The sequence below is a fragment of the Onychomys torridus genome, chromosome 7 (assembly GCF_903995425.1).
Source record: "Onychomys torridus chromosome 7, mOncTor1.1, whole genome shotgun sequence".
Taxonomy (NCBI): domain Eukaryota; kingdom Metazoa; phylum Chordata; class Mammalia; order Rodentia; family Cricetidae; genus Onychomys; species Onychomys torridus.
The window spans coordinates 4,509,343-4,653,521 of NC_050449.1; the positions used below are offsets into that span (position 1 = coordinate 4,509,343).

General features: G+C 44.4%; 2 protein-coding genes across 11 annotated transcripts; both read right to left on the reverse strand.

The window, feature by feature from the left end:
* Nucleotides 1-17,646: 17,646 nt before the first annotated feature.
* Nucleotides 17,647-104,271, reverse strand: Yap1 (Yes1 associated transcriptional regulator). 8 transcript variants are annotated; one of them, XM_036192403.1, is made up of 9 exons: nucleotides 103,651-104,271; nucleotides 100,984-101,231; nucleotides 66,587-66,702; nucleotides 53,900-54,019; nucleotides 36,288-36,469; nucleotides 33,847-33,894; nucleotides 23,293-23,423; nucleotides 19,819-19,931; nucleotides 17,647-18,557 (listed from the first exon to the last, which is right to left on the reverse strand). In XM_036192403.1, exons 1-9 carry the CDS (start codon nucleotides 103,930-103,932, stop codon nucleotides 18,319-18,321), a joined length of 1,479 nt encoding a protein of 492 aa, XP_036048296.1. In that variant the 5' UTR covers nucleotides 103,933-104,271; the 3' UTR covers nucleotides 17,647-18,318. The 8 variants fall into 8 exon arrangements, with proteins under 8 accessions (XP_036048296.1, XP_036048294.1, XP_036048297.1 ...); XM_036192401.1 differs by having other exon boundaries at nucleotides 36,276-36,469; XM_036192404.1 differs by having other exon boundaries at nucleotides 53,906-54,019; nucleotides 103,651-104,270.
* Nucleotides 104,272-117,678: 13,407 nt separating this feature from the next.
* Nucleotides 117,679-139,845, reverse strand: Cfap300 (cilia and flagella associated protein 300). Of its 3 annotated transcripts, none has more exons than XM_036191767.1 (7): nucleotides 139,498-139,837; nucleotides 139,281-139,410; nucleotides 132,645-132,720; nucleotides 123,015-123,181; nucleotides 121,660-121,832; nucleotides 119,198-119,264; nucleotides 117,679-118,062 (listed from the first exon to the last, which is right to left on the reverse strand). In XM_036191767.1, exons 1-7 carry the CDS (start codon nucleotides 139,644-139,646, stop codon nucleotides 117,934-117,936), a joined length of 891 nt encoding a protein of 296 aa, XP_036047660.1. In that variant the 5' UTR covers nucleotides 139,647-139,837; the 3' UTR covers nucleotides 117,679-117,933. The 3 variants fall into 3 exon arrangements, with proteins under 3 accessions (XP_036047660.1, XP_036047661.1, XP_036047663.1); XM_036191768.1 differs by having other exon boundaries at nucleotides 139,329-139,410; nucleotides 139,498-139,833; XM_036191770.1 differs by lacking the exon at nucleotides 119,198-119,264 and having other exon boundaries at nucleotides 117,975-118,062; nucleotides 139,329-139,410; nucleotides 139,498-139,845.
* Nucleotides 139,846-144,179: the final 4,334 nt, after the last annotated feature.

Genomic DNA, 144,179 nt, shown 5'->3' on the forward strand with positions numbered 1-144,179 from the left:
GGCTTCAGCTAGATCTGGACACACATGACTGCTCCTCCCGCATCTTACACCCTCCCTTCGTCCTCATTGTCACCCAAACATATGTAGTTACAACCGTCAGCACACAAGTGGTGAAGTGTGTATAATCAATGCAGAGGTCTGTGTTAATTCCATGTCTATAATCTCACCAATAGGGGTATGATTGAAGGGGGGTATGAAACTGCAGCTCAACCTGGGCTACAGAGCAAGACACTATCCCTCCCACCTCAAAAAAAGTGTTGTGAAATATTGTTTACACTGTAAAGATGTGTCTTTGCCAAGGTGCCTTCTGATTGGTTTAATAGAGAGCTGAATGAGCTGTCTCCATGCAGCACAGGCTGAAGGAAGAAGGCACTCCAAGACAAAATTTAAGGCCTATGTGGCAGCAGGAAGGCCCAGCCTTTCGGATGGCCTGAATCCGGAACAGCCATAAAAGGCATATTTATTGAAAGTTACACAATATTTTCTCATACCAAGGTCACTAATCTAATTTACATGTATTACTGAAGGAGAGCATCACATATCCCATGATTCTAGTCCTTTATTATGTATCGTTTGCAATACACAATAATACAAGAGTGTGCCTGAGGTGTCATGTGACCAGTCATGGGTTGGTAACAATGCCCCCTTCAGCAAAACAATCACTGTTTCCACAAGGATTCTTCAAGGTCAAAGTACTTCTAAAAAAAGGGTTGTTTGTTCTAATATCTACCCCAGATACAGTGACTCCCCAAATTCCCACAACAGTGGCTAATGACTAGTATTGGACAAATCTGAAATAGTCTTATAGTAATAAAAACCTGGAAATTGTGGTAAATGCTGAAAGATGAGAAGAAACAAGCCACAGCCACCTCTCACCTTGCCAGCTCATCAGTTGAAAGGGGAGGATCCTGTCTCCAGGAATCTTCAGACGGAAAGCCTCTGAGTTCTCAGCCAAAAGGACTGAGTCCCGTCTCCTCACACCTTATATGCCTTTCTCTGTCCAGCCATATCACTTCCTGTCTCAACCTTCCTAGTGCCGGGATTAACGGCAGCATGTGGTGTGTGTGCTTCTCAAATACCGGGAGCAAAGGAATGAGATCCCAAGAGCTGGGATTAAAGGTGTGTGCCACTACTGCCTGGTTCTGTTTCTCTTTTAGACTGGATTAATATTGTGTAGTCCAGTGTAGCTTTGAACTCACAGAGCTCCAGATAGATCTCTGCCTCCGGAGTGCTAGGATTAAAGGTGTGTGTCACCACTGCCTGGCCTCCATGTTTATTCTAATGGCTGGCTCTGTCCACTCTGATCTTCAGACAAATTTTATTTGTTAGAGTACAAACAAAATATCACCACAAACCAGGCAGGGAGAGATTAAGTAGAACATCCGGGAACAGAGAGGACTCTGAGAAGAAGAATGGCAGAGCAGCCAGCCAGATGAAGAGGGAACGGGAGGTGGAAGATAAAACGGGAGAGCGGTAAGACATGTGCAGAGGTAGATTAATGTAAATGGGTTAATTTAAATTATAAGAGCTAATTAAAAACAAGCCTAAGCTAAAGGCCAAGTTTTCATAATTAATAATAAGGTTCTGTGTCATTACTTACAGATTGGTGATCCAAAATAGTCTGACAAGAAAGCTAGCTCCACTCAAGGTTAAGAGCGCTTGTTGCTCTTGCAGAGGACCTGGGTTCAGTTCCCAGCACCCACATAGTGGCTCACAACCATCTGACATTCCTATTTCAGAGGATCCAGTGGCCACTTGTGTCCTCCTTGAGCACCAGGTATGCATGTGGTACACAGATATATACGCAGGCAGCACAGAAAGACAGAAACACACACACACACACACACACACACACACACACACACACACACAGGAGAGGGAGATGTTGATTGATTGATTTTTGTCTTTATCAACTCTCTTCTAGTTGATAGTTAATAGAAGTTGATAGTTGATAGAAGGGTCCCACTCTTCTAAATACTGAGAAGTATAGGATTTGGGGAGCAGTCTGAACAATCAAACTGGTGTGTCTATAATTCTTCATTTTTCAAAAGAAGAGTTGTTCATGCTTAACACCATTTCTGACATTCAATTACAGGTGGTTTTTGTAATTTTTAACTTAAGTACTCAAATGAGCTGGGTGTGGTGAAATGTCTTTAATCCCAGCCTTGAGAGGCAGAGGCAGGAGGATTTCTGAGTTCTAGAGCATCCTGGTCTACATATCAAGTTCTAGGTCAGCCAGGATGAGACCTGTATCAAAAAGAAAAAAAGAAAGAAAGGAAGGAAGGAAGGAAGGAAGGAGGGAAGGAAGGAAGGAAGACTGACTTCAAATGAATGCTGTGTCATTTCTCCAAATATTTAATAACATCTGTTAGGTCCATATATCCAGAAATTAACTCAAACTGACTACAGCAGGATTTCTGGTAGTTGGTGTTCTGGTGGAAGCTCTGCCTCAGCCTCTGACATCCATACACCCTCTGGAATGTTCTGGTGGAAGATCCACCTCAACTCCCCTCCCCCATCTCTTTCCCCAAACCTGCCCCCTCAAAGCCCACCAAAAGCCAGTACCTCCGTAGGGCTGCTCAAGACCATGCCTACAGAGTACTTAGGGCTGTGTGACCCTTCCCCTGGACTCTTTCCCTGCCTTCCCAAGATATGGTGTTCTACAGATGCTGTTTAGTGAGACTTTACTCAGGGTCAGAGAATCTGAGCTTGCTTTACCCAGCAGGGTTGCATAATGGGGTGATTTGGCCATGGGTGTGTTTACCAGGTTTTTGAGAGGGTCTACACTTGGCTGTATGGTGTGCTTTGATCTTACAAGGGGGAAGGTCTTTTGCTTCTCCCCTTGGCATATTATAAAAAGCCCTTTTGAATAAAGCTTTAGGTGCAGCTGGGTATTGACGCAGGCCCTCCTGAAGCTATCCTGTGTCTCTCTGTCTTTCTCCTTGTAGTCTAGGTCTATCTTTCTACCCAATATTTCCTCATTCCTCTCTACTCCACCCAAGAATCTTTTGAAAGGTGGGAGCAAGTTAAAGGTGGTCTCCCACAGACTCCCACACCAAGGGTCACCCAAGATTGCTTTGCTCATTAAACCTGTATTTATTAATTCAGTTTGACTGGCTTATTACATCATTGATGGTGGGAACCCAGCAACCAGGGATTTAAAACTTACCAGGTAGATAAAAGCCAGCATTTTTCAGGACTTGTGGAATTGGTTCAGATCTGCCAAAAGGAGTCATTCCCCTTCCTTCTGGTAGAAGGGACTTAAGGCACCTAGGGTTGCATATCAAAGCCCATGCATGTTGGCCTCCAGGTTCCCTCACAAGTACCTGTCATACATTTCGCTGCTCTCTTTATCACGTTCCCTCCCCTGCTGTGTTCAGTATTCCCTCAAGGTTCCCTCCCCAGCTATTTCCTCTTTCACCCACAGCCCTATCTTCTCACTATTCCTTCTGCTATTTTTTCTTTCAGGTAGCCCTGGCCATGTTCAGTCTGTTTCTTTCTCCCTCTGCTCTGGACTCCTCCAGATGCCTTGGGATATTTTCTTTATTTCTACCTACAGTAAAACTCGTCTCTTACACTGTACTATGGAGCAGTCATATTGGTCAATTGTATACAATACCATACCCCATTAGTAAAGCCAATTCTTGTTACACCTCTAAAAGCCCTTAATTCAGAAGGTGAAGTGAATAGCCAAATAGTCAAATGAGCTGCTCAGTGACACTTCCCACTGTCCTTCCGGGGTTTTCAAGTTTACAATTAATGTTCCTTGAACATGATCAAAACAGAACATCTATTTTCATGGTTTGTTAGCTTTACTTAGCTCAGGGAAATAAAGGCATTGTTTGTTAGCAGCGGCCCTGGCAGGTGTTTAGAATGGGTAGCACCTCCAGTGGAGCCTCTCCCACAGGAAGGAGGCCAGGGAAGCCCTCGGTTCAAGCCTCACATAAAGTTTCAAGTTATACTTCCTGGGGTTTGCTTGCAGAAGTGTTAGACTAAAAGGCAGAACATGCCACTGAAAGTCAGTATTCACTGCTTGGAATGAGTTAGGTCCCTTCATCTGCTCACACGGACATACCTCCTTCACACATTCCCATAGCCAGACACTTCCCAACATTGGGGACCATCAGAGAACATACAATTTCTTGGAGGTTTATTTTTGCTGAATGATAACCAGTCTAAAACATATTATATGAAACGTTTCTGAGAGTGTTTTTTTTTTAAGATAAATCAGGAGAGTTTCAGAAGTTTATTTTTTTTTGCAGGGCCAGCATTATTGTCCAGCCTTGTGTTTATTCTCACCTTCCTCCTGTTTGAGACAATGTCTCACAGCCTACCTGCCTAGCTGAACGGGAACTCACTGTGTAGTCTAGGCTGGCCTTGAACTCAGAGATTCACTGGCCTGTCTTCCAAATTCCAGGATTAAAGGTGTGGCTGCCACAACTGATTTCTTTTCCTTAAACAAAACAAAAAATAAAAACTTTCTTTAAAAAAATTCTTGCTGGGCAGTGGTGGTGCATGCACTCACTACTCAGGATCTCTGTGAGTTCAAGGACAGCCTGGTCTACAGAATTCCAGGACAGCAACCTAAGCCAGAAGCTCATTTTTTAGTTAAAGGGGGACCTGTAGGGCTCTGGCCCTGTTTAGGTAACTGTAGCCTTGCTTGCTGACCTTGACCTTGATATTCTCCCTATGCTAATTCCCTGCCGGTCTCCACCCTCCTGAATGCTTAAGGGAAGTTCCTTGTCTGTGTATCCTGCATATTGGGCGTTAACAGCTTAGATGCAAGATTGTAAAACATTGGTAGCTAACTTCTGCCCTCTGGGGTTCTCCCATTGTGCTGTAAGCCTGTATTTAATATCTCCTCCCTCCTTCAATAAATGGCATTCAGCATTAAAAAAAAAGAACTATATAGTGAAAATCTGCCTTCAAAAACCAAAACTAGCTGGGCGGAGGTGGCACACGACTTTAATCCCAGCACTTAGGAAGCAGAGCCAGGTGGATCTCTGTGAGTTCAGGCCAGCCTGGTCTAACAGAGTGAGATCCAGGACAGGCACCAAAACTACACAGAGAAACCCTGAATCAAAAAACAAAAATAAAAACAAACAAAAAACCCAACCAAAACAAACAAACAAACAAAATGCTGTCCCTACTGTATGGTCCAGGATGATAGGAAATCACATGTCCACACGGTTGGGCTTTCCCGGCGGACCGCCTAATTATTTCCGGTTCAAAATAGCCATTTCCGGTTCAAAATAGCCATTTCCAGGTCAGAACATCTGGCGTGACTAGGACTCCATGGCTTTACATGGTTGCGTAAAGCGCACGCGGCCATGTAATCTATGCGCATGCGTGGAGTAGCCACATTCGGTCCTGTACGCATGTGCAGCCCACTCTTTAAAAAGACGGCGCCATTTTGCACAGATCTCTCTCTCTTCTTTTCTCTCTCCTCTTCTCTCCTCTCCTCACTCACATATGTGCTTCACTCAGGCTTGTCACGTCTCTTCCTATCCTTTAATTAATAAACAGCTCTTCTCTGTGGATTTGTCGTGTTCGGGACATGTTTCTCGCGGGGTAAGAGCGCCATAATAACTAACACAGGTTGCTCAAGAAATGTGAAGAACTTGATTGGAAGGTATCAAATGTGACTTCCATTACCAGCATGAGTAGACAGCATGAGTGAATGTGAATAATCAGTTATAATTTAAGATTGCTGAAGAAAAAAATCAAATCAGGTATCCAAACTTCTCAGCAAGATCCATTATTTTATGTGTGTGGGCGCTTTCCCTGCGTGTACGTAAGTGCACCATGTGCATGCCAGAGGACAAGCTAGATAGATCCTTGCACTTTGAGATACTGATGGTTGTGAACCACCACATGAGTGCTTGGGGCTGTCTGCATTTTTAACCACTGAGGCACCTCTCCAGCCCTACATTTCCCTTTTCTAAATATTATTTAAGGGTAATTTAAGAGACTATACCCTAATGTATAAAAATTAGTTGGCTTCAAGGCTGACTAACATTGAAGAAAGCTAGCCAACATCTCATTGACCTCCTTCTAAATCTACTAACTCCAAACAAAGCTAACTACGCTTATATCACCTTTTAAAGCTTCCCTCTGAGAGTGGAAAGATGGCTCAGCAGTTACCCACATGGCAGTTCACAACCCCTTGTAACTCCAGTCTCAGGGGATTCAATGCCCTCTTTTGGCCTCTGTGGGCACCGCACATATGTGATGCAAAGACATACATGCAGGCAAAACACTCATACACATAAAAATGAAATAAGTAAACAAAGTGTTTATGTATATGTGTATTCCCAGTATGTGTGTGTGTAATACACACACACACACACACACACACACACACACACACACACCCCTCCCAAGATTGGCTCCTAGTTTAGGCTACACTTAAGGACTGCACTAGGCATCAAACTCTTGTGAGCTCTTTTTTTGTTTTCATAATTTGTCTACAATACCTAAGTGTTATGTCTGAGGCCCTTGGCTTTAGGTCACAATGGTTTTTTTCCTGAGTTCAGTTCTCAGCACCTACATCATGGCTCATGACTGTTGATAACTCCAGGTCCAGGGGTCACCTTTGGCTTCTGAGGGCACCCAGCAGCTATGTGCACACACCTCATATAGACACACATCTACCACATAATTAAAAATAAAAATTAATCTTTAAAAAAAATTAAAATAGGCGGAAGATGAGAAGGAGGAGGGAAGAGGGCAGAGAGGAGGAGAAGGCATGGCTGTCTGGAAAGCAGATGCACTCCAGGACCCCACAGACCAGCTTAGCAGAGGCTCTGCAAGTCCCAGTGGGGATCCTGGGGTGAGTGACTCCCGCCACTGTGTCCTTAATCACCTGTGAATACTTTGAAGCAACTGTCAAAATAAGTGAGAGTAGTCTGCCCAGCCTGGCTGTCATGGTACCCATGTGCAAAGGGGCTGGCCTCCTGTTCTGCCCTCTCTCACCACAGCTAATTGAAGCTGAGATGCCAGGAATTCCTTGGTGTAATGCAAAAGAAATAACTCAAAGCCTGGGGGGGGGGGGGAGAATAAGAATGCAGGAGGGCTGAGAAGCCTCAGTTCTCCTTCAGCATCAGCCCAGCGGGGATGGGGCTGGGGGTGCACAGCCATGCCTCTGGCCCTGGATCTGTGAAGACTCAGGTCATCAGATCATTTCCCCAGCCCGGCACAGAGTGAAGCAAAACCTATGATGCAGGAGCAGCAGGTCAGGCTAGAGGCATGACAGACAGGTGTCATTAAGAACAGGTGGGAGGGGACTGAAGGGAAATCAGTTAAGAGCATGGACTGCTCTCCCAGGGCTTCACACACATCTGTAACTGCAGTTCCAGGGGACCCGACAGCAAAGACCAATGCACATAAAATAGAAATAAATTTAAAAAAATATACAGGTAGCAAGGTGAGTGTGGTTTTCAGCATGTTTAACCTGTGGGACCTGGCAGTGGTTTATTGTCTATGGGTCCCTACTGTAGGAGCCCGTTTTCAGGTTCCTCGTGGCTTACCCAGCAGGTCCACATAGAGGATGAATAGGACCACAGGCCTGAGTGCAGGTGTCTGAGATGGTCTGCTCTTGGCTGTGCTGGGGGAGGAGGTCTTTTGCTCCACTCCTTGGCCTCTCTATAAATACCCTGGGGCAGAGACAGTCCCTCTCGAGGCTATCCTATATTTTCTATCTGTTTATCTTCACACTATAAATCCTTCTATCTAATATTTCCTGCTGCTCACACTCAAGAAAACTCTGAGGAGCTGTGGGGTTGGTGGGAAAACGCCCCACACCCTACAAGCAAATTCTCATGCTTCTGACAAAGAAGGGCCTGTCTAGCCTATGAAACAAATGAACAGCTTGGCATGAGGGCATATACCTGTAATCTCAGGACTCAAGAGGTAAAGGCAGGAGGACTGGGAATTGAAAGCCCGCTGAGGCTACACAGGGATCTATAAGACACTTTTTCAAAATCAAACCAAGCAACCATTACTACCACCAACAACATAATTTCAAACCAAGGCCCAGGAGCAGCTTCAGCTGTTGCCCAGATTCCCCCCAGCTCCCACACCCAGGCCCTCATGCAGCCCCAACTCCCCGCTACACACACACCCAGGCCCTCATGCAGCCCAAACTCCCCCCACACACACACACCCAGACCCTCATGCAGCCCAAACTCCCGCCCCCACACACACCCAGACCCTCATGCAGCCCAAACTCCCCCCCACACACACACCCAGACCCTCATGCAGCCCAAACTCCCTCCCCCCACACCCAGGCCCCCATGCAGCCCAAACTCCCCCCCCCCACACACACCCAGGCCCTCATGCAGCCCAAACTCCCCCCACATACACCCAGGCCCTCATGCAGCCCAAACTCCCCCCCCACACACACCCAGGCCCTTATGCAGCCCAAACCCCCCCCCCCCACACACACACCCAGGCCCTCATGCAGCCCAAACTTCCTCCCTCCCACACACACCCAGGCCCTCATACAGCACAAACTCCCCCCCCCACACACACACCCAGACCCTCATGCAGCCCAAACTCCCCCCCCCACACACACCCAGGCCCTCATGCAGCCTCCCATAGTAAAGGATTACATTAATTTCTCTTTGCAAAAATACAACAAAACAAAATATAACAAACGCAGTTAAAAGAGGAAGGGCTTGTTCCGACTCACTGGTTGTGGAGACAGTCTATCTGGACTGGGGAGCCATGGCGGCAAGTGTGTGGGGTGGCTGGTCACATGGAAGCAATGACGCTGAATGCTGTTCACCAGCCCATAGGATGGGACCCCTCACATTCAGGCGTCTCTTCCCTGCTCAGTAAACTCTCCCGGAAATGTCCTCATAGACATGCCTAATATGTATTCCCGTGGAGACCCCAAATCTCATTAAGCTGATAATGAAGACTCAACACCTTTAGGAATCTGTCTGCTAATGGGTGTACCTCCTGCCTGCTACCTTCTCAGAGGGCTGGTGTCTGATGCTATTTCTACAATTATCATAGAGAAGAATGCAAGGGGATGTAGTACTCTGAATTTGCTCATGAGGTCCACTACTAAAGTGGTTGTCCTTTTTGTCAATACATCTCTTTCCCCACACCTAGCCCATCGTCAGCCTCTACACCACAGGGATGGTGCTGGCCTCCATGCCTGTCTCCTCTGTGGGGTTTTCTGGCCTGATTCACTATTCTTGAGTAGCCTTTAAAGCAATCCTTTTGTTGGGTTTGAGACAGGGTCTCACTATGCAGCTCTCACTGGCCTGGAACTCAGGTAGACCAGCCTGATCCCAGCCTCCAAAGAAGGCTACACAAGTGCTTGACCACATCCTAGCTCTCCTAACAGATTTTTTTAAACTAGCTTATGGGTATTCATCACACACTGGTTGAATAAAATAATAGCTTCTCCATAGGGATTGGTTTCTCCCATGACTCACTTCTCTCTGGTGTTATTTACTCTCCTGCTGACTGAAGGACCTGCCTTAGTTCTGTCTGGAAGAAGGAACAGCATTGGGACTGCACCACTGACTTCCTGTCCCACCTTTGAGATGTTCTGGAATATGTGCTCTCAGCATGCCTCTCTTAGATCTATAGGTGAGTCTGCTCTATTTACATAACATTCAAAATGCATTCTTTCAGAATTTCATACATGTATACAATGCATTTTGATCACACCCACCCACCATTTCTCTACAGACCTTCCCAACCTATGTCCTTTTGGTGTGGAGCCATCATGGGAGCATGAGCACAGTCACCCTACCAATGGCCACTCTCTTAAAGAAAAGTGGCTCTCCCCTCACCAGCAGCCATCAGTTGCCAATAGGTCTTCAGCAAGGGGTGAGGCTTCATGGCTACTTCATTTCATCCACATTTGAACTGACTTGATCTTATGCAGGTAATTATAGCTGCTGCGAGGTTACAAGCACAACAATCATGCCATGTCCAAAGGACAATATTTCACACCATTCCTTACTACCTGTCACACTTAGTTCTTGATGTTCCCTGAGCCTAGATGAGATTGATATGGATGTCCCATTTAGGGTTCCGCATTTAACAACTATGGAGGTGCACAGAGGTTTCCTAGTGAGAATCTGAGCTTGCTTTACCCAGCAGGACTGTATAAGGGGATGGTTTAACCATGGGTGTGGTTACCAGGTGTGTGGAAGGGTCTGCACTTGGCTGTGCAGTGTGCTTTGATCTAGCAAGGGGAAGAAGGTCTTTTGCACTGCCCTTTGGCATTGTTATAAAAAGCCCTTTTGAAGAGACAGAAGGGGCTGGTGGATTTTGATTCAGGTCCTCCCCCCAGCTATCCTGTGTTTCTGTCTCATCTCTGCTATCTTTCTATCTACAAATTCCTCTCTCCTCATAGGAACCCTGTAAAGGGTGGGAGCTGGCCTCCCACAAACAACCACTTATTCACAGCACTTTGACCAGTTATGATTTTCTGCATTAACCACTGTCAACTGGAAGCAAGAAGCCTCTGACCATAGTTGAGAGCAGAAAAGATTTATGGGCATAAACATTTAGAAGCCCATTTGGCAAGACCACTTAGCAAAATACTAACAGTAGGTTCTCTTGCCCCTAGGGCTTGTAACTACCCAAGCTTTGACCAGGTTCACATGTCAGGCATGAATTCCTTCTATGAAACTAGCCTCAAATCCATCTGGTAAACAATTGGTTACCTCCATAACAACCATGCCATTATTGCACTAGTGGGTACACATTACCCAGCAGACTGTAGCATGGTCCAGGACTAAGACCACTGACACCTTTTCTCTCTCACTGGCCTGCATTGTACCTTCTAGTTCTATGAAAACTAGCCAATAGGAAGTTTCCCTGTCAGCTCCAGATTGATTTCTCTTACGTCCTGCAACAAAATGTGTGGTGCCTTCAGCACTGGGATCTTATCACCCAGTTATGGTAGAAAACTAAAGCAATACCTGTGTGGTTCTAGAAACTCCTGGGGCTCCCTGACCAATATTCATAGAAGTATTCCCATGGCACTGAGCTTTCAATAATCTGTGTCTTCTGGAGCAGTATTGTCATCACCCTCAATGCAGGGTACCTCCATTCAAAATCTTTTAAGAATTGTATGTTGTAATTAGCTTACAAATTAATGAGTCTTCATAGTTTTTCATACATCCTTAGTTTTGGTTAACCCACCCTTTCTCCCATCCCCTACTATCATCCCTCTTAAACCTTTTTTATGTTGTTGTTTTTGTTTGCTTTTTGAGACAGGGTTTCCCTGTGTAGTTTTGTGTCTTTCCTGGAACTCACTTGGTAGCCCAGGTTGGCCTCGAACTCACAGAGATCCACCTGGCTCTGCCTCCCGAGTGCTGGAATGAGTGCTGGAATTAAAGGCATGCGCCACCACCGCCCGGCCCTCTTAAACTTTTTAATCCCTAGTATTCCCATCTCTTTTATATTACCTGTTTTCTATCATTCCTTCCTATTGTGTTTAATAGAGTTACAAGATAGGTCCCCCAGAACTTTGTAAAATTGGGTGTAATGGAGCACACGTATAATTCCAGGACTTGGGAGACTTAGGGATAAAGCTTTGATCATCCTTGGCTACACAAACAGCTTAATGTCAGCCTGGGCTACAAAAGACTGTTTCAAAATAAAGAAATTTTGTTTAGAAAAAAATATGGACAGCTTACTAGTTGGTCTTATAACATCTTTCTCTTCTCTTAAAATTATGTGTGTCTGTGTATATGTATGCTGGTGCCCCTGAAGTCCAGAAGAGGGTGTTGGACCCCTTGGAGCTAGAGTTATAGGTGACTGTGAGCCACCTGATGTGGGTGCTGGGAATTGAACTTGGATCCTATGGAAGGGCAGCAGGCATTCTTACCCTCAGAGCCACATCTCTAGCCTCCTCTTGAAGCCTCTTGGTCACAGTCAGCATCTGTTAAGTTTCCCTTTACCCTTGTAGGGAACAGTCTGAGACCAGTTCCCAAAGTGGATAGTGTAGGACCGCAAACCTGCCTGGTCTAATTTATCATCTTCAGTAGCACAAGACACGGAGAAGTAAGAACACTGGGAAGGTTCAGGCCTTGGGGACTCTGTTCCAGGGACTTTGGAAAACTGATAGGAGTCTGGTCAATAATTTTTAGTTCAAATCAAGTATTGAATTCCCCAAACAACACCCCTGATTTGACCAGCACTGGCCTTTCCACTCCAGGCCAAGAGACCTCCCCCAGAAGCTCTGAGCTGGTTGATGATGCTCATATGCCCGATGAACTGTTTCTGGCTGGAATGCAGAAGACCTGCATTGTTCAATGGTTTGGACCACAGAAGACCGAAACCTCTAGTTTGCGTCCTCTGTGCATTCCAGTGGGACGCATACGGGGCCAAGCAACTCACTGTAGTAGAAGATTAAGCACATGTGACTTGGGTAGGGATTTCAGGTTAGTCATCTGGCTGTTTCTTAACACATCTTTACATCTCTCACAAAATCCAAGGTTGGCCTCAGGGTGTGTTTACGAGCCCATACTGCTCTTGCAGAGGAGCTGGGACTGGTACCAAGCATGCATACCAGGCAGCTCACAATCCCAGTTTTGGGGAATATCGTGCCCTCTTCTGCCCCCCACCCCAGACACCCGCACTCATGTGCACAGACATATACACAATTAAAAATAAATCTTTAAGAAGTCCCTAAGGCCAGTTGGATGGTGGTGGTGCACGCCTTTAAACCCAGCACTAGGAAAGCAGAGGCAAATGGTAAGAAAGAACAGACTTCAACTAAGTTGTCCTCTGATTTCCACATGTATGCCCATCACACCCACAAAATATAATAAAAATTGTAAAAATATTTGTATTAAAATGGAAGGTCGGGGCTGGAGAGATGGCTCACTGGTTGAGAGTGCTGACTGCACTTCCAGAGGACCTGGGTTCAATTCCCAACACCCACATGACAGCTCACAACTGTCTATAACTCCAGTTCCTGGAGATCTGACACTGTTATACCAATGCACATAAAATAAAGTAAATAAATTATAAAATGGAAGTTCTTGACTCCATCAGTGACCAGTTGTGACCACATGGGGCAGTGCAACAGCTCTGAGTAAAGGTGCTTGTCACCAAGCCTGAGTACCTGAGTTAAGCTCCAGGATCCACAAGGTGGAAGGAAATGACTCCTTAAAGTTGCCCTACGATGGCCACATGCATACACATGCACAGAGAATATACATGGAAAAAGAGTTGAGGTCTCCTACACACCACTTTGGCCCTTTTGAGAAGCAGCCCACTTTGGATATCTATTGAAACATCCTCAGAAGCTCATCTTATGTGTGTGCATGTGTAGACCAGAGAAGGTATCAGGCATCCCCTCTCTCATTTCTTCCTTGTTTCTTGATGTATCTCGTACTGAACTCAGATCTAAGCTAATACTCAGCAAGCACCAACAACCCTATCTCTATCCCGAAAGGCACTGGGGTTGTAGGTGTGTATGTGGGTGTTACAGATTTGAACTCAGGTCCACAGCAAGTGCTTATCTGCTGCGACACCTACACGTAAGACCCAGCCCAAGCTGACATCTTCATTAGTAGTCAGAATACTTAAATGCAAGTTGCTGAAGGAGAAATGATGTCAGTCAGATTCCTAGGGGCTGCATCACGGCTGCCTTCAGTAGTTCATGCAATGGTTCTTCCTGAGCCTGTCACTTCATCCACATGCTTCAGCAGGAATGTCTCCTTAAGTGGGCCGGGTAGGCAGGCCATTGTCTTAATTCTGTGTGTATCCACCACTGTCGGAAAGTGACTGGGGACCTGGGGAGATGGCTCAGTGGGCAAAGTGTTTGCTTGCTCAGGTTTGAGAACTTGGCTTCAGATCCTCAGCTCTCCTACAGACAAGAGGCTGGAGGCTTTGCTAACTTAATGTGCCCATGGTCCTGGCCTCTATCCCCAGGACCAGTAGGAGGGGAGGAAGGGAGAAAGGAACTAAGGCCTGTTTTTTGGAGAGAGGTTCAATGTTGCTCAAAGTGGTGCCGCAGTTCTGAGCTTTGGCAATCTGCCGCTACCTACTGAAGCTGGAACCTCAGGGAACCACCAGTGGATTCCACTCTAACCCTCAATTCTGGAAGCAGTTATGTTCTTAAAATGGAATGAATAGTGCTTATCAGGGAGCAACCACCAACATACATTTAATACAATGGCCTCTGTGAGCAACTACACAGTGTGTGTGTGTGTCTGTGAGAGATAAAGTGGGATATAGGATGACATGGAGGACACTGCCAGAGCCATGTGACTCCAATCAGCATGAATGAATGTGTCAACTCTGAGATAAAGGGGCGTATAGCTTCCTTTTTTACTCTCCCAGAGGCCAGTTGAGCGAAAGTGAAGGTTCCGAGGGCCAGGGAGAAAGGCAGGCCTACCCTTCCTGTGCAACCTCAGCTGTGAAAAAATGTCAGAGAGAGGGGCTTAAGTCAGTCACCACTGGGGTCAGCAGTAGTGACCTCCTCGCTGCCTTTACTATGAACCACTGCTGTGTCAAGGCAGTCAGTGCACAGCCCTGGGCACCTCCCTAGCAAGAGAGCACAGGCGAATTTTCTGTTTCTTTTGTTGCTGGCTTCACACAGGTTAACACCTCTAGCTCCAAGGCATCTGTCCTGAGATGCAGAGTCCCTGTATTTTGTGCTGAAAGTGGAACAACGTCAAGTCTCCATAAGCTGTTTTAGCAATGTGAAAGACATTTCAATATCTAAAAAGTTTTCAGGTCTGCCTGACCAAAATCTCTTTGTGTCAACATCAGAAATTACATACACAAGAATAAATCATATCGACTTCTTGCTCAAAGTCCAGGTCATACCATTTTCTTTGTATTTATAAAAACGAGTCTTTCACAAACATAACCTGTTTTGAAGATCATGAGAGAATGCTTTGGAAAAATAAAAACAAAGGCCAGGGGATGGCAAAGTAGCCCGATGGTGGAGTGCTTGCCTAGCACACAGAAGACGTCGTCCTAGCCCCATCGAGGACCATCATAAAAGACAGTTGCCAGCTCCACCAGTTTCCTCCGTGATGGCATCCATCCATGTATATATATGACAAGTGTACCTTCTTTCTAAAATGAAGCACTAAAACATGGAGAAGCTGGGTGGCGGCAGCGCATGCTTCTACTGTCAGTACCCCAGAGGCAGAGGCAGGTGGATCTCCGACAGCCTGGTCTATAGAGCAAGTTCCAGCCAGAACTACACAGAGAAACCCTGTCTCAAAAAACAAAAACAAAAACAAAAACAAAAACAAAACCAAACACAATAATAACAAAAACCACGGAGAATACTTTCTCAAAGTACAGACAACAATGAAGAGAGGACATCCATAGTCCATATAAATACATGCTTGCCAAGGTAAAATTCTTCTTGACTCCCAGATGCACAAACACTCTGAAGTACCATAAATACTGCCTCCCTCCTTTGAGTTTCAACACCAACTGGTATAGATTCTAAATTATGTCATTAATTTGTCCTTTTTCAATCTCTCTACCGTCTTCTCTAAGGCACATGTTCATTTAATATGAACACTTAAAAGCAGTAACATCACACATTTCAGTTGCTTCCTCATGGCCTTTTTTCTTAACAGTTAGTTGTCTCTGTATTTAGGACACAGTTAATATAATGCAGAGCACTGGTTGCTCTGAAACCCCAGTCAATGCCCTCCCCTCTCGATTCCAAGGAACTCAAAAGAAGTCCTAATAGAAAAGAACACAAACATAAAAAGCTGATACATTTTAAGGTTATAAAAATTGGTTTATTGTAAAAGAAATTCAAGAATAACCAGTTAAATTCTTAACCACATGCTACCCACTACAGCCAGGAAGCATTAACCACTTTTACATCAGGGGGACATAAGGAAGACTACATCGAGGCCGTGATTCAGGGAAGGGAGCTCAGGTCCCCGCAGTCAGCACAAGGGTTTGATAAGGTCAGAGCTGTCAGGCACCGAGGGCTGCTGGACACTGAGGTATTACAGGCAAATGTTCCCGAGGGAGGAGGAAGACGGCACATCTCCCTTTGTGGGTGAGCTTAAGCAATTCAAAGTTTAGGAACAACTTCTTTACTGACAGCAAGATGTGAATTCAGTCTTTATTGAAGAGAAAGAAGTTACGAAAGCTTTGCTATCACGGCCCCGCTACCTTCACCAGCCCACACCCACCTTCCCACCCTCCCCACACTAAAGCCAGTTTGCCCACAGAGGATGCAGACTGACTCTGTGGCTTACTGCAGATTGTAGGCACTGGCCAGTGCCCTATCGTCTGCACACTCACCACACACTGTTGTCTGTCATCCCGCTGCCCAATTCTGAATTAGAGTAGTTCCATTTCTCTTCTAAAGTCAATGCATCTCCTGGTGGCCGTTTCCCCATACCTAATACAAGGGTGAATCTTCAGCTAGTTTCTCAGTAAAAGCCTTAAGAGTTGATGGCTACAAATGACTATGAATCATCATGTATAATACACGGATTGCATTTTTTTGAGCACTCCAAGTACTGAATAAAATTCTTCTACTTCCATTCTTGCACTCCACTAAAACAAAGGGCCAATAGATTTCTACCTTCCTAAGCTGAGGCTTTTCATAGCAGCTTCAGCCAGGGAAAGAATCTGTTTGCTCATTAAAAACCCTTGAAAATAAGGGATTCCTCTAAAAGCATCCAAAGACCCTTAAATGAGAGTGGTGCTAGCTGATGCCACTACAATTCATAACTACTACTTCCTAGCTTATACTGAAGAGTTAATTCATGCTTATTTGTTCCTTTAAAAAATACTCTTTGGAAACCATCATTACTCCTGGAGACACATACTCTAGCAATCTCTCTTCTTGTAAAAATAAAGGCATAATCATGCTTATCTTTAGCTCTTTGCTAAGTTCAACTACCCCACACATTCACTAGTCTGACCACTTTACCAGCCGACTCATGACCTCACAGCATTCTACACACTCCCCCAGGGTCCATTCAGCAGGAAAGTGTGAGCAGGTTTTGTAAGAATGATCCTGTAGGTAACGTTTAGTCTGGTCTTCTACAAACAAGAACTCAAGTACCCACACTTGCATCCAAAACTGAGGCGAAGGCAAAAGGAAGGCCCACCTCTAAAGCTCACTCCTGCTCAGTGACTGCCCAACATGAATCGGTCCAAGGGGGAGTGAGGCCACTTGTTTGCTTCTGTCCAAGTCACCAAAGTGTATAGAGGGCAAGAGAGCGCCTCTAGGCTTCACCCGCAACAAGAGCCCTTTCTAGAACACTGCCCTCCCACAGACACCTGCAGGGTGCCCCAACCAGAATTTAAACTATTTGTGAAACATAAACTACTAGTCATGTATTCTAAATGCATATGTTCAAGGCTACCATTTAAAAAATAAACTGGAGGGGAACCTTAGATACATTCTGCTATCACACTATCATAGACATTATAAGTGTGTGTACATATGTAGAAAGGAGATAACCAAGATTTAAATAGAATGGTAAAAAGCCAGGAAATACAGATTTCCCCCACAAAAGAACAACATTGCCCACCCCAAGCTACTACACCTATAAACACTAATTTGCCTACATTTCAACAAAACCAATCATCTAAAAGAAAGAAAGAAAGAAAGAAAGAAAGAAAGAAAGAAAGAAAGAAAGAAAAAGAAAGAAAGAAAGAAAGAAGAAAAAGAAAAACCAACCAGTACCCACAAAAAAACCCACTCAAACCTAGCCTAGAGTATGTGGCAATAATTAATATATGTCTATGGAAACTGCCTCATGCCTTATAAGCTTCTAAAATAAAATCCAGGTCACCATGTGACTAATGGTATCACCAGAAGAAACAAAAAGCCCAGCAGTCTCTGAGCCCTCCTAATCAGCACTGAGGACTTAAGGTCAGATGCTGAGCTTTTTGGCTTGTTGGACCAGAGGGTCAAAGGCAAATGAAGAAACCAGCTCTTGAACAAACACTCTGACATGAAGCATTTGAGTTCCCAGTCCGAGTGTCCAGCTGAAATGATGGGTGAAGACACCACTGGCCAAAAGGAAGACCATCATTCAAACAAGGTATTCGCCAGCAACCCCGAAGAACAGCAGTTATCATAGCAAGAGAAACCAAAGGGTTTGTTGTTTTATGGTTCTGACTCTTTAGGGCTGTGAAGAGGTCAGCAACATGAACAGCATCGATGGGTGGAGGAGAGCAGAACAGTGGATGAAGATCCCTGCTGGACATTTGTTCATGTTTCCTGTATCAGCCAGAGACTTGCCCACTGGCTTATCTGAATTTCAGGGATGCACGTCTTCGGCTCCGTGGATCCTTCACAGACTGGGAAGCGGCTACCTGGAGGCTCTATAACCATGTGAGAAAGCTTTCTTTGTCTAGCTTGGTGGCAGCTAGCACAGACTCCATGTCATTGAGGATGTCGGAACTCAGTGCTTCCTGAAGGCTGGGCATCAGCTCCTCCCCTTCTATGTTCATTGCATCTCCTTCCAGTGTTCCAAGGTCCACATTTGTCCCAGGGATGGCTTCAAGGTAGTCTGGAAAACGACTCTGCTGCGAAGGCAGGGTGCTTTGGTTGATAGTGTCACCTAGGTTTTTTTTTTGGGGGGGGGGGGGAGATAAATAGCATTTTGTGAAGAGCACCAGAGTTGTCCTGCATGAGCAAAGAAACACCCAGAATCTACCTTAGAAAACCACACACAGATCACAAGGTAACACCAAGTTTGCATGGGCCTCACCATCTCACAGACATGCAATGTACAGCTTAGCTGCTCACTACAAAGTATAACAGCCACTGATGCGGACCTGAAGAACTGAAACTTCCTTGGAAAGCTAAATGCAGCACCAAAAAATGACAATCATGCCGTCTTTCTCTCTCCCAGAAAGGAGCCACCATTCCTAAGAAGATCAAGGTGGAGGGTCTTTCCTTTCAGATGCACTCTAGGACACTAACATAGAAGCATGTAGACATGGTATTCTACTCGAGTCACACAACAGCATGAGTCCTTGAGGACATGTGACCTCTCCAGACTCAGTTCTAAGTTCTCAGACTACCTGCCCACAGACCTTCATTATCTGTGACATTATGTCCCCTTGGAGCTTCATCAGAACTTATGTTCAGGAAAACAAACACCATTTTTGTTTGTTTGCTTTTTTGAGACAGGGTTTCCCTGTGTAGCTTTGCACCTTTCCTGGAACTCACTTGGTAGCCTAGGCTGGCCTCGAACTCACAGAGATCTGCCTGGCTCTGCCTCCTGAGTGCTGGAATGAGTGCTGGAATTAAAGGCGTGCACCACCACCGCCCGGCCAAACACCATTTTTAAGGGGCTAAAAAGGAGACGTGCGGGTGAAAAGAGCGGAGACAGGGCAAGGCAGGAGGTGGGCTCAAGCGGCTCCTGAAGGGGATTCAGATCTAGGTGGACCCAGGGGAAGCAGGGAACAGAAAGTTCTCAAAATCCCACCTTCCTGCCTCAGATAAAAGCAGCCATGAAAGACTTCCTGGACACTTCACACTCCCAGCGCTCCTCACCCCACCAAGACAGAGAGAGGTCTTAGCTCTTCAATAGCTCTACAGCTATTTCAATAAAACCAATGGGTTTTACTCTAAACTCTCCCACATCTGGCTTCCTAGACCTGTAAAACCTTAACCACATCAGCTGAACCAAAAGTGTCTAGAAAAAAGATATAAGACAATGAATCATATAGGGAGGGAGGGAGGGAGGGAAAGGAAGGAGGGAGGGAGGGAGGGAGGGAAGGAAGAGGGAGGGAGGAAGAAGACTCAAGTTTTTATCTTTGCTCAAATAGTTCACTGGTGCCAACGACCACCCGTAACTCAAAGTGAATACTTGCCTGTGTCCATTTCATCAACACTGTTCAGGAAGTCATCTGGAGTCCGAGGGACACTGTAGCTGCTCATGCTGAGGCCACTGTCTGTGCTCTCATCTCTAGAGTGATAGGTGCCACTATAAAAACCCGACAGAAAAATTTCCCATCAATTTGGGGCAAAATAAACATGAATTATGCATGACCCTGATTCTCAAGAGGACCAGTAACCGATGCTTGTACTGTAGTGACTCTTCAGAACCTGACAGCTCCTGTCCTACAACAGGACAGACAGACTGATCCTAACTAAGGACAGCTATTAGGGACTGAGAGATATCCTAAGATTCTAAGCTTGGTTACAACTTCGAGAAAACGTGACAAGTTCCATTAACTATCTTGAAGCTTGGGGGTTCCAAGGCCCCAAGTCCCCAGAGAGGTCAAAACCTACACTCCAGGTGGGCAAGCCTGCGCGTTAAATTCTCAGCTCCGGAGGCAGAAAACTCTAGCCAATGAAGAACCAGAATGCTTTTTTGCCAAGACAAATGGAGTCACCAAAGATAAGAATTCCCACAGCTAGAGCTTCTTGCTTCTGTTGGGGGAGGGGAGCACCCAGACACTTCAGCACCAGATAAGAGACCCAGCTTCAGAAGTGAAAGATCAACAAAGCAAAGGAACTTAAGGAGAAACAGGCGCCAACAGCATTTTTACTTAAGGCTGAATGGAAAGTCTCAGACTGCACTCATGAACAACAGAAAACAGCCTTGAAAATTCCTAAATAGAACACTTTCCCTAAGTGATGGCAGAGAGTGGCTGGTATCAATTGGAAACCAAGGGCAGCCGCTATTCCTCCTGGTTTTTTCAGACCACAAATGTGGACAACTCTCCTCACATAGTGGACACTTTAAAGTGTTTGGTTGTTTAAATAAACAACCAGACTCCAGCTGGCTATATTCCAACCTTCTTCCCTAACTGTTCAATGCATTTGACTCATCCTTTCCCTGGAGCTGACAAACATTGGTTTATGTCCCACATAAATTAAAAAAAAAAAAAAAAAAAAAAAAAAAGCACAAACTTGCCTCTGAGACTGTTGGCATACAGAGCCATGTGGATCAGCCCAAGATGCCTGCTAGCTTCACTCTGAATGTTGGGACGCTGTCCCCATAGGGGACACTTATCAGACAACTGCGGCTGTCGAGGAGGAGGTGGCTTAAGCCCACTGTGATCTGGGGAGAGTTCATACTCTTTTCTTGAGCACAATTGCTCTCTATCAAACCCCAGATAATGCTGAGCGTGTCTAGGACAACCTGACAGGCAGGGTACAGAGGCGAAGATGGTGTAGAAAAGAACACATATTCCATGGAACCACGCCCCTGATCTGCAGCAGCAGCTGTGGAGTGAGGACTTTGAGGACAAAGAGGAGGGAGCAAGGCTGTACAAAGGGGCACATCTGAGACAGGTGGGATGTGCACCCCAGGGCAGTGCTGAATTTAAGGTGTAGGTATGATTCCCAAGCAAGCAGCACAAAAGACATCAACAGTCTTTTTAAAGAAAGAAAACTGGGGTTGGGGATTTAGCTCAGTGATAGAGCGCTTGCCTAGCAAGCACAAGGCCCTGGGTTCGATCCTCAGCTTAAAAAGAAGGAAGGAAGGAAGGAAGGAAGGAAGGAAGGAAGGAAGGAAGGAAGGAAGGAAGGAAGGAAGGAAGGAAGGAAGGAGAAGGAGAGAGAGAAAGAAAGAAAGGAAGGAAGGAAGGAAGGAAGGAAGGAAGGAAGGAAGGAAGGAAGGAGGCTAAAATGAGGACTTAACTCTGGGGAGAGTTTGAGTTGTGGGCCAAGGCTTTGCTTGAAACAGAAAAGCCAAGCACAGCAAATGAGCAGCCTGAGGAAACAGAAGGCTGTAAGGTCTACACTGACCTCACAGGCATGCCTCGGCTGCAGCACATACCTGTCAAGTCTGAAGACTGTCATAAATAACTGTCAGGAAGATGTACAGCCCACCCCTCCCTCTGTTTCTGAGAAATTCGATTTTATCCTCAGATAAGCCTTCAACAAAGCAGGTACTGGAACAGCTCTGGAACTTTTCTCCTGGGAGATTCTGTGGTGGGGCTTTTGCTCATCATTTCCAGCTTCAGTTTAGAAGCACAAGCTTATGTAAATGTACTTGACTGTAGACCGAAATTTAAGTTCTGTATAAGACTGAAGAATGCCTTTTACTTTGTTTTCAGGCAGGGTCTCACTATCCGACAGGTTGGCCTGAAACTCAGCAGCTGAACTCAACTCCTATGTCAGCCTCCAAGTGCTGGGACCACAGAGAGTTAGCACCCCAGGTGAGATTTATGTATCCTTTCATGGCTTTGAAAACAAACCTGCCCACCGGCCAAGTCCAGAGTTTACTTCCTTTTGACAAGATGACTTCACTGTGTAGCCCTGGCATACGATCCACAGATCCACAGGCAGCAGCCCACTGCTTCTGCCTCACGTGCCGGACATGAAGGCACAAGTTTACTCCAGGACTTGGAGGAGGATGGAAAATTCAGTGTTCAAAAACATTTCAACAAAGTAAAAATACTTTTTGCTAAAATTAAATTTTTTCAATTTAACTTTGTTTTGTTCTTTTTTTTTTTTTTTTTACAAGTTCGTGGCATGCGGGGCATGATGGCTCAACCTTGTAATCCCAGCACCTTGAAAGGCGAAGTAGGAGGACCACCAATCATTTGAGTCCAGCATGGGCTACAAAGAGAGACTGTGACTCAAAATAGAAGATGGGGGAAAGGGGGAAGGAAAAAGTATATTGCTTAAAAGCACTTTGGGGAGGAGGGAGTCTAGCCCACAGAGTATTCTCATCTTTTTCAAAAGCAAAATTAACACAGCAGTGTAGTTTTAGTTAAATATTAATTATAGATAGATGGTTTTCAAAGCATAAAAAAGACGGCCAACTGGTGGCAGTTCTCAATGCAGTAGTGTGAACATCATCCTCTCGAAACCCAGGGACTGTGAACTCATTACAGGGCACCTGTAAGTTGCACTGCTTAAAATAATGCCATTGACATTTACAATTCTGGGTGGGGCACAACCTTATATTTTATCTCCTTATATGAGAGCCTTAAAGAACATGAGGTCTTACATGAATAGCTAGCTAAGTGGAAAGTTCCAGCCACTGAGCCTTCACTAACATGCTCAGGGGCTAAGATGCCGTCTGCTCACTTTCACAGGAAGGCATTCGCATGTTTCTTCAAGACTGCCATTTTAAGCAACATTAGCACAGAGTATTGGCAGGAACAAGCATGTTGGAGCGCTGACCCAGACCACTTCCACAAGCCTGAACAACTGGCCTTCTCATACGGGATGCAGCTTTTTAAATCCCCAGCTTTGGCTGTGCTTGGCATTTGTGGAGAAATGGCTGACAGCTGTGGGTTTTGGCACACGTGACAGATGTTCACAACAGCCTCAACAAGCACATGAAGTGAGACTCCTTTCCGGAAAGTGGCAGGGCTCTCACTGACCTGTTCAGAAAGGGGTCTGAACTATTGGTTGCCATCGTCCTCAACTCCTGAGACGTCCCAGGGGAAGACACGGCACTCTGAGTCCCTCCATCCTGCTCCAGGGTGGGCAGCTGGCTCCGGAGAGCTAATTCCTTAAACAAACCAACGAATGTAGAGAGTCAGTCTGCTGGTTAACAAGTTTATTGCTAGATTTAAAAGAGATAAAGTGCCACGTAAGAGGGGTAGATACAAACAAACAAGGAGTAAAATATTAACATTTTCCTTAAAGCTCACGTTTCCTAATTAACATAACCAAATTCTTCTATACACTTCAAATGACTAGAAGGAACGAAGCTGGAGACATGGCAGTTTGCCTAGTTGTGCTAACTAACCCCCAAACATGCATCATCAACTCTTCCATTTCACTTTTCTGTTCTTTATTCCAAAGACCCCCCAATCCTCCCTTGGGACAGAATGGCAAGTCCTCGATTTAGACAATAATTCTTAGACTTTGTCATTACTTACCACTCCTCAATGGTTTGGGGCCAGCAATAAAAACAGAACAGAAAGAACATTTGTTGATTTGTTGCCAGACACCAACCCTCCCTCAGTCCCAGCACTGTTTACACTCTGCTATCAAGCCTCACTGACTTCAGGGACTCCCCACCTTGAGCTGGACAGAGCTGAAAGGAGATTTCGGGGAGACATTTCTTCAGGGCTCCAAGAGAACTCAGTAGAATCCTACCTGGACATCTGGCACAGGCTTAAGGCCCTGGAGAAGCTTCAGAAATTTCAGGCCAGCATCTCCCACCAGTCAATGCCTTCACTACTCTGCCCTACGACTTGTGACTGTGTCTCCTGAGCACACAGCACCCTGCCCAGGCTCCTTCCTCTCAGCCCACTTGTTAATTGACTTTAGTAAGTCACAAAGCATACTGCCAGGCCTCTCTGGGTTTCTAAGAGCCAAGGTTGCTTTTGAGGCACACCGGCCTCCAGCCCCTCAACCCACATTACCACTGCGGGGCGCAGGGCTGGAGAAACCTCTTCCTCCACAGCCACTTGTGATCTCCTCTCTGTAAACCCCACTCTTTCACAGGTTTATTGATGCCCTCTGGTCATTCATCCTTGCAAACTGCAGCTCCTTAACTAGAGGTGCCCGAGTATTCAGGTTGTGAACTTGCACGTGGGAGGGAAAGATCACCTTCAATCTTTGGTAAATGCGAATGCAAATTTTACATTTTCTTTAATTATGAATGGACAGTAACAGTATTCATTGTAGTTCTGATTTTTCATCAGTACTTCTACAGCTCATAACTCAGTTATCTCCATAACTCATTATTGCTTCAAATCTTAAAGTACCATTTATTATGAAAAGGTATGCAATAAATTCTCATTTATTAATTTGATAAGCATTATTAATAAAACTTTCATTCCTTAACCACCAGGAAAATGCAGACCAAAACTAGTTCAAGTGACTATCAAGAAAACAAATGCTGAGGTAGGAAGAATGGAGACCTTATGTACTGCTGGGGGGCATGCAAGTTAGTTCAGCTACAGTGGAAATCAGCACAGACGGATGCTAGACACAGAAGGACCATCAGACCAGCTACACCTCGCCTGGGCAAACACCAGAGCGAACTGACTTCCTAGAGACACTTGCACATCCATGTTTGTGCTGCATTATTCACAAGAGCCAAAATTCTGAGGCAGAAGTGGAGACTTAGTAACAGATGCATGGATAAAGAAAACGTGATTATACACGCACAATGGCCTTTACTCAGTCACAAAGAACTGAACCATGCCATGAAGGAAAACATACAGAAAGAGGTCAACATAGTGTGTGAAACAAGCCAGGCTTGGAAAAACTGGCATCATATGGTCTCTCCTATTGATAAATCTCATTTAAAAAAAAGTATGCACACTCATACCCACAAAGGCATAGCACTGAAAGGCAGGCTGTTTGGAGGAGACCAATGAGGAGAAAGAGACAACGTGTGTGTGGGTAAATATGAGGAAAGCATACACGACACAATGTATGAAAATGTCATAATGAAGCCCACTGTTTCACATGGTAGACATTTTATCCTTCCTGTTAATTTAGTTTTATTACATTTATTTGGTGAGAAGTGACTCTAATGATGAGGGTGCACTCCTGTGGTTTCTCAAGACTGTTTTTTCCATGGGAGGCCTCAAGCTAAACCCTGTGCTTGGATGCCCTCTTCTGAATACTCAGCCCTTCATACTCCAGACTCTTCCTACTCTGGTCTCTCCTGGCTTTTTCTTTTGTTCTCTCTGCAAGCCTGAACTCATGACTAATTAATGAAATCTACACAAGGACCTTTCAGGTCCTGACAGGAGTCCAACTCTTAAGCTGAGATTGCTGGAAAGTGTCAGGGCTGGGGAAGGGGGACCACACAACTATCCACAATGGAATCATCATTACAAGTGAAAGGTCTTCAGCTTTCTCTGGGCCCTGTACCTATCTAGGCGGTGTGTGTGTGTGTGTGTGTGTGCGCGCGCGCGCGCGCGCGCATGTGTGTGTGTGCATGTGTGTGTGTCTTCCTTATGCAGTGTCTGCATATTCTTTAGTGGGGCAAGCATATGTCCACTTCTTTCCCATTTCAACAAGATGGAGACCACCAGGTCCAGCCTTGGATCTTGACTGTTCTTAGATCTTGCCATCTCTTCCTGTTCTACATAGTCATTTAACAACTCGGCTTCTCCTATCAGGAGATGCTGCAGACCCAGCTCTCTAGACTCACTGAAAAAGGCAACTGAGGAATGTGAAGGCAGCCCTTCATTCCCAGTTAACCAAGGAACCCAACCTCAGAGGGTACCTGAGCCATAAACAAAAACTCAGCTAAACTGACCTTGAGAGTATCAATGGAAACTGATGGACGTACTGATGGGGTTGCCATTAGCTTGGCATGAAACCAGAACCAAAAACACTGGTAGCACACACAGAGATTAAAGACATTATACTCAAGGCAAGAATGTTTACTCGGCTGAATTCTGAAACTTCTACGCAGTTTTGAGATTCACACACTGCAGACTATGCCTTCTAACTGTGCACAGTTCTGAACGACACCAGAAGCAGCCCCCAGTTCCTCCTGCTGCTCTCACTCCTCAGAGAACCAGGGTCTGCATTTCCTGCCATTCCCAGGTAGTGCTTAAGTCAAGTTTTGTGTGAACGGACCCACATAGTATGTACTCTTTCATTTAGTGTACACACACACACACACTCTACAGACTTAGACTTAAGCCAGGTGAGGTGATGGTGCACACCCATAATTTCAGCACCTGGAAGGCTGTGGCAAAAGGATTCCCAGCTCTAAAACCAGCTTGGGCCATAAGACCCTGTCCCAAAAACATCCCTAGAACTAGTCTAACCCCACCCCCATCTATGACTATTGTTACTGTGTTTATCTTTAATTTTTAAAAGATGAAATCGTTATTTAATATGGAGCCACATACTAACTGCCTTCCTTTTTTTCTGGGTAGTACTGAGGATCAAATTCAGCACCTCACACTTGCTGGGCAAATTACTGTAGGAGACAGTGTTATTGAACCCAGGTAGGAAATGCAAGTCCATCTCAAAGAGAGTGACAAGCCCTTCCTTACAAACCATCGAGGAAAGCCCCTCAGATGAGGCTGGGACCACTGACTTTATTCACAGTGCAGAGCCAGCTCTAAATGTCCCAGATTAGCTGAGATTTACAGGCTCACTGGGAAAAGCTACTGCATGTTTGAATTATTACAGAACAAAATGCACTAAAAATACTTACTTGACTTAGAAAAAGTCAAATACTCTAGAAGAACTATTTGACCTTTGACATAGAGCAAAAGCCTCACCAGGCTCTGGCCAAACCTCTGACTTGCTTACTTCCCCATTTGTGAAAGACTTTCACAAACTTTTCCAACTACCTTTGGGAAAAGAGAAGTTTAACAAACTCATATTTTTAGCACAGCGGTCTAATTTTAGGCATTGTGTTCAAGATGAACTAATCCCCAAGCTCCTCAGAGATAGAAGCAACTTGCAACATCAAATGCTTTGGTGAAATCATTATTGTAGGCTATCCAATTATGTCCCAGGCTTAAGTTATAACAGCTCCACCACACTGACCCAGTTAAAGAATAATGGATGTGTTTTCAGTAACGAGTGTTTGCTCCTGTGCAAACTGACCTGGTGAGAGGCAGGATCTACCACGAAAGCCACATTCCCAGCCACTGTGTGTTGACAGGATAGCTTACAAGGGATCCTTTGAAAAATCAGTCTCACTTTGACTCCTCTTTCCATATTTGACTAAAGTATGGAGTAGGTCAGGACACACTCCCAAACTTACATCTCGTTCTGAGAGCTGCCTTAAGTCTTCACAAAATCACGTTGACAATGCGCAGAATGCTTGTTTATTAAGCGTGGCTGTCGTGTGCCATTTACCTCAGTACTTTCAGGTTTGGGTACTAAAATCACATACATGTAGATTTAGGAACAGTTAGGAAAACTGCAGCAACCCTTGGTTTTGAAAAGCAGCATCTAAAACAGTGGTAGTGGACACACGTGATTGTGTGTAAACGTGCCCAGGCGGGTCTCTTTATGAAGAGAGGTTGCTGTTTATAGACAATGTCTAAGGTATGTGATTAAAAAAAGGTGGAGGGGAAGCCACGTATGCTCCAGTCATTGTTCAAGCATTAGCCAGGCATGCTGATGCTTGTTTGTGACCCAAGTTCAAGGCCAGCCTGGTCTACCCGGCGAGTTCCAGGCCAACCCTATTTCAAAGTCCAAAACAAAACAGACAGGGTCTAGTCAGCCTCATGTTCCAACTCATCTTTAAGTCATAGAGTTATTCATTATTTCTAAAACAAAAACATTAAGTTGGACTGGGGATTGTAGCTTAGTGATAGAGCTCTTGGCTATCTATTATACACAAGGTCTTGGGTTCAATCCCCAGGCCCACAAGGCAAGAGAAGAGGACCTAGACTGACCGCTGGAAGCCATGCATGCCAAGCAAGCACACTCTAACAATGGATTGTGTGTCCTCACACCTTTATTCTGAGATAGTCTTGTTTTGAACTGGAGATTCTCCTACCTCCTGGGCAGCCAGGACTGCACAGCCTCTAACAGGTTTAACTTATAACGCTTGCCATTTTTTGGTGCTAGGGATGAAATCTAGGAAACGACAGGTATGCTAGGCAAGTGCTCTGCCACTGGGCTGCCTTCAACCCTGTTTCTTAATGTCTGTGTACCTACTAAATCATTTTCAAGTCCAAGACAACTGATATATAAGTATGCAGTATACTTGACCATCATAAGGACGATACACTTCTCATATCTGGTAGGCAACACCACAAACATCTGAAGTGCGGTGTTCTGAGGACCACACTGAGATTCAAAACTGTTTCTGACACATTTCTAGAGTTTGGTCTTTTGTAACTTGCCTCAAAGCAAACAAGAAAAACAAAAACAAAAACAAAACAACAACAAACAAACAAAAAAACCAGAAAGCACCTTATGGCTTCACTCCCTTAAGAGAGATTTTAGTTAGTAAAATGAACAAAGTAAACTATTAGTGGTGTGGGGGAGGTGATCTGTCTCACTGTGTAGCTCTAGAGGCTTGAACTCTATATAGACGAGGCTAGCCTTGAACTTGCAGCAATCTGCTTGTCTCTGCTTCCCATGTGCTGGGACTCAAGGCAAGTCCTGCAGTTCCAGGCATGTTCCTCAAAGCTCAGCTTTCCCTTCCATTACTAAATTCACAAGGAAGAACTGTCTTTGGCAATTGTTATCACGTGTTTCTGAACAGTGGGGTGATTTTGCTATGTGAATAAAAAATATGGGGCAGCTGAGCCTCTTCCTACCAAGTGTTCCTGTAGCTGGCCAATGTCCCCAACACTAGCACTCAGAGTGCTAGAATGGGAACTGCTCTAATTCACAGCCACAAAACACCGACAGTATCACTTCTATGAAGAGTGAGACTTTCAACCACCTAAATCTGAAACTCACTGACTGCTGAGGTAAGACTTTTTTTTTTTTTTGATTGTATACAGTGTTCTGTCTGCACGTGTCCCTGCATGCCAGAAGAGGGCACCAGATCTCATTACAGATGGTTGTGAGCCACCATCTGGTTGCTGGGAATTGAACTCAGGACCTCTGGAAGAGCAGTCAGTGCTCTTAACCTCTGAGCCATCTCTCCAGCCCCGTAAGACATTTTAATTGTCTTATTTCTGGGTATTTCCACAGTCCTGATGCGGACACTTTCAGGGGAGACTTGGCCTTAGAGGAGGCAGCAGTAAGAGAGAAGGGGATGGGGCAAGAGTCTAACAGAGGAAGAACAGCTTTACCAATAAGCCAGGGAGCCTTGCAGGCAGAAGAGAACTCCAGGTGCTCAGAACCACACTTTCAGCAGAGAGAGAGGGAAAGCACACCTGGAAGGCATTTCCTCAAAAGGTGTCTCCCTGAAGACCTTTGCAATGATAGAGCAGCACTGCCTTGTGACAGAGACCTGGCCTGATGCAGGCAGTGCGTGCTCACACTCACAGCAGAGATGTTCACAGCTACAGTTTCTTCTGGATTGTGGAATTGAAAACTTATGCTCTATGTAAGGACAATTTCCCTGAATCCTGTAAACATACTGTAATAAATTATGGCGACAAGTTCCATATTTAATTATAAAAATCTAAAAATGCCTTTAGCCTACTGGCTATGGGTGGGTTAAGACTTCTGTTGGTCTTTTCTGTGCTGAACACACAGATTGCAAGCCTAGCGCCATTTAGAGATCTTTGGCAACAGTTAACTCTGCAGCTCTCACAAGATTGAGCCTGTATGATAGTGAGTATTCAGAGAAGGGTAATGCCTTGGGGGGCGCTCACCAACCTAAGACAGACCGCCTGTGTGGCCTGGACAGGTGTCTCCATGACGGGTAAGATGACCTGCTGACATCCCATGAAACCTAAGTCAGAAGCTCATTTTTTAGTAAAAGGGGGACCTGTAGGGCCCTGGCCCCCGTTTTGGGTAACTGTAGCCTTGCTTGCTGACCTTGACCTTGATATTCTCCCTATGCTATCCTGTGAGATTCCACCCTCCTGAATGCTTAAGGGAAGCTCCTTGTCTGTGTATCCTGCATAAGGGGGCATTAACAGCTTAGATGCAAGATTGTAAAACATCAGAAGTGAACTTCTGCCCTCCGGGGTTCTCCCATTGTGCCGTAAGCCTGTATTTAAGACCGCCTCCCTCCTTCAATAAACAGCATCCGGCATTCAAAATAAATAAATAAATAGATAGATAGATAGATAAATAAATAAATAAAATGCCTTGAGAGTTTTCATTAACCCACAGGGACATAAGTACAAATGCCACAGAATCCCAAATACAGATGTGATTTGTTAACCTCATCAAAATCACTAACAAAGTTCTTGACTTTAGTAACTTAAAAATGCTGACAGCGGTGGCACACACTTGTAAACCCGTAACTCAGAAGACAGAATCCTGAAGACTTCTAGGCCAGCCTGGTGAAAGCAGGAAGTTACAAGACAGCCAGACCTACACATTTAAGACCCTGTCTCAAAACAAAACCCTCCAATGTACATTCTGGAGTCTGGTGCCTGCTGACACCCCGCTATACAAGGTGCTATCAACTGTGAAGGAGCCACATTTACTTCTTGTTCACACAGATGATTTCTACTAGAGGAGTAAAGAAAGTCAAACAAAGCAATGACTGTGACATTTGCAAGTCTGGAGCCTTCCTTTCCCATGTCCTCATAGACTGGGGTGAGCAATGTCTGGCTGATGATGGCTGACTTGATTCTCTCCCTGCCAAGTGTGGCAACGTACACCTTTGATCTCAGCACTTGGGAGGCAGAGACAAGTAGATCTCTGCAGGCCCTGCCTACAGAGTTCTAGGACAGCCAAGGCAACACAGAGAAACCCTAAAAAAACCAAACAAACAAATAACCCTCAAAATGAAAACAAAATCTTTCTTGACACTGTTGCATGGTGCTTTGGCAAGCTCAGTGCTCTGAAACAGAAGACAGAGGAAGGGCCTCAAAGCCCTCAGAAGTCATGTCCCTTTCTGTCCCTCTCCTGCCCATAGTTCTCACTCCCTCTCTCCTCAAAGGCAGGCCAAATGACAAACAGAATCCTCTCCTACAAGGCAAACAATACAGTCCAGAAACATCACCCTTCCCCTTACTCTTCAAGGAAAGGGCGCTGCCCAGAAGTCGCATTATCTGCTGACTTTCCCCAGAGATTTATCAACACTGGATCCTCTTTCTACTGCTCACTGAACTGCAGTATCAAAACTGTTACCTCTGGATCATTTCTGAAGGCTCTTGGGTCATGTAAAACACTAATTTAATATATAGATTGTTCTGGCTTTTGTCTGAGAAGTAATAGTACACCCCTTCTGATAATTGAGAAAAGTCACTTTTCTCTTCTCTATACGGTGTCTTAAGGTCATGGAGAAAATCCCAGACTCCACCACCACAATCGAATCTATTGATCAGCAGCTTCACAGCCACCAGTATGCTGACAACTAAAACATGCAGCAAACCATGTTTGTTTTCAGAAAGGGTCCCGTGTAAGTACAGGTTGGTCTCAAACTCACTGTAGCCAAGGTAGGACCTGAAGTCCTGGCTCTCCTGTCTTTACCCCCGGGGACAGGGATCACAGTCTGTACAACCATGCCCATAAAAACTTGCAGCTTAAATCGTTAGCATGTGTAGTGGCATTTTCAAAAATTATCTCTCAAATATTTCTGATCTAGATTACACAAATTTAAAGTATCATTAGCCAGGTGCCATGGCACACATCTGCCATTTGGCCCCAGAAGTTAATGCAGGAGTACATGAGAATTCAAGGCTACCCTAGCTTACACATAGGGTGAAACCCCTTTCTTAAAAAAAAAGGTGTGTGTGTGTGGGGGGGGGGGGTGCTGGAGAGATGGCTCAGCAGTAAGAGCACTGACTGCTCTTCCAGAGAACCTGCTTTCAAATTCCAGCACCCACATGGCAGCTCACAAGTGTCTTACAGACACTTCAAGATCTGACTCTCTCATACAGACAAACATGCAGGAAAAATACAAATGCACATAGAAGTAAATACATTTTAAAAAGGAAGGTGTTTAATATCTCTGAATTCCTGGCAACTTTACTACAGCAAGTGTTTTCTACTGAAGTATGAAATGAAGATCTGAAAGCCTTTCTTTAACCAGATTAGGGTTTAAAATAGGAGCAAGAACAAGACTTTCGGCATCTACTTCTGACTTACAGGACTTATGATCTGAATGTCAATCTTAGAGTCAGCTCTAGCTCTTGAGAATCACTAACAGAAGCCACTGTTTCAGAGAAACATAAGAGGGACTCCAGTTTGTAAGATCCAGATGTGGCACAGCGTCCCTCATCTTGAGAGTGCCTGCTCTACTCCAGTTGATTTCCACTCCCTCCGTGGGTTTGTTTAAATGAAGGCAATTATGAGATAAGGAGAACAGAGTTCTGGGCTGGTGGTGCACATCTTTAATCGCAGCACTTGGAAGCAGAGGCAGGCAGATCTGTGAGTTCAAGGCCAGCCTGACTTAAAAATTGAGAAAAGAAAGTTAAGAGTTTATTTTCTTACAAAGTCAATTGGTCTCTGAGGATGGCATCTGACTTTAGCACCGTGGAACTCCCCTGGCAGAGCATCGTTCTGCTAATCCCTTCCTCTAAAGCCCATCCAAACACTACACTTCCTCTGCTTAGCCCAGAGAAATTCCAAGACCCTGAGATGTTTGGCTGCAGGAGTGGCAGCCATCCCAGCACCGGAGGCTGAGGCAGGAGAGGCTCTGGAAAACTGAAGCCAGCCTGAGCTATAAGAGTGATGCCCTCAAAGAAAGAGGCAGGAGGGGTGGGGTGAGGGAGAAGAGGGGGAGCATGCTTCATGGCTGCTTCTGCTCACCTCAGAGAGGCACATGGACCCTCCAGCTCCCAACTGCTTTGAGTGTCATATAGCAGAAACACATAGGATCTGCTTGGTCTCTAGAGCCGCCTATTCCCATGGCTCAGACAGGAGCCTGTCAGGTGGACAGCAGCCGGGTGTCCCATGAGCAGTGCGCCCTGGAGCTCGCCATGGACTGGGTAGAGCCCGATCCCCTGGAGCTTTGACATTTACAATGCCCTCCTTCATAAGGGCCACTGAGAAAAACTTTTATGCATTGTGATTTCCAAAAACAGCCTACAAGTATATAAACTAACTACTCTTTGCTATAGCTCAATTTACTGATTCTTTTAAAACATTAGGAAAAAAATTCAGACAAACAAAAATTTATTTTAAGCTGCTCACAACAAAAATCATGCACATTTGGAGGCTGGCGTGAACTAGGAAACCTTGGGGAGTCTCCAGAGCCACACACACACCCTGGGAGGATCAGCACAGGCGGACAGTCCTCAGTCCCTGGGAAAGCAATGCTCACTGTCCTGGGAGAAAGGTGACGCCTACATGTCCACCCTGGCTCATCTCCAGTGAGCACAGGGCCAGGAACACAGTGTCTCTCTTTCCTAATTTAGTTATCTTTTCCCCCAATGCTAAAACATCATATAAGAGCCTACCTGACATTTTGGAGCATTTGCTGTGCTGGGATTGATATTCCGTATTGCCTAAGAGTAAAAAATAAGACGGATAAAAATTACTTTAAGCCACATGGTTTGGCTGTGTAGGCTGACTTATAAATTGTATCCAGACATCTTACCATAGAACAGAATTCCCAAGCTACCCAAGAAACAGCAGGCTAAGAAGGCCAGGAGCCAGCAAAGTCACCACAGAACAGACTGCCCTCACAGTCGAGCAGCATGGAGGACAGACAGCAAGACTTGGCGCGAGACAAAGGCAAAATTTAGTAACAGTCAGGTAGGCTCTTTGCTTCTGTGTTAGATGAAGCAGGAAGAAATAACTTTCAATGTTTCAGTGATAAGACACAGCTGTGGATGGAAGAAGTTCACAAAAAGCCAGAGGTCTTAGGATGCACTCACAATTTGGATTGCTAAACAAAACAGTCCATTAGCATCAGAACAGAGGAGATCTGTCCCTTCAACATGGGGCAACAAACAGGAGGTAGCGGAGAAAAGGAGCAGAGGTCACCTCTAAAGAAGGGGGTCATCTGTTCAGGACCCACCACCCGAGAACAGTTAGAAAGAGTCTTTAGAAGAATTATACAAGTAGCAGAATTGGTCCACCAAGAAAACCAAGGCTAACTGATGTAACAGGGTAACAGCGGCTTATTTCTTGGCTTTAAAACGAATGTAAAAACAAGAAGACATTGAAATTATAAATTAAGTTGAGTTTCTTATTATGAAAGCTTCTTGATTTCTGGTAGCCCATGCATGTGAAATTGAGACTTGCATTTACTTTGACCAATTAATACTTGGTCACAACAGAATAAAGACAATAAACTAGGCTTGATTTTTTACTTCTTTTTATTTCTTCTAACAGCTACACACTGAAATCCTTGCTATTCCACTCTGTTCTCAGCCTTTTATGGGACTTTCTTGAGTGAGGAGTAAGTGAGAGGGGTGTCCCCTGCATTAGGATGCTTCCTCTGTGCATCTTTTAGGGATGGGTTTTCAAGACCATTTTCCCCTCATCCGCTGGCATGAACTTTGCTAACCACACCTGGATCATGGGGACACATTATAAACGAGCATCAACAGTTTAAGTATGAGTCTGTCAGGGAGTCCATGGCTCAACTATCTTTAAGGTCAACATTCTAGGAACAGAAGTGTGGTGTAAAACTGATTTTAAATATGCACAGTAGCTATGATTTGGGAAAGGCAACTTGGGAAGAACAAAAACTATTTTGTGTTTGTAAACATCTTGGGAGGGGGGTGTTGACTATAAACGATAAACTTGGGTTTTTTTTTTTTTCCAAACTGAGGACCGAACCCAGGGCTTTGCGCTTGCTAAGCAAGTGCTCTACCGCTGAGCTAAATCCCCAACCCCAAACTTGGTTATTTTACAACCAAAAGAAAACTAGGGAATCCGGGTAAAGGAGACTTTATTTCTGAGTATTCTCCTTTTGTACACTCTTGACTACTGTATTGTGTTACCATCTATTCAAAGAGTCCATAGATAAGATCTATTGCTTAACCAAAGACCAATTCCCCACCATCAACAATCTTAAATACTAGAAATAAGATAAACACAACAAACAAAATGGCTGGGTGGGTCTGGGGATTTTGTGAACCCAAGGACTCACACATGTTAGGCAAATGTCTTTCACCAGACTATACCTCAGCCCCAAACTTGTTTTAAGATAATTTCCTCTTACTCAGCCTGAAGACCAAGTTTTCTGAAGAGAAGGGTCTCAAAGCTCCTTGCCAGCAGCTCCTCCTGCCCCTCAACGTGAAAACAACGTACCAGAGACACATTGGGGTCTAAACTTGGGGATAATTGTATTCTGTCTTAAATGAAATTCTTTAGCAACACTGAAACATTTGTCATTACAGAAAAATGTCATGCTGGTATACTTTACCAAACTCATTTAAAGTAGATGTTTTTCTCTAGGGGTGGCTCACAATCCCTCCACCTGTGAAGCTCTCAGAAACATGATGCCTGCAACATGTGCTCCTTCGAGAAGCATCTTGGCTCCCTTTGATTTTTGTTCAACTGCAATGACTATGGCTCAAACAGGTACTTTTCATTCATTATTTTTTTGTTTGTTTCGAGACAGGTTCTCATGAAGCTCAGGCTAGTCTTCAAATTACTAAGTAGCTGAGGCTGCTCTTGAACTCCTGACCTTTTTGCACTGGCCTTCCAAGTGCTGGGTAAGAGGCATGTGCCACCACTCTGGCTAACACAGCCCTTCATGATGCATGACCATGAGTTATAGCGCATGTTACCCAAAGCCAGTCAAGGAAGAGGACAAGGAGAGGCCGGACAGACCCGACTTTCATAAAGCCACCGTCCCCTAACCAAAGCTGAGATCCAAAGCACAGACTTCTGTGGGAATGCAAAGACCGAAAGAGGAAGGCTGGACTCTAACCTGTGGCCTCACCTGCCGCAGTAATTCTTGTTGCTTCAACCGCAGTCTCTCCTTCTCCATCTGCAGCTGCTGCAGCTGCATCTGCTGCTGCTGGCTGGAGCTGCCCCCACCCAGGACGCCTCCCTGTGGGCTCTGGGGGGCCAAGGGTGGCGGTTGCTTCACTGGAGCACTCTGCGTGATTCTCTGGTTCATAGCTGAAATGAAACAAAGATGTGTCCTGAAAAAACTAGCAAAGGAGAACCTAGGTGTGAAGAGCACAGACGGTCAGTCAGATGTCCTCAGAAGCCACCACAGGTGTGATGGCTGTGCCTCCCTGTTGCCGTCACAACTGTTACAGAAACCCCCAGGCAAATGGAACTTGTATAGCACCCGAGAATAGGAATATGCCACCAAAGTGGGCAAGCTGTACAAACACAGTCAGAGGGGCCAGCAAGGTACTTGGCAAAGAAAGGTATTTGCCACATACAAAGCAGGATGGAATGGTACACATGTGTAACCCCAGCATGTCTGTTGAGAGACAGGAGGCAGAGGCAGGGCATCTCCAGGAATCTCCGGGTGGGTTGGGTGATCTAGGGTATGCAGTGAGAAGACTGTTTCAAAAGTAAGATGGGAAGGGAACCGATGCTAAAAAGTTGTCCTCTGACTTCCACAGGGAATCTGTGGGCATGCACACATGCATGCACAACCATTAAAAACAAAGTTGGAAAGAGACTTTCTACAAAGGATATACATTTAATCAACAGCTCATCAAAGACCACTTTTTTGAGAACACAACCAACAAAATAACCAACCTTGACTACTAATGTATCCCCACAAAGCTAATACACAACAGTGACCCAGGTGTGCCTCTTCCAAGTGAACCTGCAAGCGAGTAGGTCTCATTAAACATGACCATAACCTGGGCATATCACCGGGAAAGTAATTTTTTTTTTTGTCATTGGACCCATATAATGTCTGCTCTCTCTTGTACCATGTGAGTTCCAGGGTCAGACTCCACCTACCAGGCCCAACAGTGCCTTTTCTAGCCAAGCCTCTTGCTTTAATCAATCTTATATCATCCCTTCAAGAGTCTAACACTTCCCAACAACAGGGCAGCATAGCTGATGCTTTATATTAAAAAGCAAAATTAAAATCACTCTTTAGTGACTAGCCTCCTGCCCTCTTTTTTGAGCAAACTAGGCCTTCTTACTGTCTAGTTATGAATCTTCCTGAATGGCACTAGGCTGTCTGTGAAAGGCCCAGAGTTCAAGCCCTGTCAAATTGATGGGTCTTAGAATGACCTAGAAGACCTGCCTCTGGGGATGTCTGGGAGGCTGCTTCCAGACAGTCTCAGCTAACAGGGGAGGAACCATGCTGTTAATGCCACCCTCAACCAATGCTGAGGGTGGCATTAACTCACAAGCTGGGTGCCCAGACTGGATAAAAGGGGGAGGGAGAAGGCCTGCAGGAGAGAAGCAGCCTCATATTCTTGCCACAGCTTCTCCACTGTCGTGAACTGCTCTCCTACACTCTGAGCCAGAAAAATCCTCCCTTCAGGTACTAGTCAAAGCCATAAGAAAAGTAATGCATCATCATAAGAGCAGAACAGAATCAACAAACAAGTGTGAAAAACAGTTGAGTAATTATCCACCAAGGTAGAGATTCTAGCTATTAGGGTAAAACATGAAATAGGAACCCTATCTTCTCTTTCAACTACCTAAGTCTTCTAAGACGTCAGTAACTGTTGGTACAGAACCAAGAACATTGGAAAAAAGAAAATCTGAACATTCTCTTACACAGCCAGACTTCATTCTCTGATAGAGCCGGATTTCGGGAAGCCCTGAGCCATTTGTCAGACTACACAAAGGTTTACCCACTTTATCTCCGTCCTTCTCTTGTCCCTATACTTCTACCCCACCCAGATTCCTGTATCCTTGTCCCTTCTCAATCTTTTCAGTCACATTTACTTAGTTTATATAAATTTACTTCCTCACAGAGTTCAAGTTTGAAGGTAAGTTCACACTTACCTTCACACCCCACTTGCTGCATACTTGCATTTTGAAACAGACTCATTTACCTCTAGTTGTCACAGATACCTTCTACAGTGATTTCTAGGAATCATGAACTATTTAGAAGCATATTTCTAGGCTTCCAAGTGTATTCTTTATTTAGATCTTTAAAATAATTTCCATAAGCATGCAGAGAAACAGAAACACAGTGACCCCCACGTGTCACTCCCCACGTTATCAACTGACAGCTCATCTCGTTGCACCTCCAGACAAACACCATGACCCTGTGTGTGTATACTTAGCTCTCAAGTCAGCTCTTTCCTTCTGCCTTATTTTTGAGGCAAGGTCTCTGTCTTAGCCAAGGTCACTATTGTTGTGATGAAACATCATGATCAAAAGTAGCTTTGGGGAAGAAAGTGTGACTATTCCACATTATAATTCATCATCAAAGGAAGTCAGGACAGGAACCAGGACAGAAACCAGGAGGCAGAAGCTAGAGGACAGAGAAGAGCTGCTTTCTGACTTACTCCTCATGGCCTGCTCAGCCTGCTTACTGAAGAACCCAGGACCACCAGCCTATGGATGGCACCACCTACAACAGTCTGGGCTCTCCCCCATCAATCACTAAATAAGAAAATGCTGTAGAGCATTTTCTTATGAAGCATTTTCTCAATTGAAGTATCTTCCTCTCAGATGACTATAGCTTATGTCAAGCTGACATAAAACCATTCGGCAGTCTCTCTTGCTGTGTACTCCTCATTAGATGGCTCATAAGCTTCAGGGTGATCAGATGTGCCCCCCCACCGCCTCCACCTCTAATCTTACAGTAGAGTGCTAGGGTTACAGATGCGACACAAGACATCACCCCCCCCACCCCCCCGCAAAGGAAAACCCAGGTTCTTCAGGCTCTACTGATTTATCTCACCAAGCCCTCAAAAATGAGGAACTCAGACTAATAGTTCAGGACCCATCTCTCAAACACAGAAACACTAAAAAACCACAAACCAAAAACATGATTAATTCGTTTGTTTAAAACAGAATCTGAACAATGTTCACAGGACACATCGGACACAAACCTAAATGTGTTTTAATAAAATGATTCTTTAGATTCATTTTTTCCTTAGAAGTTCCAAATAGTAGCAATTTATTATCCTTCACAGATACTAATCTAAAGTTCTAATTTTGCCATGTATCTTAATTACCTGAAATTTAGTTTGTGCAGGTTAAGAGCAAACGTCTGATTCACACCCTGAATACATTGTTTAGGATGCGCTGGCTCCAGAGCATCTTCTCCAGGCAGGCAGTAAGCCTGTGTATTATACCCAACAGGTATCCTAACGATGCTCACAGTACCATTTTGAAAGCTGGTGGAAGCCTTTGAGTTCTGTCCTTGTACTATGACAACAGGGTACCTGAGCAGCTTTTTTTGCTGGCTTTTAGTCATGAAAGAATGTTCCAGACTCACTCTGACCCCGTACCAGATTTCAGCCACATCCTCAGTGCTAACAGGCAAGGAGACCCTTCTCCCACAAACTCTTGCAAAATTCTCCAATTTCCCTCATCTGGGGGTGAGAGATTATATGTCCATTTCAGTGTGTCTTCACTTTTGCTAAGCCTATTCTACAGTTTAAACAATTTCCTGTTCTCCTTTCCCCCTTGCTGTGAAGAGCAATTCTAAGGCCTCGAGGATGCTGCAGAAGCACACTATCATCCAACACGAACTGCAGCTCTGGTCCCACGGTTTTCACTTAATTTTTATCACCTAAACTGGTTCTTTGTTATTTATATTTCTGGATATCCTACTCTATTGATTTCCTTCCTATCTGGTGCTGTCACACGGTGCTAAGCCAGCCACACAGAAGGACAACCTTCATGTTTAAAGAGCTAATAAAACAGGCTGTATTTTAAAAGTTAGCTTCTAATTTCTGGGTTTTAATTTAATTGTATTGTTGGTGTAAGAACCTTACACCTGTCAGAATGGCTATGATCAAAAACACTAAGGACAGTCAATGTTGAAGAGGATGCGGAGCAAAAGGAACACTACTCCACTGTTGGTGGGAATGCAAACTTGTACAACCACTGTGGAAGTCAGTATGGCGGTTTCTCAGAAAATTGGGAATCGAACTACCTCAAGACCCAGCCATACCATTCTTGGGCATACACTCAAGGAATGCTCAACTACCACAAAGATAAATGCTTAACCCTGTTCATAGCAGCATTATTTGTAATAGCCAGAACCTGGAAACAATCTAGATGCCCATCAACTGAAGAATGGATTAAGAAGATGTGGTACATATACACAATGGAGTACTATTCAGCAGAGAAAAACAATGACAGCATGAAAATTGCAGGCAAATGGATGGAACTAGAAAAAAAGCATACTGAGTGAGGTAACCCAAACCCAGAAGGACAAACATGGTATGTACTCACTCATAAGTGGATTCTAGTTAGAAAGCAAAGAACAATCAGACTGCAACCCACAGAACCATAAGGCTATATATATGGCATGGAGGACTCTAGGATGACTGTTGCTTATAATAAGATTTGGTTTTACTCAATTACTGAGCAACCCTTAATGAATTTATACTGTATCAAGCGGATAATAGAAAAATAAATTAATTAACCTAAAAAAAAAGAAAAGAAAAATTTGAACTATTAAAAACAAACAAATACATTTTGCCAAAGCAAAAAGGGGAAACTAGGGGCTCATCATTCCTCTCCACATTCTATTCTTTCCCTTGTTTTATATATTTTAAATTTTTTATCAGTGGATTCTGCTGGAGTATCCACTACAGATAAGCACTGGAGGGCTCCTGTTGCAAATTACCCTCTGGAGCGATGGAAGGATCTTTCTACTAACACTTGTAGGGGAACCAATCTGGTGTTGGTGTGGGCCTGGAGTTCTGATTATGTCTTTCCTCAGGACAATGAGATTCCTCACTGGGTTTCTGAGCGCTGAGTGCACCCTGTGGCTGTAGCTGAAGCCCAACATGGCAGAGACCTATTGGGCCTCCATGGAAAAACTCTCCCCTCCCGGTGCCAATGGGGATTGAAAGCCCAACATGGCCAGCTTTGGCAAGCATTAACGTAAGCCTAGGAACTGCAGCCATGCGGTTGGATTCTCCAGAAGGTAATGTATGATAACTGCTTTTTCAAGTATGTTTGAGAACGTGTCACCCAGACACCTAGGAGATTAAGGATAACCCTGAAGGTCACTGACCTCCATTTATTAACAGTAGCATGCCAGCTAAGCATTTTCATTCTCACAATCCTATTCAAGCTGGAGCAGTACATACTTATCAGGAGTGGCTCTGTGCAACATTTTTGGCCTCCTGAAATTCACTTAGCACCCTTTGAAGATACCTTAAAATTTGTGAGTTTGAATGTAGCCATTATGAGACCATTAGTTCTGTTCCTTGTGAGATGCCTGTTTTTCTTTATGGTTCTTAGTTGTTCTTTTGTAGAGCTGGCAGTTTAAGTCGTGCTGAGATCAAGAATAATGGGCCTCGGTGGTTTGTGTTCCTGGAGTTGCATCCATGCCAATGGATACCCACGTGCTCCAGAAGAGAATTTGACATCGCTGCTGCTGTTGTTGCTGTTATAACAGTGATGACCACTACTACTACTGTTTCTGGGATTGCCATTTAATAATTGATTACTACAGCTAGCACAGTGGAGACCCTGGCAGCAAAAGTAGCTACCACAGTTAATTAATCTTTCATTCTATTGGACATGACAAATTTAAATCAATAGGTATATACATTTCAATTGGCTTTGAAAGCTATTAATTCACAAACTCAAGTTCCATTTGCTCTCAGGATACCATCTTACAAGGACTCCAATTTGCAGTAAGGCTCTTTAAGGAAGGGAATGGCTTAGTTGCCTTTAGCCTACCGGCTATGGATGGGTTATGACTTCTGTTGGTCTTTTCTGTGTTGAATACACAGATTGCAAGCCCAGCACCACTTAGAGATCTTTGGCAACATTTAACTCTGCAGCTCTCACACGATTGAGCCTGTATGATAATGAGTATTCAGGGATGGGTAATGCCTGGGGGGCACTCACCAACCTAAAACAGACCGCCTGTGTGGCCTGGACAGATGTCTCCATGATGGGTAAGGTGACCTGCTGACGTCCCATGCAACCTAAGTCAGAAACTCATTTTTTAGTAAAAGGGGGAGACCTGTAGGTCCCTGGCCTCTGTTTTGGGTAACTGTTGCCTTGCTTGTAGACCTTGACCTTGATGTCCTCCCTATGCTAATTCCCTGCGAGATTCCACCCTCCTGAATGCTTAAGGGAAGTTCCTTGTCTGTGTATCCAGCATATTGGGCGTTAACAGTTTAGATACAAGAGTGTAAAACATCAGAAGCGGGGTTAGGGTACTTAGCTCAGTGGTAGAACCCTTAGCACAAGGCCCCGGGGTTCAATCCTCAGCTCCAAAACACACACACACACACACACACACACACACACACACACACACACACACACACATCCCAGAAGTGAACTTCTGCCCTCCGGGATTCTCCCATTGTGCTGTAAGCCTGTAATTAAGACCTCCTCCCTCCTTCAATAAACGGCATTTGGAGGAAGAGGAGAAAGGAGAAGAAGGAAGATGAAGGAAGGGAGGAGGAGGTCAAGATCACGATGGGGAAACCCACAGAGACAGCTGACCAGTGCAAGTTGGAGCTCACTGACTCTGGACTGACAGCTAGGGAACCTGCACGGGACTGAACTAGGCCCACTGAATATGGGTGACAGTTGTGTGGCTTGATCTGATAGTGGGGTCCCTGGCAGCAGGACCAGGACTTATCCCAGGTGCATGAACTGACTTTTTGGAGCCCATTCCCTGTGGTGGGATACCTTGCTCAGCCTTGATACAATGGAGAGGGGCTAGGCTCTCCTTCAACTTGGTATGCCAGACTTTGTTGACTACCATGGGAGGCCTTACCCACTCTGAGGAGTGGATGGGGGTAGAGTGGGAGGGAGGTGAGGAGGCAGGAGAAAGGGAGGGAGGGGGAACTGGGGTTGGTATGTAAAAATGAAAAAAATGTCAATAAATAAATATATTTTAAAAAGAACAGGGTATGACTTTTTTAAAGCTTTATTTTTATTTTAAGTGTGTGTGTGTGTGTGTGTGTGTGTGTGTGTGCGCGCGCGCGCGCGCTCATGTTTTGCCTGCATGTGTGTCTATGCACCATGTATGTGCCTGGTGCCCTGAGGTCAGACGAGGTTGTGAAAACTCCCCTGGAACTAGAATTGCAGATGACTGGGAATCACCTTGCTAGAAGCCACACCTGGACCCTGCAAAAGCAACAAGTGCTCTCAACCTTGGCCACATCTCCAGGCCCCATGGTACTGATTCTAGGAAATTTGTGATTTCTTGGAGCCTTAACTTGCAGCTGGTTAATCCTGAAGTCCCTGTGTTAGGGCCAGTCTGGGCCAGTCGGCTGACTGCTTTCACCAAAGCAGCGTCTTCCCTGTTCATAACACTTTTAGTTTGTAGAATCCAGGGCACCTAGCCCTTTGGCCTGGCAGATTCCGACACTACTTTCCATTGTTTTATGTCCTTTTCTCTTCCATCCAGTGGGGGTGTGTTTTGAGTACCTCCTGGGAATGTCCTCTTGGTTGTATCTTGTTTACTAGTTGTCTCCAAAACAAATGAGCTCAGGGCACAATCAACTACCTGACCTTCTTCAAAGCCTTATTTATCTCCACACAACAAAACCACATTAGACATAAAATATTTTAAAAATAAACAGATAGCTCAGCAGTGAAGAGCACTTAATGCTCTTCCAGAGGACCTGAGTTCAGTTCCCAGCACCAACTCCGGTGACTTAGAACCTTTGTAACTCAAGTTCCAAGGTCTCTCCTAATGCTTTGTATCTCCTGTTCACACTCCTACAGCCAGCCAGGCATACACACATAAACATAAAATGGACATTTTTTTTTAAAAAAAAATGGACATTTAGGTGGATCTCTGTGAGTTCGAGGCCAGCCTGGTGTACAGAGCAAGTTCCAGGATAGGCTCCAAAACTACACAGAGAAACCCTGTCTCAAAAAACAAAACAAACAAAAAAGACATTTTAACAAAATCCTTAAAAACAAAGAATAAATGATGCAAATTATGTTGGGTAAGTTAAGTGTTTTCCTGGGGAATGGACAAGAAGCCAACAGCATTTGAGAGTAAAGATTTGCCAAGCACCAATAACCTTAATAAAATTATCTGTCACCAACATAGACAACTAGATGGGCACTGTGGTATATCACACCTCCCCACGCCTACCTCCAACCTTTAGACTAATGAATCCAGACTATAGATGGGTACACTGATTCAATAACCCACTGAGTCTTGTTTCCACAGAGGCTTTGTAAAAACCACTCTCCTTCTTCAGAGAATGCCCTGTAAACATTGGCCCTTTCATACATAGCTCCCTCTCCTGTTTTTCCACTTGACCATGCTATTCACTGTCTCCAGGTTTTCCTGATTACCAAAGATGTTCATGTTTATCTTTCCCACAAGTTTGAAAGATATAAAGGTAGAAGGTGGAGTTAAGCTAGAAGATCCTTCCTTTGGTGAGACATGTTACCGGCATTCAAGAGAACACTGAGTACATGTTCACATTTCATGAACACCATTGTGGCAAGCTCAACAGCAGGAGCTAAATACGGATTGAGGACTGGTCTGAAAGGCTCCACACACAGTGAACAAGTCAAAAGGCCAGGCCTTGGATGGCAAGATGGCTCTGAGGGTAAAGGCGTTTGCCACTCAGTCTGATGACCTGAGTTTGAGCTCTGGAACCCACATGGTAGAGAGAAGCAACATGTGTGCCATGAGACATGCATGCATACATAAAAAATTACAATGCTAAAAATTATTTTGAGGGGTTGGAGATTTAGCTCAGTGGTAGAGTGCTTGCCAAACAAGTGCAAGGCCCTGGGTTCGACCCTCAGCTCCAAAAAAATAAAAAAATTTTGAAAGCCGAGGCCAAGAGCAAATACCCACTGGCAAGAAAAATGTGTCTAACTCTAATTAAATAAAAGAGTCCACGTGGCTGGAGAGGCAGGACCCAAGATGAGAGCACCAATGCTCTTCCCGAGGACCAAGTCTGACTCGAACACCCATATCGTGCCTCACAACCATCTGCAGTTCCAGTTCTAAGGGATCCAAGGCCTTTTTCTGGCCTCCACAAACACCACACACACAGTAGTGCCCTGAAATACATGCAGAGAAAATCCACAAAAATAAAATGAATCTAACAAATTAAATAAATACAGTATTAGAAAATGACCCCCTTTTAATTTGGGAAGTACTGGCATTATGAAATATGACAAGTATCAAAACAGAACCCAAGCTTGATAAGCATTTCATCTATTAAAAAAATAGAAAATGACTGTGTTCCACACTAGATTTTTTTTTCTTTTTTGACAGTGATAATAAGATTAAGTAAATTTCTTATAAAATGTAACTGGTGAAAACAAACTGGTCTGGGAATAGTGTTTCCTATCTGCAATCCCAGCACTGGACAGGAGCATCACCAGACTGAAGGCAGTAAGCTGGAGTTGCACAGTGACAGGCCAGCCTGCATTATAGACAGTAACACTGACTCAAACAAACAGTGCCACCTGTTAATATTCTGACCCGCCCCTTGAAATCCCACCCCCTTGGCATTGCCCTGTGTCCTCGTTCTAAGGAAAAATTCCCCTCCCCCCTTTCCTCCCACGAGGTGTGCACCCTCAACCTTGCTCTCTCATTCTCTCTTTCCTTCATCTATTATAATAAATTCTCCATGTGGATGCAGCATCTAGGTGTGAATTACTGGCCACCTCCATGCTGCATGGCATGCATCTGCCAAGCATGTTTCCCTGCACACGCAGGATACCCTCAGGGGTCCCCCATGAAGTAATTCATAACATTGGTGCCGAATATTGCCAGGCAATCCCATTGCTTTCTCCTGCCCTGTGGCAGTCTGAGAAGCTCTGGGATCCTGTACCACCCCCCATTTTCCAGGCTGGAGCACACCAGGGACCCTTCACTCTACTGGATCAGTAAGATTCCTCCCTTCCTTTCTGCCATTTTCCCACAAGTGAAGATTCCTCTCGCTTCACTTGCCGGTACCACGTGTCTTTTGGGCTCTAAGCCCCTCGGCTCCTGTCCCTATGCGACGGCATACGGAGACAGCTTACACCCTCTCAATTCCACGGCCCATAGCCTTTGTTACAATGGTCTACTGGCTATCTTGCACCATTCATTAGTCCTCGATAACCCTCTGGGACGCCAGAGGTAAGTCCACTGTTCCTTATACCTCATTGTGGAAAAATGTCCCTATGGTGTCCCCACCCCTACCACTGCCATTGATCTGGGTCCCTTCCACTGCAGCTGCTCACACCATGCTGCAGTGCGGGGGTTGGTGGGAGTGGGGTCCCTCTCTCCCGCCCGGCTGCACTGCTACTTCTCCACCTTCCTTTCACAGAGTCTATTTCCTATGTGTGAATGGAAATGTATGATCGATATCGCCATCTACATTTCTTTCTGACTTTCAAATGCTTTCATTTATCTGTTCCGTATCTGCTCGGTTTATTTTGGAGAAAAAAAAAAAAACCCCACATGAACACCTGGTCAGGTGGTACCATCTTGTATAAGGGCAACCACATGGTCTAGCCGCCACTTTGGCTAAGGTCAAAACAGGTTGGTCATATGACTTCATTGCCATCTTTACTGAGGGCAGGGCACCCAGTGCTCAGGCTGTCTGTATGGAGGGAGGTTATGGAATCGCCTCTTGCAGAGCATTGTTTCACCTTTGTTTTATGGGCTGAGGAAAAGTCCTCTGGCCTTGGCCTGGTGCTCCTCAGCTGTCTCCCTCAGGCTCCAGTCATCTGGGCAGGCCCAATCCCTGCCAGCTGTTTGATCCTCTGAGGCCTCTCGTGTCGTGGGCCCCAAAGAAGTATGCGCCCCCCTCTAGGGCATCAGCAGAACCACATGCAGATGATGTCACCATATTAAGATTTTAAAATTTCGAATCTTAACATTAATACAATTCTGATACACTTGGGGTCACAAGCTCAGGATTTTAAATTTTCCTTGGTTATTCATTACCTGCTTTTACATGACAGGGATTTCAGTACTGATTGATAACACTAATTTATCTAAAACTTTTATTTTTTTCCTCACCTGTCTCTTCCTGAGGATGTTATTTCTCTCCTTCCCGGTCTTCCTTTCTCAATTTCTAAGACCATGGGCCAAGAGGTTCCAAATAAATTGACACATTTTAACTCCCGTCTCTAGTCTGTATTTCAGCAGGCTGGCAGAAACAGCAAAGCAGAGCTGTGGACACAACCTGCAATGCTTTCCCTGCATGGATGCCAGCAGAGACTCTTGTCTGCTTGATGTGGACCAGTCCAGCCAAATGTCATTGTTCTCTGCCTCTACAGCCGGGTCAGATAACCACATGCTTCTGACAAATGCCCCATTCCCAGCCTTTGACCAGCCTTTCAGCCTTTCTGGGGGTCCTCACAACAATGCCCCAATGCCAGCTCGAAGAAGTTTCAGAAGAAAATACATCGTCCTATGTCCCCTGTCCAGAATGGAGGACCGATTGGCTCTCTAATGCCCACAAGCAGAAAAGAGAACAAGCTTTGTTTCTAGGGAGAGGGAGGGGGGCAGTGAGAGACAGGCAAAGAAGCTCTTGAGACTTCTTCCCTGAGGACCAGCTCCCGGACCACTCCCATCCACTGTGCCATCTCCAGTTTTAATCAACTCTAAAAAAGGCAAAGGCAAAATGTAAAAAAAAAAATTGAAAATGTCTGGAATTTTCAGACTTAAGGTAACTTTTAGGGAAGAGGGGAGCCAGATGACCTGAGGTCAACCCTGGAGGTCCACATGGTAGAATGAAAGAACTGACTTCTAAAGTTGTTCCCTGACCAACATATGAGTAGGACATGTTTATGTACACACAACACACACACACACACACACACACACACACACACACACACACACAAAATATGACACCCATTTAAGGAGAAATTTTAGGTTTCTAAAATTTCAGAACCTTGGACTATTATAAAGAATTATAAGCACTCGGGAGGCAGAGGCAGGCAGATCTCTGTGAGTTTGAGGCCTGCCTGGGCTACAGAGTGAGTTCCAGGAAAGGCACAAAGCTACACAGAGAAACCCTGTCTTGAAAAAAACAAAAACAAAACAAACAAACAAAAAAAGAATTATAGATGTGTTAGTTTTAGTTTCAGAATCATTAATTTCTAGTAACCTTAAGCACGTACAAATTTAAAATCAGATTTTTAATGAAAACGTTAATCTACATCAACTCTTCCACAAAAAGGGGGCATTTCTGTATTTTGTCTAATGCTTCCTGAAGGAATGATCTTCTAAAACTATACAAAGAAACAATGTTTTTCTGTTGATTTTAAAGCACAAAATGCCCATGGCTGTCTCTGTTTATATAAAGAGCTGAATTAGCTACAAAAAATTGCAGGTTCATTAATTAGCCTATCTGGAATCTTATAATGCTGGCCTTTCCTACCATGAAAATGTACAGCCTAGAACGAGTGTAGAAATGAGCAGGCCCCACCATAGGTGGAAGTGGTGGCACACGCCTGAAATCCCAGCATTCTGAAAGCTGAGATCCTGTCTCACAGGGGGTGAGAGGGGCAACCAAGACCCTAAACTAATAGCTGAAGTAATGTCTTTATTATCAATATATAGCTTGCTTGCCAATACTTAATAAGCCATACACTTTAGTGATTTTTTTTTTTAAACTAAGATAATTCAAATAGCCAGTTGGTGGTGGCACATATGTTTAACATGTTTAATCCCAGCACTGGGGAGGTGGATCTCTGTGAGTTTGAGGCCAGCCTGGTCTACAAAACGAGTTCTAGCACCGCCAGGGCTACACAAAGAAACCCTGGGGGTGGGGGTGGGGGAGGAGCCATCCCACTAGCACACACATACCTTTTGAGATAGCGTCTCACTTTATAGGGCTGGCTGTCTTGAAACACATCCTATAGATGAGGCTGGCCTCAAACTCAGAGATCTACTGCCTCTGCCACCCAAGTGCTAGGATTTAAGGCCTATCACACCTGGGCAGGTATTCCCATCTTTAACAGATGAAAACACAAACAAGTAATTCTACCAATCCATTTCCCCCTTCAACCCAAAAGGCTTTCTTCCTCTCCGACCCCACAAAACAATTTGAATGGAACAGAAAAGAAAAGAAAAGTCAACAGAGTCAGTTATTGTAGTGCATCCTGTAATACTACTCAGGAAACTGAGGCAGGGGGATTGTCATGAGAATAAGGCCTTATATTTAAAAAATGAAATAAATCAAAAGAACACTTTCTCAACCGCTCATTTTACTCTCTGGGAAGAACATGGACTGTTAAATGAGGCAAGATGGAGGGTGTGTGTGTTCTAATTGGTTCTCAGCTTTCTCTGTCCCCAGCTGCCTTGTTCTCCAGTACATGGAAATGATGCACTCTCAGAGGGAAGCACCACACTTCAGTTCACACTGTGGACTCACTTCTTGACTAAGTGGGTTTAAACTTCACATGAAGTTCTTCCATGAGGCCTTCACCAGGTACCAATGGTCTGTAGAAGTGCGCCCCACACAGTGGTTCCCTTTCCTTCACTTGAACAGTTAGTAACTAGTCCTGTCCCAAATTAGTGACATGCTGTCGTCAAGATGCAGGGACAGACTGAAGCAGGGTGGGGTTCTGGGTGAGCTAGGGCAGGAGGAGAGAAGAAAATGACACCCAGTGAACAATAGGCTGGAGCCACCCAGTCTAGACCCCAACTGTTAAATCTTTTCATTCGGTCCATAAGCCGCAACTACCCCATCTTTAGCATATTTTAAAGTTAATACAAGTAGAACCTGAAACTTAACAAGTTGCGAATATGTGTACAGATCTGATAGTTGTAGTTTCAAATCACAAGTAAACTGTTACTTATCACACCTCAGGTGATCTTAAGCTTTTGGATTTTAAAAAATTGCCAGTTTAGCAGAGTAGGTCATGTTTGTAAATCCCGGCACTTGAGAGAGCAGGGCAAGATGACAGCCAGCATAAAGGCCAAACATTTATTATTACACAGTGAGTTCTAAGCTAGTGTGGGCTCAAGTGTCTAAAAATTAACTCTGATGAATTAGATAGCTCATATAAGTATTCATGATGTAGAAATTATACATATTAATTTAACTTAATAACATAGCTACTCACCCTGGGTGAATAAAAACGTCAAGCACAAGTATTAAAAACTGTTTCTAGTTTTAAAACATTATTTATTGGGGGGGGTCACCTTAAAGGAGTCAGTTCTCTCTTCCTATAACATGGATGGGGGGGGGGGGGGGGGAGGGGGGGGTGGGGGTGGTGCTGGGGAGGGCAGACAGCACCTTTACCACTGAGCTAATCTCAGCGGCCCGGAACTATTTTGGATATTTATTCAATAATCTTATGCATCCAAAATCTCATGTCAAGAAATGCTGAAGTTGGCAGGAAGTGGTGGGCATACCTTTCTTTAGTCCTGACACTCAGGTAGCAGAGCCAGGCAGATCTCTGTGAGTTTGAAGCCAGCCTGGTCTACAGAGCGAGTTCCAGGACAGCCAGGGACACACAGAGAAACCCTGTCTTCAAAAACCAAAAGGAAAAGAGAAAAGCTTAAGCTGAAGAGCTGCTGGGGAAGACGGCAGGGCTAGCAGTCAGTCATGGTGGTCCCAGGTAGGTTCACACAGAAAGCAAGCCAACCAGTAACATACCACCTTCGGGCATCGGGGCCAACTCCGCTACCGCCACCAGTCAGCCCGCTCTGCTCCTCACCAGGCATTTGCCAGGACAGTCTCTGGAGCTGGTGCTCATCTCTAGGTGAGAGCTTAACAGACCCTGGCTCCTCCTCAAAGAAAGTCCCAGCTGCAACCAGCAGACTAAAGCCAGCCTTCCCTGGCCTCTAAAACCCAGGTTAAGAAATAACCATACACAAGAACCCAGACTACAAATATTTCTTTTCTTTCTCTGTATGTTTGGTATCTCATATAGTGCACAGATATACATAAGGACAAAACACTCATACGTGTGGAATAAAAGAATAAAAAAATAAAAAAGGACACAAAGTTAAAAGAAATGATAAATAAAAAGCTGGGTGTGGAGGTGCATACCTTTAATCCCACCATTCAGGAGGCAAAATCAGAGATCTCTTATTTCCAGGCCAGCCCAGGTTACACAGCAAGACCTGTCTGGAAACAACACAAACAAACAAACAAACAAACGCAGGCTCCTCATATTTACACTATAAGTACTTTACTCACTGAGCCATCTATCTCTGTAGCCCAAAATATGAAATAAATACTATATAACACTACCACATTCTTTAATGCAGCTAAAGGCAGAGGGGCAAGTTTAACAACCAGCATCTTCCACAAGCGTATGCTAACACATAAAAATAAAGATGTAGAAAGGAAAGTGGGGCCGGGCAGTGGTGGCGCACACCTTTGATCTCAGCACCCAGAAGGCAGAGGCAAGTGGATCTCTGAGTTTCAGGAAAGCCAGGACTACACAGAGAAACCTGTCTCGAAAAACCAGAAACAATACCACCACCAAGTGGGTTATTCTATAAAAAGAACCTAATAAAGAATATAAACTCGAGAGTTGATGCTGGTAGGTTATAGTTCATCCTCCATTCTAGAAGTCTCGGGCACATTTCTCCTTAGCTAAGACTCAACTGTATTTAAGAACACAGAGAAGCAAGTAAACTCCACAGGCATGGAAGCAGGAACTGACAGCATGTGCTTGCGTCTGCATGGCCTCAGGGTCAGAAACAAGAGGGGCAGTTTATGTCTTTGGCAGAGATAAAACGTAACCCACTACAGTGAACTTGGGTTTGAAGGCGGTGAGAGTCAAGCCCAGCAGCTGACAGCTTGCTTCTCTATGCTCTACTCTAACTCAGAGAAGCCCACTTGGTTTTTCTCCCCACCCCTCAGTTACACTCCAGCTCTGGCTGCAAAGGTCTGGAACAGATTAAAAGTCGGGCCACAAAATGAAAAGCTCTGGCATGTAGTCAAGCCTGTCTGGAATACACACACACACAGCAGGCCCAAAAAGGGAAACAAAGGGAAGGGAGGGGGGCAGGAGACTTTTGTTGCTATCTCTATCGGCGCATGTTTGCTTGGGGAGGGGGGGTAAATGTTTTTTTCCCCCACCTCAAACATTCGCTCTTCCTGAAAAGCTCAGCTGTAGGTACTACCACCAGATAAACTAACCTAATAGCCAATTCTTTCCTTCACTGCTAATGCTTTTCTTTAAAACACACACACACACACACACACACACACACACACACACACACACACACAGAGTTGTGTGTGTTAAAAGTTAGAGGCAGTGGCACAACCTGATTCTTTCAAACTCCCCAAGGGCAGATGAACTGAATCATCAAATCTGATTACGGAAATGTGGCTGTTATCATCCAGTGAATACTAATGCAGCATTTAAGGGGTTTTCAACCACAAGGACTATTCAAACATTAAAAAGAATCTTAAGTTGCAAACTGCTAACATGTACATTACTTTCTTAACACCACAACAGGTTTGAAAGCTTGAACAGCTGGCATTTGAGCTAAACTGGCTGTCGAAAATGTCCATCTAGGCTGCAACCCCAGGCTCTGACTTTCCTTGGGGGTGGGGGCAACCAGTCCACAAAGCCAACATTGGGGTCACACCCCAACACTGTGTTTTATTGTTGTCTGTTTCCTAGTAAACAGATGGGGAAGGCTGTATTGGAGGCTTGATGTTTTTACCCAGCCCCAGGGTTGTGTTTTGATGGAGTACACAGAGTTAATTCTTCTTTCCAGTAAGGCCTGTGGTGTGGCCAGGTCAGCCCCTGGGAAGCTTCAAAGGCTCCGCCCGTGTGTCTGACTGCACTGATCCACACATTGTTTCCATTAAGCAGCATGGGGCCAAGATGAATGCTCAAACCACATTATCTGTTCCTTTTTAGATTCATTTTCCATGCTTTGGAAAGAGATTCAGAAAGCCAGCAGACAAAATACTACTAGGGAAGAAATATGGACAAAAAAAAGGGCAGTAAACGGGGCATGGAGACCCTTACAAAACCGTGCACACTTGGGAGGAGGGCTCTGTTTTGCCTTTTATATCCTAAATAAAAGTGAAGGAAAGGGCCTTAAGGTAAAACTAGGTAAAAAAAAAAAAAAAAAAAAAAAAAACCCAAACAGTTGTGAAATGCTTTCCTTAGACTCGATCTGGCGCTTGGGGTATGTCCCCACCTTCAGCCCTGACGGCCGGGTCAGCATTAGCAGGCGCATCTCTGGGGAAACTCGAGCTCCAGGTTACAGACCAGCCTGAGCCTGTGGCCTGTTTGCAAGCTCCCCGTTGTGAATCAAGCAGCAGACTATGGCCTGAGGTTCCTTCCACAGCACTCACTACCAACCCAGGCTAGAAGGCTGCTGCTCTGGAACCAGATCTCTCAGATTCAAGCAAAACACATGGCATAAGAAAAAGTTGGATGTGCAGCCACTGCTCACCACAAGGCAATGCAGTTTCACTGAGATGTGTTTTCTTAATCCCCCAGGCCCCAAACTATCATTAAAATGACCACAAAGGTTCTGAGGTAAACCTTTACCAAAACGAGGGTCAAGCCTTGGGTCCAGCCAGGACGTGGTCTTGTTCTTATGGTTTATGTAGTAAACGTCTCCATCCTGAGTCATGGCTTGCTCCCATCCATCAGGAAGAGGTCCTATAACACAGAGAACAGACTATGGTTGGTTTTGAGCTGGTGTACCTTAAGAAGCTGAGCAGCGCTCATGTAAAAAGAACACACACAATTAGATTTAAAGCAATGTATTAAAACAGACTGCAGCCTATGTCCAGAGAAAATAAGGCAGGCCAACATACCCGACTCTCCTCCATGAAAACCAAACTTTTAAATAATGGAGCCAGCACCCCAAGACATGGATGAGAACTTTAGTGGTCAGACTATAAGCACATCAGCTGGCACAGCCTGCTCCATTTAGAACCAATATTTCTGCAACTAACTCATACCAAGCAATCCAGAATACAGAGCATGAAGCTGAACAGAGCCCCCTGGCATGAGAGGGCAGCGGCTGAAGGTCTGTCTGTTGGGAGGGTGGGAGGGGCTAGGACACCTGTTAGGAGGTAAAAAGATCTTCCTAGTTTCATGAGCATAAGGAAGCGTCTGTAAAGTAACTAATGAAAAGAGGCCCAGAATAAAATTATGGAACCACCAAACCATCCACTGGACAGACAGAACTCTCAAACCTTTAACTGAGATTAGGTTCAACTCTAAGATATTTTTGAAAAATGCACAAGGCATTTAAAAGTTCAAAGGTAGGCGGTGGTGGCACACGCCTTTAATCCCAGCACTTGGCAGGCGGATCTCTGTGAGTTGAGGGCAGCCTGGTCTACAGAGTGAGTTCCAGGACAGCCAGGGCTATACAGAGAAACCCTGTCTTGAAAAACTGAATAAAGTTCAAAGTCCTAAGATACTGTGTGACTAACAGGCTGGCAGTGGCCACTAGATGCCTCAGTGAGCCACAACAGGACACTCCCAGGAGACTTTCATACTCTCACTGTTGCTTAGCAACACCATTCTACACCTTAGCCATCTCGGTCAGAACCACCAGAGTGACATCAGGGACTTCCATATTCTCCCAAGCCATCTTGGCCAAAGGAAAGCAACAGGCCACGACTGCTGACTTCCACCGTGCAATGATGCTGCTGTCACATTAAAGCCACACTGTGGCTCCACCTGCTTGGTCCTGTTCTTGTCCCCACATACAGATGAACCACCAGGCATGCCCAAGGTGGGCCTGGGACTCAAACTCTTCTATTCCCAGAACTGTAAGTCTACTGCCCTAAACTTTGCCAGCGTCCCTCGAGTATAAGGAATCTATCAAGCGCTAATCATATTTATTTCACTGATGGTAGACCCACAAGAACTAAATGCAAGTGGGCCAGGCATAGGGTCGGTCTGTCTGTGTGTCTGTCTGTGTCTGTCTGTCTGTCTGTCTGTCTCTCTCTCTCTCTCTCTCTGTCTCTGTCTCTCTCTCTCTCTCTCTCTCTCACACACACACACACACACCCTTGTAATCTCAATTATTCAGGAGACTGAGGCAAACTCACACACTCAAAAGCTCAAGGCCGGGCTGGGGATTTAGCTCAGTGGTAGAGCGCTTGCCTAGCAAGCACAAGGCCCTGGGTTCAATCATCAGCTTAAAAAAAAAAAAAAAAAAAAAGAGCAAGGCCAGCACCAATCCAACCTCATCTTTAAACTGCTTTAAAGGGTTAGCAATGTAAGCCAATGGGTGAGAGCTTGCCCTGAATGTCTTAGATCTTGGGTTTGATTTCCAGTTCTGGAAAAGGCATCAGTTCAGAACGTTTTCCACTAATAACAGTCTTATCTACCATTAAATAACTGAAGAAAAACAGTGAAACCTAAGTAACAGACATGACTACTAATGAAGGCAACGGGCAAAGTGAGAATCAAGAGGCCTGTTGCTTTCCCTTGGCCAAGATGGCTTGGGAGAACATGGGGGAAGTCCCTGATGTCAGTGGTGGTTCTGACCGTGATGGCTAAGGTGCAGAATGGTGTTATTAAGCAACAGAGTGAGAATATGGAATTCTCCTGGGAGACTTGCTGTATGTATCTCTTCTCTTTATGGTAATTAAAATTAAATAATGTATTTACTCAAAGATTATGCTAACAACCTTATAAGCAGCGGTGGTGGTACACGCCTTTATTTAATCCCAGCACTTGGGAGGCAGAGGCAGGCTGATCTCTGAGTTTGTGGTCAGCCTGGTCTACAAAACTAGTTCCAGAATATCCAAAGCCTGTCTGCCTCCCCCCCCCCAAAAGTAACTGCAAATTACCTATTCATCTGTGTCTTTAACATTTCCTGTATATTGTGTATAAATAGAATGTTACAGAGAAATCCTGTCTCAATAAACAAAACAAAACAAAAAAAAGGAAGAAAGAAAGAATGTTATGTGGACACAGGCAACAGTATGAGGCTTTCCTTCTGAGAGAGAGCAAGAGATCAGCAAAGTGCCCCAAACAGTTCTCCATGCTAATTTAACCTGTAATAGCAGAATTAAGGAGAGTGAGCTGGGAAAGAAAGGAGGTCTGGGCTGCAGCTCCACAGTCAGGCGCTCAATACATGCTAGGCAATTTGATGTCCCAGAGCGTTAGACATCAGTCAGTCAATCAAGCTGCAGAAAGCTGAACAGAAAAATCTTTAACTGTAGTCAAAATTTAGTAAAACAATATAAATCTAGGCTTCATCAGACATGGTCCTGAGGGGGAATTTGGTAACTTAACATTTTTCTTTTCTTTCTTTCTTTTTTTTTTTTAAGAATTAAGGATTTATTTATTTTTTTAAAGATTTATTTATTTATTATGTATACAGTGTTCTGTCTGCACATATCCCTGCAGACCAGAAGAGGGCACCAGTTTTCATTACAGATGGTTGTGAGCCACCTTGTGGTTGCTGGGAATTGAACTCAGGACCTTTGGAAGAGCAAGCATGCTCCTAACCTCTGAGCCATCTCTCCAGCCCTTGTTCTTGGTTGTTTTTTTTTTCTTTTTTTGAGACAAGGTCTCCATCATCTCAATTCACATTCTCAGGCCAGGCCTTTGGGAATATAAAAGATGGGGGTGTTTTTTCAAAACTAGATTACCATGCTGGATCCTGACACCAAAGCCTTTTGGGCAAGGTGATAAGATTGAAGGGAAAACAAAAACAAACAGCAACCCTTGCAGGGTAAGGAGAAGAGGCCAACAGTTTAAATGAGACATAAAGAGGGTGAAAAACTGGAATCAGATTAGGAAAAACAAGGTCAATTTAAAAATAACTCAAAATTTAGATTTATCCTTAGGAAAATACAATTTTATGTAGGATTTGGCAATACTGTTTGATAATTTATCTACTAGAACAGTATTTTAAACAAGTAAGATACACTGTAACCCTAGAGATGACTCAACCACACACACTTGCCTGTATGCTCTTGCCTCGGTAATGATTAAGGAAAATCATCTACAACTTGTACTCAAACAGGAAAATCTTCAAATCTTTGCAGCCGCCTAGTTAGACCTACCCTTCCCCTCATCTGCCTGAGACAGAGCAATCACGGAGGACACTGAGTGGCCAGCACACACCCTAGTGAGTGAATAAAGTACAGGGCTCTCAAAGAGTTCCTTAGAAAGTAGACTCAACAACCTCCTAATAGGGGTTGGGGATTTAGCTCAGTGGTAGAGCACTTGCCTAGCAAGCGCAAGGCCCAGGGTTCGATGCTCAGCTCCAAAAAAAAAAAAAAGAAGTAACCTAAAATCTGGGCTACTCTCAAGTGTGTACAAACTGTTGTCACTACACAGCAGGCAGAGTTCTGCACGGCTCTGCAAACAAGTATGAACTCATTAAAAAACCTCACAAAGTGGACTCCACCACAGAACAGATAAAAAAAACTAAGGTGAAGTTACTGGGCCTAATTAGGAAGTGGCAGGTATGGGATTAAGTCCAGTCATGCTCTTCAGAACATCAGCTTGACCAACAGCAAATTTCCTCCTCCTGAAACTTGTGAAAGTCTCAGGACAATCTGTGTTCTGTAGACCATTTTCCCCTTTATAAGAGCCTTGCACAAGAAACACTAGTCCCTCTCTATCAGCTGTTCTGTTAAAACTTTATAAGGCATGTCACTGTGTTCAGAATGGGCATGCATGTACACAAAACCCTTTTACCTCAGCTCCTGAAATAGTGTCATTTTTGTGTACAAGCTTAGATATCTGATTCTAAAACTATCATAAATACACTGATTGAGCCTGCTTTAGTAAATTGTCAGGACACTCCCCACCCCAATGAAGTCTCAAGAAAATCCTTGCATCAAGCCACTAGAACATGTATGTTGATGTGCCCCAAACTCCTTCCTAGACCACAATGGGCAGCGTGGGAGACAATACTTGGGACCACATACCTGAAGACTTGGGGTGGAATCCCAGTACTTCCCAGTGTCCTGCACACTGTTTCCCGAACCCTAGAGCTTACAACTTGGCCTACTTTGGCTCAATATTTATTAGCTTTCTAGTCCTAGGCAAACTCTTTAGTGATACTTCCTCTCAGTGTCTACGGAATGGAGATGAACACTCAAAATTGAAGAAAGTTCCACATGGAATGCTTACAGTAGGTGTTCTTGAACAAATAGTTCTGCCTCTGGAAGAGCAACCAGTGCTCTTAACCACTGAGCCATGCATGTCTCCAGCCCAGGATCTAGGAACAAGACTCAGAATCCCTCACACTAAAGGTATCTGGAGAGTGTCTTCTGTTTGTTCCCACTCTCTCTACCACTGTTAATGTTAACTTTCAGGTCTCAGCAGGTGCCTACACACCTCCATCTTCCCTTCCCTTCACTAAACTACTGTTCAGCAGGTCAAGAACCCAGCCACTCTCTCACCACTCACCATCCTCGAAGCTCCAAATACTCTCTGATTTCCTGTTTGTTAAATGAACAAATTCAGATCATATACCCTCCTTCAGAACCTAAAAGGCTCACGTCCTAACTAGCTTTGACTTCCCAAAACCTGGCTCAAGACCACCGAGTGGGTCATTGTGCTCTACATGGGTTCTTCCCTTTCCCAGATATGCTCAGGCCCTCCTTCAGTCTACCCAGGCCCAGCTCCACAGACAGCAGTTACAGGAGCTACAGTGGGAAAGCCATGCAAGAGGCCATCTCCCATCAGTCAACTTGTGACTGGTCTCTCTTCCCCTTTCCATTTTAACTACAGCAAACACGACCTATGTTTATAACCTGCTCACGATTAAACAGTGGTTGGCATGCAGGAAGGGCTGAGGGTAGGAGTGCTTCCTTGCTGCCAGCTTCCCGTGTCCGTCTACAGGCTCAGCAAGGGACAGACAGACATTTACACAGCACTCCCTGCTGAGACTCTGTTACAGAAAGCACAATATTTCACATCTGTTGAATGAATGATTTTGACACCATGTAGTCTCAAAGTAAACAGTGACCACTGTCACAACTCACCCATATTTAGAAATGTTAAAATCCCTAGAATGCCACACATACCCAAAGAGCCTGGAACAGGTCACTCTCCAGATTTAAAAAAAAAATTGTTTTTGAGAATTCACACATGTATACAATACACAAGGCAGCCTGACCATATCCACTCCTCACTACTTCTGGAACTCTAGCAAACCTCCCTTCATAACTAACTGAGGGACTGGAGAGATGGCTCAGAGGTTTTGAGCACTGGCTGCTCTTCCAGAGGACTCGGGTTGGGTTTCCAGCATCCATCCACATGGCAGCTCACAACTATCTCTAACACCAGTTCTGGGGGATCTGACACCCTCCAAAGGCATCAGGTGTGCACATGGTACACAGACATACATGCAAGTAAAACACCCATACACATTTTTTAAAAACATTTATTTATTATGTATACAATGTTCTGCCTACAGGCCAGAAGAGGGCAGTAGACTGCATTACAGGTGGTTGGGAGGCACCATGTGGTTGCTGGGAATTGAACTCAGGACCTCTGGAAGAATAGCCATCTTAACCGCTGGGCCATCTCTCCAGCCCCACCCATACACATTTAAAAAGAAAGAAAAGTAACTCACTGAGTCCATTTGTGCTGTTCAAATGGGCACCGTGTATATAGTCTTGGAGCCATTCACAAGCACATAGGCAACACCAATGGGGAAAAAAAAAAAAGACTCCCTTCTTCCAGCAGCCACTAACTGCCAATGGTTCCTTGGCGAGGGGCAAGGCCTCCTGAGCCCGTCCTCCTGGCCATGCTGGAATGTGGACTGACTTGCCTTTGTGCAGGTCACCACAGGCTGAGTTAATGCTTGCACAGTCACGCCAGGGCCACAATGTTCTCAGCATTCCTCCCCGCTCCCCTGGCTCTTACAGTCTTTCTGCCCAACCTTCCATGATGGTCACTGGTACTTAGGGGACACATGCCCTATTTAGGGTTAAGCATTAAGTTTCAGATTTAATTTAATGCAACAGCTTATGGTTTGGTAAAGTGTTCATTTAGACTTCAAACTGAAGTAAAACAACTGCCTTTCATTAAAACCAAAGTTAAGTTTTATCCACTGGTTAATCTCACATACTTTTAAAAGTATTCCTTAGGAACACTCTGGCCACTGCTGCAGGGTTTAGTCCATTTCACTTATACTCCTGCCTATATATGGCAGTCTAGATGCCATTTTTGAAGAATTAGCATCTTAATCTTTCACACAAATACTCCTTCCATGAGTCACAAAACTGTTGGAGCAATAGTGACCAGAAGGATTTAGAAATCAGAGGAAAAGACAAAAATAAAACCTTAGCACTCACCAAGAGAAGAAATAAAACAGGCATTTCATCTGGTCCTTGGATGTAAATAACTTAATCTCTTTTCACAGTTTCCAAAACATCTACAAACGGCACTGAAGAAAAAGTTTACCATGGACATGTCTATCTTTGAGTCCTACTATTTAATGACTCATTTCCTCAGGAGCTGGGTATTGGCAATTCTAGGCAGCTAAACTTCCCCTGCATCTCCAACAGTGTGCTCCTGCTCTCTCTAGTCAGTGGCCAGGGCGTTAGGTAACAATAGCAGTTTGTACCTGTTTCTTCCATGGGTTCAGATTTTACATCTGACAGTAACGGTCAGAATTCAAATGATTCCTAAATGTACAGAAAGAAATGTTAATGTGTGCTCTTGGATCAGACAAGACAACTTGGGTTTCCATCTGCTTCCTGATTTAGGGGCTGACTGCAAGGCTTGGAAACCTTGTCAATAAACACTCGAGATCTTTAACACGCTACCCGCTCAGCCCCCAGCAGTGTCTCTAGCACCAGCCTGTAACCCTAATACTTGGGATATGGGGAGAAGGGTCCAAAGTTCAAGGACAGTCGGGGTTACAAAATCCTATCAAGGCTGGAGAGGTGGTCAATGGTTATGAGCATTGGCTGAGTTCACTTCCCAGCACCCACTCCAGTTCCAGGGGATCCAATGCCCTCTTTGGACTTCTGAAGGTTCCTGCATGCATGTGACACACACACACTTGGACAAATATTAAATAAACAGAAAGTTTAAGCTCCTATTTAAAAACTGAAAAGGATGGCAGGGTGGCTCGCTCAGTGACAATACTGCTGCCAAACCCAAATCTGAGTTTAAACCCTAGGTCCTACAAGGCAGAAGGATAAACACGGCCACAAGTTACCCTCCCCTCCCCTCTCCTACTTTGGAGGAAAAAAAGAGATGAGGACAGCAGAAGAGAGGGAGGAAGCAGCACTGTTAAAGCCATAGGAAACAGTTAACCCGGATCCATCGCCCACACTTAGGAAGTCAGGTCAAGGTCATAAATTTGAGGCCTAGACTGCAGTTAGATCCACTCAAAAAACAAAACCAAGAAAGTTAATTATAAATTCAATTTTCAACACAAGTACTCTGGGGTTAAGTATGAATGGAGAAGGAACACTTGAGAAGTGGGTGGTTCTGGGTGACTGTCAAAAGCCATCTGTGCAGACAGGTGAGAAGCTCTGAGCATAGGTGGTCATGTGCAGGTAGTCAAGGCCTGATGTGAGGCCTGTTCTGGGTAAGTTCCAAGGCCATCTCCAAACCAACTGGCCATTTTGCCTTCGGGTGACCAACCATTTCTATTTCAGCAGGAAATTTTAAATCTTTGTATTTCCTTCATGTTGCTTGTCGGTACTTACAGACAGACTGCTATGCTCAAACCACATCTATACATTATATAAGAATGGTGGCTAGTTCTATGTTTGCCTGGCTCACCTGAGACCCTGGGTCCGATCCACAGCACGAAGAAATGAAGTAGGGTGATAAAGACAGGCACAAGCAAACCAAATTTCTTCTTCCTTTTCTTTTTCCTTGGACACAGGGTCCCATGTAGCCCAGGATGGAATTTGAACTATGTAGCTAAGCTAGTCATGAACCCCTCCCTGATCTGCCTGCCACCATTTCCAGAGTGCAGGGTTGGTTACACCAGATGAACTCCACTTCCAGGGTTGTAGATCACCATGTTTATGCTTACTTAACTCCCTGGGGCCACGATCCTTCCTCTCCTCCCTCTCGGTTCCTTCACCACAAACACTCGACCCCCAAAGCCATCCTCCCATCTCAGCCTGTCATTTCTCAGATTACCTGAACTGCCCTGCAGGGAGGGAAAACAGCCGTTTGGTGACAGACTTCAGGAATAGCTGGCAAGACAAACTGGTTCTTGGCTGCACTGACTGTGGGCTTCATCATCATTCCTGCCTGAGTTCTTGTCCGTACAGCACTGTTTTCAGTAATACAGAATTATTTACAAATCTCATCTTAAAACAACCAAGGGGAAAAACAGAAATCTGTGTATGTAACACTGTACTGCCCACATCAGACAGACTTCATAAGTCTGAAGGCTGGAAATAAACTCACTACTTGGATAAAAAAGCCTGAGGCCTACATTTGATCGTAGAGAGCTTCAAATATAAATACAGCCCCAAAGACGGTGTGGACAAATGTCTTAAATTACTTTAAATGAAGTAATAATACTAGCTACCAGTAATTACAAATAGTTTAATTGTAAAATATTGGATCACATTTACTTTACGTTTAAATTAATCTTTTTCTCTCTCTTTTGTTCTATCTTACATAACTACATCATTACCCCTCCCTCCAAACTCCACATACCCCAGGCACAGCTGCTTCCCAGAAACAGGCACCTCTAGACTAAAATCTTATCACCAGCCATTACACCTATCATCTATGTGGGGACAAGGTCTGTTGATTACAGCTTCCCTGGGGCTGGGGTGCAGCTCAGGACATGAGTACCTGGGTTCGATCTCCAGGTCCCCAAGACTACAGCTCCTCTAATCTCCTTTCTGAAGCATTTCATTTCATTCTTAAATGTCTACTGACACGGAGGATGACCAAAATGTTCTTATTTAGCGTGAAGCAGCTAAGAATAGTGACTCACATCCGTGATCCCAGCACCCCAGAGGGGGCAGGAAGAGGGCCAAGGCGTTCAGAACCAGTCTAAGCTACGTAGTGAGTGCAAGGCCAGCTAGAGATACACAAGACCTAACCTCAAATAACGTGTGTGTGCGTGCGTGCGTGCGTGTGCGCGTGTGCGTGCGTGCGTGTGTGCGTGCGTGCGTGCGTGTGTGCGCGTGCGTGCGTGTGTGTGCGTGCGTGCGTGCGTGTGTGTGTGTGTGTGTGTGTGTGCGCGTGCGTGTGTGTGTGTGCGTGTGTGTGCGTGCGTGCGTGTGTGTGCTTGAGTGTCTGTCTGTGACAGAGACAATGTTCAGTGGTGAAGCCTTTCCCTCACCTATGTTGAGACCCTATTTCCTCTATTGGGAGGAAAAAAATCCTGGAGTGAAAGCCACACTACACTCATCACCAATGTCCTCAGCACTCAGCAGATGAAGTAGCCCAGTCTCTGGCTGGGATTTGTTTCACTCAGGAGATACATAGTAGCCCACAATCCCTGAGCATCGATCAACTAACATGGATGAAAAGTTAAAACTGTTTATTAAAATGTATAGACATTTTTCTTGTTACTTCACAAATAATCCAGCATAACAATTGTTTACACGGTTTACACTTAGGTTAGAGAGCATTCAAAGCACACAGGAAAACATGCCCAAAGTTACTCGTAAATGCTACACTTCTTAAGGGACCTGGACGTCTTAGACTTGGTACCCCTGTGAATGGGGAACACCAGGTCTTACTATATGCAGCCTAGCCTGGAACTTGCAGCAATTCTCCTGCCTCTGCTCTTGCAGTACTGGATTACTGGCATGGGTCCTCATACAGCTTCATTTTGAAGTATCTGGTGACTCTATAAGGCCTTTGTCTAACCTCAGCGTCCTCCTTAGAGGACAGTGTATCACTAGAAACAAATCTACCAGCACACCACACAAGCTTCCAGTCCCCAGTGCCATCCTGTCCTCTATTTCCTCTGCCATTTATCACATAGTTTAGTGATGGGAATGTGTGTGTGGGGTGTCTTAAAAGCTCACTAGGAAAATTCTGAATCTGGTTTCTACCACTTTATTTTAATTTAATTTTATTTTTTGGTTTTTCAAGACAAGGTTTCTCTGTGTAGCTCTGGTGCCTGTCCTGGATCTCACTCTGTAGACCAGGCTGGCCTTGAACTCACAGAGATCCGCCTGGCTCTGCCTCCTGAGTGCTGGGATAAAAAAGTATGTGCCACCACCGCCCAGCTGGTTTCTACCACTTGAAAAACCGGCTAGTATAATAAACTCCAACTTTAAAGGTAACTGAGTCCAAATTCTCTCATTTTAAGATTTAGACCATAAACAAAATGTTAAAAACAGACAGCTCAGAGGTGAAGCCTTTTAAGGACACGAGTTCAATTCCCAGGACCCGCATAGCAGAAGAGAATCAAATCTCAAATGTTGGTCCTCTGACATACTCAAGCCCCCACTCCCACACACAATAAACAAATAAAATGCAACCTTAAAATTTTTTAAAGAAAAATCACTGGGTTCAGTGACATGTCTTTAATCCCAGCACCTAGGAGGCAGAGGCAGGTGGATCTCTGAGTTTGAGGCCAGCCTGGGCTACACAGAGAAACTGTCTCAAAAAAAAAAAAAAAAAAAAAAGAAAGAAAGAAAGAAAGAAAGAAGAAGAAGAATCTAATATGATAAAACAGTGCTCTAACAGAAGCCTCTGGTGTGGACACTGCCAGTCCTAGCATCAGTTTTCTGAACAGGGAAGGTGACGGAAGCCAGCAGCACATCAAGAATTGCCACTGATGTTTGCCATCACCAATGTGTGCCACCAGCCACCCAGCAAGACTGCAAAGGGGTAGCACAGAAACACATCCTGTACACCAAGGTGCTCATGAAGCTGCTGTGGCCTTGGGCCAAGTAAGGAAAGAGAAAGGTCTAAGGGCATGTGGCGAGAGAGGCAAAGAAGCTGCCTTTGCTCCTCCCTGCCCCTTAAGTCAAAAGCCAGAGGGTTGAGAGGTTAGGAGCCCTGGCTGCTCATGCAGAGGACCCAGGTAGGGTTTCTAGCACCCACTCATGGCTCATAACTGCCTGTAACTTAAGTTCCAAGGCATCTGGTGTCCTCTCCTGCCCTCCATGAGCACCAGGTATATACATGGTGCATCATATATACATGCAGGCAAAACTTAATTTAAGAACATATTTAACAACAAAATTTTAAAATCTCATACACATTTAAAAAAAAAAAAAGACATTTAAAACAAATAAGGACTTTAAATGTATGGCACAATTTCCTTTAAAGTCTTCCCCTTCATCAAGCACTGTTTGCTACTCCTCCCTGTTATGCAAAGAAAAACCAGTCACATCAACTGCCCAACCATTCAATCCGCAAGCTCAGCTTTTGTAAAGTGGGTAGACTTGATTTTTGTTTTTGTTTTGTTTTTTGGGACAGTGTTTCACTATGTAGCTCTGACTATGCTGGAATTCAAATATGTGGACCAGGCTGGCTTCAAACTCACCGAGCTCTGTCTGCCCCTGCCTCAAGCACTGAGATTAGAGGTGTGTTTAAAGCACGCTAGATCCAAAAGTGAGAGAGGTAGATCAAAGATCTAAGAGCTCTGGGCTCATGACACACATGGCCTTGCAGGTCCTGTCAAGGGAACACAAATACCTGCTTTAAAACCAGTTTAAATGAGGGAAGGTGGTGTACCAGGACCAAGCAAAAGAGCAGGGGGACTGCCAAGTTTGAGGCTAGTTTGGGCAGACCCCATTTCAGAAACCAATAAAAAGGGGTTTATGGATACCAGTGCGTGGAGTCCAGCATCTGAGGCAGACATGCTATACTGCTGTGCTTTTTCTCCTTTAGAGCAACCAACACAAATATGCATGGTGGTGCAACCAGGAATCCCAGACTTGGGAAGCAAGGCAGGAGGATCAGCCTGCACTGCTAAGACCATCTCAGGAATGGTGGTTGTTGTTTTGGAGGGTGAGGGGGTGGGGAGATGGTTTCGTGAGTAAAGGTGCTTGTTGCCATACCTAATGACCTGTTTGGCCCTTGGGTCCCACATGGTGGCAACAGAACAAAGTTATTCTGCTGTCATTGTGTTCCCAAGCCCAAACACACAACAAACAAACAGGATGTTAAAACCCTAAAGTAAAAACCCAAACAACTTAGCACCTAAAGGAAGCCTCACAGAACACCAGCTACTCTGAAATATACAGTCTCCAATGCTTAGACAAGTATCTAGTTTCCCTAAAAGAAAGCAAGTATCCAAACAGCATGGCTGTGGTTCTGAGACAGGGTGGTGCTCACCTGAGGCGGAGTTCATCAGGGTCTGGGGCACCGCTGGGCTGGCAGGTGCAGGGACGTTCAGTTGCGAGAGCATGGCCTTCCGGGGGTCCTGCCATGTTGTTGTCTGATCAATGTGACTGAGACAAAGAAGAATGAGTCAGACCACTGTCCCCTAAGAATGGCTCTCCTCACCACACTGCCCCAACCCCGCGGACAGTCCTCCCCTGGAGCACTTCCGCGACACTTCCCCCTCTGAAATGTCTAAGTAAGCGATCTGAAAAGGTTACACCTGGAGTCTTAGGTGACAAGAAACCACAGCTAGTGCACAGTGTCACTTCTAATTAAAAGAGAAAGTGGTGTCTAAATCACCTAGGTGGGAATTGTGGCTAAAACTCAGGATTGGCCAAAAATGACAATTAACAACAGGCTTTTAGGACTCAAAATCTTTTTCAAATGTAAAACACAAAAGCAAAGCTTCCTATTAAGACATACACTCCAAAGCTAAAGCTGAGGGAGAAAAGTAACTGGGCACCAACAGCCGCCCCCACCCATGAAATGTGGTCAGCTGCCTTGTGTTCCTGGATACCAAGCGCAGCCTCCTGCCCCTTACACTGGGGGCCACAAGAAACCCTTCTGCTCCCTTCCTCTCGTGGAACGTGCCTCACCACAATAATGAACGCAGTAATAAATACACAGAAACTCGCAGCTGGAAAGGACAGTAACTTTCTATCTGGGGGACTAGATAGAGATCAAGCTCAGGAAGGCATGGTACCTGTCACCATTCCCGTGTTCACGCTGGTACAAGCACACAAGTTCTCTGGCCAGTTCCTGTTCTCCATGGGTACTGTAGCAACAGCACTCAGGTCAAGGCTATGAAACCTAAACTTGGTTCAAATTTTGCTCCCTCAGCCTCATAGAGAGGATGATTGAGTCCTCATCAGACTTGGGCTTACTTCACCTTCCAAATCCTGTACACAGACTTTATCCTCGGGCCAGTCACTGAATCTTTACCAAATTAGTACACTTTTCCCTTAAAAAAAAAAAAAAAAAGGTATTTCTATTTCTTGGTATGTGCTGTAAGCACTCTACCTCATGAGTTTTCCCCAAATCTTAGGAGAAGCTGATAAGGCACACCCTCCTCACTGCTGAGCTCAGGTGACACCAAGTCTTGTTTAAGACAGTGACAAGCTCGGTCATCCTCCTCAGGGAGGAACCTCTACCCGAGTCTCAGGCTTGCACTTCAGGACCCGTATCTTATAGGAGCATGTTTAGCTGTGCTTCATTTGTTTGTTTATTCCATTTAAACTGTGCTTCTTGAAGGCACCGTTCCCCAACTGCTCTACAAAGCCTGAAGTTTCTACTAATCTTAAAGATCAAGATGCCTCCTTATAGAAGCCTCCCTTGCAGAAAAACCAGGCCTGTATGGTTACAACCCCAGCGATGCGGACAGGGAGATGCCACACTAGCAGGAAGGTCTGTCCTCTGTATTTGGGGGAGGGGATAGGTGGACCTCTGAAGCTCACTGGCTACCAGTCCAGCCAATAGAAGACCAGGCTCAGTGAGAGCCTGACTCAAGATGAGAAGCAATGGAAGAAAATGCTCAACATCACGCTAGCCCCCATCCATGGAAAAGTGCACATGGGGCCTGGCTGTGGTGGTGCACGCCTTTAATCCCAGCACTCAGAAGGAAGGCAGAGGCAGGCAGATCTCTGAGAGTTTGTGGCCAGCCTGGTCTACAGAGCGAGATCCAGGACTACACAGAGAAACCCTATCTCAAAAGACAAAAACAAAAACAACCTCCCCCAAAACAAAGAGTGCACATGTGAACAAATACATTAACACACACTCACAAACACACAAAACCAAATCTCCAAATAGCCCTGCCAAAGACAATCTGGATTCTGTAGTGTAGGTAAGTTTTAGCAACCTGTTTCATCTTCAGAAAGGGTAAGTGGGAATTGGCTTATTTACTTCCCAGGGTTTTGAGAATTAAATCCACACTTAAACAACCAGAACCGTGGCTCCTACAAAAGGCCCTAGAGTCCGGCATGGTGCAGCCTGCCTTTAATACGCAGGGGAAGGGGGGGAAAACAGGCGGATCTTCGTAAGTTCAAGTCTATCCCAATCAACTTAGTAAGTACCAGGTCAGCCAGAACTACATATTAAGACCCTGTCTCAGAAAAACAACCAATTCCCACTCCAACTCAACCCCCCACCCAGAAAATTAATGAAAAAACAACAACAAACCCTCCAACAAACCAGCCCATAGCAGGCGATTCTTCCCCTCCTCCTCCAGCCACAGTAGGGAAAGTGGCTTCCAGTTTATTTATTTATTTTATTATAGTGATATTTTATTTGTACTGAAATGTGATTTTATTTGTATATTAATAAAGTTGCCTTGGGGTCAGAGCAAGCCATAGCAGAAGCTGGGCCGTGGTGGTGCACGCCTTTAATCCCAACACACAAAGCTAGGCAGGATCTGAGTTCAGAGTTCAAGGCCACATTAGAAACAGCCAGGCATGGTGACACACGCCTTTAATCCCAGAAATCCAGCCTACATTTTGTTTGTTTTTCAAGACAGGGTTTCTTTGTAGCTTTGGAGCCTGTCGACTAGCTCTGTAGACCAGGCTGGCCTTGAACTCACAGAGATCCACCTGCCTCTGCCTCCCGAGTGCTGGGATTACAGGCGTGCACCACCACCGCCCGGCCCAGTTTAAACACTGTTTCGTTCTTCTATTGCATGCACTAGGATGCAGAATCTCAGTGTGGTGACAGCTGCCTGTTTGTTAGTTGTGTGGGATAAAATGGGAGACTAAGTGGCTGAAAATTAGGTTTTACTAGCATAAGAAGACAAACATTTTCAAAAGCAGATTCTAGAAAGGGCCTTAGACATATAGTATTATAGTGATATTTTATTTGTATTGAAATGTGATTTTATTTGTATGTCAATAAAGTTGCCTTGAGGTCAGAGCAAGCCAGAGCAGAAGCCGAGCAGTAGTGGGGCACGCCCTTAATCCCAGCAATTGGGAGGCAGAGCTAGGCGGATCTCTGTGTGTTCAAGGACACAGCCAACATAGCAGACACAGGCCTTTAATTTCAATACCAACCATAGAAGACCTGGAGGTCTGTACAAACAGGCAGTGACGAGGAGGTCATGTGGCTGGGTTACAACCAATGAGGGAGGAGAACAGAAAGTCTTTAAATAGACAGGACGCACAGAAGTAGGTCTCTTGCGGAGAGGAGGAACCGCAGAAGCAGTGAAGGGTAAGGTTTTCTGCTTTGGCTCTGACCTCGTGGGTGGTTTTTAACTCTGCAACTGGCTCTGTGTTTCTTATTTAACAAGCAGGATACATCTACATAGTATCATTAGGTTTCACTTATAACAGCATCAATTACTAGTGCTGGTTCCAGCCTGCAACTGAGATGACATCTCGTTGGACCAGCAGGATGGCTCAGCAGATAATGATGTGTTTGATCCCTGGAACCCACTCACCAACCAGGTGGGAAAGAGAACAGCTTTCACAAATTCTTCCAACCTCCACATGCACACCATGGCATGGGCAACAGCCCCCCCCCCCATTTCTTTTTTAATAGGAAAGTGAGAAAATTTGCACTTAAATATAAGGTCAGTGAAGTGCCTAGTGAGAAATCAAGTGACCAGCCTGACTCTCATATTAAGAAAAGCTGATATTTAGCTGGGCATGATTTTAATCTCAGCACTTAGGAGGCAGAGGCAGGTCAATCCCTGAGTTCAAAGCCAGCCTGGTCTATACAGATTGAGTTCCAGGACACACAGAGAGACTCTGACTTTAGGAAAACAGCAAGAGTGTTTTAAATTGGGTGTGAAGACTGTTTGAATTTTGAGTTTTGTCTGTTGCCATTGGCAGCTCAGAAGACTCTAGTGGTGGAGCTAAAGAGGCAGCTGGGCCAGATTTCCTGCCCTTATCAAATCCATGCTTGTTGTAACAGTGTTATTTATAGTCACATGCTAGAGGCCATTCTCAAACCAGGGAAGCCTATGTGCTTAACTGCTCTAGGACAATGACACTGTTCAATCTAACCTTCTACAGCTCCAGTTCTGAGACCACAGGCATTCCTTTCTTATAAATCCAACACCTACCTTTTACAAGTCTCAAATGCTCAGAGACAAACATATGGCCTAATTCTTTGATAAGGACAAGACAATTTATACACTTTTCCTTTATGGTTAAGTTTTTCAAGATTGTCAGAAGTCCAAATCTGAGACTGGAGTTCAAAGTGTTGGGCTGTCAGTAAAGCCCAAAAGTGTGTATGTGACAGGTGATCTTCGGCTGCAATTGGCACAGCACTTTGTAACCTGACCTGAACGCAAGTTCCCTGCTCATGAACAGGAAACAAGTAACTAAGAGACCACAACGTACACGTTGCCTCAGGAGCTGCTAAAAGGGAGCTGTCCTGAGGAACAGCAAGGCTCAGGCCTAAGGTTATCTTCAGCCAAACAGTTTCCCTCAAAAGTTACATTCAACACCATGTTGGTCACAATGTGAAGCCATGGATACCACATCTCCCAAGTTCACAGCATGTATTTTTCTCTGATGATACAGAAAATGACAGAAGTCAGTATACACATGTGGAGAACGAAAGCCCACTGAGATTCGTGCGTGCCCAGGTCTTGTAGCCCTTCCTTAACTGTCACTGCCAGGAAAAAGAATCAAAAACCACAACACATAGCAGCTCCAAAAAAATCTAAGCTCTCCGACACTTCACCGCTGCCTCCCTGTAACGTGGAGAATTTGCTAGGGGTGGAGAGGATGGCCTGGTTCATAGAGCAGGCCAACCAGGTCAGCCTACCACTCCTGGAGACTCCAGGCCTAGGGTGTGGGGGTGTCAGAGTCAGGGGAGTCGGGTGTGGCATCTCCTGAAACTCCAGCACTCAGGAGGCTGAGGCAGGAGGGTTGTGATGAATTCAGTCATCCTGGGCTCCAAAATGAGATCCTGTTTCAAAAACTGAAGGGAGGGAGGGAGGAAAGGATTTTAAATAGTCTCCTAAATCATCTTATAGACATGCTGATTTACTTAAAAATGCCAAATTATAACCTCACTGCTTCAGTTTTAGTGTAGCTGATTAAATAGATAATCTTGAGCAAATGGTATTTAAATGCACAACGGATCAGGAAACAGTGACTTTGCTGTACAGATGAAAGGCAGTATCAATCTGATTTAAGGCCATCAGTGGGGAGGTGAGACTGTGAGGGCAGGAAGCAAATATGTTCAGTCCAGACTCAGACCTCGTCCTCATTCATGTGACTTGAATGAGCCTAAGGCCCTAGACTCAGGACCAGGAAGAAGACAGGCTTGGGCAGCCCATCCACTCTCATCAGCTCACTGTGGCCATACCACACCTGGTCAGTGCAACGGCAAACGAAGGGCCTTTTGGTGTCCCTGGCCCATCTCACTCAGGATCCCACCCAGATTTACACGTGCTAACAACACAAGCATGGCTGCAGCTACCCACAGGGTAAGACAGGACCAGTCTCCAAACACTCCCCAAAAGGCAGACTAAACACTACACAAGTAGGAAAATGGCAACTCACATGAACTATAGCTGACAACATCAGCCCCCACTAAACATAATAAAAGAATCTTAAAATAGTGTTTTCTTTAAAAATTTTAAATTATGTGTGTGAACTGACTTTCAGAGTCTGTTTTGTTCTCCCATCATGTGGGTTCCAGGAATCTCATCAGGCTGCCAGGGTCCTTTAACTACCAAGTCTCCACATACTTTCTTTAAAAAAAATATTTTATGTATATGAGTGTCTGCCTACATGTATGTGGAGAGATAGAGAGTGAGTGTGTGTGTGTGTGGACCTAAAAAAAAAGAATAAGGTCCCTGGAACTAGGCCACAGACATTTGTGAGTCACCATGAGGGTGATGGGAACCAAACACAGGTCCTCTGTAAGAATAGCTCTTGGGGCTGGAGAGATGGCTCAGAGGTTAAGAGCACTGCTTGCTTTTCCAAAGGTCCTGAGTTCAATTCCCAGCAACCACATGGTGGCTCACAACCATCTGTAATGAGATCTGGTGCCCTCTTCTGTGTACATAATAAATAAATAAATCTTTAAAAAAATAGCTCTTAACTGGCAAGCCTATCTTGCCAGCCCCCACATATAATATTTTCTTTCAATAACCATTGGACAACATTATAAAATGTCAATCTTCTAAAAAGATTATCTTCAACATCAATAAGGCGAACCTGGAGAGTGACCCCAAAACTTGAACGAATTAACTTTTTACCCATGCTACAGTTAAGGGGAGGTATGATGCAGGCCTGGCATGGTGGTTCACACCTATGATCCAGGCACCTGGGAGGTTAAGACAGATTGTCATAAGCTTGAGATCAGCTTGGCCTACATAGTGAATTCTATGACAGCCTGGCTATAGTACAAGACCCTGTCTCAGAAAACAAAAGATCTACTGCATACCAAATGAAGAGACATGGCTCCTGTACAGATACTAAGCAAAGTCATACTTGGTCTTAACTAAGTAGTGGGTGAACTGTTTTGTTTTGCTATTTCATTATTATCTATAACTTTGCTATTTTGAGAACTTTAAACTTAGGTAAGGCCTTCTGTGTTTCCACAAGCAGAGAGGAGAGGTAATGGGTGACTTGACTTGGTTGAGAAGTTGCCTCGCCCCTGGCAGGTCCAGCAGCTTCCTCTCCTGGTCCCTCATTCAGCAGCTGTGACAAAAATAGACACATCAAACAGGAACAGCAGCTCACCTCCATGGACGGCTTCCTGGCTGAAAGAGACAGTGTCTGTATCTGCATGTGCATTCACACCTGTGTGTGCAATTGTGTGAGTGGAGGCCAGAGACTGACATCCAACATCTTCCATCTCAGTCACCCTCCACTTTAGTTTTGGAGACAAAGTCTCACCAGCTTGGAGTTTGCTCATTTGGCTAGGTAGGCTGCCTAGGCAGAAGCCACAGAGATCCTCCTGTCTCTGCCTCGCCAGGGCTGGATGGATTGCAGACTCGGTTTTATTGCCTACACTCCAGGTGCTTCATTGACTGCGTTACAGTCCCTGCTTCTCCATGTTAAAAGCAATAAACGGTGCCTGCTGTCAACAGTGCTCTGCTGAGCTCACACTGAGTAACATGCCTTGCATTGTGTCCACCACACTGTTTCTTTTTAAGAAAATTAAGGCTGGCCTCTCATCCAAGCTAAGCAAGCTGTGTATCTTAAAATATTAGTGAACTTTCAACACTGAATTTTAAATACAGATTAAATGTCTCCTTTTTGTCTTGATATAAACTTTACACATTCATTAGAGAAGAGAAAAAAATCACTTTGTAGTTGACCAGAATCAAAACATTTGCTCAGGTAGAATACCAGAATTCTACTTAAAGTATAACTAAAACAAATCTGTGAGTGACCTTGACTGTTCTTCTCTGAGCCTTCAAGGTAATGACCACAGACCGCCACTACATTCTGAAGTATAGTAACCCTTCTTTCCAGGGGGCAAAATGAACCAAGTTCAACCTCTATAAGCAGGCTATTAATTTTCTTGTTTCTTCCTTTTGTTTATTTGTATGTATGTGTGTGTGTGTGTGTGTGTGTGTGTGTATGTACGTATGCATGCATGCATGTTGAGACAGGGTTTCTCTGTGTAGCCCTGGCTATCTGGCCTCAAACTCAGAGATCCATCTATCCTTCTGCCTCCTGGGTGCTGGGATCAATGGAGTGTGCCACTACCACCCAACTTATTTTCTTTTTTAATCTTAGATCAAGTAGCTAGAGAGATGGCTCAGTGGTTAAAAGTCCTTGTTGGCCTTGTAGAGGACCGGAATTAGGTTTTTAGCACCCCATCAAGAGGCTCACAATCACCTATAATTCCAGCTCCAGGGGATCTGACACCCTCTGCTGGCCTCTAAGGTCACCCACACACATGTAGCATATACTCAGAGACATACAAATAAAATTAAAAAATGTAAAAATAAATCAAGTGAAGTCATTGATTAGGTAGTAAAAACAGGACAGAACAGACATGTAACACTTCTCTTTTGTCTCCTTTTCCAGAGTTTCAGTTGACTGAAGTCAACCAGTACGAGCATGTCCTAGTGTGAGCATGATCAGTGATCTTCGTTTCCACCAGGCCAACGTAATAATCTCCAACCCTCAGTGGATATGCCTCATTATCCACTGCACCATATAATTCTGTGACTTCTGCACTTAACTTTACCTGTGGTTTAGTTTCTGCTGTTAGAAGAGGGACTGAGACAGCATGAATTTCTTTTCTCTTTCCTTACTGTCTCATAAAGTTTTAGTCTAAGAAAGCTGTATTTTTTTTCTCTCCTTATCCAGGTATAACCTAAACCTCAGAGTCCCTAATTCAGTAACAAAACCAGAAGAATTAAGGAATTACTGAGAGAAGACCAGATCATACAGTACGGTGCTGTCAGAATCTGGCCATCTAACCAGCCCATCTTAACTAACTCCATGCCTGCAAAGGACTACAACACACAGGCCCTGACTTGGAGTAGCCCAGCTAACACCCAGACAGCAGCCAGAGCGGAATGTGCATGGCACTGCCGTCTTACCCTGCCCACAGCTGCAGCATTAGTGCGGTCAGCCAGGAGCTGAGAAACAACAACTCACACAAAGACACTTCACCAGGTGTCGGTCAACTGTCAGTCTCGTGAAAGATGTTTCCATCTGAACTTGGTGGCACAGTAGGACATCCCTCACAGATGCAAGAGGAAGCCTCCCCAGTTGAAGACTTCTCAATGCTTGACACTGACTAGTAAATCTTGTTTCCCATCTGCTTTCTGAAATTATGGAGGGAAGTGCCTAGCAATTACACCAAGGTCTCTTCCCTTTACTCCTGGCCTGGTTGAAAGTTGTGCTCAATGACATCATCTGGCCTCAGGTAAGTGGATCATGATGGATGTTTTGCTGGCTGGGTGTTCTGAATCTTGCAGCCTAATCATCCCTCATTCTGTTAACGACAAAAATGAGTCTCATTGTAGCTGCTCACCACATGACAACAATGAGCAGAGATACAAAATGATGTCCCCAATCTCTTGCCCATCAGCTTTGTGTGATGACATGTTAAAATGGAGAAGCTGCAAGAGCAAGGCATCTGGACTGTGGATCACACCCCAAAGAGGCTGTCATTCCATTTAATCCCGCCTATGGGAATATAAAGTAAAAAAATGACGTGTGTTTAGATGATATCAATGCTATCGGTGCTTCCTGAAGAGTCCGAATCTTTCTGAACTCTTCATATACTGCACAGAGGAAGATAAGAGCTCAAAACATTCACAATGGGGCTAGTGGTACAGCCCAGGAGCAGAGGCCTCACACCCATTACAATGCCTGTCATGAAAGAACAGAATCCCATGTCTTCAAGGATCCAAATCAACTGCCAGCTTTGTGCATTGCTGGAATGCAAAACACTGCTGAGTAGACAGTTTCAAAGCTCCTCAAAACCAAACCAAACATAAAATTAGCACATGATTCAGCAATCCCACTATTAGATCACCTGAAAGAACTCACAGCAGGACTCAGGCTCTCCCAAATTCACGCTAAAGTGGCACTATTCACAGCAGCCCACGGGGAGACAACCTAAATGTCCACTAGCAAATGAACAACAAAACGTGGCCTACACAAACAATGGAAGGTGGCCAGGAACAAGGAGTGCGGCCAGAGAGAGGGTTCTTAGGGCAAGGGCACTGCTGTCAAGTCCATGGGTGGAAGGAGAGAGCTGACACCCATAAAATTGTCCTCCACACAGGGGCACACAAGCTCAAAGGTGTGTAAATCACATCAGCTTTATCTAGACCAGCCTTTTTTCCTTTCCTTTCGAGATAAGGTCTTACATTTAAGCCAGGCTAGCCTTGAACTTGAAGCAATCCTGCCTCAGTGCAAGAGCACACTTGGACATTTGCACACTCACTAACATACACACACACACCCCTAAATAAATAAACTTCACAAACACACACACACACACACACACACACACACACACACACACACACACCTAAATAAACTTTCAAAACTAAGTAAAAATTACAACACAATACGCAGAGGTGAACAATATATAGAATACCAGGATGAGACTAAGAAAGGTCACATTTGGTAGCCAGGCTGCGGTGGCACACGCCTTTAACCCAGCACTTACTTGGGAGGCAGAGGCAGGCAGATCGCTGAGTTCAAGGCCAGCCTAGTCTACAGAGCAAGCTCCAGGACAGCCAGGGCTGCATACAGAAACCCTGTGTCAGAAAAAAAATACCCCCCCAAAAAAACAAAAAACAATTCTCATTCAGATCTGCTCTATTCATGAGCTCTAGTGGGAGACAAATGGTGACCTTTTACTGGAGAGCTGTTGGGTAATGTCCAAAGTCTGTAATTCAAATAGCCTGAAAACACACAGCCAAGTGTTATCCATGAGCCACGAGATAAGGAATTATTTATTTGTTCTTTTCACCTCCCTGTGTTTTCTAGTCCCCACCCTCACATTAAAGCGCAGTTACTTGAACAATAAGAAACTACAACAGGCAGACAAATAAGTAAAGATACATCAGATGCTGGTGTAATACATGAGATACTACTGTATTAAAGAAACATTCTCAGGAGAGCTATGATATAAAATCCCAGGACTTGTGAGGCTGAAACACAAGGACTGCTTCAAGTTAAAGGCTAGCATGGTTTAACTGTGAGACCCCCCACCCCATCTCAAAAAAAGAAAAGGGCTGGTTTACATAAAGCTTGCAGACAAGTTGAAGGAGAGAATCAATTCTCAAAACTGTCTTCTGACTTCCTTGAACATGCATATGTATGTACACACACACACACACACACACACACACACACACACACACACACACACACACACAGTTTAAAAGCAAAACCAAACAAACAAACAAAAAAAAACAGGCCTAGCATGGTAGCACACACTTAGTAATCCCCCCATAATCTCAGAAGCATCCCTACACCCCCAGAAGCCAGTATGGGATAAATTAGTCCCTATTTCAAAAACAAAAGCAAATCAAACAAACCCACAGCACATAGCTCAATAACGATTCCAATGTTATATGACTACCCCAAACTTAAAACAAATACTAGGTATTATTAACACTCATAGGATCTTTAATCTGTCATTGAGTGTTTTGTTTTCCTTGGTTTTGGATTTTTGACACAGGATCTGACTTTGCAGATTTTCGTCTCCTGAATAGAGAGAGGGCTGTAACAGAAGCACACAACTTAGCTTCGAAATCAATACTCCTGGCTCTTCAAAGGCCTCTTGGAAGATGCTTACAGGCAAACCGAGACACGCTTGCAGGCAGAGCAGAGTCTAACCTCTTCAAGTCAACCCACAGCCCCGACTTCCACAAGCTCAGTACACTGCCCACCACTTAAAAGACTAATGCACTCAAAAGTCACTGGGCAGTGGTGGCACATGCCTTTAATCTCAGGAGCAGCCTTTAACTGGAGGCTAGACTAGGCTACAGACTGAGTTCCAGGATAGCCAGGGCTACATACAGAAATGCTATCTCAAAATAAATGAACAAACAAAAACAAAAAGCCATTCAAAATTCTGAAGTTTCAAATCAGAATAATTAAGAATAACCAGGAAGTTAATGATAAAAAATGGTTTATAGTAAATATTTATAAATATGTATATAAGACGATAGTGTGTGTGTGGAGGGGGGGGGGTTCCTCTTTTAAAAGAGTTTTTACTCCGTAGTCCCAAGATGATCTCAATCTCATGGCAATCCTCCTGCCTCAACCTCCTAAAGGTCAAGATTACAGGCATGAACCACCAAGCTTGGCAAGATTGAAATTTGGCATGAGAGTTCTTCAGTATTAAGTTACATAAAGAACCAACAGACAGACAGATGGTCATTTTTAAGGACAATTCAATGATATCATAAACGAATAGAAAAATAAAAAATGGCATATACAAAATATAATAAATAAATAAATAGGGAAAAAACCCACTTTCTTTAAAATTCTAATTTTAACACCAGGCAGGACCTCCTGTCCGGAAGTTGTTCTTGAGAAGCAAAGGTCCAAGTTTGGGAGGTAAATCCGGACATCTTGCTTGCTTCCTGTAGAAATCTGTACTGATCACAGCAAGTGAAGTTTAATCATTCCAATACCAGAAGAGACCTTTGAAAGACCACTTATCACACCTTACAAAGAAAGTTACCTGTGCTCTCTTCAGAGCATCAGACTGGCTGGGATCTGTGTATAAGCACGGCACGTGCCTGGTGGGGTGTTCTGTTTCACCACTGAATCATTTTGATTGAGACAAAAACGAGAAATTCAGCAAAAATCAAGAGCTTACGCTAATCAAGTATAAACTCTATTTTAGTAGTATATACTATGGCTCCAGACAGGCATCTAGGTTCCAGATTGTTGACTCTAAACCCTGTACATCAAGGCTCACTACCACAATAGTCAATCACAGAGCCTCAGCTTTTTGCAGTTCTGTCAGCCAGAGAGCAAGGACAGCAAAGCCCTCACCTGACAAGGTGTGTATTAGGTATGCCTTTCTATTCTGTTTGTGTCTTCCTGGTATTTGAGACAGGCCCTTCATGCCCAGCAAGGTTACCTAAGCAAATCACAACTAAGAAATACCCTAATTCCAGAGGTAAAATATCGAAGTTATACAAACTAGAGCTGAAGAAATGCTGTAAGAACAAACAGCAGCAACCAATGTGAATTGCCAGGTAAGATGTGCACACCTCTGGCCTCCACACCTCTCAAGTGCTGGCATTACAGGGCACGCCGTAAGTGTTAACTTCCAGGCTAGTCTAGATGACACAGCAAATCCTGAAGAACTTACAAATGTCTTCATCTGAAAGGAGATGGGGATGACACTCGAAATACACTGCATGAACTTCTGAGAGAATAAAAGTATTATTTATTTAGTGCCTTGTAGGTTACCTAAAGTTAGGTGCCTTACCCATCAGTCCCTTAAGTTTCAATTTCCTTCTCAGACTGTGGTTTTTAAGGCTCAAGTTTCTGAGCATGAGAGGCTGAGATGATGTTTATTATGCATTTTATTATGTGTTTTATCATTATGTTCATTATGTACGATTTCACCTACCAGTGATTTTGTTTGTTTGTTTTTTCGAGACAGGGTTTCTCTGTGTAGCTTTGCAGACCAGGCTGACCTTGAACTCACAGAGATCCACCTGCCTCTGCCTCCCAAGTGCTGGGATTAAAGGCGTGGGCCACCGCCGCCCGGCCCCCATGATGCTTCTTTCTGCTTTAAAAACTCATGTAGGGCCGGGTGGTGGTGGCACACGCCTTTAATCCCAGCACTTGGGAGGCAGAGGCAGGCGGATCTCTGTGAATTGGAGGCCAGCCTGGTCTACAGAGTGAGAAACCTTGTCTCAAAAAAACAAACTCACGTGGGCAAGGGACAGAGTTAAGTCACAGGCATCAGTGGCATCTCTAATGTGTTAAAGAACCCATTGGAGCCTCCTCTCCCTCGTCCATTTGAACACAGCAAGAGCACCATGTCCCAGAAACCCACTGCTGGAGAATGCACTGAGCCCTAACCACTGCAGCAAACAGCTATTCTTAGGAAGCAGCAGGGGTTGGTTCAGTCTCACATTTCAGGTATGAACTCCAGTTCCCAAGTCTTCTAATAGTTCAAGAGGCTGTAGGACTACCACATAGGCTGTAGGACTTCAAATCTAAATCATAATGCAGGAATAAAGTGGATAAGTTGGTGTGGTGTTTCATGCCTAAAGTCACAGCTTTCAGGAGACTGAGGCAGGAGAATCACTTGGGTTTGAAACTAGCCTGGCTTACAGAGTAAAATCCTGCCGACAAGAGAGAAGAGAAGAGAAGAGAGGAGAAGAGAGGAGATGAGAGAGGAGAGGAGGGGAGGGGAGAGGAGAGGGGAGGGGAGGAGAGGAGAGGACAGAAGAGAAGAGAAGAGAAAAGAAAAGAAAAGAAAAGAAAAGAAAAGAAAAGAAAAGAAAAGAAAAGAAAGGAAAGAAAAGAGCCAGGCAGTGGTGGCACACACCTTTAATCCCAGTACTCAGGAGGCAGAGCCAGATGGATCTCTGTGAGTTCAAGGCCAGCCTAAGCTACCAAGTGAGTTCCAGGAAAGGTGCAAAGCTACACAGGGAAACCCTGTCTCGAAAAACCAAAAAAAGAAAGAAAAGAAAAAAAACTAGACACATTAATCTTCCTTTTAAACAAAATCCCATGCTTAGAGACAGCTAAAGAGAGAGATGGTATATGTGTCTTGGCCAAAGGTAGGATAAATGAATTATATTGCGTAACTATACTGACACATGTTTTTAAATACAATCCTAGTCTAAAAAGGGTTTGGTTAATACCAGCCCTATTCAAAGTAAGCTTCTGATCTCTAAATATTTCTATTAAATAATTTCACTTTAAGCCAGAGTGGTGAACTAAAAATACAGGCAACATTTTTGCAGAAATGAGAGAGCCTATCAAGTGATTTCATGTAGACAGTCCACAAGCACACAACTCAGACAGGGAGGCACCAGGCGATTAGCAACCCTTTACAAAAATAGATAAATAATGCTGCAATGCACAAGCTGTCATCCAGAACGCTAGGCTGTATTCCTGAAAGTAGAAGGATATTCTGTACTTGATTGAAGAGGCACCAGAGTAAAATCATTTAAGGCTTCTCTTTTTAACAATCACACAAAAGTCAGATGGCAAGTTTCTTTAAGCAGAACTTTTTTCTCTACTTAAAATTACTGATTCCTTTACTAACATGGAAGACATTCCACATCAAGAGCATGACAAAACTTGAGCTAACCCTATACACAAACTGAGAAAGACTTGTAGGATTTCTATTATGTGCAGCTAAAATGTTGTGTTCAAAACTCGACAGAATTTCTTTTCATTTACAATGAGTTAAATAAACAGTGCTGATTGCGACTCTTGTCTGAAGTCTGCAGCTAGGAGTGACCTCATTATCATACTCACCAATAGCAGCAGATGCCCCTCTACAAATACCTCAACACCACACTTGTTTAAATGTCCTAACAGGGCTTTATGAGCAAGCCTCCCTTATCTGAATCAGGAATGGCGAAAGAAGCCATTCCTTTTGGTATCCGCTCCAGAGGCAGGACATTCCAACCAAGACAGCCCCTCCGCTCAGTTAGGTAAGTGCCTGCATCAAAAGCTTGAGGAGTGGAGTTCAGATCCGCAGCACCCATGTTCAAAAGGCCAGATGTGTTGAGCATATCTGTAACTCCAGTGCTGGGGCTGCAGAGATGCTATCCCCAGAGCTCCCTGGCTAGCTAGGGCATCAATGAGCGAGTTCCAGGTTCAGTGAGAGACAGAAGGTAGATGGAGCCGGCTGGCTGGCTGAGGGTTAAGAGAGTACTGCTTCTGCAGAGGACCAATGTCGGCAGTTCACATTGCCTCAACTCCTGCTTCAAACCCCACACAAACACACACATATGAAATTGTAATAAATGTCTGTTGCTGGACAACATGGCACAAGCTTTTACTCCTAGCACTCAGTAGGCAGAGGCAGATGGCTCTTTAGGAGTTCAAGGCCAGCCTAGTCCACAGAGAGACCCTTTCTCAGAAAAAACAAGAATGAAATACCCACAACTCAGTTCACTTCTTTTGGCAACACAAGCCGGAATGAGCCTTCATCACATTCTAACCGGTCTGGAGTTAGGTGGGGCGGCCGGAGAGCACAAGTCCTTGCGTTCAGCAGAGATGGCAGGGAAGTGACCAACCACATCACTGCTCTTCAGACAAAGCAGGATACCTATGCAATCTCCCTTTGTAACTCAGTCAGCCTTTAAAACTGAGTAATAAAGAACATTTATACAGCTCCTTGGAGATTGTATGGTACACTCATGCACAATCATAGATCTGTATAAAATAATAAAGGAAATGTTTATCTAGCAGGAGCAGCTGAAGCCTAGGGCAGGAAGAGGAGATGAGGTGAAGAGCTGTCTATACTCAGCTGAGGCTTCGAAAACTGTCAAATAGGCCTCTACCTACCCTTAGCCTGACCACTTTGACGACAGAAAAGAGCAGATAACAAGGACTTGCTGAACTCAAAGTATTTTCTGCTCACTGCACTACCACTTGATAAGTGAGTGCACCTATCAGGATCACTAGGGAGCCCTGGACCAGCAGTTAAAGGACATGCTAGGTGTCTTGGTTTAGTTTGGCAAGTATTTATGGTCACTTAAAACAGAATGTGAATGAGACCTATAGGAGACACTGAAGAGTTCTACTCCACTCTATAAAAAGTTGTTATACAGCAATTGACTCCAACTGCTCCCACGTTCCAGGTGGACACAGACCCAGAGAGGTGCACAACACTCCTGCAGGAACCACAAATCCCGCTGATCCACCAAAGCAGGGATACCACATGCAGCAGCACATTCATGGGTCTGCAGATCCGAAGGGCTCAGTATCCAACTACTGAACTCCTTATTAACCATGAGCATGTCATACATTTGAGTCAACATGGCATCCAATCATTACAGCCCGTAATGGGTTCAATAGTTCTAAGTTGTATTTGACAATTAAAATGCCCAAAATTAAAATGACGGCAGAGAACACATTTGAAAAGCTGACAGTGTAACTATGCCATGCTGACAGATGGATGGACAGCTCTTCTCTCAGGAGGGTATGAAGCCCTTCAGGGCTGTGACAGCCCCTCAGGCTAGAGAGGACACACAGAGAAAAAGAAACAGCCACAAGTTTAACTCTCAAGCTTTATTTATTTTTCTTTTTTTCTTTTCTTTTCTTTTTTTTTTCAAGACAGGGTTCCTCTGTGTAATTTTGTTGTCTGTCCTGGACTAGCTCTGTAGACCAGGCTGGCCTCGAACTCACAGAGATCCGCCTGCCTCTGCCTCCCGAGTGCTGGGATTAAAGGTGTGCACCACTACCTGGCTCTTTCTTTTTTTTAATAGTGTGAATAACGAGTGGTTGATGTGGAATTGTTTTCTTACTAGATGGGGCAAATCTTCTAATTAATGTTATTAGATTAACACAGTAGCATTTTATTTTATTTTATTTTTTAAGCCGCAGGCCCCCTCCTCCACCTTGACCACAAAGTAGCATTTTCATACCTATGTGTGGGACAAGTGTTTCTTGGAAGACTTGCATTCTCATCAGAACTACACTGCAGAAAAAAGGCTGGCTGTCTCCTCAGCTCACTGTTTCCTCCACTCATGCAGTTACATCACAGTAGAGAAATGCTTACAAGAAAACCCCTCCTATCACCGTTACTGAGTTCTCTGCTTTAGGATAGATGCATTTATGCATTTAAAAGTGCACTTTATTTTAGCCAGGCATATTGTACATGCCTTCAACCTCAGCACTAAGGAGATTATAGTTGGTTTTTGTTTGTTTTTTACACTTTGCCATCCAGCTCCTAAATACACGGAGACTTATTCTTATGTATGCCCGGCCTTAGCTTGGCTTGTTTCTAGCCAGCTTTTTAAAATTATTCTGTTTCTCTTTAACTACAATTTGCCTCTGAGCATTTTGCTTTTCTTTTTTACTTTTATTTCTTACTTTCTTTTTCCTTCTTACTCCATGGCTGGCTGTGTGGCTGGCCCCTGGTATCCTCCTCTTTTCTTGCTCCTCGCTCTCTTTCCTAGATTTCTCTACCTATTTATTCTCTCTGTATGCCATGCCTGCCAATTTTTCTCTCCTGCCTAGCTACTGGCTGTTCAGCTCTTTATTAGACCAATCAGGTGTTTGAGACAGGCAAAGTAACCCAGTTTTACAAAGTTAAACAAATGCAACACAAAAGAACGCAACACATCTTTGCATCATTAAGTAAATATTCCACAGCATAAACCAATGCAACACATCTTCAACTAATATCCCAGAACAGAGGCAGAGACAGTTGGCTCTCTGGAGTCTGAGAACAGGCTGTTGTCTACACATGTTTTAGGCCACCCAGGTCTGTAAGTGAGAACCCAACTCAGGAAAGAGTTCTATATACTTTAAACAAAAGCACTGTAAACTCAACATCATCAGAAAATAAGCCCTTGGTTTGATATGTATATAGAAATATGGGAACTGATGGGAAGTTTGCATTGACTTTCCCAGCATTTTTAGAGTTGGCAAAGTTCAGTGTTGTACCTCTTGATCCTAATTTTACAAAGGAAACTAGTGCTCTGGGGTTAGGACAGAGGATCAACCTGCCTCTCACATCATTAAACATCCATCACAGGCTAGATGCCATACTATGTGCTAGAAGGCTCCTGTTTTGGATTGTTGAGCTACCTTTTTATGGAGCAGATATTCTCACTCTTTTTTTTCTTGACTCTGCTCTTTCTTTTCTAAGGGACTGATGCTATTCCCACACGGACTATATAGCTGGCACCTGTCTGTGCTGGTCAGTTCACCACGATAGTGGTTAGGTGGGGATTGGCATTGCATTTTTAGGAAAAACACAATAAAATTCATTTATAGGCTTCCTATGAATTAAAATGAACAAACAGCCATTCATTCATATATCAGTTTCTTAAAACACAAAAATACTTGTTTTTCTCTTAGTTATTATTCCCTTAATGTGGTGATATTTTATTTGTGCTCTAACAAATAAAGCTTGCATGGGGATCAGAGGAAAAAGACAGCCATTATATTAAACATAGAGGTCAGGCAGTGGTAGCCTTTAATCCTAGCATTCGGGAGGCAGAGATTCATCCCGATCTCTGTGAGTTCAGGGCCACACTGGGAACAGAGCCAGGTATGACAGCACACGCCTTTATTCCCAGCACTAGTTAACCACAGAGGTCTAGGGGTCTGTACAGACAAACAGGAAATGATAGAGCTGGGTGGAAAGAGGAAGTGATGTAGTTGGAAAAGCGCTCGCGCGCTCTCTCCCCCCCTTCTCGTATTAATGGCAGAGGAGGAAGCAGCCAGCTGCTTTCTCTGCCTCTCTGAGCTAGCAGGTTTTCACCCCAGCATCTGCCTCCCAAGTCTTCACTGATAAAATAGAACAGAGATTTAGTTTAAAACCAACATATAAACAAAAACTCAAGCAGCCAAAAGACAGAAAGTGCAAGAGCTTTGTTTCTTTAACTGTAAGCAGAGTTTAAAGCATTGGGTATAGTTTACTTGGGAGGCAAAGGCAGGCAGATCTCTAATTCGAGGCCAGCCTGGTCTACAAAGCAAGTAGAAAAACCAAAAATAAATAAACAGAACTAAATCTTCTGGCTCATAGTTTTACTTGGTTATTAAGGTGTAACACGATTTGCTAAATAGTCTTATTAATAAAAAAAACCATGGCCAGGGGGTGGTGGCGTACGCCTGTAATCCCAGCACTCTGGAGGCAGAGAGGCAGGTGGATCTCTGTGAGTTTGAGGCCAGCCTGGACTACAAAGCTTGTCCAGGACAGGCTCCAAAGCTACAGAGAAACCCTGTCTCAAAAAAACCAAAACCAAAACCAAAACAAAACAGCCCAGAGCCAGATATTGGAGTGAAAGCTGAAAGATCAGGTCCTCAGCAGAATTTGAAGGATCAATTCTCAAACTCAAAGGCCACAAATTAAAGCCAGTAGTGTGTAGGATGAGTAAGTAGACTCTCCACCACCAGGAAGTTAATGACTCAGTAACTACATAGTGTTTCAGGCACAGAAACAGGAAGAGAACAATTGGACTGAGTGCCAGATACTGGTGCCTAAAGAAGACGGAAGAGAGCTGAGCATAGCACATATAGTTCCAGGAAAGACTTTTTGTTGTTGTTTGAGACAGGGTCTCTCTGTAGCCCTGGCTGTGCTGGAACTCACTCTGTCTGTCTCTGTCCCCAGGGCTGGGATTTAAAGGCGTGAGCCACCACTGCTGGCACAGTTTCAGGAAAATCTTATCTTCAAATGAGGGCAATAATAACTGGGCTCTTCACTCACAACATGCATAAAAGGAAATCCGAGCTCAGAAGATAGTTAAGACAGTGAATGAAGTGCTTGCCTTGCAGAAGATGAGATCTGTCTACACCCTCAGAACTCACATAAACAGCTATGTGTGGTGGTGCAAGCCTGTAACCCAGGTGGTGGTGAGACGGAGGCAGGAGACAGGAGGGTCCCAGGGAGCTTGCTGGCAGGTTAGACTACTTGCCAAGTTCCAGACTGATGAGAGCACCACATCAAACCAAAGCTAGATGGAAGAACACTATCGGGACTACCCTCTAACAGACACAGGCAGAGGCAGAGAGGGCACAGAGACTGCACACTGAGAGGACTAACAATCTCAGGAGGCTGGTGATGGGGAAATAGGCTCCAGCAGTTAAAAGCATTTACTGCTCTTGCAGCACTGGGTCCAGTTCCCAGCACCCACACCGAGTGGCCTGTTAACTCCAGCTCCAGGAGACTCACCACCTCTCCTGGCCCCTACATGCTCCTGGATGAGCATCACGCACGTGTACTCATACCGACTCACATATCCATTCTTAAAAATAAGATCTTATAAGGAAGCTTCCTGAATTTAGGACAGCTCCACATCCTAGAGATACAGAAAGATTCATAAACAAGCACAAAAAAATGCACATAGTGTCTGTCCCACAGCAATTCCATTGTGAGTACAGACACTAGATTCCTATGCATATGCATATAGTCCTGCCTTGGCACACGAATACTGTCTGCAACATTACTTAACAACCTCGTGTTTCTCAACAGGGCAGCAGTTTTAAGCCTGTAGTCTAGTCATACAACAGAACAGTCTAGTAGAAATAACTGAACTTAGCCAGGCCTGGTGGTCCATGCTTATAATCCCAGTCACCTGGGAGACTGAGACCAAGTTCAAGGCCACCTTGGGGAACTTAAACCATGTCTCAAAATAAAAATGAAAATAGGGCCGGGCGGTGGTGGCACACGCCTTTCATCCCAGCACTGGGGGACGGGCAGAGCCAGGCGGATCTCTGTGAGTTCAAGGCCAGCCTGGTCTACAGAGTGAGTTCCAGGAAAGGTACAAAGCTACAGAGAAACTCTGTCTCGAAAACAAAAAAATTAAAAAATTAAAAAAAAAAAAAAAAAAAGAAAACAGGGCTAAGGATATACTGTTTGGCAGTGCAGTAAGTAACTGCCCAGAATGCAGGAGTTCCCACGTGCAATCTTGGGGCAGAGGAAGGGAAAAGTTCAGAGGGAGAGAGTCACTGAACTCATACAGCAACAAAGGGACTAAGCTGATATTCACAAGTCTCATAAAACTGATCAAAGAAGCAATCAGAACCCTAGCATGGTGACACCCAGGCATGGTGATGCAGGTCTGTAATTAATTCCAGACAGTCCTTCAGGGGCTCAAGGGGAGACAAGAGGACTGACAGCCCAATACTTAAAGAGTAGGAAGAGGTAGAGGATTGCTCCAATGCTCCCAATTCCAGGCCAGCCAGGATTACCCTGCCATACTGACTCAAAATAAACAAATGAAAGGAAAGGGATTGGAACAACTGCTCAGAGATTAAGAGCACTTGCTGCTCTTAAAAAGGACTAGGGTTCCCATTCCAGCACCAACAAAGTAGCTTACAAACACCAGTTTCAAGGGTTCTGAAGCCCTCTTCTAATTTGGTGGACACAGAGCACATGTTGCATACATATGCATGCAGGCTATACACTCATACACATAAAAATTAAAAAATTAAAAACGAACTTGTTTTTTGAGTCTGAATTTGTACTGGTTTAGTGAACTACTGGCCTAACTGATAAAAAATGATGTCCAAGATTAGCAGGGCTCAGGCCAGCCAAGGCTACACAGCAAGATCATCCTCTCTAAAGGTCTCCAGCTGCTATTTAAGAAACAAACTGCCTCTGGGTTCAGGGAACACTGAGACAGGATAGGAGGCTCTTGAGTTCCAAAACAGCCTGGGCTATACAATGAAGCTCTGCCTCAAAACTCAAAGGGGCTGGGGTATAGCTCAATTAGTAGAAATGCTTGCCTAACACAACCCCAACCCTGGATGATCCCAACATTCAGGAGGCAGAAGCAGGAAAATCAGAAGTTCAAGGTCATCCTCAGGCTACACTGGGAGTTCACAGCCAGCCAGGGATACAGAACAAGGATGAGAAAAGGAAGAAATGACAAGAAAATTATTTTTTAAAAACCAGGCTTGGTGATGCTTGCCTGTAATCCTCACACCTGGGAGATGGAGGCAGAAAGATAATAACCAGGAGTTCAAAGCTAGCCTCTGCTACACGGTGAGGTGAAGACCAGTCTGAGAAAAAACACACCAAGTAAATATTCCAGTGCTACTGTGTGACTGTGAACTGTCCCCACAGGCTCATATATTTGAACACTTGCTGCCCAGTGAGGTTGTGGACCCTTTGGGCATGAGACCTTATCTGGGAGAGTTATGGTTGGTGGGCTCTGGCCCAAGCTCTCTGCTTACTAGTTGACTGAGACTCAAGCTCCCACTGCCAGGAAGCAGCCACACCTTCCCCACCTGAAACTATGAACTGAACAAATCCTCCCTCCCTGCAGATATTGTCTCAGATGAGAACTAAAACTGCATGTTCCATGGTGCTTCCAGAAAATGTTTGAGCACCAAACTAACAACTCTAGAGAATAAGGACAATAACTACACTAGGATGATCATTGACCAATAGACTCCAAATTAACCAGTCAACCTAGGAGGCACCCTTTGCTACAGAAGCAAAAGGATACCTATTTGGAGAGCATGCAACTAAGTCAGTCCACAGTGAGAAACAGCTGAGGGGTCAACCTATGACAGAGGGCCTGTACGCCCAAGTGCAGCAACTGGGACCCAGCAAACTCTTAGAATGGCCTGTGGCACGAAGTATAGATATGAGGTAGATCATAGAATTTACTCTGAGAAAAATGATAAAGAAATAATAGGATAAATGGGTAGATCACTGAATCTACTGTAAAAAAAAAGGGAAGATATAAAAATGACAAAAGGTAGATTACTGAAACTTTTATGAAAAGAAAAAAGAGAATATGAATATGATAAGAAAAAAAGATCAATTTTTGAATCTACTTTTTAAAAGGAACTACTTGTTTTAAATAGGATAAGTAATGAAAATTTTTTTGAGTTTATCAAATGTTACTGGACTGGACATGTTATATATTAATGGAGTTGTTTATCTGAATCTGTCAAATGTTAATGGACTAGACCTCGTTAATGTAATCTTGAGTATGTATATTGTATATACTTATTGGATATGATTTTTCTTGTATTAGTTATAACCTTTTTTAAATTTTAGACAAAAAAGGGGAAATGTGGTGGTATTGTGTTCCCCACAATATTGTGCACCCTAATAAACTTATCTAGGGTCAGAGAACAGACAGCCACTAGATACAGAGCCACAAATGGTGGCTAAAAAATGGGAAGAGTAAGCCATAGCAGAAGTTGGGTGGTGGTAGTACACACCTTTAATCCCAGCACTTGGGAGGCAGAGCTAGCTGGATCTCTGAGTTCAAGGCCACTTTAGAAACAAACAGCTAAGCATGGTGACCCACGCCTTTAATCCCAGAAACCCAGCCTTTAATGGAGTGGGGGCAGAAAGAGAAAGGTATATAAGGTATATAAGACCAGGAACTAAGTGAGTAAAGCATCCAGTTAGTTAAGCATTTGGCTGGTTAAGCATTCAGGCTTTGGAGCAGCACAGTTCAGCTGAGATCCATTCTGGATGAGGACTCAGAGGTTTCCAGTCTGAGGAAACAAGACCAGCTGAGGAACCGGCAAGGTGCGGTAGCTGTGGCTTGTTCTGCTTCTCTATCTTCCAGCATTCACCCCAATAACCTGCCTCGGGTTTGATTTTATTAATAAGACTTTTAAGTTTCCTACTACAACGAAGAACATGAGCACAAGAGCGCAAAGAAAAGCATCTAACGACTCAGGAAAGAGCCTGTCATCTCTACGACTTGAGGCAGAAGTGGGGGACTGCTGTGCCAGACCAGGCTACACAGTGTGCTCAAGACCAGCCTGAGATAAACCCAGTCTTGAAAAAAACAAAATGAGAAACTCAGAAATGCCACCCCAGTGGATTTTCTTTGGTAAAAAGCCACTGTGTGGTGGTCTGAAGTAAAGGGGTTACCCATGGACAGCTCTGGCCGTGTGCGCCTGTACGCAGAGTGCACAGGGCTGCAAATGGGACCTGGGCCTCTTCTGGCAGAGCCACCCACCCCAAGCCCAGGCACACAATGTCTTTTTAAAAACGTTTTAATCAATCACGTGAATGGTGTCTGTGTGACAAGCACCCGTGGAGGTCAGAGGACAACTTGTGAGAATCAGTTCTCTCCCTCCACCATGTTCCTCAGACAAGTGCCTTTACCAGCTAAGCTGGCTTTGCTGGCCCGCAAGTCAAAAGTGAAGCACACCCGGGTAAGTAACCTAGGGCAGGCTTTGTCCTCAATCACAGTGGCTATTTTTTTCACCCATAAGGGATTTGGTAACTAGTCCAACAGGAATGCCTATGTCCCACTCCAGCTGGATCAGGTGGTTCAAGCCACCCAGTTTCATCCCCTAGGGCATGTCCAAGCTGCAGGATTTAAGAAACTGAAATATCAGTTTGAACATGTGCAGAAGGAAAACAAACATCTGCATTTGGACAATTTTTCACCAGTTTTTGTGGGGATTTTCCTTTCATCTTAAAAAACAAAACAAAACAAACATAAAAAGACAAAGAAAAAATACAGGAGAGCGTGGAGGTGACCCTGTCACTGACGGTCAGTTCCATGCACTGTCCCGGGACTATCTACTTGGATGCTCACGGCTGTCCCCCCACCCCCGTCCTGCATTCACACCCACACTAGTCAATACTTCTCTCCAGCTGCTGGGCTGGGGCTCTAGTTACTAAGGCATTTTGCTTTTCTGTAAATCAAGTCCTCACATTTAACAGCGCTAGCTGCTCTGGAACTTGCTATGTAGACTAGGCCAGTCTCTAAGAAAAGACTTAGAGCCTCTGCCTTCTGTGTACAGGCCACCACACCGGGCTCTTCTCTTTTCCTGCCACATTTCCCAGACTCCCCTAGAACAAAATGGAGATGGGATAAAGTCAACCAGGACAAAATTGACTTGAGAGCCCTGACCTTCTAAGGTGCTCTCTGAAAATGCCTCCATGACCAGTGATTAAAACAGAGTACTAGTTGAAAAATTAACAATGGTCCAATTTTACGACCAAGCATAAGCTACTTCGCTGAGTTAGCCATGAGAAAGCACTTTTTCCGCTCTCTTCCCTCCGCACGGTCTCTGTTTCTCTGGTCTTCTCTCTCCCTCTCTCTCTCTCCCTTTTTCTCTCCCTCTCCCAATAAAGCTCTAAAAAGGTTTAAAAAAGCACTTTGGGCATGTGGGGGGAAGGACTCAGTTGGTAAAAGTATTTTTTCAAGCATGAGGATATAAGTTGATCCCTAGAACCCAAACGGAAAGAAGTCAGCACCTAAGCGGGGAGGGAGGCTTACACAGGAGAGCCTTCAGGTTCACTGGCCAGCCAGCCAAGCCTACTCAGAACAAAAGGGTGGACAGCACCCAAGGAGTGACACTCTGGTCTCCACACACGCCCACAGACATAGATGTGCACCCAAAATAGAGCGCCCACCAGAGAGAGCAGCACAAATGGACTACAGCCAGAAGCACGGACAATTAAACATGCAGAAGGGTCTCCTACGCTCCTCTGCACTGATGGAAAACAGATGTGAACACAGAGGGCCTCTGGGGTCTAAGCACCTGGTGTCTGTGTTCATACACAAGTATCTGTAGTCGTTCACAAAGGAGAAGTCAACTAGAAATCCATTCTTTACTCATTATTTAATGAGCACCCATTGTACACCAAGCACTGTCTTGTGATTCATAGGCAAACGAATAGGTGGCGCATGTGTGTGTCTCACAGCTCTTACACAGCAGAGGTTAAACAAGCACTTGGAAGGCGAGACAAGACGACTGTCCAGAGTTCAAGGCTAGACTGAACTGCACACTGAGCTCAGGCGGGGCCGTCTTAGTAAGCAGGAGACATGCCTTTGCTTGAAGCTGCCAAGTCTGACACCCTGAGTCCATCCCTGAACCAAGATGACAGATGGGAGGGAACCGTGTCCTGCAGGTTGTCATTTGACCTCCACACAGACACGAAATAAACATAACTTACTAAAGATTACTAAAGATAACACAATTGGATCTGGATGCCGTGTCCAGTCACTGAGTACAGGTAAGAACAAGGATGAAGCCACAGATCAGTTCTAAAACACTGGTGGCCAGTGTTCACCAGCCACTACTCAAGAGATGTTCATCTAGAGGAACAGGCTATGAGCACAAGTAACAACACACCAACATTCAAGGCCTTGCCCAGCTTCAGGGTTTTGGTGTTGTGAAGATAAGCAAGCAAAGGAAAATTTAAGGCAGCAGACAAGATGGCTCAGAGGTGAAGGCAGGTATCTGTGAACTCAGAAAGCCGACATTGAATTCAATAATGATCTTTCTCTCTCTCTAGTATTTTGGGGGTTCACTTATAGTCCAGGCTAGCTTGGAATTCAGTATGCAGTTCAGGCTGACCTCAAACTCACAGCAACCTTCCTGCCTCAGCCCCCGGGTACTGGAATTTGTGACGGGCCTGGCAACAAAAATGTTATCTATCCTTTAGAGGAACAAAAATCAACTTAAAACAAAAAAGTTAAAGAGAGGGTTGGGATTTAGCTTATTGGTAGAGCGCTTGCCTAGCAAGCACAAGGCCCTGGGTTCGGTCCTCAGCTCCAAAAAGTTGACGAGGTTTGGGTTGATTAAGAAAATCAAAGATCAGGCTGAAGAGATAGCTCCCTGGTTAAGAGCACCGGCTGCTCTTGTAGAAGAATAGCCAGAACTCCTAGTGCCCACATGGCAGCTCACAAGTGTCTGCAACTCCAGTTCCCAGGACCCAACCCCCTCAAACAGACACACATGCAGGCCAAACACCAAAGCACATAAAATAAAAACAAATCATTAAAGAAGGAAAGAAAACCAAAGACCCTGAACTAGCAGGGATACAGGAGGAATCCACTAAGAACTGGGAAGCATTTTCCAGATGGAAGGTCAAGAGGGCTGCGTTGCAAACCATGAAGGGCCTCTCCCACACACGTTTCTAACCACTTGTTCTGTACCAGGAGTTTGAAGGAGTACACACTTAGGCTCTTTAGGAAATTTCAGAACCCTAAAGACAACAAAAAACTAGAGTTCCCAAGGGATGAACCCGAGCAGGCTTAGCTTCCCAGTGAGGCTGAGAACTAGAGCGAAACAGTACTGCCCTCAAAATTCCAAGGAAACCTAACTGAATTCTTGCAACCCAAACTGCTGACTAAGAGTTAAGAGAACCTTGGTCCCTGCCTGTGAATCTGTTTAGTCCTCCTACGGTGTGACTCTAAAGCCAGAACTCTAAGTGGCCCAGAGTGGGAACACAAAGAACTCTTGGCAAGTGTCCAAAGAGGGCAAAAGAAGCAACGGAAATACAAATGGGGGGGAGGGGTTAATAATTCTAAAAGAAAATGTTCTGTTTAGAAAAAACAGCTATTGGAAAAACCCAAATAGTCCTAACAATGTAAAAACCCAAAGGAATAAAGATTTAGTAATTGATTACCCTGGTACAATTGGGGGAAGCGGGTTAGGAAAACTAAACAGCAGCACAGCATATTTTATGAACACCATTTTAGGAGGCTGCCACCCAAAGTACAAAGTCAGATGCGGGGTTAGCACCTGCAATCCTAGTGGCAAGGGGACAGGAGTCCTGGGACTCCAGAGAGACACAAGAACTTGTTGCTTTTTTGTTGACTTTACAAAAGGACTGAGGACTTTTCTAAACTGACATGTAACTCCCTTCAAATTAATTTCCAAACTATTGGTTTATAAATAAAACTACGGGAAAGGAGTATTTTGAAACTGCTCCCTTCAGCAGAGCCAGGTGTGTCCTCACACACTCTTTTCCTCCTTGTTCTGACCTATCCAACAAACAAGTGTCACCTTATAACTAAAAACATATACTTTGGATTTGCCTCAAACCCTGCCCATCTAGGTGAAGGAAGAGAACCAACTCCTACATACTGTGACCTCCCTCACATACATACAATGGCAAAAACGTGTGTGTGACACACACACACAATGTATACACACATCGGATCAGTTCCACAATGGAGAAAGTGAGGGCAGTGTCATAAACGCAAAACAAGGCCATTTTTTTTTCTTTACAAAAAAGCCCATTGGCCATCCTCTTCAAAGGCAGCTCCACATTACAGTCTCTGCAGAACTCTGGGGAACTTGACTCCATCAATGCAGAACTCTAAAAAAAGCCAATCTACTCTGGGTCCTAAGTGGAGTCAGTAGTAGGCCTTCTTATGTGTCTCTCAAATGCGCTTGATGACACACACTGGTAATCAAAGTGACAAGAGAAATGGCAGGAATTCAAGGGCATCCTGGGCTACGTGAAGGAGGAAGACTACCCGGCTAGCCTGGGGTAATCAGAAGACCTTGCCTCAAAAAGCACCTCTTTTAAAATATACTTGATCACACAAACATAGATCTTAAAACAAAAAGAGAAAATCCTCCTCAATTTAAGTCATTACAAGAGGGTAAAATCAACCAAATGCCCCCCTTCATTTACCAAGTCAGGACCCAGCAGCAGAACTGAACAGTGTGCAGACTCACCTTACCCCGGGATGCAGAGACGCACAAGAGGATGGATGAGGTACCTGATTTCATGGATGAAACCTAGCATTTTAATGGCTACTTCTGTTTGCATTCAGGGAGGTAAAGGTAGGTTCTTCTGGGCTTGCTTTCAGAAGAGGTGAATGCCCACATAAACAGATGTGGGTCTAAGGTGGCCACAGCTGTTCCCAGGAAACCTGAGCTGAAGTACTCAAACAAGCAGAACCAGGAGTAATTCTTCATGAAGTCACCAAAGTCCTTTCATGCCTGGAGTTCTGAAGAAAGGGCTGCATCACTGTGACCACAGGCCAGAGCCAGGGCTCTTATGTAAGGCTACCGAGTCACTACTAGATTTCCAAGCCTTAAGTGACGCTAATGTTATCATGGACAGTAGCAAATTAAGTTTGAAGCATGTTAAGTTTTAATTGACTTTATGAATTACTTCATTTTGATTTGTCCTAAAAGTTCCGCCATACCGGTGACTAGCAGGCTGGATTAAGGGCTAACCTCTACCCCAAAGCCTTAAGGGTCATTCATGGGTGGGACAAAACCGTTAGGGCCTAATTTATATTCTTTCTCTCACAACGAAATAAAAGATATTTCTCTACATTACTAAAGGGACTGAATTTCAAGGCTTCAGAAAGGGTTTACCTGCTTTACAGTGTTTTAAAGTGTCTACTACTGCCAGTGTGGTGGCCCATACCTTTAATCCCCCCAGTACTTGGGGAGGCAAAGGCAGGGGGATGGATCTCTGTGAGTTCAAAGCTAGCCTGGTCTACAGGGTGACTTCTAGGACAGCCAGAGCTACAGAGTGAGACCTTATCTTGAGTACCCCCATAAACTGTCAACTAACTGAGACACTGCTCAGCCTTCTGTTTTTCCTAAATGGTTAATATCAAGTGGAGTATTTTTGAATGTTATTGTTTAAAGAGCACCAGCTTCTTGTACTAATATTTCACGGCATTTTAAACATTTTTTTTTAATTTAAGCAGGTCACATTAGAATAGTGTGCCCACCCCCAGAGTAAAGGACTTACTTTCTTCTCCGGTCACTAGCGCCCTCTCCCATTCTTTCTCTCATGGTAAATAGTTCCTTGAGTTTCTCTTCCTGCGTCAGTGTGTGTTGGGGCAGGGGGCGGGGAGCACACACAGGATGCCTGCCCACGGAGGAGGCTCTTCCCATAGCTAGGCAGAAGGCTGGTCCTCCCCTCAGACAGGGAAAACCTGTGACGGCAGCTTGAAAACCAGTACTCAACGGCCAAACTACTCATTCCGACTCCCCGCTTTTGATGGGAAATCATTTGGGTTCCCGATGCGCGAAACACCACAGCTTCACTCTGTGCCAACTTCCTAGGCCAACATTTCATCTTTACGGAGTGTGCAGTGTTTGTAGTCCTCCTGAAGGGCAAATCGCAAGAACAGTGCAACCCCGTGGTGGCCAGCCTGGTCTATTCAGGGAATTCCAGAGAAACCCTGCCTTAACACCACCACCTCCAACAAAACAAAACAAAAAATGGGGGTGGGTGGGGCCAGGAAGTGCCTTCTTCTAAAACCAGCATGTAACAGAGATAGAATCAAACTACTGTACGTACTGTACTCACATTATTCATGAAGCACACTCATGAGGTGGGTACATTCCGTACCGGCATGGCTGACCTAAACGCTGAGTAACCCCCCCCCCCAAAAAAAACCCTGAGAAAATAACCTTTGAAAGGATGGAACAAGATACTGACTTTCACATGCTTTTTTTTTTTTTTTTTAAGTCATTCAAAACCACAAGCTATTTAATTTGCCTTTTTTCTATCTTTCCTTTCTCTCTTTCTTATTTTTTTGGAGCAGGGGTGATTTTTTTGAGCAGGGTCTCTACCCAGCCTGCTTGGTCTGGTGTTTGCTATGTAAACCAGCAGGCCCCAAACACAGACATTCACCTGCTTTAATTCCGCTGGGATTAAAGATGCACTACCACAACTGGGTGCTCTCTTTTTTTCAAATTGACCATTACTCTCTGTTCATGAGAGACCACAAATTAGGCACACATAGAGATTGGACAACTTCAGGGATCTGGGGATCTGGGGATGGAAGCCAGGTCATTAGTTTGCTGAGCAGGAGGTTTTATCCACCATGCCATCTCACTGGCCTATCTGGGCCTCCTACCCCAGCCTGCCATAAGTGGGCTAGGAAGTTAACAGAGAAAATCCAGGGCCTTGTGCTTGCTACTGTAGCAGAACTATATTCCCATAGTCTAAAATACTCTTTTAAATAAACCACAGCCCTAAGACCTTAAAAACACTTAGAACTGGCTCTATTCAGAAAAAACGACAAATGAAAACACCCTCACGGAAAATCTTTTAAAAATTGTTAGAACATTATTAAAACAACGTATACCTACAAATGTATTAAATCACTAGATAAATGTGGTACATCACATTGTAACGCCTACATGGTAACATAGTTTACAATAAGTTCTTTGTACTTGGCAAAGGTTACAAGGTACCAGCTTCAATAAAATAAACCTGAGAAGTAGAAGCACTCCTTGTATCCGAAGATATTATAGAATGGTAATTCAGGAAGTTATTCAGCAGCTTATAAAAGAAATAGGAAGTTGTTGACCAACTACTTGAGGAACTATTTCCTGCAGGAAAGCCTGCAGGAGTGCTGAGCTATAAAGAGAATTGATTCTTTTGAAATAAAAACTCAAGGTACTGTGGTGAAATTGGTAAGTTTGGTGACAAAGATGTGGCATCCCCAATGACCAAGCCTTTTTTAGGTACTGTGTACTCTCTGGAGTCTGGGCCCCCATCCCCCATCCAGGGGAGAGTTGCTTTTGCCCCGCAGACCCACCCATGTCATTTGCCAATAGAAAAGTCCAAGTCTCTAGATCTCGCTGACCCAGATCGGCTTTAACACCAACCATGGTAATTAGATGGCCTTGGAACTGGAGGATGGGCCAACAGACTTCAACACACATTCCTCTATAGTCACAAGGCAACCATGGCTGTTCCCAAAGTCAACAATTCTCCCAGATCTCTCAAGTTACAACACCATGCCAGCGTGGACCATTTGGGGTCAGAATCCTTCCTGTCATGTATAAATCTCAAGAAATTACAACCTTTGTCCCAGTAAATACCTAAAAATTGGAATAAAAGGTTTAGTTTTTTTTATGGCTGGTATAAGCTAAAATTCAGAAACTAGTTCATCTCTTCACTCCACAGCTAGCTGTTATCCTTTTGAAGTTTTCATTAGTTATTATTTATGCACCTGTATGTGCATATTCAAATGTGAACACGGACACACCATGGCCCTGAGTGTGTATTGTCTCAAGACAATTTTCAGGAGTCAGTTCTCTCCTTTCATCATGTGGGTCCTGGGGCTCACACTAATGCTGTAAGCCATCTTCAGGACCTCAGAAGAAGCTGCAGACCAAAGGAAAGTATTGATTGTGAAGAGAAATGGATTCTAAAAAAGTAAGATAAAAATAAAATTTGACATAATAGCTACTTGGCACCAAAGCTTTAGTTTACCATCATCTCTGACTCAGTCGAGGCAGATGAATTTCATTCATCTGGTGTGCAACAGCTCTTTATGGCAACTAATATCAGAGGGAAGTCAACACCAGAGAGAAAGTTGTACTTAACATCACTTCTCCAAACTGCACATTGTTCATAAAGCACTTCAGCAATTTTGTAGTAAGACAACAGCACCCACCTCCTACATCCAGTTCTCAGAGGTCCCCACAGGCTCTTTACCACACCCAGTGACTCAGCTCACCTGCTGTGAGGGTTCAAGTCACAGCTGGGGGTGACCTTCTACTTCTAAGAGCATGATATGAAAAAGCTCTGGGGAATGAGCAAACACCTCCTTCATCAGAGAAGCAGCTGTGATTTCCACTGGCAACCACAGAAACAATACTGTCTTCTCAGTGCCTGGGCAAAGCTCTCCCCAGGCCTCCTATGGCAAGTCTTAGTTTTGTTTACCTTCTTTCTAGCCCCCTTGAAAAGAGGGGAGGATGCCAAGTGAGGATGGAGCTAGTGGAGCACCTCCTCAAACCCACAGACCCAGCACTCACCTGTTGTGGGAAGGACCATCGAAAACATTTTAAAGCAAGAATCTACAATTAAGTTTATTTCAGCTCATACAGTGATCATTCACTCAAATAATGAAGATGCAGACAGAAGTCGCCAACAAGCAATTTAAATAAAACAAAGTAAAAACAGCATAAATGTTGCTGTTACCCTTCTGCTCCCAGCCACAAGTGAAGGCTGTGGCTATAAAGCTGTTTAAAATTGTTTAAAATCCACCCCCACCACACACACACACACACACACACCCTCTCCCCCCCCCCCACCATGGGACACAGCAGGAGTCCAGGCCTTTCTCTTTCCACCCCATCAACCAGTTTGTTTCTCCTCCTTCCCCTTCAGGGCAGTCGCTCACAGCCAGCCCCACTTCCAAGTTATTTACTTGGGACATCCACTTAGAGAACAAATTGTCTGGCTCCCGTGGATGTGAATGAGTCTGCCAGGCTTGTGTGTCTTTATGTCTTGAAATGAGTACCAGGACACAGAAAATGTTAATTAAAAACAAAAAGTTACAGGGGGAAAAAATAGCAACAGAACAAAAAACAAGGTGTGGGGAGGGGGGAGGGGTGGCTTTTCAAGCTCAAGATCAAATCTCTTCCTTTGTCTTCCTGAAGGACCTGTCACAAAACTGTCCTTACTACCCAAACCTTTAATACCAGCACTCAGGAGTCAAAGGCAGGTAGATCTGAGTTTGAAACCAGCCTGGTTTACTTAGCGTTCGGGGAAGCCAGGGCTACACAGAGAAACCCAGTCTCGAAACACAAAACAAAGTAGCAACCCACCCCCACCCAAGACAATCCACTGAAAGTGCGAATTAGGGAGGTTGGGAGGGGCTCACAAACCAAACAAGGTTCTTACTGGCGTCCTGGATCCAATAACCAAGGCTGCCTTTACCTCCCATCCAACCAAAGTCAGCATTGTTCTTCCCATCATTATCTCAACCCGATTAACCAATTCAAAGAGTACTAGAACAATCTGTAGTCTGTAACAAACAGTCAGACATTTTGCACACTCCAAATTCAAACAAGCCCTAGGAAATTAGTTTCACTTCCAATTTCAAAATTAGAGGAGATAAAATTCTATTTGTCCTTTCCAGATAAATGTAATTTTGCCATTTTGTTAAAGACAAAAAGCCTGGGGTGGGGGATCCCCAGTAGCTGGTCTTGTTTCCACTTCTCAGAAAAGGTACAGCTTCTGAGGACCAAGCCTGCAAGTGTGAGTGACCTGAGGCCAGACATTTTTTAGGGAAAAAGTTGACGTATGACATCAAAATGCAGCTTAAGTGTTTGCTGTTTCTCAATCTGAGTACTGTAAAGTCACCTCTTCCAAGTCCTATTTCCTTCTCTACCAACGATTTATTTGGAAAGAATACACAAGGTCCTGTGTTCACTAATATGGGGGGGGGGGGGGCAGAAAATATAACACATGCCAGTCTTGTTATTTAAAATTTAAATTTGTTCATAGTATTCCATTTTGTGCCAGGCTAATTAACAAATATGGCACAAACTCAAAGTGAGACTACCCCATATTGCCACAAAACAAAGGTTTGCAGAAAGTCTCTAAACCAAGAATAAACAAGGCTTTTAAGACCTGACTGACACTACAGAGGTATATATATATACATAAAAGGCTGGGTGCAGCTCCATGGTAAAGTGTGTTTGTTTACCAATCATAAGACCGAGTCCATCTTTAGCACCAGCTAAATAAATAAATAATATCATTCGCTGCCACCTCCCAGCATTATCTTTACTTACTTTAAGAAGTATCTCTGACCAGAAGATGTCTTAGCCATCTCCCAGCCTGCTGGCAGCGGTACATCATCAGGAATCTCAAAGGAAGACTGTCGGAGATGTTGTGCTGCAGGGGTAGAGGCTGGGCCAGAGACCACAGTGGGTGTGAGTGTCCCAGGAGAAACAGCTCCCAGCTGCAGGGATGCTGGAGAGGAGTGAGCTCGAACGTGCTGTGGCGTCAGAGATCCTGCAGTGCCTGCATCAGTACTGGCCTGTTAGAAATAGTAAAATGAAAATTTACACACCGAGAACAGCACCTACCCCCAATTCCCTAGATAGAAGTTCATGGCAACCAAATATCTAAATATCAAAAGCAAACTTTAATGTTCAATTTTTGACATTAAGGAGCACAGGTGTCCACTTTTAAATTACATGAATTTAATATGCACTATAAATGTTGTTTTATTGAGGAGTAGCCCATCTGAATGTCTACTTCCTAGACCTGTGAAAACAGCAAATACTGGGCATTAAAACCTATTTTTAAAACAACTGAGGTGTTATTTGGTAGTAGAGAACATGGTTTATCCCACACACCCCAAAATAAATCAGTACATTTTCCAAGCAGTACGGTTGCTTTTCAAAGTCCTAGAACAAAACCTAGGGAATTATTATGCACTTTTCTCTTACTTCGTTTTAAATAACTATTGTCCTCATCTGTCACTTTTTTTTTACTGTCAACAGTGTGATCAATAAATCAATCATTATAAATTATACAACTTTTAATGAATTCCAAGGCTCAGAACTGCACCAATGCTAAAAGCTACCTAGTGAAAAGAATAAGTCAACCAACTCTCTTTGCGCCTAGAGGATAAGATGTAATCAATTCAATTATAACTTAAGGATTCACACACATATAACAGCAGGGATTAGGAAAAAGGAAAATCTGCAGAGACCCCAAGGATTCAAATCTGGGTTCAACCAGACTAGTGTTATACGAGGTCTTCATTTCTGTAAATTAGTTTTTCCATGCCAGAAGCACATAGGGGGCATAAGAATTCTCAGGCGGGAACCTGTAGACAATTATTTAAAACTCAGATACATACTATTCATAATCTAATCCTTTTATTAGAATTAGGGTTTATCAAAAACGTTTGATTTTCTACATTCATGCGAATAAGGAAACTGAAAGGACCCAGCAGTCACTTAAAGCCCCACAGCAAAGCCAGGGGCACATCTTCGTCTCAGATCAGATTAAATTTAGAGTTAGGAAATGATTAGCAAACATAAAAAGTAAATTTCTTGATGCACAGCTCTTAAAATGCTAGTGAGAAGGCAAACGTACCCCACAAACGGCCGGATGGAAGTTGGGTACTCAAGTACACTTTTCCGTCTGACTTCTAAGCGCTACAAAATGGAGCATTCAATCTGCGTGTTCCTTCAAAGTTTCCGCGGCCGTCTGTGATTGCATGCCAACATACATTTAGCTCAGGGAGTCCAGAAATCCACTTTTGAGGAAGGGAGTCATGAATAGTATCTACGTCTACTGTTGTTACAAATTAAGTGTTTAGGCTGGCGGCTAAATAACCTTTCCTTCCTTTCTCCTCAACTCGGCTTTTTGTAGCGAGGTTAATCGAGCTTTTCGGAGTTCCAAAACCCCTGTTCAGCAGCAGGCCTGCCTAGGAGGAGGACTGGAGTGGGGGCAGCAAGTCTTTCCACTCAAGTTACAGCCCGAGTGGGCTAACGATGGCAGTGTTTGGAAAACCAATTAAGTTTTGGGCAAAGTTCCTCTGCTAGTTCAGCCTAAAGCAAGGTCATTAAAAATTAAGTAATTAAACGGAGGGGGGGGGCAGCTAAAGAAATCTACCAGGACCTATCGGAATGTTAATACTTTGAAACGGTTTCATGTCTGTGTAGGATCCAGTTGGGGAAAATAACCAGGCGTCGTGGATGTGGATAAGCAGCCATGTTCACATCCGCAGTCAGTTAAAAAGCAATGGCGAGCCTGGAATTAGTCATTGCTTCCCAAACATTACCTTTAATCACAGTTGAGCCCGGCAGGACTGGGCCTATGAGTCAACCTGCAACGCGCTATCAAAGGCCGGCGCAGAGGCTGTGCGCCGTGAGCGCAGCCTAGTTCCTGCGCAACGCACAGATGTGGCCCATTTCAAAGCTTGCGGGCCGAATGGTAAATAATAGGTTTCGACTGGGAAAGCGACACGTGAGCCCACCGAGTGTGAAAAGATCCCGCCCGCGCGAGTCCCAGCGCACGGAGGGGGCGAGCGAGGCCCGAGGGAGCTCGGCAAACTCCCGGGAGCCCGAACCCTGCACTCGGACCGCGCCTGGGCCGCCGCCGCAGCAGCAAGCTTTCGCGAGCGGGAGGGGGAGGGGACCGAGAGAAGGAACCAGAAACTCAATGGACCGGTTCAACCCCCACCCCTCACCAACTCGGGAAAACAAGGGGGCAGTTAACGCGACTCCACGGGGGACTCAAGTGGCGCGGGCAGGGGAGGCGGGCTGGCCCCGGACCGGGGCCCCCCTCGAGACGCCGGACCCCCTCCCTCTCCCCTCCCCCTCCCCCCGGAGCAAAGGTACGGAGCGGGGGCGCGCGCATTGTGCAGCCCCCCCGCGGCCGCCAACTTCGGGAAAACAAGCCCCAGCCCCGCACCCCACGCGGCCCCGGGCCCCCGCTACCTGTCGCGAGTGGGACTTGGGCTCGGGTGGCTTGAAGAAGGAGTCGGGCAGCTTGCGCAGCCGCATGGGCACGGTCTGAGGCACGTTGGCCGTCTTGGGGTTCATGACGGCGTTGAAGAGCGCCTCCAGGTCGGTCTCCGAGTCTCCGCGGACGTGCACGACCTGATGGCCAGCCGGGGGCGCGGGCGGGGCCGTGGGGGTCCCCGCCGGAGGCCCGGGCGCGGACGACGGCGCGGGGCCTTGCGGGGCTGGCTGGGGCGGCGGCTGCTGCGCGGGCTCCATGGCTGCGGCCTCGCTCGACGCTGGGGCGCTGCGCTCAGGCTCGGGGGGCTGCGTCGCGCGCCCGCATCGCCCTGCACTCCGTGCCCAAGGCTGCCGAGCCTTCCCTGCCCTCCCCGAGCTCCTTCCTTCCTCCCTTTCTTCGCCCGGGCCGCGGCGGCGTCCCGACTGAGACAGAAACTTCGGCCCCAGACGCCCAAACTAAAAAGTTGCGCAGAGCGCCCGCCCGCGCGTCTCGCGAGCTCCGCCTCCTCGCCGCTCTTCCTTCCTCTGCGCGCCCGCCCGCACCGAATCCGCGGCCCGCGGCCCCCGGGGAAACTTTCCCTGCGCGTCGCTACATTCCTACGGACTCCCGGGCGCACGTGACCGGGGCTGCTGCGCTCGCTGCGTGCGCACCGGCCGCCCTGGAGCTGCGCGTCCGGGCACCCAGACCTCCTCGGCCGCGGGCTGGGGAGCCTCGTGGCGAAGAAGCTGCATGGAAAGCGATCCTACGCACCCGCACTGATTTTAATCCGGTCCAGGTTTTAACATCGATTCCAGTTTTGCCATTTACCAGAGTTTGCAGAAAAACAAACCAAAACAAAACACTTGAGGAGATTACAAATTGAAGCTTGGAGACCAGGTCTTACACGCAATGTATCTTGCAAAAGAAAACATTTTAAGTTTTGTTTTAAACAGGCTGCCTGTAGCCAAGGATATCCTCCAACCGCCGACTAACTTTGTGCCTCTGCTTCCCTGCTTTTGGACTCGGTTTCTTTCTTCTTTTTTCTTTCTTAATTTTCTCCCTCCCTACCCCCCCCTCAGCACAAGCTGGCCTCCAGCTCACTGTGTAGCTAAGGCTAGCTTTAAATTCTTGTCCCTCCTGCCTCAGCCTCTAAAGGGCTTGTATTACAAATGTGGGCTACTTTGCCCAGCAAACCATTTTTTTTTTTTTAAGTGAAAATCAAATTTTTGGTTGGTTGATTTGGTTTGGTTTTTCAAGGCAGGATTTCTCTGTGTAGCCCTGGCTGTACTGGAACCTGCTTGGTAGGTTGGCCTCTGCCTCCGGAGTGCTGGGATTACAGGCATGCTCCACCATGCCCAGAGTCAAATCAATTTTTTTTTAGCACAAAAAAACTTGCCATTTAGTCTGTGAGAACTTCAACTCAAAACATAAACTTGAGGGAGCACGCTCCTTTTTCCTCCTGTGCTTGGTACAAGGGTAGACTGAGAAAAGACTGAACAGAATAAACAATGGAGGTCATGGTAGCCCCTGATTCTCTTTGTGTGTCAGTCTTTTATCAGGAACCTATCTGGAATCACTCAAAAATGATAAAAATTTCTTGTTGTTATTTTTAGTTCATTGTTTTGTGTTGGGTGTTTTGTCTGCATATATGTCTTTGTATCACATGATTGCCTGGGTTTCATAGAGGCCAGAAGAAGGTGTTAGATTCCATAGAACTAGAGTACCACTGGGTGTCAGCTGCCATGAGGGTGCCGGGATTCGAACCTGGGTCCTCTGAAGAGCAGCCAGTGCTCTTAGCAACTGGCTATCTCTTCAGCCCCTGTTGAAGTAATGAACTCAAAACAAAAAAAGTTTTATTGAGATATAACTCACATAGTATAGTTTTCCACTTAATCAATTCAATGCTTTTTGAGTCTGTTCCCAGGGTTGTGCAACACTGATTTTTAAACACACAAATTTCTTCTCGAGAAATCTGGTTTCTTGTTTTAATGACTTTGTCTGCAGTGTAAGTGAAAGAGTATAAATAGGATTAAGCAAAGAAAGGACCCTTGAGCAAAAAGATAATCTCTTCCTCCAGCCAGGACATGCCCGGGAGAATTCTGAGCAGCAATCTCTTCGTGTGGTGGAGCGGGGTGAGCCAGATTCAGACAGGCAAGATTTTAATCAACTGCTCAGGAGCCTCAGTTTCCTGTCCACGAGAGGAAGTAGGGTAAATATCCTCCCTAGGACTGGTCCCTGCCCCACCAATTGCCAAAAGCATTTAACCACAGTCTTGTGGATTTTGGAACTTCAGAGTTTAGAGTTCAGGTCCAGGTTCCCCACACAGCAGCTGTAAGATACTGAGCAAACTACTTCCTGCTCTTTAATTTTGGCGTCAGGGTAATGACATCCTCCTCATGCTGTTGAGACATTAAATGAGTCAACGGACATACAGCGCTTGGCCCAGTTTGTGGCACAGGCAGATTCTTGGTCGTAGTCAGCCATTACCATTGCTCCATGTTTACAGATTACTTCCCTGGTAGTAACCCGGCCTGCTGTGCCAGAGCTCTTTTAGCGCCCTGATAGACTTCTCTCCTTAATCCACCAACAAAACCTTTGGGCAAAACAGTCGGCAATTAAAGTGCAGCTGAAACCAGTGTGGTGGCTCATGCCTTTAATCCAACACAACAGAGGCAGAGGCAGGGGGATCTCTATACAGTTAATATCTATACAGCCTGGTCTATACAGTAAATTTCAGGACAGCTTGGGCTCTATAGGAGACTGTCAAAAAAAAAAAAACAAAAACAAAAACCAGGTTGAACTGAAATCTGGAAATTGGGGAGGCTAAGACAGGAGGATTGCTACGACTTCGAGGCCTGGCTAAACTACACAGAGAGACCCTGTCTCGTGTGAACATGGTGGCATGGTGGAAAGCAGAGATTAAGAGTTTAAGGCCAATCTCATTGACTCAGTTAAGTGTGAAGGTGCCTGGGGCTACATGAGACCCTGTCTCAAAACAGCAAGACATCCAGCTGAAGGGAAATGTGTAGACTAAACGTGACTGTGACCATAGGTTGCAATGGAAGCTGTCCCCTAACTATAGTTTTACTACTCTGGACACTGTAATTAAAGGGTTTGGGTACTTTGGTCAATAGTTTCACCAGCCTTTGAATTGAGAACAAAGTTACTGTGGATTAAAGGCTTTCTGGAGTGATTTTATGTTCAGTTAGGACTTCTGTATCTTCACGGAGACTGTGTCCCTTATCATTCTTTCCAGCATTTCAGTCACAAGTTAGAAAGAGATGAGGACAGTGGGCTTCAGCCTTTTCTCTCCTTGCCTGACCTACCTGCCCCTCCCAGCAGTTATTATTTTAAGCCCCTTTGAAATGGAAGGGCAGCTTTTCTTTATGTGTGGTATCCTGAGACAAGATCTCAGGCTCTAGTCCAGGATGGTCTTGAGCTCACAGTCTTCCTGCCTCAACCTCCTGATTGCTGAGTTTACAGGCATGTACCACCATGCCCCACTTAGTAGGCATCTTCATACATAGATCTACCGTTGGGAGCTGGAGGCATGGCACAGGGGTTAAGAGCAGTGGCTGCTCTTCCCATGGACCCTGATTTGATTCTCTGCACCCACGTGGCAGCTCATAACCCCTGTAACTCCAGTTCCAAGAGATCTGACACCCTCTGTCAGCCTCTGCAGTCAGCAAACAGGCACAGAGTGCATGGAAATACACTCAGGCAAAACAGTCATACAAATAAAACATTTAAAAAAGTCTGCCATTGTCCTGGACCATTATCAATGTCTGTAGAGGTCACTAACTTTACAATTAGTTGGACTCACTGTGTGGTAGTTAGTGGTGTGTAACTTTAATCTTGGCACTTGGGAGGCACAGGCAGGTGGATCTCTGAGTTCAAGGCCAGTCTGGTCTACAGAGTGAGTTCCGGGATAGCCAGAACTACACAAGAAACCCTGTTTTGAAAAAACAAACAAAAACAAAACAAAATAATTGAACTCTGCAACAGTAGACCTTCATCTTTGCTTCACTTGAGCCCTAAACCCATTGTTGTTCAGAACATTGCAGTTAGGACGTGGAAACTGTCATCTCCTCCTCTTGACAACCAAATGGCAGCGTGGTTCCAGTATTCATATCTCATTTGTCATGACCTTCTCTCCAGGACCACCTAACTTCCTCTTCCTTCCGCTGTGTGAATGTTTGTGACCTCCAAGAATTAATTCAAGATGCACTCCATCATCAGAGCTTGCTCCCACCTGAAGGTTGTGCAGTACTTCTGCCTTAGCCTTTCAAGAGCTAGGATGATTTCAGTTCCAATTTTTTTTTTTCTTTCGTGTATCACCTTGCATGGCAGTATGGGGCCTGGACTCACATCAATTAAAAGCTTCAACCAAGCATCTGGCACTGTTACAGAGGCTTGATACCACTATTCTGGTGATAGGACTGTGCTGTGCAACTGCTTGATGTCATTCACTGTAGAACTCTGAACTCTGTCCCGTCATCAAATGACAGTATCTGTGGTGCATTACGAATTAGTCCATAAGAAACTCTGTAGTGCCTGGTGACTAGCACATTATTTCTTGTAAGAATTTATCATGCGTTAACATTTAGGAACCAAGCTCATGAGAGTAGTCCCAGCACTTGGGAGGCTGAAGCAGGAGGATTTCAGCAAGTCCACAGTAAGCCTGGACTGCCTAGTTAGTTCCAGCCTATTCTGGCTGCAGCATGAGACTCCATCTCAAACAAATAAACACTAGGAGCCCTCCCTCCTCGGCTGGTTCTGGGAAAGCTGGCCTAGGCTTGTGCTGGGCACCTTTTGTTGTCTGCCAACCTAACACAGAGTGCTTCACTCCCACCCCCCTCCTGCTCCAGCAGCCCACCAGTCCAGCCACATCCTTCGGATTCACCATGTTAAAGCTAGCACAGTCCATCCATTTGCTCAAGCCAGAGAACTGGGTGTCCATCACTTACCTTCAACCACTTCCTGGTGTGGGTTAATTTTCTGTTGGCTCTCTGCGTATCTGCCGATCAACTCCAAAAGCCCGTTTGTACATCTGCCCTGCTCCTCGTTGTAGTGCCTGCGAAGTCAATGTTGTTTCTAGTTGTACCGGACTCCAAGAGACTTGTGCTCTGACATCAGCACGAACTTTCCGCTGTGTGAGCTGGTTCCTACCCTTCAGATTCAGCACCCAAGCATGGCATGTTCCAGCCCTGGCTACCCTCTGGCTTTTGCTGCTCACCTGTACATGCTCTTTATCTCTCTATCGCTCTCCCCCTACTATGTAGCCCAGACTGTCCTCAAATGCCTGATGCTCCTGTTTCAGTCTCCTAAGTGTAAGGATTACAGGCATGTGCCAGTATGGCCAGTGGTTGGGCTCTGGCTGCAGGCATACTGAGCCATTGTGGTGCCTTGAACGGCTTTCACTCTGGCCCTTGTCCTTTGCAAATGTAATCACTCCTGACTGGACCTTGCTCCCCATGCCCCCTTGTGCCTGAAACTCCAAGCTCCTTCAAGGTGGCCCCTGTGTCCCTTCCCTTCTCACAGCAGGCAGAAGCTTCATCTCTGGGCACAAACAGTGCCACTGTTTGTTGTAACAGCTTATAGTGTGGGTTGGTAGGACCACTTAATGCTTCTGCAATGGTGTTCCTATTTCTTCCTTCCTTCCTTCCTTCCTTCCTTCCTTCCTTCCTTCCTTCCTTTCTTTCTTTTTTTTTTCCAGAGCTGAGGATCGAACCCAGGGCCTTGCACTTGCTAGGCAAGTGCTCTACCACTAAGCTAAATCCCCAACCCCATGTTCCTATTTCTATAGCCCATGCCAGGAATGCTTAACAAATAATAGATGCTTAATAAACATGAAAAAGTAGGAGAGGGAAAGAGAGAAACGAGGATCCCAGAGCTCACTGTAAAGTTCAGGCTTGAATCTCAAATGCTTCACTACCTACCACATTCCTGAGACTATGTGAGGTTTCTAGGCCTCACACCTGCAAGATTTCATGGTATTTACTAAGTGTTAGAAAATTCTGCCTGAGTTTTCTTTTTTTCTTTTTCTTTTCTTTTTTTCCAGTGCAGGGTTTCGAACATAGGTTTTCATATGTAGTAGGCCAAGCGTTCTAATGCTGAGCTCTGCTCCGTCCACATTTTTTTTCCCAGAGCTGAGGACCGAACCCAAGCGCTCTACCACTGAGCTAAATCTCCAACCCCCACAATTTGTTTTGATGGAAGAAAAGTAACAGTTAGTTCTGTGATAGACACTGTGGGTGTGGGGAGAAAGGACCCTACTCATTGCTTTTGGGAGTATAAACTAGGGCAGCCTCGAGGGAACAGTATGAAGGTTCCTCAAAACCCGGAAAACATGACCATGTAATCATATGACACAGCCCCATGCCTCCTGGCCACATGCTTGAAGGACTCCATGTCCTTGCACAGAGACGCTGGTACACCTGTGCTTGTTGCTGCTCTGTTCACAGTAGCAAGGAGATAGAACTGTCCTTGCTGGACATCGACAGGCAAGGAAAGTGTAGTACATATACACAGTGAGGCTTTATTTAGCCACAAAGAGAAATGAAGTCACGTAGGAAAATTGAAGACCTGGAAATTCTTCGGTGAAATGAGGTAATCTTGAATGTCCTCTCATATGGACATCTGAGTTATGAACTTTCATATGTCAGTATATATGTGGGTGGTGAGTACAGGTCAGCAGAGCTGAAAAGTGGTTTCAAGGAGGAGTGTGGAAGAGGGTAGAACCGTTGTGACATGAAGGTGTAAAGGGGAAGCTAGGGATGGGTGCAGGATGCAGGAGGAAATCAACAAAAACAAAGTATGCACGAAAATGTCACAATGAAATGACTGCAAACAAAACACAAATAAAAACCAAATAAAACACAACACATTTAAAAATCAAGAGAAAGAAGATTGTGGTGCTGTATGCCTTTAATTCCAGCACTGGGGAGGCAGAGACAGGTGGACCTCTATGAGTTCGAGGCCAGCCTGGGCTACAGAGTGAGTTCCAGAGCAGTCAATGCTATACAGTAAGACCCTGACTCACAAATGATGAGACAGCTCAGACAGGTAGCTCAGAATTTGCTGCTCTTCCAGACCTGGATTTGGTTGCTTACACACACATACACACACACACACACACACACACACACACACACACACACACACACACACGGCAGCTCACAGTTGTTTGTAACTCCAGTTCCAGGGAGTCTGACACTTTCTTTTGCCTTCCATGGGCACCAGACACATGTATGACACACAGACATACATACAGGCAAGACTCATACACACAAAGATAGATAAATTTTTTTTTAATGTGAATTTGGTTTTTTTGAGATAGGGTTTCTCTGTTGCCCTGGCTGTCCTAAAACTCTCTGTGTAGACCATTCTGGCCTTGAACTCAGAGATCCATGTCTCTGCCTTCCAAGTGCTAGGATTAAAAGTGTACACCACCATCACCCAGTTGAGAATGCCAGGGTTTTGCTCTGTTAACTTGGCTTTGTTGACACAGATTTGTGTGATTGGCTAACTTACAGTCTTGCAGAAAGGCCCACCCCTTTCAGAAGTGTGTGTTGTAACAACTAAAGATGTGTGAAGGCTACTCCTGTACAAGGAATATATATATGGAAGCAGTTTTGTATTATAATAAGTATAGATGCATGTTAGCTGTTTCTGTAAAGTATAGTTATATATAGGAGGCTACAACAGAGAGTTGGGGCAAGTTCAAAGCCAGCTTGGGCTAGAGAGTGAAACATTTTCTCAGAAGACAAAGGCAAAAAGTTACATATACTGTAGTATAATTTTCATTTAGAATTCTTGTTTGTTCTGTTTTGAGACAGGGTCTTTCGCCCAGGCTGGTCTCAACTCCTGGCAGGCATACACCACCACTCCCAGGTGCAATCTGGGTCTTAATGAGCCATCATGGTAACTGTTACATGATAACATTTGAAAACCAATACACCATATTATATTCTACACTGTTTTGGTCTTTAAAGAACTCACTTGTGTAAGTTTCTGCATCTAAGTAAACACTCTCATTACCTAATCATTTATTCCAGAAATTTGGGGGCTTTTTTGTTTTTTGCTTTTTGTTTTTTGTTTGTCGAGACAGGGTTTCTCTGTGTACCTTTGCGCCTTTCCTGGTACTCGCTTTGGAGACCAGGCTGGACTTGAACTCACAGAGATCCGCCTGGCTCTGCCTCCTGAGTGCTGGGATTAAAGGCATGTGCCACCACCACCTGGCTAGCAGTCTGATTTTTCTGTTTTCATTTAAAAACAAAATTATATTTATTTATTTATTTGTCTTTATTTTTATGAGATAGAGTCTTCAACAGATGTGGGGACATACCTACCAGTAACCTCATCACTGAGGAGGCTGAGGGAAGATCTTATGCTTGAGGTTAGTCTATATAACAAAACCTTATCTCAAAACCCAGACCAAACCCTGAGACCCCAGTCTTCCTGCCTTGGCCCCCAAGACCCTACCCTCAAGTAGATGGGATGATAGACATGGAGCACTGTGCCTGCTCTGTTTGTAGTTAGAACCATTTAATTATGGCTAAAGAGATGGTTCGAACACTTGCTCTCCCAGAGGACTTGGGTTCCATTCCCAGCACCCACATGGCTCCTTCTGTAACTCCGGTTCCACAGGATCTGGCCTCCTCTTCTGGATTCTGCAGGTACCAGACATGCACTTGGTACACAGACATACCTGAAGTTGAAACATCCATGCACATAAGATAAAATTTTAAAACAAACATTTAATTAAAAACTTTATTTTAGGGCTGGAGAGAAGGCTCCATAGTTAAGTGTACTGGCTATGCTTGCAGGGAACCTGAGTTCAGACCCCAGAAGAGCTATCCCCATATACATGCAAATGTATGCACACGCACATAAGTAAAAAAAAAAAAAAAAATTTTAAACAAATAGAAGCTATATTTCTTTTGACAATTTAAAATGCTGAACTCTGAAACAACTCTTGAAGCCTTTGTAATTTCCTAGGGTTTTGTCTGGTCAATGAAGAATGGCTGGTACTACTGAATAACTTCTCCACTAGAATACCATGGTAAAGCTTGCCTGTCTGTTTCTCTAAACAAATCAATTGCTTAACCTTGACTCAGTCTGCTCCTCAACTCTTCAGTCATCTTCCCACAGCTCTGACTCCTCTTCAAATTCACCATGAATTTCTCCACTTAATGCTATAGTATACAAGACACAGTCCGTCGAAAACATCATTTATATACAACTGATTAATACTTGTCCACTTCTCTATATGTACAAAGTATAATGTCACATTCTTTAGTAATATGTTTTGTTTGGGGAGGTCAGAACTTGCTCTCTTCTGTGAAGCCCATGCATTTGTGTGAGCTGGAATGGCAGGGTGTTGGAATTAAAAGGCAAACAAGAGCTCAGATCATAGTTTGCTCCTTCAAGGAAGCATCTGAGGTTTCAGGAGACTTCAGGGGGAGTGTTCTGCACTGTTTGGTAGGTCAGCCACTAAAGGCACTGAGAACCTCATGCATGGCTGCGACTGGCATTGTGTAGTCCCCTCATCACAGAGGCTTCTGGGACGGACTGGTGTGCGTGATTTGCTCAGAGCCATAGAGCTCGTCAGTGATAGAGAATTCTGTGGGTACCTCACTAGAAAGACAAAATATAATTATTACTTCTCTAGCTGGGCAAGGGGGTGCATGCCTGTAATCCCAGCATTGAGGAAGCAGAGGTGGGAGGATTGTCAAGAATTCGAGGCTAGATTACTTTTCTATTATATGAACATGTATTCAGTTTCTCCACAAAGCATGTGTTACAGGTATCCATCCTGACTTTACACAGGCTGCTCAAGAGACTAGTTGGTTTAGTCAGGATTGCTGTGTATATAAAAAATGATGTGTGTGTGTGTGTGTGTGTGTGTGTGTGTGTGTGTGTGTGTGTTACTGAAGTGTCTCTAGTCCCTCTGACTTTCTCAGAGACATCAGCCCCTTCTCAACTCACACCTCAGTTTTTCCAGTCAGCTCCTGGCTGCTCGCCCAGTGTCCATCAAGTCTTTCCTGTTCCTGTCAATCTTTCACCATTCCACACCAGTCTCTCAAGGGACATTTTCATCCTTGCTCACCCATGGAAAACTGCAGCTGGTCCCCATTGTGTATCTCACACTAACATCAGCCATCAGTTAACAGTGACTTCATCTGCATAGCACTTGTCCAGTTCCCAAGGTTTCCACACACAGTAGCCATCTCATTAGTTCCCATCCCTCTTGATCTCAAAGCCTCTGTTCACTGCCATCACCATGCTAACTCCCAACTGTTCTAATGCACACAAGTCTCTTTGAAGTCCACAAGCAAGTAGCACTGGTTCCGGGTTCAAGGCAGCATCTGGAACATTCACTTTCCTCCCTCTTAGCCAGTCTGAGTAGCAGCAAGTTTCCCAATAGTCCCAATAGCTTACAAACTGTATGGCCATGGCAGGCTTCTTATCTAATTCTTCTATCTTAAATTAACCCATTTCTATTAATCTATACTTTGCCATGTGGCTCGAGGCTTACCAGTACCTTACATCTCACTTGTCATGGCGGCAGCTGGCAGTGTCTCTCTCCCTAGCCTTCCATTTCCCAGCATTCTCCTCTCTGCTTGTCCCACCTATACTTCCTGCCTGGCTACTGGCCAATCAGTGTTTTATTAACCAATCAGAGTAACACATTGGACATACAGAACATCCCACAGCATTGGTCTATCTCTGTTTTTTAAAATAATATATTTATTGGAAATTACATAGGCTTTAAGAGTTATTTCCAGGGGTTGGGGATTTAGCTTAGTGGTAGAGCACTTGCCTAGCAAGCACAAGGCCCTGGGTTCGATCCTCAGCTCAAAAAAAAAAAAAAAAGAGTTATTTCCAGAGTTCGGCACTTTAAATTATAAAAAGAAATATAACTTCTATTTGGTGTGTGTGTGTGTGTGTGTGTGTGTGTGTGTGCACCACACATTGTGGAAATCGAAGGAGAGCTTTTAGGAGTTGTTTCTCTCCCATCGTGGGTTCTGGAGACCAAGCTCAGGCAGTCAGGTTCATGCAGCAGCCTCCTTGATCCCCTGAGCCATCTTGCCCAGCTCCTCTGTGTTCCAACCAACCTGTTTCCTTCTAAGAACACCAGTAAGATTGGCCTACCCCATACAATCTAACTTCATTTTAATTATCTCTTTAAAGGTACTCTCTCCAAATACAGTTACCTTCTGGGGTACTACCAATTAATTTTTTTGTTAGACAAAACAAAAATATGTATTTGTAAGACAAATTCAGGAAGAGGGCTCAATTCTTCCCATAATACTCCATCTTCACAGAAGCCATCTAGCTCAACTGCTTTTTATAGTCATTAGTTCAGACACTGTTTTCTCACTTTTACATAGCCTCTTGAACCCATTTACCACATAATGGTCACAGGGGTCTTTGCTTAAAACTTACATCAGATCTGGAGGGATAGCTCAGGGATTAAGGGCGCTTACTGCTCTTCCGGAGGAACATGGCTCAGTTCCCAGACTTACATTGGGTGGACATGGCTCAGTTACCAGCACTTAGACTGGGTGGCTTAAAATTGCCCATGACTCCAGCTTCAGGGATCTGACACCATCTTCTGGCCTCCTTGAGCATTTGAACATGTGACATACACACACATACACACTCACATGCACACATTCACACAAAAATAAAAATACACCTTTAAAAATATATCGCCAGGCGGTGGTGGCGGATGCCTTTAATCCCAGCACTCGGGAGGCAGAGCCTGGCACATCTCTCTGTGAGTTCGAGGCCAGCCTGGGCTACCAAGTGAGTTCCAGGAAACAGCGCAAAACTACACAGAGAAACCCTGTCTCGAAAAAACAAAAACAAACAAACAAAAATAACCCATATATATCTATATATATCTACATATATATCTATATCTATATCTATATTTATATATAGATATAGATATATATATATAATTTTAACCTTTTTTAGAGAATAGGCAGAACAAGAAAAGAGCATACTCTTTAAAAAATTTATTTATGTATAAAGTATGTGTACATATGTGAATGTGCACATGCATGCAGATACCTGGGGAGGTCAGAAGAGGGGGTCTGACTCCCTGGAGTACCGAGGACTGTGAGCAGCCTGATGGTGCTGGGACCACATTCAGGCCCTTGTTGAGAGCCCTTGTTGGCTGTGTCTCCAGTCAGGCCATCACTCGGGTCATCATGGCCTCAGACATGCAGGAATCCCGGCTAAGGCCTCTCTAGTAGTGAGACCACAAGCAAGACTCACCACTCCAAACCTTTATTTACACAAAATATGTGGATTGTGGCTGGAACATAGTAGGCAATTACAATAAACAAAAACAGGTTTTTGTTTGTTTTGAAATAGGGGCTCACTCTATCTCCCAGGCTGGCCTGGAACTCACAGGATCCTCTTGTGTCAGCCCCTCCCACCTGTTAGGATTATAGGTGTGTGCAACCCCACCCAGCTACATTAGTTTGTACCATTTAGTGCTGATTAACTGGTTAAGAGAATTTAGGGTAGTTCCTTAAAAAGCCCCCAACCAGACTTTAGGGTCTGCAAACTTGTTTTCAAGTGTGAGGTCGCAGCTTAGAGCTGTGCCTCAAGAACAATGCCTGCAGGCTTGTGAATCAGAGAACAAAGGCTCAGGGAAGAAAGAAAAAGGGAAGGCTCAGCTGAGGGATTTCCCCTGGCTAACCACAACTTCCCCCCACAAATCCCACTTCCGGGTCGCAGAGCCCTGTCACCTCAGGACTCACCCAGCTGGCTAACCCTTTCTTTTTTGGGTCACATTGATTTTGTCTGACTCCATTTCTTCTTTTGCAGTGCTGGGGCTGAACACCGGAACTCAAACATTGCAGGCAAGTGCTCTGACATGGGGCTATGCTTCCAGCCCTGATCTGAGTTTTTGTTTTGTTTTGTTTTGTTAATTATATTTATTTATTGTGTGTGTGTAGACAAGCAAACAAGCTGGAGCCATGGTCTGGGTACAGAGGCCAGAGGACAACCTGTATTGTCTTCTCCCGCTGCTGGGGTCCTGAGGCTGAAATCAGGCCTGCTAGCCTTATCACCAAGCACCTGTCACTCAGCCATCTTGTTGGCCCATCAGTTCCATTTTGTTGCTGGCTTTTGATTTTTGTTCTGGGTTTTTGAGAACTGGGTTTCTATGCTATCTCAGGTTATCCCTGGCTGTCCTGGAACTTGATCTGTAGACCAACTACATGAGACCTTGCACTGACACATCACTGTGGGTAGAGCATTTGCCTAGCATTTATGCACAGAATGCTGGGTTCCACTATTAGCAGCACTACCTCCAGTGTGCCCCATAACATACAGATCACCACAATCTAGGAGTTAGAAACTGTACGGCAGCCAAAGGTGTAGTTTGTTATAGAATAAGAATTTACAATTATTTTTAATTGAGGATTTTAAGTGGAAAAATTGAAGCAAAAGAATTGTTTTCTCCTAACTGTACAGACATAAACCTTCCTTTTTTTTCTCTTTTTTCTTTTCAAGACAGCATTTCTCTGTATAGCCCTGGCTATCCTAGAACTCACTCTGTAGACAAGGCTGGCCTCAAACTCACAGAGATCTGCTGCCTCTGCCTCCTGAGTGCTGGGACTGAAGGTGTGTACCACTACACCAGCGAGACATAAACCTTTCTGTAATGAGAAAAATGTGATTACATGAACTGAAGAAAGATTGTACTAATTCACATTGATGACTGGTGGTGAAGATGTCTAATGCATCAATTCTAATTCAGAATTAATTAGCTTCCCAAACAAAATACTTATAGCAAGGAATGGCGGGACATGTTTGTATTCCAAGAGGTAGAGCAAGTGGATCAGGAGTTCAAGAGCAGCTTCTGCTACATAGTGAGTTTAAGACTCATCTGTCCTGGGCTAGATGAGACACTTCTCAAAAAATTAAAAACAATTTAATTTATGTATTTATTTGGTTTTTCGAGACAGGGTCTGGCTGTCCTGGCACTAGTTCTGTAGGTCAGGCTGGCCACAAACTCATGGAGATCTGTCTGTCTTTGCCTCCCAAACAACTGGAAAATATAGGAAATTGAGAATGTGCATGCATCTTGATAAAACAAACTGTGACTTTCTGCTCTGTGCAGGTTCCTTCAGGGATCCCTGCAGGAGTGTGTGGGCAAAGGTAGAGAGAGGATCTTGACAGTTGCTTTCAGCTGATGTGCCAGAGCACACCTCCATCCACTAGTGCTGACACAGAGACGGGGACGAAGGAGACTAAGCCATTTCCCCCACACCATAGCAGTGGTATAAGACATTCACATGACGCTTGATGGGATCCACGATGAAGTAAGAGAATGTCTGCTCATGCTCTTTAGCTGAAGGGTAGCACACACCAGCAGAGTCCTGAAGAGAGAAGCCGGAATCAGTGCTCGATCACATTGAAGTCTCTGACTATCATACATTTTTCTGCCCAAGTATCATGAAACATAGGCAGGTGTAATAGCATATACCTCTAGTCCCAGTCCTTTGGGGGCTGAGGCAGAAGGACTGAATTTGAGGCCAGTCTGGAATACATAGCAAGATGTTTGTCTCAATAAAAAAGAAAATCATTAAACATATATAATGATTTTTGATAATAAATTGGCAATAAACTGCCAATAGTATTATTATTAACAGTACATATCTATTACAAACATGTATCACAACTGTAACTCTTGCCCTTAAGGAATGTATAGTCCCATCATATTCTTTCCATGATATTTTTGCTGTTTTGTTGTGCTTTAAGTGTATGCCCCAGGCTGGCCTCAAACTCATGGTGCCTTAGAGCTGGGATTAAAGGTGTAAGCCACCACACCTGCTGGCTTTTTCTTATTTGTGTGTGTGCTGTGATAGGGTTTCACTATGTAGACCACGCTAGAGCTCTGTAGCCCTCTGACTTAGTCCCTTGGGCCCTGGGACTCTGGCCCACTGAGGGTTGTGCCAACACTGACGGGTGGTCTGGATCACATGAGAAAGCAGGCTGAATAACCCATGAGGCCAGCTGGTAAGCAGCGCTTTCCCTTGGCCTCTGCTTGAGATCTCGCCTTGGCTTCCTCAGTAGTGGACTGAGGCTGGGACATGCAAGGCAAATAAACCCTCTCCTCCCCTAAGCTGGTTTAAGCCAGTGTTTCATCACAACAAAGAGCAGATGAATATAGAACCTGGTACCAGATAGTGAAGCGTTGCTGGGACAGACCTGACCATGTTGTTTGGGAAGGACCATGGAAGGAGTTTGGAACTTTGAGCTGGGAAAGCCTGTAGTGCTCAAAGTGTAGTGGGCTCTTCTGTGGGGTCTTGGAAACATTCCTCCACAGTATCTGCTCCTGGCTCCAAGTTCCAGCCCTGACTCCCTCCCATGAAGCTGTACCCTATCACGTTTGAATTTTAGAAAATACTTAGGAGCAGCATCTTTTCCCCCAGGCATAACCTAGCTCTGCTTCCTAAGCCACAAGTATAGCAATTCTATCTGTACTGAGTAATCAAGAAGCTCAATACTCACGTAGGCTTTCACTTTAAAGACAGAAGAGGTAATTTGTATTTCCTTGGTTCGAGGATGTTTCCGAACACTAAGATGAGGAAAAAAGGCATATTTAAAATATAACAAGCCAGAGGCTGGAGAACTGGCTCAGTGGTTATGAGCACTCACTGCTCTGGCAGGGAACCTGGGCTCAGTTTCCAGGATGCACACAGAGCAGGCTTGCAAATATCCTTACCACCAGTTCCAGAGGATCTGACGCCCTCTTCTGGCTCCTCAGGCACCAGGCATACATATGGTGAACAGACATACATGCAGACAAAATGCCCATGTAATATTTAAAAAAAGAGAAGTGGCCGGGTGGTGGTGGTGGTGGTGGTGGTGGTGGCGGCGGTGGCGGCGGCGGCGTTAGCGGTGGCGCGCGCCTTTAATCCCAGCACTCGGGAGGCAGAGGCAGGTGGATCTCTGTGAGTTCAAGAAACCAAAGAGAGAGAGAGAGAGAGAGAGAGAGAGAGAGAGAGAGAGAGAGAGAGAGAGAAGTGACTGCTGCTTTGGCAGAGGATCTGGGTTTGGTTTCCAGAACCCACATCACGTGATCATAACCTCCTGTAATCCCAGCTCCAGGGATCCAACACTCTTTTCTGGCCTCCTTGGACTTGTGCATGTGTACACATACAAATAAATCATAAAAAAATAAGACATCATCAATTTAGCTGCTCTTTTTATGAACTGTTGTTACTCTTCAGGTCTTTCTGAAATTTTAACACACAAAAAAAATGCAGAAGAGGGCAATGAGGAGAATACAATGAAAATACATTACACACATTTCTATTAAATTATCATGATAAACCCATTATTATGTCCAACTAATAGATACCAATAGAGCCTTTGTAAATGTAGAGGAAGTTGCAGGTTAGACCAGGAGTAGGGTCTAGTGGGAAAAGCATTTCTGCAGTGTTTAAGCTCTAGAGCTACTTGTTTCAAATACCTCAGTGAACCTTCCCCACTACACACAGCAGTGAGACATTCCACAGGCTGCTGTGGCAGGGCAGAGTGGTAGTGTGTGCATGCACGGCTGGCATGCATTGAGGAAGGGCCTCAGGTTCCTGGGTTCACAGGAGCTACAGATGAATGTTGGCTGGATATGCATGCTTTTCCTGAAAATGCTTTCTCTTCCACAGGATCAGTGTAGAGGTTAGAGGTCAGTTTTATGCTCTATTTTCTTCTCCCTTTACATAGATCTCAGGGACTGAGCTCAGGCTATTTGGCTAGTACTGTAAGAGTCTTTACCTGCCGAGTCATCTTGCTGTGACCTTTTTTTTTTTTTTTTTTTTTTTTTTTTTTAAGGCAGAGTCTCACTATGGAATATAGGCTGGCCTGGAAGCAAGATGCAGACCAGGTTAGCCTAGAGCCTGCAGACATCCTCCTGCTTCTGCCTCCTTAGGGCTGGAATTACAGGCATGACTCCCAAATTCCTAATCTTGAAATTACGTTTTTTAAAGATTTCTTTATTTATATTTGACATGTCTGAATGTTTGCCTGTATGCATACCACATGTATGTAGTGTCCAAAGAAGCCAGAAAAGGGCATCAGATCCCTTGGAAGTGAAGTCACAGGTGGTTGTGAGCCACCATGTGGGTTCTGGGAACTGAACTAGGGTCCTCTTAAAGAACAGGAGACTCTCCTAAGTGCTGAGCCTCTCTCCTGGCTCAAGTTTATAGTTTCATCTTTATTTGAGCTTCAAAAAGTAAGGAAGGGTGGGAAGAAGGAGGGTGAGCCTCGTAGAATGCTTAAAATTAACTACACGTCTTCGGGATTAACTTGGAAGGGTAAAGATTACATCTAAATGAAAATTCTTCCACCTCTTTAGCGTAAAGGTTTATTAACACACATCTCACACACACACACACACACACACACACACACACACACACACACTCGCACATGTGATCTCTTGTGTTCCTTTGGTATTTGAAAGGAGGGGAATGGAGAGAGAACACAAGATGGCAGTAGCTAACACAGGACTGGGCAGGGCAGAGAGAACCACAGATCTGAATGAGGAAAGGAGAAAGACTGGGAACTGAGTCTGGGGAGCTGGGTGCTGCAGTGATACCAGCACTTGGGCTGTCCAAGCAGGACTGCCTGGACCACACAGTTCTAAGGCAGCTTAAGTTGCAGTGTAAGACTGTCTCACAAGACAAGACACACAAAAACTGCTAATAACCCTAAAGACAGGGCTGCTGCCTCAATGGTAGAATACTTGCCTATAAATCAAGGTCTTCAGTTCAATACCAGCATTGGGAAGAAACAATTATCCCAGGAACTAATAACAAACAAAAACAGTCACAAAACCCTTCTGGCCGGAGGAGGGAGAGGCAGGTTACAAAAGGGCCGGTGGAGTTGCCAATAGGAGCACCAGTGAGGCTGGGTAATCCCACCAGGGTTAAACAAAAAGAATTCTTTTTACTGGCTGGAGATGTAATTACCTCACCAGGTCCTTATAGATCAGCTTTGCTGTCTCCAGATACGGCTTGAGCATATCTTCGTACTGACAAAGAGACCCTCCAAGGCAGAGGTGCTTAAAGAGACGGAACAGGAACTCATCCCTTTCCAGTGGGCTGAAGACTTCATATTTTTCAGAGTCTTCCATGAGCAAAACCTAAGATGAGAAATTTCAACATAAAGCAATGTAATGTATAACATTATGGGTTATGATTATAGGGTTATATTATATAGAGTTATGATTTTAAGATTTGGAAGGTTTTTTTTTTTTTAAAAGATTTATTTATTTATTTATTATGTATACAATGTTCTGCCAGAGCGTATGTCTGCATGCCAGAAGAGGGCACCAGATCTCACCAGATTTCCATGGATATTCTTAATATTCATTTGATGTAAAGACTCCTACAGAAAACAGTTGCTAGTCACTAAGAAGGCCAGAGTTTCTCTACCTGTGAAGTGTCAATACACTGAGCCAGATAACTGTTGGGAAGAACTGTCCTGTGAATGTGTAGTGTCAGCAGTGTCTGACTGACATATACAAGTCCACAGTAAGTTCACATTAAGGAGAAATGGGGGGCGGGGCCTGGAGAGATGGCTCAGTGATTAAGAGCACTGACTGCTCTTCCAGAGGTCCTAAGTTCAATTCCCAGCAACCACATGGTGGCTCACAGCCATCTGTAATGAGATCTGGCGCCCTCTTCTGGCTTGCAGGGACACATGCAGGCAGAATAATGTATACATAATAAATAAATCTTAAAAAAAAAATTCACCTGGGCGGTGGTGGCGCACGCCTTTAATCGTAGCCCTTGGGAGGCAGAGCCCAGTGGATCTCTGTGAGTTCAAGGCCAGCCTGGTCTATAGAGTGAAGTCCAGGCAGGCACCAAAACTACACAGAGAAACTCTTGTCTCGAAAAACCAAGCCAAACCAAAAACAACAACAACAACAAAACAGTTTGGTTGGGGATGTAGCTCAGTGGTAGAGTGCTTGCCTAGCAAGTGCAAGGCCCTGGGTTCGATCCTTAGGCTAAAAAAAAAAAAAAAGGCTGGAGAGATGGCTCAGAGGTTAAGAGCACTCACTGACTGCTCTTCCAGAGGTCCCGAGTTCAATTCCCAGCACCCACATGGTGGCTCACAACCATCTGTAATGAGATCTGGTGCCCTCTTCTGTGTACATAATAAATAAATAAATCTTAAAAAAAAGAAGAAGAAGAAGAAATTGTTTGCACTGGTCAGATCGACTAGTGAGAGGTAACTTAAGTTTTAACCAGGCTTAAGGTTTGGCATTTTTTCATGTCCTTCAATAGACTTCCACTGTGAGAATGTAAAATTCTGTACTTACTTTTCGTAGTTCATCTGAAATGAGAAATGGATCACAGAAAGAATCTAAGCACTTGACAATGTGCCCGCTTTCTCGTACAATATCTTCATCATATAACCGTCGGAAAAATGATGTTGAAAGTTGTGTGCATGGGACATTCACAGCTTCAATTCTGTGCACCTCAGTTCCTGAGAAAAGACGTTTTGTAAAGAGTGACAATGTAAAAGTGAAATTTAGTGATTTTAGTTATTTCTAAACTTTTAAAAATGATATTTTTTTTATTTGTGTGCATATGTGGTATCTGTGTGTCGGCCATATGTGTGCACCAGGTACCCACAGAAGCCAGAAGGCAGCATCAGACTCCCTGGACTTGGTATGACAAGTCGCTGTGAGCCATATGACATGGATTCAAATTCCATGTTTGTTTTTGAGTCAAGGTCCTGGTATATGGCCCTGGCTGTCCTGGAACTCACTATGTAGACTGGGCTGGCCTCAAACTCACAGACAGTTTTCTTTCGAGTGCTGGGATTAAAGTTGTGTGCCACCAGCCCCAATTTTTAGTTATTTCTAAAATCAACCATTATGCATAGATTCTAAGAAGTAACCAAATTCGACACATTCTCAATGGCTCAGTGGATAAATGTACTATAAAAAGTCATGAGTTAGGTCTCTGAACTACCAAGAAAAGACAAAAACCTATCCTCCAAGCAGCTTCTGTAGTGCGCACACACACACACACACACACACACACACACACACACACAGACATACTACTACTATGAGTACATTAAACTGAAATAAAGTTTAGGGGCTGGAGAGGTGAATACGTGGTTAACAGTCTTCCAGAGGACCAGTGTTTGGATCCCAGCACCCGCTTCAAATGGTTTACAACCACTTGTAACTCTAGCTCCAATAAGACTCAGTAGGCACCCCACCCCAACACACAGACATAAAATAAATCTTTTTTATTTATTTAGGGGTTTTTTGTTTTAATAAAATAAATCTTAAAAAATGTTTAGTTGCAGGTTGGCTAGTGGCTACGATGTCAGCATCCAGGAGAGTAAAGCAGGAGGACTGCCACAGCCTGAGGATGACTGGGCTGCACAGTCAGTCCAAGCCAGCACAGGCCACAGGGTGACACTCAGTTCCAAAACAAAGACAGTTTATAATAAAATCTTATTTCAGAACTAGGTGAACATAAACTAGAGCAGTGGTTCTCAACCTTCCTAACGCTGTGACCCTTTAATACAGTTCATGTTGTGGTAACTCCAACCACAAAATTATTTTCATTGCTACTCCATAACTGTAATTTTGCTACTGTTATGAATCATAATGTAAATATCTGACCCCTATGAAATGGTCATTACACCCCAAGGGTCTCAACCCAGAGGTTGAGAATCACTGAACTAGAGACTGCTGTAAAGCAAAATACTTTGTGTATTTAGTAGGGGGTTTATATATGGTGAGCACGCATGCGCATGTGTGCATATGCTTGTGTGTGTGTGTGTGTGTGTGTGTGTGTGTGTGTGTGTGTGTGTCTGTATCTGTGTCATCAGGACAAGGTATCACGTAGCCCATGCTAACCCTGAAATCACTGTGCAGCAGGGGATGAGCTTGACCTTCTGATCCTCCTGCTTCTACCTCTTCTATGGTAGGATTACAGGTCTGCACAGCCATACCCAGCTCTATTTGGTGTTGGGGACAGAACCCAGGGCTCACACATGCCAGGTATGCACTCTACTGAAATGCTTATGTCAGAACTGCCTAGAACCCAGGGATCCTTGGCCTTTGGCAAAGATCAAGTTTAGAATTGCCAATGAAAGCCATAGCTTTCTTCACATAATTTTGGATTTCCATAATGCCAAATGCTCTATAGTTTGCATTACACAAATTTAGAGCTAGTTTGATAGCATATACCTATAAGCCTACACTTGAAAGGCCTAGGTAGACTAGCATTCTCAGTTAGCTACAGGGTAAGCCTCAGGCCAGTCTGGGCTTCAAAGTGAAACCCTGTCTCAAAACAGGAAACAGGTAGGTATGGGTACAGTGCGAGTAGCCTGAAAAGGTGGCTCTGTGGTTAAGAGCCCAGACTGCTCTTGCCGGGGACCTGAGGTCAGTTCCCAGAACCCACAATGGATGGCTCACAAGACCTGTAAGTCCAGCTCCCAGATCTGACAACTCTGACCTCCATAGGCTCCTGCACACACACACAGACACACAGACACACACACACCCCAAAGCAAACCAAACCCAAACCAAAACACCAACAGTTGGCACAATGTTAGACAAAAGTGTTTGCTACGAATTCTGATGACCTAAGTTCAACCCACTGGACCCACTGGTGGAAGGACAGAACCAGTTCCTGAAAATTACCCTCTGGCATGTATGTCCATGTAAATACACACTCACACCAAATACATGTCAACACCAAGAAGTGAGCGCTGAGGCAAAGGCAGGAAGACAGACAGACATAGCAAGTTCCGACTAGGGCTGCAAAGAGGCCTTCTTTCAGAAAACAGACCATCAAAACCAAAACAATAATTTAGTTAATGATCATTTGTAAAGTCTTCCTTTGAGAATGCCTTGAAAATATTTTCTCTTCATCACAAAGTCTCCTATGAGGTCTCCAGTGTGTATGACACAGCTTTCCAAGCCAAGGTTAAACTTAAGGCAGTGCTGGTCAGGTCACCATAGGTCCAGAAGACAAGTGTGGGATAACTGTACCGGGGCTTGGCTGCTTCTTTGTTTTCCAAGACAGGGTTTCTCTGTGTAGACAAGGCTGTCCTGGAACTCACTCTGTAGACCAGGCTGGCCTTGAACTCACAGATCCGCCTGCCTCTGCTTCCTGAGTGCTGGGATTACAGGCATGCACCACCACTGTCTGGTGGGCTTGGCTTCTTTTATATCCTTAGCTCTTCCTTCTTTGCTTCCTGGTCCCCAGGTCACACTTATTCCTTGAATATATCTTTTAGAAATAGTTTTTCCTGTTAGTACAACTTAAATTATATAGCCATAAAGATTAAGACAAATATTTTTATTATCACCTCAATCAACTTCCTCTTTCTTTTACCTACATATTCTGAAATAAGGAGATGATGGTCTTTGTCTTCTGGCTACCTTGTTGGTTTTAGGGGGTACAGGCCTGAACTCAGGGCCCCATACATGCTATTGCTGAGTTCCGCCTACAGGCCACACTGCTGTATTGCCAGAAATGCCAGGGCTTAAAAGTAATCCTGGCAATTGTTTGCACTTCCTGTTTTGACTGTTTACCAGGTAATGTTGGAACCTGTCATTGCAGATCATAATCCTGGACGTGGGGATGAGAAAGATGCCTGAAGCCAAGAACTATGTGTGTTTTAATGACTTCAAAAGCTGTGCTCCTGAGAAAGAAGCTCCTCTTGTTTCTGAGGTCCAATCTGTTTAGGGAACAGATAAAGCAAAAAGCCTACAGATTATGATGGAATAGCTCTGGATGCTTTTGAAAAATGGAAGGGTAGTACAGAGAACCTAGCAGTTCCATAAAGTTTGTTGGTGAACACCACATGGGAGAAGAGACTGTGTGTGTGTGTGTGTGTGTGTGTGTGTGTGTGTGTGTGTGTGTGTGTGTGTGTGTGTGTGTGTTGAGACAGTCTTTGTAAACCAGGCTTGTCCTGAACTGACAATGCCGTGCATCTACCCTACCCAGTGAAGGGACTACTGGTGCACACTCCCACCTGGCTAGCATGTCATTTAAATACATCTGATTTACTAAATTAAATTCAAACCACTTAGTCTAAGTTGAGAAAATAGCACCTGCTATGGACTGATGTATATCACCAGTTCACTAGATGATGGCCTAACCCAGTGAAACTGCATTCTGAGCTGGAACAGCTGGACAGTACCTAAGACTGGACTTTGGGCAACAAAATTGAGCTAATATGATTTTGTCCCTAGTTCCTAAATTCAGTTTCCTCACAAGCAAAATACTATTCATTCCACTTCAAAAGACTCCAAATTTGAACTCATTCAGGTCCAAAGTTTCATTTAAACTTGATACAAAGAAAGACTGAGGTGCAGTTCATTCTGGGGCTGAATTTGTTTCTATGTAAACCTGTTACACTCAGTATATGCTTCTAAAATATACTGGTACATCCTTTAATCCCAGCACTCAGGAGGGAGAGGCAGGAGGATCTCTGGGTTCAAGGCCAGCCTGGTCTACAGAGTGAGAAACCAAAAATAAAATACACTGATGGGATGAACATGGGACAACCATTTCTGCTCCCAAACCAGAGAAACATTTATTAGGGACTGGGTGGTAGTTTCCCAGCAAGTCTAACTGAGAGGAGACCGATTCCTCAAACTCTTAGACTCAAGGATAATGCATTTTTGCTTAATTATATTATGCCTTCTGGACCCACTGGGATAGTGTTTTACAGCTTCCTATTCTGGGGAGAGCCCTTCAGGCACCAGGTGAACCAATTCCTAAGGTTTCTGGGGTTAACTTGGCCCCAAGCTCTGTATGGGTGGCCCTGTCTTTGAGGATAAGATTAGAGATTATCTGGTCTGGTAAAATGACCTCTGACTTACCTCTTTTTAAAAAGATTTGTTACGGGATATTTGTATATTTTGTGAAGTTGTATTGCTCTGACTGGTGTAATAAAAAGCTGACTGGCCAATAGCTAGGCAGGAGGTATAGTTGGGATGGACAGAGAGAGGAAGTATGGGAGGAATCTAGGCATGCCAGAGAAGAGAGATGACGAGGAGACACGGAGGAAGCAGGATGGGTGGTATGTGAGAGAATGTAGATTAATATAAATAGGTTAATTTAAGTTATAAGAGCTAGTTAAAAACAAGCCAAAGCTAAGGCCAAGCTTTCATAATTAATAAGTTTCCATGTCATTATTTGGGAACTGGCTGGTGGGATAAAGACTGGTCACAAAGATTATTTTTTTAAAATTGTGCTGTGGTGTGTGTGTGTGTGTGTGTGTGTGTATGTGTGTGTGTGTGTGTGTGTGTGAATGCACGTGCCTTCAGAGGCTAGAGGTGTTGGATTCCCGAATCTGAATGGCCAAACAAGGGTGCTGGGAACTGAACTCAGGTCCTGTGGAAGAGCAGTACAAGCTCTTCATTGCTGAGCCATCTCTCCTGCCCTGCTTCGCCTTCTGGGTCTTTCTTTAACAAATAGCTCATGTTGGCAGTTGAGAAGCCCTATGGCCCAGCCCATAGGAGTTAAGAAGTCAAGAGCCCTTTAGTATCAGCCAGCAACATCTACCCAGATGCTATCTCATTCTACTTTGACTGATTAAATCCATGAGTCACACCCTGATCTCTTTATCAGATGGTTTTCCTACCATATCCTTGGTGTTCTCTTCTGAACAGGGTTTCTTATTTCTCATAATCTAGCAAGGCCATGAACCTTCACAGTCATCCCCTTCCAGTCCCTTCTTAACAATGCCTCCTTCTCAAACTGCAGACAGCTCAGGTGGGAGAGTACTTCCTAGCATGCATGAAGCCCTGGATTCAATCCCCAGCAGAGCATAGAGTGGGTGTGGTGGTGCGGGCCTATAACCCAGCACTCCAGAGGCTGAGCCAGGAGGACTGCTTTGAGTTCAAAGTTAAGTCTGGATTATATACAGATCTTAACTGCCTGGGCTATGAAGTTAGCGGAAAAACACAAAAGCTGATTTTTTTTTTGGGGGGGGGGGCGTGTTATAAAGACTCCAAATGAAAACTGAGGGGAAGATTTCAATATACCAGAAAAATAACAACAACAGTTAAAAAAAAAAATGCAGAAAATGAGAGGGAGCCAAGCTGGTGGAAGAGCATTGGTAACATACAAAACCATGAGTGCTGGGCTGGAGAGAAGCCTCGTGGTTAAGAACACCTTCTGCTCTTACAGATTTCAGCATCCAGCCAGGTAGCTCCAGGGGATCTAACACCTTTGTCTGGTCTCTCTGGGCACCTGCATGTGCATACCCATACATGTACACATAAATAAAATCAAAGAAAAACAAAACCAAGTGGAGTGTTTCTAATTTACCTGTCAAGCAATACAGCACTTCAGAAATTCTCTCTGTGCAGCACTTTAATCCAGACTTAGAATAAGGTCTGCTGAGATGGCTCGGAGGGAAAAGGACCCGATGAGGTCCCTGGGACCCACATGATAGAAGGAGAATCAACTTCAGCAAACTGTCCCTTGACCTACACATGCACACACACACATACACACACACTGTAAATAAATGTAATTTTAAGATTCAACAGCAAAGGCTCAGGGACTACCTTAGTGGAGGAGGTGGACAGAATATAAGAGCTGGAGGATGGGGCAGAGTGCTGTGGAATGCTTCCTCTGGACATGACAGGTCTGCTGCAAGCTTACAACAGCTGTGCTTACCTGCACAGGACCCAGCTGCTAGAATTCCATCGGGGTGAAGGTGTGAGCTAAGAAGGACCAGGCCTTAACACAGGCACTACTGGCAGCTGACAGTAGCTGAGAGACAGTCATTCTTCTTTTGGGAAATTGGCCTCTGGTAAGCCACCCATGCTCTAGGGGATACCTCAAACCCATGCACATCTGAACAGCACTACTATTGGGCCTGGAGAGTTAGCTTAAAAAAATATAGAAGCCAGGTGGTGGTGGTGCACACCTGTAATAACAGCACTCAGGAGGCAGAGGCTGGTGGATCTCTATGAGTTCAAGGCCATCTTGGTCTACAGAGAGAGTTCAAGGTCAGCCAGGGTTGTTACACAGAAAAACTCTGTTTTGAAAAACAAAATCAAAATACATTAAAAAGAAATTAAATCATTGTGGTGGTCTGAAAGAAAATGGCCCCCAAAGAGGTGTGGCCTTGTTGGGTAGGTGTGGTTCTCCTTGGAGGAAGTGTGTCACTGTGGGGGCAGGCTTTAAGGTCTCATACATGCTCAAACTATATACAGTGAGACAGACCACTTCCTGTTACCTCTGCAAGATGTAGGACTCAGCAGCCACTTCTCCAGCACCATGTCTGCTTGCACGCCCACATACTCCCAGCTGTCATGCTCCCTGCCATGCTGATAATGGACTAAACCTCTGAACTATAAGCTGCCACCTTCATTAAATGTTTTCCTTTATGAGAGAGGCTGTGGTCATGGTGTCTCTTCACAGCTATAGAAACCCTAGCTAAGACAATCATGAAAAACAAAACAAAACAAACAAACAAAAACTTGAACAAAACATAGGACCAAGTTAGCCCTATTCTGTGAAATCTGTGCCAAGATTGGGGAGACTGCTCAAACTTCTTTGGATTTCGTTTTCTTTTTAAAAGATTAAACGTTTAAAAAACTCCGTGCTCCATGGCTCTGATTATTCTCTTGAAAAATCCAAGCTGGCAAATATATGAGCTTAGAAACCAAGTTTAATTTTGTAGGTGGTCTGTGGATCAGGCTCTACCAGCTTTCTGCTCGGCAAATTTGGCAGTAGTCCTTGGCCAGAAGCAATAAAATCTGCCTGCTGGGTCTAACAGGAACTTTTTTGTCATTTTGTACTTACCCAATACTCTAAAAAAGTGACTTTTTCTTACAGCTTCTTAGAATTTCATGAAGACACACTTTATTTAACAAAAGACCCCCTATTAAACAAATAATCTCTTTTCTAAGCAATTTGCATTTTCTTGTGCACAAATTGGTATTACAGATTCTTTTTCTAAATGGAATGGTGTTATCTGTTCCATGGTTGAGAACTCAAACTTGAATTTAAAAATATAGTATTCACGTTGGTTTTCACAACAGTCTTTGGAGGAGATGGTGGCTCAGGTGGGAAAAGTGCTGGGCATGTCAGCTGATGGCTCAGTTTGGAAGAACTGATTCTGGAAAGCTGTCCTCTGACCTCTATATAGCATGCATGCATGCTCGTGTGCAGGGGGGGGGGGGTATGTTGTAGTATATTATTATTATTATTATTTTTTAAAGATTTATTCATTTATTATGTATACAGTGTTCTGTTTGCATGTATCCCTGCAGGCCAGAAGAGGGTGTCAGATCTCATTACAGATGGTTGTGAGCCACCATGTGGTTGCTGAGAATTGAACTCAGGACCTCTGGAAGAACAGCTAGTGTTCTTAACCTCTGAGCCATCTCTCCAGCCCTGTAGTATATTATTAAAGTGTCATCCTAGAGAAAAGTCCCCCTTTAAGAAGCCATTTCTCTATGATTTTTTTTTATTATTCTACAAAGTTCCAGGGCAGCCGATTCCTGTCAAAACCCCCTGTGAGCTGCAGCTATACTCTGCCCAGGCACTCCCATCAGAGGACACTGTCCTGGGTAAAACTGACCACCTCCCACCCCATGTTCTCACTTCTATGGAAAAACCTACAATGCACTATTATAGTCTTTATTTCACTTATTCTTTTAAGATTTTTAATTACATGACTGTGTATATGTCCGTGTGTGTGTGTGTGTGTGTGTGTGTGTGTGTGTGTGTGTGCATGCACAGGTGTCACAGAGGCCACAGGTCCTGGACCCCCTGGAGCTGGGGTCATAGGCTGTGATGCTGGATATGGGTACTGGGAAGTGGACTCAGGTCCTCTGGAGGGGCACTATGTCTCTTAACCATCTCTCCTTCCCCTCTTTTTCTTTCCTTCCATCCCATTCCTCTCCCTTTTTTATTTTTAATTTTTTTATTATTATTTTAAGACGGGATCTCATGTTGTCCAGGCTGGCCTCAATTTGCCATGTATCAGAGGATGGCCTGAAACTTCTGATCCTCTTGTCTCTACCTCCCTAGTATTGGGATTACAGGTATTACAGGTGTGTACCACTACACCTGGTTTTATGTGATTGTCTTAGTTAGGGTTTCTATTCCTGTGAAGAGACACCATGACCATGACAACTCTTATAGAAGAAAACATTTAGGGGCTGGGAAGATGGTTCCCCAGTTAAGAGCACTGGCTGTTCTTCCAGAAGATCTGGGTTCAGTTCCCAGCACCCACATGGTAGCTCACAACTGTCTATAATTCCAGTTCCAGGGGATCCAACACCCTTACACAGATGCACCAATGCAAATAAATAACTCATATTTAATGGAGGTGGTGGCTTACAGTTTCAGAGGTTTAGTCCATTATCATCAAAATGTGGAGCATGGTGGCTGGGAGTATGTCAGCATGCAGGCAGACACGGTGATGAAGAAAGTTCTGAGAATTCTTTGCTCCACAGGCAACAGGAAGTGAACTGACTTGCTGGGCATGACTTGACCATATATGGGACCTCAAAGCCCTCCCCCACAATGACATACTTCCTCCAGGGAGGATCACATCTACTCCAACAAGGACACAGTGATGCTGGGGATTGAACAACACACAGCGCACATCCCCAGCCTCCCTTAGAGGCCCATGAGTGCCTGGTTCTTCTTACTCATCTTGACATGACTTGCATTTAGCAGAGTAAATGGAGGGCATAGGATGGATATTTTCTAAACTACTAAAAGAAAATTGCTCTGATGTGCTATGCCAGGATGATAGCAAGAGATTTCCAGGACAGAGAGGCAGGGCAGGCCTGCCACAGCTGGTCACACATTATTATGAATGTCACAATTTGTATTTTAGTGACACAGATCACTAAATTATCACTAGTGATAATGGCTGAGGCAAATTTTATTAAAATAGTTAACTTGGAAATATTAAAATTAATTTTCTTTACCTAATGTTGTCCACTGTCCAGAAGAATCTGAGAGTAACTGCAAATTTGGAATAACATTTGGGTCTTTGAAAAAAGCCTAAAATGCAAATTGCAAGGGAACATGTTAGAAACTTTATCATAAATAAAATTAACTTCTGAAACAAAATTAATAAAATATCATTTAATCCAAAGTAAAAAAGAAAACCCCTGCTTTAGTTACTGTTATTTCCTCCTAAGGTCCTGGGCATCGAACCCAGACCCTTGTCTGCAGTGAGCAATTGCTCTACTCCTGAGCTATTACACCAGCTCTTGACTTTTTGACAGGGTCTCACTATGTAGCCCAAGTTTCTCTAAACGCCTCCCTCAGTCCTCTGGTCTCAGCACATATGCTAGGACCACAGGTATGTGCCAATATGTCCAGCTTGAAGGACTTGGTGTTCTTCTTTGAGACAGGATCTCATGGATTCAGGCTTGTCACAGGCCATGACAATTAATATCAACAGGTCGACCCACCAGATGAACAACTCTGATGGGGAGCCCCACTAGGCAAAGACCATGGAGTTACTGGCTGTGGAAATTAGTTGCATCTGTCTGTCAGTTTTTCTCATGGGCTGTCACAATTCCTCCCTAAAGAGAACAGCTGTGGGGTCCTTTCCACAGCCCATTAGTGTTGTGCTTTGTACTCTTTGGGCACATTTATCTGTGGATGGTCAGAAAGATGATTTCTTCTTAATCTGTATAATTTTGATGAACAGAAATAATACTAGGATATTTTTCATAGCTCAGAATGACATAGGAAAGAAGCAATATTCTCAGTTACAAAGACAGCTTTTTACACCACTATCTGATTTTAGACCTCAAAACTAATTCAAAGCAGACTAGTTGCCCGTGCAAATGAATGCACAAGGACAGATTCCCAGGTGTCTGTTGAATCAAGGTCAGGCACAAAACAACTTTAGTGCTAGTTTTTCGCTTGCAAAAGCCTGGCAGATAACATTAAAGACACAACTCCCTGTACAAATCCTCTCAGCAACTGACTTTCTGCATGCATTCATTCCTAACCTCACTTTTATAATACAAGACTCAAGGTTCAACCAACTAACTGTTTATTTTTTAGGTCCCAAATTCAATGTCACTCTCTGTGATGTCTCTGAGGCTATATGCCTCTCAACCACACAGCCAAGTGTTGCCATGGTCACTTCCAGCCAGTCAATGTGACTTCCCTAGCCTGAAAGAAACTGTGTGATCAGAATGGCTCTGTGTTTGTTTGTTTTTTTGTTTTTTTGTTTTTTGTTTGTTTGTTTGTTTGCGCATGAACACATACACATGAAATAATGATAGAATTTTTTTAAATGAAAGAAATTAAGTCAACCCAATATAGGGGCACATGCTTACAATCTTCAGCATTTAGAAGACGGAGGCAGGAGGATCAAGAGTATAGGGGCAGTCCTGTCTCAGAACCCTGGTGCTACTTATAACCCTGTTTATCTGTCATAAACAGAAGCAGGCCAACTGACTTGCAGCAATTGACCCCGAGCCATCAAAATGGGTTTTTATTTTAAAATAGATTTCATAAAGAGATTTTGCTTTTATTTGTGCATATGAGCATTTTGGGCATGCATATATGAATGTACCCCATGTGTGAAGACCAGAAGAGATCACTGAGTCCTCTGGACTGGAGTTACAGGTTGTTGTGAGCCACCATGTGGGTGCTGAGAACTGAAGCGAGTGCTCTTAATGCTAAGCCATGTCTCTAGCCCCCGAAACACTTTATATAAAGGCCTCTTAAGTAAGTCAAAACAACTTTTTAAAAATTGAAATTATAACTATATCTGCAAAAATGTATTAAAAACAGAAAGAACAGAGAGGGTCTTGTATGTATGTAAACAGTTTTGTTAGTTTATTATAGCACTGACATCAGGGCATCAGAAGGACTTCCTGTATGTCAACTTTAGGAAAACTGATGTGTGGTGATATATTGTGTACCCTAATAAAATTTGTCTGAAGATCAGAGAACAGAACAAGCCACTAGAGTAACATAGATGCCAGGCAGTGGTGGCACATACCTTTAATCCTAGCACTTGGGAGGCAGAGATCTGTCTGGATCTCTGTGGGTTCAAAGCCACCCTGGACTACATGAGAGTGACTCAGTCTAGGAGAGAAACAGCTAGACAGTGGTGGCACACACCTTTAATCCTAATGCTTGGGAGTCACACGCCTTTAATCCCAGCACTAACAAGGAAACGATGGCTGGGCAGAAAAAGGTACTTAAGGTACGAGGAGACAGGAACTAAAGCTTTTCAGGCTGAGGAGTCCTAGAGGTGAGACATGGCAGTGGCTTGTTCCTTTGTCTCTCTGATCTTTCAGCATTTACCCCAATATCTGGGTCCAGGTTTTTTATTATAAGACCAATTTAGCAATTTGAGTTACACTTATGTGCTTTTAATAAATTAAAAACTCATAAACTAGTTTGCAGTAACAAACATACTGATATCAAAATGCACATAAAGATTAAATAAACTTGTTTGGTAATATGAAAGAACACACACACCCCTTGTAGGGCTGGCATGCACTCACCCAAATCTGCTAGGGTTGGTGGGATACAGCCATAGGCCTAAGTTCTGTTCCTGAGATGTACACAGGAACAAGTGCAGGCCTCTGGGCAAAGTGCAAAACAGAAAGCTTGTCACTGTTTACATGGAAAACTCCTCATTATCTGGCACATGTCACCAGGGTAAGGCTTGGGGCACTATATGTTGATCTGATAGTGCTCTCTTGAGACCCTTAAGTGAGACTTATAGCCAAAGAGCTAGAAGAAAGCCACCAGATGCACCCTGCGGCTGAGCATGCTAACACTAGCTTCTTTTCTGCATTTACTTTCCATCTTTGATGTATTTAATAGTGTAATCAGCTGCTCCAGTAGGAATCTGGGATTTGTCCAACATGTTTCTCTCTCCCTACTCTCAGTATCTATGCCCTTATGCTTCCCTCATAAGTACTTCTCTGAGTCGTTTTTAAAAATTTTATTTATTTTTATTTTATGTGCATTGGTGTCTTGCCATGGGTGTTGGGTCTCCTGGAACTGGAATTACAGACAGTTGTGAGCTGCCATGTGGGTGCTGAGAATTGAACCTGGGTCCTCTGGAAGAGCACTCAGTGCTCTTAACTGCTGAGCCATCTCTCTATGCCCTTCTCTGAGTCTTTTTTTTTTTTTTTTGTGGAGCTGAGGATCGAATCCAGGGCCTTGTGCTTGCTAGGCAAGCACTCTACCACTGAGCTAAATCCCCAACCCCTCTGAGTCATTTTTAGGGTTAGTCTAAAATGAGGACACCACCAAACACTGTCCAGAAGGCAACCATGCTCATCACAATACCACCAATGCAGAACCAAACACTGTCTGGAGATGTCCAATTTTGTTTTACTATTTCCAGACTCTACACAGAGCAGTCAGTCTTTCACACAACTGTCAAGTCAATGTTTTAAGTAATTGTTCTTTGAAAATAGGGTTTCACACCTGGTGTGGTGCCACACACCTTTAATTTCATCAGTCATATCTCTTAGTTCAAGGACAGTTGCATCTACAGAGGAAGTTCCAGGACTACAAGGGGTACACAGAGAACCTTTGTGTACAAACAAGCAAAAAACAAAAACAGAAAGGAAAGAAAATAGGGTTTTACAATGTAGCTCAAGCTAGTTTTGAACTTACACTTTCTGCCTCAGTCTCTGGGTGCTGCAAATCTACACATAAGCTCTCATGTATGGTTTTAATTATTTTATTAAAAAATGCTTTTGAGCCAGGCCTGGTAGTCAAGCCACCACACTGGATCCCCAATATTTTAACTATGAGTTTTATTTTGGCTTTTGAGATGGACTGGGCCAAAGCTGTCATTGGACAAATCGAATCCCCCTGTCTCCACCTTCCCAGCGTCATCTGGCCTGTTCTATGTGGGCTGGGGATGCACACTACACTAGCACTCTGCCACTTCAGCCATGTCCTTAGCATAAGCAGAACTTCAAAATGAGGAGGAAGTGCTTTGAACTGTGGGAAGACATCTGTTGACTTTTATGAATAAATACTGAACCCGTTGAAGAACTCTACTGAGCAACCAAAAAGAAAAAAAAGTAAGAAATGTACACCTGTCACCTTGCAACAGGTGACCCTTCCCTCTGCCCAGGACAGTTTCTATAGCATCTATTAGAACATCCACTTCAGCGTCCCATGGAGGCTGGTTTACTGAAATTGTGTGTGCCTTACAAGCCAGAGTGAGGTCTCATCTTACTCCCAAATGGCATAAGAAAGCATTAAACAAATATTTACTGGATAAACAGGGATATTGAAAGTTACATATGAGCCATATAGTGGTGGTGCATGCCTTTTATTCCAGCACTTGGGAGGCAGAAGCAGGTGAGTTTGAGGCCAGCATGGCCTACAGAGCTAGTTCTAGGACAGACAGGCTACACAAAGAAACCCTGTCTCTAAAATAAAACAAAAAAAGTTATACATGAAAACAAAAAAAGTATCAAAGAAAGAAGCCAGGTGTGATGGCACAAACCTTTAGCCTCAGCACTTGGACAGGCAGATCTCTTGAGTTTGAGGCCAGCCAGGGCCACACAGTAAGAACCCGTCTCAAAAATAAATAAATAAATAAATAAATAAATAAATAAATTTAAAAGAAAAGGAAAAAGTTTACAGCATTTCAAAATTCTGATCTAAAAAAAGACGAGTACTCAACAATGCCTAGATGGCCAGGAACCAGAAGCTGGATGACTCAGAGACCTAGGGTAGTCCAAACACTATTGACAAAAAAAAAAAAAAAAAAAAAGTAAACAAAATGATTCTTAACAATATTCTGCTATATTCATAGAGTGATGGCTAGCTCATTTGACATGACAGGCTTCCTCTAGCAGCCAATGGAAGCAGATGCAGCGAGCCACATCCAAACTTTAGGTGGTGCTCAGGAAAACCTGCAGAAGATGGGGAGGAAGCATTATAGGATCCAGAGGGGTTGAGGACACCACAAGAAAACCCACAGAATCAACTAACCTGGGCTCATAGGTCATAGGGGCTCACAGAGATTGAATTCCCTAAATGGGACTGTCCTAGGCCCTCTACATACATGTTACAGTTGTGTAGCTTGGTGTTCTTGTGGGATTCCTAACAGTGGGAGTTGGGGGACTCTTTTGCCTGCTCTTGGGACCCTTTTCCTCCTACTGGGTTGCCTCCATCCAGCCTTGATATGAAGGTTTGTGTCTAGTCTCATTGCATCTTATTATGCCATGTTTGGTTGATATCCCTGGGAGGCCTGTTTATTTCTAAAGGGAAATAGAGCAGTGGATCTGGAGAAGAGGAGTAGAGGAGGAGAGGCTGTGGTCAGGATGTATTGTATTAGAGAACAGGAAGAAAAAAAAAATAGTTGGGGGCCAGTACTGGTTAATTATCAAAATCTAACCATAAATAAACTAAGACATAATAATAGTATTATACTACAATGGCATTATAACCCTATGATAGGTAAAGGGAAATAGACCAATTTAGCTCAAAATTCATGTCTTTCAATCTCAGAAAGTACTCTCAAAAAGAGGGTCATTGCAGATGTCAATGTTATCTTGGCATAGGATAGGTTCCTAATTCAGTATGACTGATGTCTTTAGAAGAGATCAAAGTCATGACAAGGACTATGGGAAGCTGGTCAGCTGGAGCCAGGAGTTGGCAAGGATTCACCTCTACAGGTTTCATTAGAGTGAACCACTCCTGATCTTCAGAATTAAGAGACACTCTCTTTTCACTCTTGGCAGTGTGGAAGATAACCTGTTATTTGCAGGAATTCTTGGTAAGGACCTGGGACACTCTTCAAAGATTATCTTTTGACTCATTTTTATCTCTAGCTATTGAGAAGTTCTTGGCACACAGGTCTTCAAAAAGTGTCAAAAGTGAATAAATTACATGCCAACTATAACCAATGCTCAAAGGACAATGGCAAAGAATGAAGGTCATTTCACACACCTAACATTACTTTCCCTTTTGTTGGGCAAGAGATAACACTGAAAACAGTGGGGCTGAGTTTTAAAACTCACACCTTTGAATGAACTTTGCCTTCTTAAAAGAATTCCTCTCTAGCTAAAGGCTTTTTCCAAGCAGGCCATTGTTTGAAACCTTTGGGAGGAAGTCTTGTTTGGGCACTGTGTTGGAGCTTGAGGCCCACTTCTCAGGATAATGTGATTTTCAAAGTATTTGGAGTTAAGCCTAATAAAGTCAGGGATAAAGCCGGGCAATAGTATTTAAAAACAAGATGTGCTTGTTAAAAAAAAAAAATACCCCTCACAATTTTCAGTCAGAATCCGTAACACATCCCTATATTCCAGCACAGGAGATGCTGAGGCAGGAAGACTGCTGATATGGGTTCAAAGCCATCATGAATTACACAGTGAGACTGTCTAAAAACATTACAGAATTACAAAGTTACCTAAGGTAGAATCCCAAAGGTTGGTAAAAGTTACAATTTGCAAGGCGGTTGTGGTGGCACTTGGGAGGCATAGGCAAGAGGATCCCGGTGAGTGCCAGGCCACACCACTACAGATGAGACACTGTCTCAAAAAGCCTGGTAAGAAACAAAAGAAAATCCAACTTGCACTTTTTAATACTCCAAGAACACGTACGTCATGGCGTGCTCCCAACAAGATCAGAAGAGACCTCCCCATACCAACCATGACAAAATCATCCTTCTGGTAGGGCTGGAACGTCTGGTCAAAGCTGAACGCCTGCGCCTGGATTCTGCCCAGCATGGACCTGGAAGAGGGGGAGAGACAGAGGGAGCAGAGTGCGGAGGGGACCCCGAGCCCGCTGCGTGGCCGCACTCCCTCCCCCGGTCCTCACCATTGGCGGAGCCGGCTGGTGATCTCCCGGGTGCTCAGGGACGAGAAGATTCTCTGAGGCAGGAATCTGAAGTAGAAGCCACCTAGATAACTCGGCTCTCCAGCCGCCATTCTGCTTGTGGCACGGGGAAAAGCAGTAGCCGTTTCCATAGAGACACAGCAGCAGGAGACTCACCAGGCTCTGGGGGGCGTGGCGCCGCCGGGGGCGTGGCGCCGCCGGGGGAGTGGGCGGTGAGGAGAAAGAGCCCCTCTGTGGACTCCCAACCTGGCTGTAAGATGGAGAAAAGTTCTCCTGCGCTCTGTGTTGACGGGAACTCTTAGTTACTCTGCACCGGCCAGTGACCTAATATCGGAGACTACAGTCTCAAGCTGACAGTTTCCTAAGTGTAAAGACGCTTTGCAGGAAGAAAAAGTCTAATTAGGTTGGTTTGATTTGAAAGACATTGCGTAGGAGAACATTCTGGTTTTCTGTGACTGATGCTTTTCCTTTTGAAGTTACATTTCAGGGCTAAAAAAAGAACACAACAACACATTACTCAGTAGTGAACATATATTTACCTGTTGAAATCGCTCTCAGGAGCCAGCTTTAAGTTTTTGTCTAGGAGCTAGATAGGATTTAGAAGGGGGATTTTATACCTTTACTGATTTCCTTTCTTTCCTCGTGGTCCTTAAGAACCAAGAGGACAGATAGAGAGATGGAGATAGATGGTAGGTAGATAGAGAGGGAAGGAGGGGGGGAGACTTATTGTTTCTGGTGTTGCTGTGTGTACCATCCATTATTATGCCACAGTTTATCCTTTTGGGTTATTATTACAATTTGAGGCTGTTAGGAATGCAGTTGTGAACATTCTTATGTAGGTTCTTTTTTTCTTTCAGTCTTCCTGCCATTCAAAAGTTTATGAATTGTGTGTGTGTGTGTGTGTGTGTGTGTGTGTGTGTGTGTGTGTGAGAGTATTGGCCTGTATACATGTCTATGCACTACGTGGGAGCCTGGTGCCCAGAGCCAGAAGAGGGCATCAGATCCCCTGGGACTAGAGTTACAGTTGTGAGCTGCCATGTGGGTGCTGGGAATCCCTGCCCCTTGTCAGAACAGAAAAAGCTCTTAACTGCTACACTATTTCTCTAGCCCCTCATAAGGAAGTTTTATTGTAAGGTATAAGTACAGACTGTCTTAGTCAGGGTTTCTGTTGCTGCAATGAAACACCATGACCAAAAGACAAGTTGGGGAGGAAAGGGTTTATTTGGCTTACACTCCATATTGCTGTTCATTATCAAAGGAAGTCAGGACAGGAACTCAAACAGGACAGGAACCTGGAGGCAGGATCTGATGCAGAGGCCATGGAGGGATGCTGCTTACTGGCTTGCTCCTCATGGCTTGCTCAGCCTGCTTTCTTATAGAACCCAGGACCACCAGCCCAGAGATGGCCCCACCCACAATGGGCTGGGCCTCCCCCATCAATTACTAATTAAGAAAATGCCTTAAAGGCATAAATACAACCAGGATCTTATAGAGGTGTTTTCTTAATTGAGGCTCCCTCCTCTCAGATGACTTTAACTTGTGTCAAATTGACATAAAATTGTCCAGCACAGCTGACCCCTTGTCAGTTCGACACACAAACACATCAGTGTTAAGCCACAACCTTTCCTTTCTCATTCATCCTCAAAATCTCTCATTAAAAATATAAATAACTTATAAAATCTCACAGTCCTTACAAATTCAAACACATTAAAAGTTCAGTCTTTTTAAAATAGCCAATCTTTTTTAAAATCCAAAGTCTTTTAAAATTCTAAGTCTCTCAGCTGTGGGCTCCAGTAAAATAAAAAATAAATTACTTTCTTATTCCAAGAGGGAAGAACCAGGGAACAGCAACAATCAAATCAAAGCAAAACCATACTCCCAAAGTGTATAACTCAACATCCAATGTCAAGGATCCATTGGCATCCTTCTGTGTTCCTCCCAGGGTTTGGTCATTTCTCTTGCTCTGTCCTCTCCATCACACACAGCCTGTCTCCTTGCTCCACTCCACTGATGCTGCTGTTCTTTGTGTCATCCCATGGTACCACCATCTCTAAAATGCTGGGTCTTCTGCTGCAACTGGACTGCACTTTCACCAGTGGCCTCTCCTGGCCTCTCACAAGGCCAAGCCTCAGCTGCTCTCCATGACCCCTCCACTCCTTCAAAACCAGTGCCACGGGGTGATTCTTATACTACCAAGTTCAGCTGACAGCACAATGTACAACCTTGGCCACTTCTGGAATACAGTTTGTGTGTGCTGACCCTGAGCAAACATTTCCCAGAAGATTTGACCTCAACAATGCTGGACTCTTCTTAATCACCACTAATTTCTCAGCTCTAGCCAACCAGTATCCAGTATCCCAGCAAAGCAAAGGTTTCACTTTAGTAATTCTGGTCTCACATTAATTGCAGCTGATTCTTTTCAACCCCAGATAGCAAGAACCAAAGGATCTTAATTCAAAACAATAAATGGCTTTGGTAGGGTCTTTAAACTTCTTTCTGAAACTTCATAGGCCAGGCCTCTATCTCTGCTTTGCTCTCAACATTCTTATCTTCCAAGCTCCTACAGAACAGCTCACCAAGTGCTGAACACTCAATGGCTTTTCTTGCACAAAGTTCCAAAGTCCTTCCACAATCCTCCCCCAAAGAATATGGTCAGGTCTGTCACAGCAATAACCCACTCGTGGTACTGACTGTCTTAGTTAGGGTTTCTGTTGCTGCAATGAGACACCATGACCAAAAAGCAAGTTGGGGAGGAAAGAGTCTATTTGGCATATACTTCCATATCACTGTTCACTATTGAAGAAAGTCAGGACAGGAACTCACACAGGGCAGAAACCTGGAGGCAGGAGCTGATTTGAAGGCCACAGAGGGATGCTGCTTACTGACTTGCTCTCCATGGCTTGTGCAGAGGCTGTTTTGAAACAGGGTCTTGCTTATGTAGCCCTGGCTGGCCTTGAAGTCACAATGTAGCTCAGGCTAGCATCAGACTTGGGACAATCCTCTTGTCTGGAGCTCTCAGATTGCTGGAATTATAGGCATCAAGCACAATGCCAGGCTCCTTTTCCGTCCTTATATGGGTTTTTGGGTGTGGCATGGTGTCAGACACATTTTGAAGGACAGGTGATGAATTCCTGAAATCCCATCACTTGGGAACTGAAGGCAGAAGGATCACTGAGATATCTAGGTTAGTCTGATCTATACAGGAAGGGAAGTCCAGCCAGTGCCACATAGATCGAGACCCCTTTTCAAACAGCAACAAAAGGCTGGGAGTGGTGGCCCATGCCTGTGATACCAGTGCTCAGAAGGTAAAGGCAGGAGGATTAGAAGTTCAAGGTTATCTTTGGGTGCTCAGAGAATTGGGGACATGCTCTAGGCCATATGACACCTTGACTTTAGACAAAAGCCAAAATAAATAACAGTTTATATGTTTAACTTACAAAATACATTATATTTTAATAAATTATATATATAATTTTAATAAATTATATATATAATTTTAATAAATTATATATATAATTTTAATAAATTATATATATAATTTTAATAAATTATATATATAATTTTAATAAATTATATATATAATTTTAATAAATTATATATATATATATACTCACTATATAACCCTGGCTAGCCTGAAACTTGCTCTGTAGACTAGGCTGACCTTAAACTCACAGAGATCTGCCTGTCAATACCTCCCAAGTTCTGGGATTAAAAACATACATCACTATGCCCAGCTAAATTGTGTATTTTTATATTAAAAAAATTTCATCATAGTGTTTGTGTATTTATGTGTATCCACAGCAAGCATATGGAGGTCAGAGGACGACTTTATGGAGTCAGTTCTCTCCTTCAGAGACTAAACTCAGGCGTCCAGGCTTGTTCAGCAGAGGCCTTTACCCTCTGAGCCATCTCCTGGCCCAGACTTTAAAGTTTTTCATATTAACTCTGTAAGTAATGCTTTAAGTATAAATTACTTTATGGGCCTCGTAGTGAAGTCACTGATTTTAGGGTTCAGCCTAAAAATCTGCCTGCCTTTCTACCTGACTGATTGTGATGGTGACCGAACAGTTTTTAAGTTTGTGTACTCATGAGAGCTGTGTGTGTGTGTGTGTGTGTGTGTGTGTCTGTCTGTCTGTCTGTCTGTCTGCTTTCTGATAGAGCTTGGTGTCTGCCTCAGCATGAGCTGAGCGTCCACATTCTTGTCCATTAGGTTCTCTTTTGTGCAGCAGCTTGTTCACAATGGAATGCATCTTCGGGTAAAGGTTGGGGCTGAACCTCACTGCTTTCAGTTTCTGGAAGAGAAATTTCCTGGGAGGAGTCAAGGCCCCTGGAAGAGGTAAACAAGTAGGGACTGGAACCTGTCTCATTCATGACAGCAGTGATCGCTGGCTTTCACATTAGTTTTAAGTTTGGTAGGGCTGTCAAGCAAAGCAGCTCCTTCAACTTCCTACTGGGTATAAGAGTTTATGGTGGCCTTTGTTTGGTTTCTATAAAAATTAGAATTGCAGAACCCCAGCTTTTGGTTTACGTTTGTTTTACATAGTTTACAAAATGATATAAAGCAAAGTACCCAATTTCCTAATTATATAAATTTTCAGCACTTAGGAGGGGGCTGGGCCAGGGGTGTGTGGCTGAGGCAGGGCAAGGGTCTACACCATTGTTTT

Excerpts from the sequence above, each read along its gene's own strand:
- Cfap300 (XM_036191767.1), bottom strand. The coding sequence starts at position 139,646 with ATGGAAACGGCTACTGCTTTTCCCCGTGCCACAAGCAGAATGGCGGCT. Across the intron at positions 132,721-139,280 it reads TGTTGGGAGCACGCCATGAC|GCTTTTTTCAAAGACCCAAA; the intron begins GTACGTGTTCTT and ends TTTGCATTTTAG. Across the intron at positions 118,063-119,197 it reads TCTTTAAAGTGAAAGCCTAC|GACTCTGCTGGTGTGTGCTA; the intron begins GTGAGTATTGAG and ends TTCTCTCTTCAG.
- Yap1 (XM_036192401.1), bottom strand. The coding sequence starts at position 103,932 with ATGGAGCCCGCGCAGCAGCCGCCGCCCCAGCCAGCCCCGCAAGGCCCC. Across the intron at positions 66,703-100,983 it reads GGTCAGAGATACTTCTTAAA|TCACATTGATCAGACAACAA; the intron begins GTAAGTAAAGAT and ends TCTTTGTCTCAG. Across the intron at positions 36,470-53,899 it reads TGACCCTCGTTTTGGTAAAG|CTATGAACCAGAGAATCACG; the intron begins GTTTACCTCAGA and ends GTTTCATTTCAG.